General features: G+C 35.3%; 1 protein-coding gene across 1 annotated transcript; it reads right to left on the reverse strand.

Annotated features, from left to right (window-relative positions):
* Window positions 1-73,157: 73,157 nt before the first annotated feature.
* On the reverse strand, window positions 73,158-118,172 carry LOC149533505 (V-type proton ATPase subunit c''2-like). Its single transcript, XM_089803512.1, has 4 exons — window positions 117,868-118,172; window positions 117,688-117,765; window positions 73,928-74,098; window positions 73,158-73,652 (listed from the first exon to the last, which is right to left on the reverse strand). The coding sequence occupies exons 1-4, from the start codon at window positions 117,975-117,977 to the stop codon at window positions 73,481-73,483; spliced, it is 531 nt and encodes a 176-aa protein (XP_089659638.1). The 5' UTR covers window positions 117,978-118,172; the 3' UTR covers window positions 73,158-73,480.
* Window positions 118,173-144,179: the final 26,007 nt, after the last annotated feature.

Consider the following 144,179-nt stretch of genomic DNA (forward strand, 5'->3'; position numbering starts at 1 on the left):
TAAAACATCATTGTATCCACTTTCTGATAAATAAATGCATATAAATTAAATTACAAGAAATATCAAATGAAAGGAACATACTCCATTTTTTTAATCCAATCATCTAATTCAAGGACTCCCTCAGGAAAGAACCAGGGAAGAAAACTCAAGATTGTAGTCATATCCATAATAAGTTTAACAATCACATTATTACAACAAAATCTCCCAACACATTTTGAATAATAACTCTGAATTTCCTACTTGGCTCCATAATAGGGTAGCCAGTATGAAATCTTCAACACATCAAGGTAACCATGGAGATAACAAAACTAATCTGGAGAGAAACAACTTTAGCACAAAGACATAATCAATCATTTACTCCCATCCCATTTTTTTACAATAGGTTTGTCATTGGACCAGACTAGGGAGAAGGTGGATTTTTTCATATAGGAAATGTCAATCACAATACCATAATAGGTGCCCTTTCAAGGCTATAATCACAAGAACTTTCATTCTTCCATTTCTCAAATTTTAAAACTCAAAACATGGTTTCTACTGAGGATTAGGGGCCCATAACACCTATCTCCCTCTTCTCATCCTGAGGAGAAACTCTGCATTGTCAGAGTCCATTTAAAGCCCTCCTCTTGTACATGGCCACTTCTACCCTATCTAAGGGTGAGTAATGTCAATATAACCCTTACAATCCCTTCAAAAATAAAATGTAAAATACAAAAGAAAAACATATAAAGAATCCCATTACAATCCCTCCCAACATGTTCATCAAACACACGAGCATACATATGCAAAAGAAAGTTGCTTAAGAATGAAACATAGCATGAACAAAGTGAGCTTGAAGGGTTCCTACCTTCATAATAAGGTTATGGAAACTAAAATTTGAGAAGAGCTTCCCTTCCTTCTCCTTCAATCCTAAATTTATCTCTAAAACTAGAGGTTGGATAAACAACCTTTCACTCTCAAATCTACCTCTAAATAGGCTCCTAACTCAATGACTTCAAAAATGCAATAACTCCCCCACTTGACCAAGGGCTTTTAGAGTCTTCTAACTCAATCCTATCATTAAGACTAACCTCAAGGTGGAGTTTAACTTACCAAACTCATGATGAAACTTTAATTTTTGCAATAAAGAAAAAATGGGATATTTGGGTGACCACAAAAGTCAACAAAATCAGCTAGAGTGGAAAATGCCCCCAACCCATACCCATACCCCTTAGGTACTTAGTTTTCATGATTTTTGGCCTCTAGTATTATTTAGGGATCTATCAAAAAGCTTGAAAATTTTGGACTCTCTAAAAACCCTCAAAAATGCAAATTAATCACTAATCCTAATTAGAGTAATTAATCTCGATTAATAAATTGGTTATTAAAAAGGTCACTAACCTAGTCCAACTTAGATCTTCAGACTACTCAGTTACTCCTACTCATCATGTTGAAATGCATATACAAATCATGAGTGTCAAGTGACACTATAAAATCACTGTTACAAAACATTAACACTTAATAATTATAGAATGATACACACATTCAATTTATGATACAAAAGAAATATGAAACAACAAGGTCTGCATCTTTTATTAGATTCAACCTTGGTTTTCACAAACTGTACATAGGGTCCTATTTCAGTTCTTCATTAGATTTTTTGGCTAATAATCTTGCACACTCATTTCACATATCAGTAACTCGAGAAAAATCACATACATATATTCAAAACTTATCTAGATAGTCACATAAATCAAAACATAAATCTTTCATATAATTAACTATTTAGTTCATTTCTACTCACATTTAATCAGTAGTAATTACATAATCAATATAATGTAACTTATTCATTAATTTAGATAAAAATACTAAAATAATCATCATTAGGCATGCATATACCTAAACATCATAAAAATCACCAATAATAAATACTAAACTATCTAAATGTGTATAACCTAATCTTTGAGGTACCATAATCAACAACATCATCATCAAGTGAAACACCTTGTATCATCATTAGTGCAAATCAATGTTTACATAGTTGAGATAATGTAGCAGTTCTCAAATCACTAAGTATGTAAAACATGAATGTATCATCTGATCTTAGTTTCTATTAGGACATCTAAACCATAAGAAAATACTTCATATCCATTCCAATTCTCCTATTAAAGGTTTAACAGAGAGATTCATATTTAATAAGTACATGCGAGGAAGGAACTTACTGTTGGAAATGATTGAAAAAGATCATAATGGAACTGGTAAAGAATTTTTTCAATCATTATTTTGTCATTGATTTCAAACTTGCTACTTGTAGGAATGACAATTGCTTAAGTGATCCAAATACTATCAATTGGTTGATTGACAAGGAGGACGCAATCAATAAGATGTAACTAGAGCACCTAGAGAAAGGTTGAAGTTATGATGTTGTAAATAAGTATAAAGATTAGCTAAATCATTGATGAAATAGTGTATTGATGGCATACTCTAATACACAAAGGATGGACACACTGAGACACATCAAAGATATAAGGTTTAACTAAGTCATTTGTAAAGCCTAACTAAGTTCATTAGAGAGATCTGAGCAAGCTACTTAGAGCCAAGAAAATTCGCACTTGAAGCTGAGCAAGTTCAACTTTAGTGTGTGTCAAGCAATCCTTCAGGTGCCAAGTAACACAAAATTGTTCAAGTGCCGAGCATTAGAAAAAGGTAATGGATGCCATGTAAGTCTTTGAGTTCCAAGCAAAGAAGAAATGCTATAGGTGCCGAGTACCAGTAAAATAACAATAGAAGTTGAGTAACACTGAAGGAGCTAAGCATCAGTAAACCAATGATGTTGAGTTGCTGCATTATTTGTTAAGTCAAAAGATTTGCCAAATTAGTGACGATAAGTGTGTTACATCAAATTTTTTGAATTAGTTGGATGATAAGGATGATGAGTATATGTTACAAAATTTTATGTAAACCATGCAAACCAATTCAAGGTGAATGCTGATTGATCTATCATGAAATTTCTAGAAGAAGCAATTTGGAGAGAAAAAAATAGCATTTTCTCAAAATCAAATTAAGATTTGAGTGGGAAATGAAGAATAGAACTTCTTTATAAGGAGTTACAGGTCAGAGATCATGCGTGTGTGAGAGCGAGTTAGACATAAATGTGGTCGTGTGAAGGAGCCAGGAGAAGGCTAGTGTGAAGTGTCAAGAAAAGGACACAGTGAGGAGTAAGAACAGAGCATCAAGACTCTGAGTTAATCAAGTGACCATAGAGTGCATTGGCATAATAAGTGGAAGAACTCAAGGAGATAGATCTTGAAGGGTGAACAAGCTATCAGCACTACAAGGAAGAAAAGCCAAGCAAAGAAAATAACTAAAGAGTGATCTAAAATTTGCAAGGTTAAAGTTGCAATCTTTATCAGGTCAAAACCTTTCTAATAATTTCTTACCATTGTATTAGATATTGAAATCCTACATTGATAGGTTAGCTTAATAGCTAGGTTGATAAGCCTCAAGAAAAGGATAGAAGATCCCCAAGAGAAGGATAAGATATCCTCATGAGAAGGATAAGAAATCCTCAGGAGAAGGATAAGAGATCCTTAGGAGGAGGATAAGAGATCCTTAGAGAGGGATAAAAGATTCTTTTGAGAAGGTAACTATAAATCCTATGGACTTGGGTGAGCCTAAAAACTCTATGTAAATCCTTTAATAGGGTGACATTCTAAGTTGAATGTTCTTAAGTCCTCTAACAGGGCACACTCCTAACAGGGTGTAGAAATCTTTTAATAGGGTCACATTTAACAATGTGTTGTAGCCTTTAAAAGGGTAGACCATCAGAAGTGGTTGAAATTAATTGCATAGTTATTTTGTGGGTATCATCTCCACCCCAGTTTTACCTTCTTATTCTTGGAGGGTTTCTGGGTCATCAAAATCCTTTTTGTTATGGTGTGATGCATGTTTACTTTTCATGTTTAATTGCATGCATGATAAGAAAGTAAAAAGGATAGTACTTCTGATTCACCTGTGTTTTATTAGAAAGTTTGATTGGACATTATTGGACCTTGAATAACTAATTCACCCCCCCTCTCAGTTATTTTAAATAATTCTAACAATTGGTATCAAAGCTCACTACTGATTTGTTTCAAGGTACTAGCAGCAGTAAGATCAAGATGTCCAAGAGAGAAGTTCTCAATCTAAACAAAGACAACTTTGTTGCATGGCAAAGTCTAATGAAGCTACACCTTGGATCAATAGGTAACTATGCACAGAGCTCAATCACAGTTGATCATGTAGACCCTACAGGACCCCTCATTGCAGATGACATGAGCAAGAAGAAGGAGCACAATCAAGCAATGTTAGATATTGCTTCAGCACTAAGCTATGTCGAGTATGATGACATCAAAGAATGTGGTACTGCACATCAAATGCGGGAAACATTATCAAGAAACTATGGAGGTGATAATAATGTCAAGAGAGCCTAAGAGGAAATTTTGATGACATGAAAATGGAAGAAGGAGATAATGCTACTCAATACGGTGCAAGGATGAAAGAAGTGGTAAGTGCCATAAGAAGCCTAGGAGGATAGTTAGCAAAAGAAATAGTATGTAGAAAATACTTGAGAACTTTGCTTCCTATCTATGCTATAAGAGTTTCAGCCATCCAAGAGCTAAGGTGTGTACCAAGCAATGCATTGTCATTTGAAGGAATAATTGGAAGACTCACTACCTTTGAGCTATCCAACTTTGACAACTACAAGCCAGAAAACTTTGAATCTGCATTCAAAGCCAAGATGACAATAAAAGATAATGAGGAGGTGCAAACAAAGAAAAATAGTGGAAAAGGAAAGTATGTATCTAGTGACAGTAGCACTGATGAAGATGATGTAGACCAATTGGAGGCATTGCTAGTAAGAAGATTTCACAGAGGAAGAGGAAAATTCAAAGGTAAGCTGACAATCATTTGTTTCAATTGTAATGAATTTGGCCATATTGCAGCAAGATGCACACAAAAGAAAAATTACAAGGATGGAGGCAACTTCAAGAACAAAAAGGAGGACAAAAAGGACTACAAAGGTAAAGGCAAAAGATGCTACATTATTGAAGAAGACTTTGACGAGAATGATGATGAAGTAGTCTATGTGGTTATGAAAGATGAATCAGATGAAGATGAAACAACTGCCCTGGTAACCTGCATGAACAAGAATGATAAATGGATGATAGAAAGTGGATGCTCTCATCACATGACTGGAGATAAAAATAAGTTCATTTCTTTTACTCAATATGAAGGAAATAGTGTTAGATGTGGTAACAATGCACCATGTCAGATCAAAGGGAAAGGTAGCATCAAGCTTACTAAAAAGATATCATGTGATAATGCATACTATGTTGAAGGCCTAAATTATACCTTGTTAAGTGTCTCACAGTTAGGCAACATAGGATGCAAGGTTGAATTTAAAAATATAGTTGCTAAGTTTTATGATTCCCAAGGAAGTCTATTAGGAAAAGGTGACCAGACTAGGAGTAATTTATTCTACCTAGACATGGAAGATGCTTCTTGTCTCATTGTTCAAACTAATGATAAATGGTTATGGCACAAGAGGCTATGTCATGTAAATTTTGACATTCTAATAAGCCTCAACATAATGAAGAAAGTCAGAGGTCTACCAAAGTTGAAAAATCCTGATAACACCATGTGCAAACAATGCCAACTAGGGAAAATGACCAAGTCAACTTTCAAAAGCAAGGCTTATACTTCTACTAAAGTATTAGAGCTAGTTCATACTAACTTGTGTGGTCCTATTGAAGTGCAAAGCTACAAAGATGAAAAATACATAATGTTATTTATAGATGACTATTCAAGGATGATGACAGTCATGTTCCTGAAATAAAAATCAGATGCATTCCAAATGTTCAAATGGTACTTGGCCAGAGTTGAGAAAGAGACTGGGAAGAGCCTAAAATGTCTCAGATCTAATAGAGGAGGTGAATTCACATCAAGAGAATTTGAAGAATTCTGCAATGAAAGAGGAATCAAAAGGTAGACATCAGCACCTAGGACTCCACCTCAGAATGGTATAGCAGAAAGAAGAAATAGATCAGTCATTAACTATGCCAGGACCTTAATGATGGAGAAAAATGTTGCACTCAAGTACTGGAGAAAAGCTGTAAGTACTGCAGTCTACACACTCAATAGAGTTCAAGTCAAGAAAGGTACAAATGCTACACCTTTTGAATTATGGTATGGGCATTCTCCTAATGTAAAGCATTTCAAAATGTTTGGATGCAAATTCTATATATATAAAGAGTCTAGAAATGGAAAGTTTGATGCAAAGTGTGAGGAAGGCACATTTCTTGGTTATTCTACTAGAAGCAAAGCTTATAAGTGCTTGAATATTAATACTAAAAAAAGTAGTAGAAAGCACAAATGTGAAATTTGATGAGCTTGTAGAAGTTCAAAGTGTTGAGAAAACCAAGAAAGCAGAAGAATACAAGACCTTTTTATACTTTTATGAAGGTATACCTAATAATGGTGAAGTTGCAACTTAGAATAACAATCAGCAACAAAATCTAGCATCTGCTGAATCACAGACAGTGAATGTCGAGCTACAGAATACAGAGAATGTTCATTCAGATTCTAAGAACTATCAGCAAAAATAAAATGAAGAAATATCTGATGAAAATACACATGAAGGTTCAGATTCTGAAAGAGACAACATGCAAACAAGGAAAGAACCAGTATTAGCAAAGTATGTAAGAAGACATCATCCTGCAGATCAAATTATTGGAAACAAAGAGGTAGGGCCAATGACAAGGAATAGACTCAGAAGTGAGACATGTCTACTCAAAAAAATGGAACAAAAAATAGTAAGTGAAGCCATAAAAGATGGTGACTGGTACAATGCTATGAAAGAAGAAATAGAACAAATTGAAAAGAACAAGACATGGACCTTAGTCTCAAGACCAACTGACAAGAATATAATTGGAACCAAGCAGTTTTTTAGAAACAAGTTAGATGAGAATGGTGAAGTCACAAGGAACAAGGTAAGACTAATCTATAAAGGATATGCACAAGAAGAAGGACTAGACTATGGAGAAACTTTTGCTCCAGTTGCTAGAATGGAAGGAGTAAGGACCTTACTGGCATATGCAACCTTCAAAGGATTTAAAGTCTATCAAATGGATGTAAAGGCCACATTTCTGAATGATATACTTGAAGAGGAAGTCTACATAGAGAAACCAAAAGGTTTTTTTGATGAAAAGAACAAAAATAAGGTATGCAAATTGCATACGGCTCTATATGGATTAAAGCAAATTGCATACGGCTCTATATGGATTAAACCTCTATATGAGAGACTTCACAAGTATCTAGTGTAAATAGGATTTGAAAGAACTGATGATAACAACAACATGTACATCAAATTAGAAGAAGGTAAGGATATCCCTGTATCTAAAATCTTTGTGGTTGACATAGTTTTTGGAGGAAAGGAAGTGCTTTGAAAAAGTTTTGCTGACAAAATGAAACATGAGTTTGAAATGTCTATGTTTGGAGAAATCAAGTTATTTGTTGGATTGCAAGTACATCAACTAAAACATGGTATATTCATGACACAATCAAAGTACATCAAAGAGATACTCAGGACATTTGGATTGGAAGACTCCAAACTAGTCAGCACACCAATGGCAATAGGACATAAGCTATCCAAAAATGATGAATCAGCTAAAGCCAATCAAACAATGTACAGATCCATGATTGAAAAACTACAATATGTTGTACATAGCAGACCATACATAGCACTAGCAGTTGGAATAGTGGCTAGATTCTCTGCTAATCCTAAAGAAAATCATCTCATGACAGTAAAAAGGATAATGAGGTATCTCAAAGGAACTGATGATTTTGGCCTATATTACAAAAAGAATGAGAAGTTTGAGCTCAATCCTTACATAGATGCAGATTGGGGAGGCAATATTGATGATAGGAAAAGCACAAGTGGAGGAGCATTATTCTTAGGTAAAAGGCTAGTTACTTGGACTAGCAAAAAACAAACCTACACATCTTAGTCCACTACAGAATTAAAATATGTGGCAGCAGTAGTCAATTGCACAAACATTGTATGGCTTAAACATCTATTGAAAGGAATGAAAGAAGAGATAATCAAACCTGTGATACTGTATTGCTATAATACAAGTGCTATAAACATATCCAAGAATCTAGTAATGCATGCAAAAACCAAGCATATTGCAATCAAGTATCACTATGTCAAAGAATTGGTGGAAGAAAAACAAGTGAAGATGGAGTACATTCACACAAAGGAACAAATTGTAGATATCTTCACCAAACCATTGCCCAAGTATCCTTATGAATATCTTAGAGGCAAGTTGGGGGTAATGCCCCTAACTCAAGCAGTCTAAAGCAACAAAGAAGTTTCCCTACATCAACAAGAATAGATCATTAAAATATCAGAATAATGATGTAGAGGATGACAATAGGAACAAAAATTCTAGATCAGTCACAAGCATGGTGACAGAGGGAGAAAACATGAAGATGCAAAGCTTATAATTAGCATGTTGAAGATGCTACATCTTTCACATTTATGTCAAAGAGGGAGATTTATGAGAAAATGATCAATGAAAGGTAAAGATATGGAGATGCATGAGATCAGTAGTAAGGATGCAGCAGTCAGGAGGGAGAAGCAGAACCAAAGATTCAGTTTGTATCAGAAAAAGATGGAGTTATATACCAAATAGAAAATGTATCTAATTTTGGTGGTAACTAAGTTGATCAGCTCAATCAATTGATTAGTTTGGTTTTCCATCAATGCCAAAGAGGAATATTGGTGGAAATGATTGAAAAAGATCATAATGAAACTGGTAAAGAATGTTTTCAATCACTATTTTGTCATTGATGTCAAACTTGCTACTTGTAGGAATGACAATTGCTTAACTGATCCAAATACTATCAATTAGTTGATTGACAAGGAGGAGGCAATCAATAAGATGTAACTAGAGCACCTAGAGAAAGGTTGAAGTTATGATGTTGTAAAGAAGTATAAGGATCAACTAAGTCATTGATGAAATAGTGTATTGATGACATACTCTAAGACATAGAGGATGGACACACTGAGACACATCAAAGATGTAAGGTTTAACTAAGTCATTTTTAAAGCCTAACTAATTTCATTAGAGAGATCTGAGCAAGCTAGTTAGAGCCGAGCAAATTTGTAGTTGAATCCGAGCAAGTTCAACTTTAGTGTGTGCCGACCAATCCTTCAGGTGTCGAGTAACATAGAATTATTTAGGTGTCGAGCATCAAAAAAAGGTAATGGATGCCAAGTAAGTCTTCAAGTGCTGAAAAAAGTAGAAATGCTATAGGTACCGAGTGCTAGTAAAATAACAATAGAAGTTGAGTAACACAAAAGGAGCTGAGCATCAATAAACCAATGATGTCGATTTGATGCATTATTTGTTAAGTCAAAAGATTTTCCAAATCAGTGACGATAAGTTTTTTACATCAAATTTTGTGAATTAGTTGGATGATAAGGATGATGAGTAAATATTACAAAATTTTATGTAAACCATGCAAACCAATTCAAGGCAAATGCTGATGGATCTATCATGAAGTTTCTAGAAGAAGCAATTTGGAGGGAAAATAATATCATTTTCTCAAGATCAAATTATGATTTGAGCAGGAAATGAAGAACAAAACTTCTTTATAAGGATTTACAAGTCAGAGATCATGCATGTGCAAGAGGGAGTTGGTCATAAGTGTGGTCATGTGAAGGAACCAGGAGAAGGCTAGTGTGAAGTGTCAAGAAAAGAACTGAAGAGTGATCTAAAATCTACAAGGTTAAAGTTGCAATCTTTATCAGGTCAAAACATTTCTAATACTTTCTTACCATTGTATTAGATATTGAAATCCTACATTGCTAGGTTAGCTTAACAGCTAGGTTGATAAGCCTCGGGAAAAGGATAGAAGATCCCCAGGAGAAGGATAAGAGATCCTTAGGAGGAGGATAAGAGATCCTTAGGAGGAGGATATGAGATCCTTAGAGAGGGATAAAAGATTCTTTTGAGAATGTAAATATAAATCCCATGGACTTGGTTGAGCCTAATAGCTCTATGTAAATCCTTTAACAGGGTGACATTCTAAGTTGAATGTTCTTAAGTCCTCTAATAGGGCACACTCCTAATAGGGTGTAGAAATCCTTTAATAGGGTCACATTTAACAATGTGTTGTAGCCTTTAACAGGGCAGACCATCAGAAGTGGTTGAAATTAATTGCACAATTATTTTTTGGGTATCATCCCCACCCCAATTTTACCTTCTTATTACTGGAGGGTTTCTGGATCATCAAAATCCTTTGTGTTATGGTGTGATGCATGTTTATTTTTCATGTTTAATTACATGCATGATAAGAAAGTAAAAAGGATAGTACTTCTAATTCACCTTTTTTTTATTAGAAAGTTTGATTGGACATTATTGGACATTGAATAACTGATTCACCCCCCCTCTTAGTTATTCTAAAGAATTCTAACACTTACATTTTCTACCATGGGTCCCTCTTGTCACTTTGTTTCTAAGACTAATTTCTGCACATCTCTCCATAGCGACATAGCAAGAAGAGTTGATCTTTTCATATCTGATGGTGCTTGAAAAATTGACCCACCTCTATTACTATCAGAGAATCTATCCAATCGTAGTATGCCAATATGGAACCCATTTACCTTTTATAGCTCATAAACTAAGTTTAACCTCATAGTTCCACACATTGAATTGTCACTATGTCACATAGAATAACAATTGAGCAACTTTGTATAGCAAGATAGTGACATCTGTAGATTTTCTAAGATCTAACAGTACTGACAAAATGATGTTAGGTCTCTTTGTTTCAGAGTGTGGGTCCCCTTTTTATAGTTAGGTACACCATGGCATACATGTGATAGATAGGTGACATTACTTTATTGCTTAAAAACTTTGACGTTGAACCCCTTTACTTTGTGGCACCTCGTGACTAGATTATGACTGTGCTTCATGAAAATTGATGGCCCACCGAATACGTGCCTTCATGTTGCTATGTTGCATAGAATAAAAATTAGGCATCTTTATATACTGACATAATAACCTCCATAGAACTTCTTTTATCTGATGGTCAACGAGATGTATTGTTAGATATTTTATAATTCCATCTTAAAATATTATCCATTGATCCAGTCTTCATTTGATAGTCATGACTTATTTCCAAGGTGACTTGACTGTTCAACTCGATAATGTGGATGATCAGACATATTTGTTTCATCAATTTGATTTCAACTTTGGTATTTACCACCTTTGACCTAGTTCTTTCACCATTTCTTCATTTTTGAGTGTTTCACTTTGCATCAAATTCAATTGATTTCTCTTGTATCTCATTCTCATGATCTACATTTTGTCTTTAAGCCTTAGTCCTCAATATTCTCTATTGTATTTTGCTCTGAATATGTCTGTAATATCTTTATTCTACCTATGTTATGTCTTTAATGGAGCACCTGATCATAGAGTTAGTGTTTCTCAGATATTTTAGGAATGCTTCAATGAAGAACTACTTCTCAACATGGATATTTGCCTCCAACTTTATTAGAAACCAGAAAATATGAATAAATAGAATACCTAGACATTCTTCTCATTGGGATAAAACATAACAAAAAACCTCCAAAACCCTAATTACTTGGCTTTGGAGTGATTTATTTCTCATATGATTCCCGCATTAGTTAACTCAAAGGAATGATGAGAAGCAAGATCATCCCATAGACAATCTAGACTCAAACTCATTACTTTGACACTTGACTTTACTCAAAACCTTAAAGAAAAAGATATAGACCAAAACTTAGGCAATAGACATCAGTGACAAAACAATGATTATTCCATTATAGGTTCTTCACTTCAAAACAATCTCATATCATCAATCTCCCTCTTTGGCATTGATCACAAACCAATACCAACAACAATACTGAAAAGAAAATAATTCCTTTTATTGAAATCTCTCCCTCTATCAACAACTTTCATCCTTTGTATAGGCTACAAAATTCTATTTTGATCAATAGACAATCAACTCTTCCTTATAACTCCCTTCATCTATCATCTTGTAGGGCTTCTCCTTCTTAATTTCTCTAATCACTCCCTCTTTATTTAGATATAAATCTCTCTATTTATACTTATATCTCCATCAATACTTTCTCCCTCTTACTAGGTAGATGTATTTCTTTCATTCATTTCTCCCTTAATAGGGCATTTATATCTCTCTTTAGTAAACATTAGGCACACTATCTCCCTCTTTGACAACAATGCCAAAGACTTGTCATCTCTGTATGCAGATGTTAACAATTTTAGTTTCTCCCTCTATCACCTAACTTATGACTGATCTTTTGTTCCAGCTCTTTGATTACTTCAGGTAGCTCCTACAGTAATATCTATTTCATCAAGTTGTAAGATACAACATTTGGATTAGTTGATGCAAGGCACTACTCATGCTTGTTAAGTAGCTTTGAATAGGGGTATTACCTCTAGTTTACCTCATAGATACTCATGAGCATCCTTAGGTATATCTTTTGTGAAGATATCATGTATCTGCTCTTTTGTATTCTCATATTCCATCTTCACTTCTTTGTCTTAAACTAACTCTCTCAAGTGATGATGCTTGATTGTAATGTGCTTAGTCTTTTTCTGCATCACATGATTCTTTGATATATTTATAGAGCTTGTATTATCACAATAAAGTATCATAGGTTCAGTGATTTCTTCCTTCATACCTTTGAGTAGTTGTTTGATCCATACAATGTTTGTACAATTTACTACAACAACCACATATTCAACTTCAGCGGTAGATTCAGGTATGAAATTATTATTTTTTGTTGGTCCATGAGACCAACCTATTTCATAAGAAAAATGATCCTCCACTAGTGCTCTTTCTATCATCATTGTTTCCAGCCTAATCAATGTTAATGTAGGCTCTCAACTCATATTTTATACTTTTATTGTTGTATAGACCATATTCTTTTATTCCTTTTAGATATCTCATAATTCTCTTAACATCCATCAAATTATCTTCCTTAGGATTAGTATAAAATCTTGCAATAATCCCAATAGATAATCAACGTTAGGTCTAATATGTACTGCATATTGTAATTTTCCAACCATAGACCTATCCAAAGGTTTTCAATATTTCTTTCACATACTTAGACTGAGTGATGTATATACCATATTTTATCTGATATACTTCCAAACCAACAAAGAACTTGATCTCTCCAAACATAGACATCTAAAATTCTTTCTTCATTCAAATTCCTTACATAATCCATCTTGACCTCCAAAAATAATATCAACAACAAAAATTTTAGCTAGTAAAAATACCTTTGCCATCTTTTTTCTTCAAGTATAAATTGTTGTTGTCATCAGTCTTCTCAAATCCATACCATGCTCTGGGGATTGCTTTAAACCATATAAATCTTTGTGTAGTCTACATACCATGTTCTTGTTTTTGGCATCAAAAAATCCTTCTGATTGTTCTATGTAGACCTCTTCTTCTAATATGTCATTCAAAAATGTTGACTTCACATCCATTTGATAAACTTTAAAACCTTTGTATGCAGAGTAAACAAGAAAAGTTCTTACTCCTTCCAATCTTGCAATAGGAGAAAAAGTTTCTCCATAGTCAATTCCTTCTTCTTTCGCATACCCCTTGCAAACTAATATTTTCTTATTCTTTTTAACTTCACCATTTTCATCTAACTTGTTTCTATACACCCACTTGGTTCCTATCACATTCTTTTCCTCTAGTCTAGGAACTAGAGTCCATATCTTGTTCTTCTCAATCTCTTCTTTCATGGCTTTACTCAAATCCATATTTTCTAAGGCATCTTTCACTGACTTAGGCTCATGCATCCTCAAAAAAAATGTATCACTTCTCAGCCTCTTTCTTGACATTGTTCTGGCATTTTTGTCTCTAATAATTTGTTCTGTAGGGTGATGTCTTTTGACATACTTTGACAATCTTGGTTCTAGTATACTTTTCTCATTAGGTTTGTCAAATTCTAAATCACTATTTACTCCTCTATTAGGTAATTCAATATCTCTTTCATGTACACTAATCTCAAAATCAAAATGAGTCTCAGCTTTTGTCTACAACTCGGTTCCTAACTGCAGCCCAATTCCTAAATACAACTTGACATTCATTGTATGTGACTTGATAGTTACTAAAACTTGTTGTTGATTTGAAACTTGATTTACATCTTCATCAGTAGGCATACCTTCATAAAAGTATGCAAAATGTTTGTATTGCTCTGATTCCTTCATAGATTTAGCCTCATGTACCTCTATATATTCATCAAACTTCACATTGGCACTTCCACAACTTTGTTAGTGTTAGTATTTAAACACTTATAAGATTTACTTCTTATGGAATAGCCAAGGAATATACCTTCTTCACTTTTAGCAACTAATTTACCATTCCTCAAGTCTTAAAATACCTTAAAATATTTTACATTGGGTGAGTATCCATACCACAATTCAAAAGGTGTTGAATGAGTACCTTTCTTGATTTGCACACAGTGCAACATATAGACAGTTGTACTTACAACATCTCTTTAGTATTTCAAAGCAACATTTTTCTCCATCATGAGTGTCCTAGCACAATCCACTACAAATATGTTCCTCCTTTCAGCAATTCCATTTTGTGGAGGGGTCCTAGGTGTAGATGTTTGTCTTTTGATTCCTCTATCATTACAAAACATCTCAAACTCATTTGATATAAATTCTCCACCTCTATTAGATCTTAGAAATTTTAGGCTTTTGTCTATCTCCTTCTCAACTCTTGCTAAGTACCACTTAAACATTTGGAAAGCATCAATTTTTTTTTTTAGAAACATAACTTTTATCATCTTATAATAATCATCAACAAATAGGATAATGTACTTGTCACTTGTGTAGCTTTTCACATTAATTGGTCCACACAAGTTAGTGTGAACAATCTCAAGAATTTTTTTAGAGATGTGAGTCTTACTCTTAAAACTAGATTTTGTCATCTTTCCTAACTGACATTGTTTGCAAATTATATTATCAAGTTTCTTTAATTTAGGCAAGCCTTTGACTCTCCTCATGTTACTAATACTTACTAAGTTATCAAAGTTAACATGATATAACCTCTTCTTCCATAACCACACATCATCAAACTCTACAACAAGACAAGTAGCATCATTCATATCAAGATAAAGTAGATTAGCTCTAGTTTGATCACCTTTCCCAATTAGTTTCCCATGAGTGGCATATATCTTATCTATCTTGTTCTCAAACTCAACCTTGCAACCTAAACTATGTAGTTGTGACACACTCAACAAATTATAGTTAAGTCCTTCAACATAATAAGCATTACCACACAAAAAAAATTCTATGATTTTGATAGATCATTTTCCTTTTATGAGTCAGGGTGCATCATTACCAAACCTAACAATATTTCCATCATAATAATTTAGGGTAATGGATTTATTTTTATCTCTAGTCATGTGATGTGAACACCCACTATCAATGATCCATCTGTTACTCTTGCTTACATAAGATATCAGTGCAGTTTCCTCATCCTCATCAGATGCATCCTTCATTGCAACATACACCACTTGATCATCATGATCATCAGATCCATCTCTAGTTTCCTCTTCTGCAATGTAGCAAGACTTCTTGCCTTTATCTTTGTAATCTTTTCCGTCCTCATCTCTTTTACTTTTGTATTTGTCTCCACTTCTATTGTTCTCCTTCTCTAGACATCTAGTAGCAATATGACCAACTTCATTGCAATTGAAATGCATGATAGGTATCTTACCTTTAAAATTTCCTTTGCCTCCCATGAAATCTCATTGGTAGCAGTGCTTCAATCTATTCTACATCTTCATCATCTGTATCACTATCACTAGAAACATATTTGACTTTTTTCTTCTTCTCTTTAGGTTCCTTTAATGATAGCTTAGCTTTGAAAGTAGATTCAACATTTTCAGATTTGAAGTTATCAAAATTGGAGAGCTCAAAGGCAGTGAACCTACCTACCAAACCTTCCAAAGTCATATTAGAACTTGGTATACATCTTAATTCTTGTATGGAAGAAACCTTAATAGCATAGATGGGAAATAGTGTTCTCAATACTTTTCTTAATACAGTATCATCATCTATCTTACTCATATCTCCTCTTATAGCATTAACATCTTTTATTCTAGAGAAGTATTGAGCAACATTCTCACCTTATTGCATCCTTATATCATTGAACTTACCTCTAAGACTTTCAGATTTGGCTCTCAAAACATTTGTGTCTCCTCCATAAATGTTGTGAAGAGAATCCCACATTTTCTTTGTACAATCACAACCCTTGATTTCATTGAATTCTGAATAACTTAGGGCAAAGGCAATCTCCAACATTGCCTGATTTTGTTCTTTCTTCTTTTTTAGATCATCAACAGTTAGGGCTTGACCAGGATTGACATGCTTAGTGATAATGGTAGATTGTGCATTATCTCCATGACCCCCTAGGTGTAGCTTCATCAGACATTTCCATGCAAGGAAGTTTTCCTTGTTAAGCTTGGGTACATATCTTTTTGACATCTTGATCTTTTTTCTTCTAGTACCATCAAACTATTCCTCTTAAGCACTATGGCTCTAATACCAATTTTTTGAATTATTTAGAATAACTGAGAGGGGAAGGTGAATCAGTTATCCAAGGTCTAGATGTACAAATAAAAAATTTCAATGCTTAGTAGACCCATATCCATAAAACCTTAGTAGTTAAATGTTTTTTTTAGGATTTCTTTTTAAAAAATGTTTAGTTACTATTTAATAAAGTGTAAATGCTTGTGTCTTTTAATTATTTAATTATTGAAAGAGGAGGGATAGACGTAAGTAATTATTTTATGGTTAGGAGTTATATGTTGGGATTTAGATATAGATTTAAATATTTTAATGAACATTGAAAATTTGGTTTTCTTTTTATGATTTATTATGATAGATTTTAATGAAGTTAATAATTTCAAACATTAGTCTTAGGTGTAATGTGAGAGTGGAATCAAGGTAGTGTTATAAGTCAGAGTTATGTTTAGGTGCTTATGTTTTAGTGATTGTTTTAATTTTAAATATGGTAGTAACATATGAAATTATTTTATGTTATTTGAAAACAAATTAAATAATGTTTTATAATATTTTTATACATTTACTTATAAGTTCTTTTAACTCGAATTACAAGGGTTATCAAATAAAAGAGTCATTGAAAGAACCCTAGGTTGATAATCTAATAGTGGTTAGGAATATGATTGAGGGATGAAATGAAATTCTTGATTTATTTAATGATTTTAACTAGTGTAAAAGTTTTTTTTAATAATGGAAATTAAGTATCAAGGTAATTAGACAAACTTTCTAAAATGATGAAACTGGTTCACCTAGGAGATTAAACGGACACACCAAATGAATAGAAGATAACTTGATAACCTATTAGAACTTATGAAACTTTATGAATTTAATAGTGTGACATACAAAATGATCAAGTAAGGTTGACCTAATCAACAATTATGGTTTAGTCTACCCAAACTCAGTGTTCCTATAGCACCCTGACGTGAATGTTCCAAGCTTGAATAATATGGTTGGAGTGTCAACTTTGCATCTTATTGAAAATTAGCCAAAACTCACTTTTAATCCTTTGTCAACTTTCCATTACCTATTTATTATAGCATGTATTAACAAAGTTGATTAATTAACTTTTTAAAAAAATAAAATATCGTGTGTTTTTACCCCGATATTTTGGGCATGACAAAATTCAAATGAAGTGAGATAAAAAAACTATATGAACTCCAAAATTTTATTAACCAAATTTTGCAATAGAAACTGAAATCTCTAAAGGATGCATAACCACTTCTATGAACACTTCAAACTAGAAAATAAGAAGAAAAAAAACAAAGATTTTGCAAGATTTCCAAGAACCCCTATGCTTCTCCATCATAAATAAAACTTCCCAACACTTAATAGCACCTAACAAGAAATAGGGAATCCTAACACCATTTCCTAATTTAGCATATTTAATTCTTGAGCATGTAATATATCCATCTAACGACTTTAAGATCTTTGTTATTCATAATATAATTTGAGTATTCTAAAATTTCTTAGAGTCCATGTCTAACTCAAACATACCATCTTTATGATGCATGATGCAATGATTTTACAAGCCTCACAAGTCAATTGTATCAATGGTCACAATAACCATAAATATTAAGGATATTTACAAAAACCCAAGTAGGTGGGATTTTTTAGGATTAAAAGAAATAAATTTTATAATTGTATGCAAATATAAAAAATAAATAAAGGAATAAAGCATACATAAGTATAAAAAAGGAAAAAAATATTTCACTTGATTTATCCAATCATCGGCTATGTCTACCAAATAGAGAGTTGAATCTATTATCTAACGAAGACTAAATTACAATCTCATATAGATTACATTACATTATGGCTTATTATCCATTTAGGTAGTTTACCAATGTTGGGTAACAAGTAAAACCCTAAAAATACTTGATGAGTCTGTTGGAAATATTTAGGATAAGATAGGTTACTAAGAGGGGAGGAGTGAATAAGTAACTTATAAAAATTTTAACCAATTCACCATTTTAGCCATTCACCATTCATTCATCTAATCTACTACATAACTGAAAGAACAAACATTCATTGCACATGTACACAGAGATTTGGTGACCTGAAAACCTTCCAAATAGAAAGTAAAATTGGGGTTGGGATGATGCCCACAAAACTTCAATACTGTAGTATAAGGTTGGCCTGTTAAGGCTTACAATGATCACTTCTGGTGATCTACCCTGTTAGGAGCAAGTAGGACTACTAGATCCACCTTGTTAGAGGATTTACAAACATACAGTGAAGTATGCACTTTGTTAGGAGATTTACAAAAAGACTATTAAGTCTACCCTGTTAAAGGATTTATAAATTGATTCACCTATTAGGATGAAGCAGTGGATCTATTTACAACTATTTGCTGATAAGATCCATTTTTCATTGATCACCTGATGTGATAGATATAATTTTTTTGCTCCTATGTTGACCTTGTTGAATCCCTTTTTCTTTGTTGCTGATTTACAATATCCTCTTTACATGCAAACATCAATCTCTTCAAAATATTTTCATATATTCCCATTCTACAAATGATATCATACATTACATATATACCATTCCAATATTTACAACTATAGGGTCGGCCAAAACATAAGTGAACAAAACATTACTGAGTCATCCAAATGGTAGAAAAATTGGGTTCCTCAAGCTGACTCGGTGATCTTCTGATACTCAGTATCCACTACATTACTCAGCATCATCATGCACTCAATAGAAGTAGAGGCTTGGTTCATACTAGCCACACAACACTGCTTGGAACTCGGTAACCATTGGTGACTCGATAAATAGTGTCACTTGGTAGAAACTAACTTCTTTGTTTACCTTGCTTTGCTCTATGAACACTGAGTTCTTCATTTACCTTGCTTTGATCGGTTAACACCGAGTTCTTCATTTACCTTTCTTTGCTTGATGAACACTGAGTTCTTCATTTACCTTACTTTACACGGTGAACACTGAGTTCTTTATTTACCTTGCTTTTCTCGGTGAACACTGAGTTCTTCATTTACCTTGCTTTGCTCAGTGAACACTGAGTTCTTCATTTACCTTGCTTTGCTTGGTGAACACTGAGTTCTTCATTTACCTTGCTTTGCTCAGTGAACACTGCTAAACTTATAAGGTAACCACTGAATGCTCGGTATACATGATAAGCTAGATAAGCATTCAGAATTGAATAAGTGTTTGCACTAATGACAAATATTTCATGATTCCAACAATCTCCCCCTTTGGCGTTAGTGACAAAAACACTTATGAGCCAAAACTTATGTGCAAAATTTGATGTACTAATTTACATATATCTCCCCCAAACAATATGCACATATTATTTACAAATATTTCTATCTTTACACATGGCTTTCTTTTTTTTACATGTATCTCTTATCTCTTCTTTGTATCTCTATCTCTTCTTTGGTACTTTATCTCCCCCTTTTTGACAATAATGCCAAAGTAAATAGTATGTATTTACACAGAAACACCAAAATGAGAGATAAACTCAAAATGTACCTTGAGAATAAGAGCCAAAGTCTTATCCCAATTTTTTTCCAAAATTTTGCAGGTGGAGAGTGCTATTTGAATTTCAGCTGAAAGTTCAATCATGTGATCTGCAACTGAAAAATTTTTGTCATGGATCAATGCTTTGGAGTAGACAATGTGTTTCTGCATTGTGTCCATGATAGGAAGGATCATATTCTGAATGTCAATCAAGGTAGATCTGATCCTTGCTTCCTCTCTCAACAATTTTGCCTGCTTTTTTGAAAAAAATTTGATTCTGAGATGATGGGATGAACTTGAATTGGGGTCAAGTTGCAACATTTGGGCACTGACCTTCATATCCTCATCAATTTTATTCAATTTTTTTTTTATCTCCTTGGTGTACTCAGTAACATCACAAAGTTTGGCAAAAAGTGAAGTTACATTATTAAAAGAATTTTCAAGATTGACCAAAATTGTGGACAATTCTACCTGTTTTATTGCAATGTGCTCAAGCACCTTATTATCAAATTTTCTTTCAGCCTTTTCAATCAATTTTTCTTGACCAGAGGTGTCCTTATTGAATTTATTTACAGCCTCTTCTAACTGAATCAAAATGTGTTGAGTAGAATCTACTTCAACATCTATAGCTTTTGTAATTATATTCCTGGCATTCTCAATTATTTTGTACTCCTTATCCCTTTCAGACCTTAACTGCTTCTGTGTAGCCTTCATCTCTATTAGTTGACTAGCATACCTCATCTCTTCAATGGTAGCATTTTCATAGTCAATTTTTGGAATCACTATCTCTGTATCTAAGTCAATATCTTCAAGAATTTCCTTTCCAGTGATCAAAAGTCTTAATGGTTGCTTTTTTTGGACTTCTGTGATGGCTGGTTTGACCTTAGGAATAGACACAATAGTGGAGATGGAAGGACTAGCAATGAAAACTAGGATAGGACTTGAGGATTGAGTGCTAATAGGAGTATTTACCAGATCAAAAATTGGAATACTTCCCAAAAATGATGATACACTCGATAATGCAATATCTAAACTAACTAGATTTGAAGTAGATGCAGATAATGCTAAGAAAATTGTAGAACAAGCTGGAATCAAAATTGTAGAACTTACTGTTACATTGATTAGTGATGATGGAGCTGAGGAGACTAGCTTGATAGTTGAAGAAGAGGATTTTAGCTTGGTAGATGAAGTGGTAGACACTTCTATTGATGTTACCTGGAGCTGTGATGTGGTAGGTGCAGATGATAAATCTGATGTAGATGCTATCAAACCTACTGAAGCTGACTCCAACCTTGATGATGTGACAGTTTTAGGTGGAGAGTGAGGAAGGGATGCAATAACTGTTGCTGCAATTTTTACTGGATCATCTTCCTCCTTATCTTCCTCTTCAGCTTCTTCCTTTATTCCTTCTTCCTCCTTGTCTTCTCCCATTAATGCATGCAGCTCTCCTGGTGAGACTGTGTTGGATGGAGTGCCATCAATATCATCATTGTCACTATTTTCATCATCCTTGATTTCCACTGGGGCCTCATTAGGCTTATGCATATGATAGATGTTTTTCTACATATTTGTAGCATAATTTACAACATGCTCAATGTCTTTGACCAAAATTAAACATGTGTGGAATCTGATCATCATTTTACCTTCATGGTTTTTCATTGCAATCTTTACTTCTACTCCAGTGAGACTTGGTTGAAGATTCTTCAGGGATTGCTCATAGATTTCTTTTATCATTTGGGTGGTTGATTCACATCTTAGTTCCAATCTCTTCAATAGTTCTTTTGAGATTTGGGAGGCAAGCTGATCCGGGGAGTCTTTCCATTTACCCATCTTGCTAAGTACCAGTTCCTATATCTGCATTTTCTCAGCATCTGTTCTAGTTTCAAATTTCAATGCCTTGAAATTTTTCATGCCTGCTCCTTCTTCCAATTTTTTAAGCCTTTAAGCCTTTCCTCAAATGTGGGTGCAAACCTGACTAGTATGGGTTCCTACTTACCTTTTCTGGTTCTTCTTGTGAATACTGCAGTAGGCTTCTTCTTAGGTTTGGTAATTATTACCTTACCTTTCTTCTTCGAAGGTTCTTCTTCAGTTCCTTGTTCTCCTTTTTCTTCTTCTCCTCCTTCTTCTTCATCGTCTCCTTCATCCTCACCTTTTCCTTTTGTTAGCATAAGAGGGCCAGATGCAGTTTTCAATTTTGCTATCTTCCTCTTGCCTTTGTTTATGGCCTGTGGTAGCTTGATTTCAAGCTCAATTCTGGCCTTTTCTTCATCATAGGTTCCAAAAATTTGTTGCCTTGGGTCTACTGCCTCATTTACCATTACTTCTATGATGTCTCTAACTTCATCAATATTTACCTCATAGGGAAGAGGTTTTACCCATGCAACTCGGGGGCTGACTACCTGGATGTACACCTTATCATAGTCAACCATGAAGCATACATCATCTCTGTAATCTTCAACTAATTTTGGTGGAATCTGGAACTTGTTATTCATTCTCTCTTTGAAATCTTCAAAATAATTGTCCATGATGCTATCAAAATTTTCACCCATCTCTGCTACAAACTCATTTATCTGATACAAAATTGGAATGTATTTTCTCCATACGAAAGTTCCTTTAGATGGAAATAATTTTTGAATGTAGAAAAATAAATAGATCAACAGAGAACCAAATTTACAAGGGTTATTCTTAGAAGTCCTTATACTATCCATATTTTTATTCAATTGTTTCAGCAATACTTCAAATAGATCAAGTTCAAGGTTTTTCTTTACAATCTTGAGGGCCAAATCCATAGCTTCACAAGGTAAACTATTCAATCTACTGGAACTGTATAATTTATATGCAATTACATGAATGTCAAATCTTAGTTCGACATCAAATATAGTGTTGACCTTTAAACTTCTACCATCCCACTTGGCTAGGATTTGCTTCTGTAGCTCCTTTCGACCTAGGGTTTTGGTGGCTTTTTCTTTACTGAGCATAGGCAGACCCATGATTTTGTGAATCATCTTCTTTGTGATTAGCACTGGCTACTCTAACCATAATTTTCCATTATGCACCCGACTCAAGATATACCTAATCCATTTGGTTTAGAAGTTTCTAGGCATATGCGAGATATGAGTCAAGCCTTTGGTTTCAAGATGCTTGTCCATCTACACTCATTTCACCTAGGGCACTGTCCATCTTGAGGTTTCTAATTTCTTGAATAGAACATTTGAAATGAGTACAAATATCATTGATAAGAAGTACCTTAGGAGGTATTTGTGATTGAGCTCCAGTTGGGTCGAGTCATTCTGCAATGGCCAAAATAATCTTGAAGTTGGGCGCTTTCCATTCTGTACCCTTTACCAACATTTTTGAACCTCTTTTTGCCTTGGTGCTACTAGTGCTTGCAGATGCCATAGCTGCTCGGTAAGTATAAGAAAATCTTGAACAAATTCTCTTCTTGAAAATCGCTTGAAATCACTTGGTATTTGCTCTGGATTCACTGGAAATCTTTTACCTCTGAGTATTCTTAAGTCGTGATGAAAAATGAAATCGAATTCTGCCCTTTTGATGGAAATATTGTCATTAATGCTCCATACGAAGGTAGATGAGATGACATAGTGCTTGTCAATCTGTCATTGATTTACTCAGTAAAACCTTTCAACTCGGTGGTCAAACAAAATCTTTGATACTCCCGACCTAGCTTGGTAAGGTCTTTAACCAACCTTGCTCGGTAGATGCAACACGGTGAATGATAACTTTTCTTTGGTCCTTGAATCTGAAATACTGATTTGATAATTTGCACTCTTTCACTCTGGAACTGCTTGAGATATGTCTTGATGATGCAGTTCTTGATTCTTCTTAAATCTAATTAAAAATGGTGGAGTCACCCATTTCTTGAGTGACATGACCATCATTTGAACTGTCTTGCTCAGTAGATTTAGGAATCCACTATTGTCTCATCTGCTTTTGAATGTTATCAGCTTTAGCTTTCTTTTCATCTTCAATTCTTCTAGTATTCATGCAATTCTTGGCTATATGACCAAGTTTAGTACATGTGTAACATCTTATGGTTGTATCCCTCTTTCTTAGGTGATGTCTTACACAGTTTATTCCAATGTGTCCATATTCTCCACAATAATGACACCTACACCAAGTATTGTAGTCCCAACCAAATATTGCTTTGATAATTTTTTTTGCTAGATTGAATGTCTTTTATTTACATTTAGATGCCTTGTGACCTTGTTTCTTGCATTTGTGACATTTACCTTCAAATTTTGGTTTCTCTTTGCATTCATTAGCTTTGTGACCATGCTGATTATAGTTGAAGCATTTGCCATTGAATTTTCTTTTTCCATTACTCCAACATTTATTTGATGTATGACCTAACTTACCATAGTGATTGCAAGTGGGTCTTTGATTCTTTTAGGCACCTTGTTTGGAGGATCCACCTTCTTCCTTATATCCAAGACTGGCTTTACCTTTTTGTCTATGAAGGTTTTTCTTACTTTGCTAGTTTAATTGAGTCATGTCTGCTTGAGATTTCATCATTCTCTCATTGATTTTCCTTTCAGTGATCAAGACATTTTCCAAAATTTCATTGATTTGTCTTTCAAATCTTAGATCACTTTGTAATCTTGCATTGATTTTTCTTTCAGTGATTAAATCATTTCTCAAACTTTCATTCTCAAATCTTAGATTCATAATTTCTTTATTTGCATTAGATAGTTGACCTAGAATATTTTCATGCTGAAGGAATTGATTATTTCTTACCTCTAAGTCTTCATTTTCCTTGTTTCTCTATTCCAAAACTTCACATAGCCTGATTGATTGGATTTGTTCTCTTTTAAGCTTCCTTACTTCTTCCTACAAAGAACCATTCTTTGCTAGGAGTTCCTTCATTGCTTCATTAGCTTCATTTGAACTACTTGATGGTAAAAGGTCTTCAATCTTTTCTTCAACATACTAGTGATCATTCATTTGTTTTGCAAGTTCTTTCCTTCTTTTAGAGATTGAGAAAGATGCTCCTTTTCTTCCTTGAGTTGAGCCATGGCCATTTCCAGATCTAGCTTTTCATTTTCAATAGATTTTTTTAGTCTAAATATCTCCATTCTCCTTGATCTTTGCTCAAGCTGTCAAACTTTATCCTGAGAACCACAAAGCTCTGATACCAATTGTTGGAAATATTCAAGATAAGATAGGTTACTAAGAGGGGATGGGTGAATCAGTAACTTATAAAACTTTTAACCAATTTAGCATTTTAACCATTCACCATTCATTCGTCTAATCTACTACATAACTGAAAGAACAAACATTCATTGCACATGTACACAGAGATTTGGTGACCCAGAAACCTTCCAAATAGAAAGTAAAATTGGGGTAGGGATGATGCCCACAAAACTTCAATACTGCAATATAAGGTTGGCCTGTTAAGGCTTACAATGATCACTTCTAGTGATCTACCCTGTTAGGAGCAACTAGGACTGCTAGATCCACCTTGTTAGAGGATTTACAAACATACAGTGAAGTATGCACTCTATTAGGAGATTTACAAAAAGAATGTTAAGTCAACCCTATTAAAGGATTTATAAACGGATTCACCTATTAGGATGAAGCAATGGATCTGCTTACAACTATTTGCTGATAAGATCCATTTTGCATTGATCACCTGATGTGATAGATATAACTTTTCTGCTCCTATGTTGACCTTGCTGAATCCCTTTTTCTTTGTTGTTGATTTACAATATCCTCTTTACATGTGAACATCAATCTCTTCAAAATATTTTCATATATTCCCATTCTTCAAATGATATCATACATTACATATATACCATTCCAATATTTACAACTGTAGGGTCGGCCAAAACATAAGTGAACAAAACATTACTGATTCGGCCAGATGGTAGAAAAATTAGGTTCCTCAAGATGACTCCATGACCTTCTGATACTTGGCATCCACTACATTATTCGGCATCATCATGCACTCGATAGAAGTAGAGGCTCGGTTCATACTAGCCACACAACATTGCTTGGAACTCAGTAACCATTGGTGACTCGATAGATATAGTGTCACTTGGTAGAAACTAACTTCTTTGTTTACCTTTATTTGTTTGATGAACACTGAGTTCTTCATTTACTTTGCTTTGCTCAATGAACACTGGGTTCTTCATTTACCTTGCTTTGCTCAGTGAACACTGAGTTCTTCATTTACCTTGCTTTGCTCGGTGAACACTGAGTTCTTCATTTACCTTGCTTTGCTCGATGAACACTGAGTTCTTCATTTACCTTGCTTTGCTCGGTGAACACTGAGTTCTTCATTTACCTTGCTTTGCTCGATGAACACTGAGTTCTTCATTTACCTTGCTTTGCTCGGTGAACACTGAGTTCTTCATTTACCTTGCTTTGCTCGGTGAACATTACTGAACTTATAAGGTAATGAATGTTTAGTATACGTAATAAGCTAGATAAGCATTCAAAATTCAATAAGTGTTTGCACTAATGAAAAATATTTCATGATTCCAACAAATTCAACCTATGGAAATGCTTAACGAGTCAACCAAAAAATGTTTAATGAGTTACCTCCAAAAAATGGCATGTTACCCCAAACCCTACGATAAATGGTGAGTGTAGAATAGTTTTTTGATCAATCATCATAAACCAAAAGGGTTACTGGCCTAACCACTTAAACATAAAATGGCATTCCATAAATGAGTTCATATCTTGCCTAAAAATTATTGTATATATAAAATTTCTATCAGGGTTCATCTTTGTTACTCTTTATGGTTGGAGATGATCCTAGGAGCAGTATCTCCTACTGAAGCATCGAATATAAAAGAAATGAACTGCTACATCTAAGAGTAGTTTAATTGTATAGAGAGTTTATATTAATTTCAATAGAATATTTAAACTAAATAATATTTACTATATTCTTCAAAGTAACAAGTTGTTACTAAAACTATTTGATATGAACCATTATCTTTACCACTTTACTAGTATCAAGTATAGACTTTATTTTCGTATACTTAACATGCAAGGAATACTTGAGACCAATGGGAAATAGTACATTTATTTTATCAATGTATAAAGATGCACAATGAATAATAATATTTTAGACCTCTTATATATAGAAACATCCAATACTCTCATGTTAGTCGAGTTCTTGAAAATGCTAATTAATGTTTGTACTTTATATGTTTATTAATTATGGCCTCAATGGATAGCCATAAATGACTTTTCATGAACCATTGTTGGTAAAAATAATAACATAGTTTACCTTTGATCCTTCTTATATTATAAAAGCATCCAATACTCTTATATTAGTTGAATTACTAAAGTTGATAATTTTTTTACTTTCAATGTTTATTAATTATGACCTCAATTCATAGCCATAAATGACCTTTTGTGGTCAATTTTAGGTATATCCTACTATTGTCACTATTGGGTTTGGCAAACTTTTCTTAGACAAGGCCTCTATATCTACTTTGTATGCTACACAGTATAATTTTTATGTCTAGTAAAGATCTTATTTGTGGTTCTACGTCCATTTAAAAAGATTATATTTGAATATAGGGTTTATGAACTTCCCTACTAAAAAATATAGATTTCATTGAATAATCCCCTATCCATATATTAGCGCCATTTCTAGGATGTCTAGGATAGTCTCATCGTTGAGATTAGGGGATAGGTTTAGTTTGACAATTTCCTACAACCAATATAATTTATTGCAAATAAATAATAATTTAACTTTAAACATGATTTAAGGTGTGCTTATGGTAGTATAATATCCCACCTTTAACATTGTGCAAGGACCTCAATGTCAAGATTCCACAAGAAATAATTTACATAATGTTGTAACATTTGATTAAATGCCTCCACATAAAAGATCCCACCTAAAGACTAATGATTATCCATTCCACCAAAATATATTTGAGATGGAGACTTGATCCCTAACATGTACATTTAGAGCCATTCAATTTAACAACCTAACCAAAAGCCCATTGACTATTTATATTTATTTGAGTAAATTAAACTTCTTTAAAAGAATTTTTTTTTTTTTTAAAGTACTTAGCTTTAGGAAGACAATGGAAGTAGATCCTGCAACCTTAATCACTGGAATGCCCTCCACAGATGTGTTGACCTGAAGTCACCAGTTCTCCCAATTTTTGCATTCTCTTCTTGCCTCTTCAGTTTCTACCAAAATAATACATGTATGCTCACATTTCCTTTAGAACTCCTCTCCATCCCTCCATCTTTCTTGATATTCCATATGGATCACATCTTTTCCACATCACTTACTTATTTTATGTCATAAATATTGCATTTTTTGAAGAGGTTTTAGAATCATCTAAGTGAACATAGAAACACTAGACTCTATTGTGTGACTTGGATTAGTTGAAAGGGGCGTCAAAAAACTTTAAGGGAACTACATATAGAGGATATAAAGCCAACCACACATCCTTTTTCCATCATCCTCCCATTCTTTGTGGAGATGAATGTAGATTTTACAGAAGAAGAAACTCTGCAAATATAAATTTTATTGTGGCACTGCTAAAATGGATTACAAAGACTTGAATGTAAAGAATTCACAATCAGAGGGAAAATGAGCAAAAAACTAGATACACATGTATTTAGACAAGTTTTATTTGTAAGAGAATAAAACAAAAAACAAATAACTCCATCCTAAATATATGCATAAAGCACATTCTTATTTGCCTAAAAATCTAAAAAAATTAACTAAAACTTTTTAAGGAAAACCTGCTATTGTTTTCCAGTGGTAGCATCAATTATCCACAATGAGATCTTTGGGTTGCTATAGCCCTAATAGGAATTTACGCAAAAGGTAGAAGAATAGACAAGGAATGTGAATTATTTTATAGAGGGCCTCAAAGAGATGTCACCTTGTAGCACAAAGTAGTTGCAAGGCATAAATAAATGGATTTATTGAAGACACTTTAGAAACTATCATGAAAATGTGATTGATGAGCATAAACAAAATTATTTTCCTGTGTTTTCCTTGTGTGCTCAAGATATTGTTCTTACTCGGGCTATTCCAAGAATTATAAAGAAATGATATTTTAGAAGAATTTTGGATAATTCTCATAATAATAAAACTTTAATTATTTATGATTTTGTATCACAAATTTCTAAATATAGATAAGAGAGATCAATCTCCAAATGCTTCACTAAAAGTTTTGGTACTTGTCATTTCAATGTTTAAATTTGAATATATATATATATATATATATATATATAGAGAGAGAGAGAGAGAGAGATGATGGTGGATAGGCATGTCTCTACATATATGGAGACTTGTCATTTCAAAGATTAGATTTGAATATATATATATATATATACATATATATGTATATATATATATATATATGTATGTATATATATATATATATATATATATATACATATATACATATGTACATATGTATATACATATATACATATGTACATATGTATATACATATATACATATGTACATATGTATATATATATACATATGTACATATGTATATATGTATATATATATATAAGTTTGGAGAGACATGATGGTGGGTAGATATGTCTCTACATATATGGAGTATATATATATACATATGTACATATGTACATGTACATATGTACATATGTACATGTACATATGTACATATGTACATGTACATATGTACATATGTACATGTACATATGTACATGTACATATGTACATATATACATCTACATATGTACATATGTATATATATATATGTACATATGTGTGTGTGTATATATATATATATATACATGTGTGTATATATATATATAAAAGTTTGGAGAGACATGATGGTGGGTAGATATGTCTCTACATATATGGAGACATGTCTCTCCATTACTATTTCACGAATTGGTATCTCTTATTCAAACTAATAGTAATCCCAAATTGGTGTCTATATACCTTTTTAGAAATATATATATCTCCATAAGTTTGAATATGATATTATTGTTATCTTCAAGATATGACTATGTAATAACATTAATCAGATAAGAATCTAATTTTTAATCATTGCAACATATATACATTATCGATGGCATAGATTCATGTCAATATTGATTAAATTGATACTCATTTAAATGGAAAGAATATTGATCTTTAATATTGATTAAATGTGGTTTGATAATTATATGTTTATCAATATACTCGATATATATTGATATACATACATGCATAGAATCATGTATCATTATATTGATAATTATCATTCATGATTATCTGACCAAATCTATAATATACATATATATTTATATATGTATATATGTGTGTGTGTGTGTGTGTGTGTGTGTGTGTGTGTGTGTGTGTGTGTGTGTGTGTGTGTGTGTGTGTGTGTGTGTGTGTGTGTGTGTGTGTGTGTGTGTGTGTGTGTGTGTGTATAAGTTTGGAGAGACATGATGGTGGGTAGATATGTCTCTACATATATGGAGACATGTCTCTCCATTACTATTTCATGAATTGGTATCTCTTATTCAAACTAATAGTAATCTTAAATTGGTGTCTATATACCTTTTTAGAAATATATATATCTCCATCAAGTTTGAATATGATCTTATTGTTATCTTCAAGATATGACGATGTAATAACATTAATCAGATAAGAATCTAATTTTTAATCATTGCAACATATATACATTATCGATGGCATAGATTCATGTCAATATTGATTAAATTGATACGCATTTAAATGGAAAGAATATTGATCTTTAATATTGATTAAATGTGGTTTGATAATTATATGTTTATCAATATACTCGATATATATTGATATACATACATGCATAGAATCATATATCATTATATTGATAATTATCATTCATGATTATCTGACCAAATCTATCATTATTAACACTCCCACTTAGCTAGGGAAGATCAAATATATCCAAATATTCACTAAAATCTCGATGCAACTTTGATTGTCACAATAGATAATAGAAGGATTCAAAGACTCACCAAATATTTATACAAGCAATTTCCTAAGTCACATTGCTTCCCTAGCTCCCATATAGGTTGTAATGTACTCAATTTATGTAGAGCTTTGTGTAATTGAGGATTTTTTCCAACTAATCCATGAGATCATTGTTGATCCTAAACCTAAACAACATCCTAATGTGCTCTTGATGTCAACCACACTTCTAGCCCAATCCGAGTATGTGTGCCCATGTAGATCTAGTTCTACATGTTTGTATCTAAGACCATATCTAACTATACCTCAAAGATATCTCAGAATATATTTTGCAGCAAAAAGATCTATCTCCTTTAGTTCACACATAAATTGATTAAGTACATCAATTACATAACAGATATTAGGTCTTGCACTAGGTTGACCAAATACATAAGGGATTTAATTATCTATTTGTAGAGAGTGGGATCTACAAATTCTAAGTTTAGTGTCACTTCCTTTAATTTGTACAATTCGTATCCATGGGTGTAGAGATGGGTCTACACTAAAACATTCCAAAACTCTTCAAAATGTCAATTGTGCACTTCTCTTGTGTTGCAAATGATTGAAAAGCTCATGAGGGAGATTGTTGGAAATGACTGAAGAGATCATACATAAAAAGTAATGGAACTGGTAAAGAATGTTCTCAATCATTGGTTTCTCATTGATGTCAAACTTGCTATTTGCAGGAATGACAATCGCTTTAGTGATCCAAATACTATCAATTGATTGATTGACAAGGAGGAGGCAATCAATAAGATGTAACCAGAACACCTAGAGAAAGGTTGAAGTTATAATGTTGTAATAAAGTAGAAGGATCAGCTAAGCCATTGATGAAAAATTGTATTGATGACATACTCTAAGACACAGAAAATGGGCACACTGAAACATATCAAAGATGCAAGTTTTTAGCTAAGTCATTTGTAAAGCCTAACTAAGTTCATTAGAGAGAGAGAGCTGAGCAAGCTAGTAAGTGCTGAGCAGAAGCAAGTGCTGAGCAGATACAAGTGTCAAGCAGAAATAAGTACCAAGCGAAAACAAGTGCCGAGCAGATACAAGTGTCAAGCAGATACAAGTGCCGAGTAGAAACAAGTATCGAGCATAAACAAGTGTCGAGCAAATACAAGTGCCGAGTAACTTAGAGATTTCGAACATCAGTAAACCAATAGTGCCGAGTTGCTACATTATTTCAAAGATCAAAGATTCGTCAGATCTAAGCCAACAAGGTTGTTATCTTGAATTCTATGAATTAAATAAAAGATAAGAGTGATGAGCTGGTGGCACAGAACACCATGTAGAACATTTTTGGAGAATACAACTGGACTCTAGACAAAGTTTTTGGATAAGAACAAGATATGGGGTAGATACATTCTATCCTACCTAATCTATTTGAAACCTTAAAGTTGGAGAGGGAGAATCGAGCGACAAAGGCAATCCAGATTTCTATTTAAGGAATAACAAGGTCACAAAGCAAAGAGAGAGGAGAGGTCAAGCATGAAAGTATAAAGTGTTGAAGGAGGTGCTAAGGAGTAAGAAAGAACAGTTACTCTGCTTCAACAGATGACTACAAATATGATTGCATTGGTATGATGAGTAAGAAGACTCAAGGAGATGAAGCTTGAGATGACAAGCTATCAGAGCTAAAGTGATTAAAGCCAAGCAAAGGATTGAGTTGAAGTGTGATCTGAAATCTGCAAGATATGTTGTAAGTTGTATCAGATCAAAAAGCCATTATTGTTACTTTCTAGCAATTGTAACAGTTAGTTTAAATCCTATGGACTTAGGTTGGTTTAATAGCCATGTTGTAAATCCTCTAACAGGGTGACATTCCAAGTGAATGTTCTAAAGTCCTTTGATCAAGCCCATTCCTAACAGTATGGTGAAATCCTCTAACAAGGTCACATTTAAAAGTGTGTTGTAAGTCTTTAATAGGGTAAGCTTTTAATAGGGCATCACTTTAGAAGAGTGAAAATCAAGTAATATGTTACTGGTGGTTTTTCCCAAATTGGGTTTCCACGTAAATCATTGTGTCATGTGTTGATCTTGCATGTTTTATCTTTGCATATTGATTTACTATAATTTGCTAAGGATGATTGATTTAAGCTTGGATAGATGAAAATTTTATGGATTCATTATAATTAGTGAAAAAGTATTATTACGGCATTTGGACCTTGAATAACTGATTCACCCCCCTTCTCAGTTATTCTAAAGAATTCTAACAATTGGTATCAGAGCCAAACTGTTGATTTAGTTTAAAGGGACTAGAAGTAGAAAAGATCAGAATGCCTAAGAGAGAAGTCCCCAAGCTCAAAAAAGACAACTTTGTTGCATGGAAAATTTTGATGAAGCTACATCTTGGATCCATAGGAGATTATGCCCAAAATTCAATTGTTACTAAACATGTTGATCCAACTGGTACGCTTACTACAGAAGATTTGAAAAACAAATAGGAACACAATTAGACAATGCTGGAGATTGCTTCTACACTCAACTATGTTGAATTTGATGATATCAAAGGATGTGACACTACATTCAAAATTTGGAAAGCCCTATTAGACATCTATGGAGGAGATCAGAATTTCCAAAGAGCAAAAAGAGAAAGCTTTAGAGGAAAGTTTGATGATATGAAAATGGAGGAAAGTGAGAATGTTGCTCTGTATGGCGCAAGAATAAAGGAAGTGGTAAGTGCAATAAGATGTTTGAGTGGTCAATTAGATGAAGATATTGTTAATAGTAAGTTCTTAAGAACCTTGCTCCCTATCTATGCTATTAGAGTATCAGCAATACAAGAACTAAGATGTGTACCAGGAAACAATCTAAGTTTTGAAGGAATAGTGGGTAGACTGACTGCATTTGAGTTATCTAACTTTGATAACTACAGACCTAAGAATGTTGAATTTTCTTTCAAGGCCAAGCTATCACTGAAAGATGTTGAATAGGTAAAATCAAAGAAAGGAAGAAAAATGAAATATGTATCCAGTGATAGTAGCACTAATGAGGAAGATGTGGAACAATTGGAAGCATTGCTAGCTAGAAGATTTCATAAAGGCAAAAGAAAATTCAAAGGTAAGATGTCTATCATTTGTTTCAATTGCAATGATGTAGGACATATTGCTGCAAGGTGTACACAGAAAAAGGATTACAAGGAAGGCAAAAAATAAAAATATAGAAGAGAAGATAACAAGAAAGATTACAAAGACAAAGGCAAGAAGTGTTATATTGCTGAAGAGAATTCTAATGATAATGATGATGAAGTTGTTTATGTAGCCATGAAGGATCAATCTGATGAAGAAGAACCTACAGCATTGGTAACATGTATGAACAAAAATGACAGATGGATCATAGACAGTGGATGCTCACATCACATGATAGGAGACAAAGGTAAGTTTGTTAACTTTACTTAGTATGATGGAAATTATGTTAGATTTGGTAATAATGCTCCATGTCAAATAAAAGGAAAAGGCTCCATTTAGCTTATAGAACAAATTTCATGTGATAATGCATACTATGTTGAAGGATTAAACTACAATTTGCTGAGTGTCTCACAATTAGGCAATGTAGGATGCAAAGTAGAATTTGGAAAAAAAACTGCAAAAATCTATGGTACTGATGGCAAATTGATAGAAAAAGGAGATCAAACAAGAAGTAATCTATTTTACCTTGATATGGGTGATGTTTCTTGTTTTGTTCCAAAATTTGATGATGCTTGGTTATGGCATAGAAGGCTATGTCATGTCAACTTTGACAATCTGGTCAATATCAATAAAATGAAGAAAGTCAGAGGTTTACCTAAATTGAAAAAACTTGAAAATATCATGTGCAAACAATGTCAGCTAGGAAAGATGACAAAGTCAAGTTTCAAAATAAAAAACTATACATCTAAAGAAGTACTTGAGTTAGTTCATACTGACTTATGTGGTCCAATGGAAGTACAAAGCTACAAAGGAGATAAATACATAATATTGTTTGTTAATGACTATTCCAGGATGATAACTGTTATGTTCTTAAAGCAAAAATCTGATGCTTTTCAAATGTATAAGTGGTATGTGGCTAGAGTTGAAAAGGAAACAGGAAAAAGTTTGAAATGCTTGAGATCAGACAAAGGTGGTGAATTCACATCAAACAAATTTGAGATATTTTGCAATGACAAAGGAATCAAAAGACAAATGTCAGCTCCTAGAACTCCCCCACAGAATGGAATTGTTGAGAGAAGAAATAGATCTGTGATTGACTGTGCCAGAACATTAATGATGGAAAAGACTATTGCTCTAAAATACTAGAGAGAAATTGTAAGTGTAGCTATTCATACACTGAATCGAGTACAAGTCAAGAAAGGTACTAGTGCAACACCTTTTGAATTATGGTATGGTCACTCACCCAATGTAAAACATTTCAAAGTATTTGGTTGCAAATGCTTTATCCTTAAAGATGCTAGAAATGGGAAATTTGATGCAAAAAGTGATGAAGGTATATTCCTTGGTTACTCCACTAGAAGTAAAGCATACAAGTGTTTGAATACTAACATTAACAAAATTATGGAAAGTGCAAATGTAACTTTTGATGAGCATACAGAAGTCCAAGCTGAAGAACCAAAGAGAATGAACGAATATAGAACCTTTTTGTATTCTTATGAAGGAATGCATGTTGATGAGGATGCTATCAATCAAATTGAAATTCAACAACAAATTTCAATTTCAGCCGAGTCACAACCAGTGAATGCCGAGTTACATTCAGAAGCTGAGTTATAGAATGAAGAAAATGCACAATCTGATCCTAAAGTAAGTACACATGAAATAGATGAAGAACAACCTGACAACAAAGTGCATAGTGACCCTAAATCTGAAAGATCAAACATGCAAACAAGGATAGAACCAAGATTATCCAAATATGTAAAAAGACATCACCCTACTGAATAGATAATTGGTGACAAAGATGTAAGACCAGTGACAAGGAAAAAACTAAGACATGAATCATGTCTGATCAGTAAACTTGAACCTAAGATAGTATATGGTGTATTACAAGATGATGATTGGTATAAAGCTATGGAAGAAGAGATTGATCAAATAAAGAAGAAAAAAACTTGGAGTTTGGTTCCCAGAACAGTTGACAAAAATGTGATTGGCACCAAGTGGGTATTTAGAAACAAGCTAGATGAGAATGGTAAGATTACTAGAAACAAAGCTAGACTAGTATGCAAGGGTTATGCTCAAAAAGAAGGATTAGACTATGGGAAAACATTCACTTATGTTGCTAGAATGGAAGGAGTAAGAACTTTACTTGCATATGCTACATATAAAAGTTTTAAATTCTATCAGATGGATGTAAAGTCTGCTTTTTCTAATGGTATACTAGAAGAAGAAGTATATATTGAACAACCAGAGGGATTTTTTGATGAGAACAACAAGGATATGGTTTGTAAATTACATAAAGCACTCTATGGTCTGAAACAAGCACCCAGAGCATGGTATGAGAGACTTCACAAGTATCTAGTGCAAATAGGATTTGAAAGAACTGATGATAACAGCAACATCTACATCAAATCAGAAGAAGGTAAGGATATTATTGTATCTGAGATCTTTGTGGATGACATAGTTTTTGGAGGAAAGGAAGTGCTTTGCAGAGGCTTTGCTGACAAAATGAAACATGAGTTTGAGATGTCTATGTTAGGAGAGATCAAATTCTTTATTGGATTACAAGTATATCAATTAAAACATGGTATATTTGTGACACAATCAAAATACATCAAAGAGATACTTAAAATGTTTGGATTGGAGGAGTCCAAACTAGTCAGCACATCAATGGAAACAGGAAATAAGCTATCCAAAAATGATGTATCAGCTGGAGTCAATCAAATAATGTACATATCCATGATTGGAAGACTACAATATGTTGTACATAGCAGACCAGACATAGCATTAGCAGTTGGAATAGTGGCTAGATTCTCTGCTAATCATAAAGAAAATCATCTCATAGCAGTAAAAAGAATAATGAGGTATCTCAAAAGAACTAATAACTTTGGTCTATATTACAAAAAGAATGAGAAGTTTGAACTCAATGCATATACAGATGTAGATTGGGGAGGCAACATTGATGACAGAAAAAGCACAAGTGGAGGTGCATTATTTTTAGGTAAAAGGCTAGTTACTTGGACCAACAAGAAACAAACATGCACATCCCAATCCACTGCAGAATCAAAATATGTGGCAGCAGCAGTCAATTGCATAAGCATTGTGTGGCTCACACATCTATTGAAAGTAATGAAAGAAGAAGTAACTAAAACTGTGATATTGTATTGTGATAACACAAGTGCTATAAACATATCCAAAAATCTAGTAATGCATGCAAATTAAAAACCAAGCATATTGCAATCAAGTATCATTATGTTAGAGAATTGGTAGAAGACAAACAAGTGAAGTTGGAGTACATTCACACAAAGAAACAAACTGCAGATATCTTCACCAAACCATTGCCCAAGGATGCTTATGAATATCTTAGAGGCAAGTTGGGGGTAATGCCCCTAACTCAAGCGGTATAAAACAACAAGGAAGTTGCCCTACATCAATAGGAACAAATCATTGAAATATTAGAAGAATGATGCAAAGGATAACAGCAGGAGTAGAAACTCCAAATCAGTCATAAGCATGGTGACAGAGGGAGAAAACATGAGATGCAAAGCTTATACTTTGCATGTTAAAGATGCTACATCTTTGGCATTTATGTCAAAGAGGGAGAAATATGCAAAAAAATTATCAATACAAAGTAAGAGGGAGATATATATGGAAGAGGGAGATATATGAGATCAGTAGTAAGGATGCAGCAATCAAGAAAGTAGCAGACAATGTATACAATCTTGGTGGTAACTAAGTTGATCAATTGATCAGTTTGGTTTGCCATCAATGCCAAAGAGGGAGATTGTTGGAAATGATTGAAAAGCTCATGAGGGAGATTGTTGGAAATGACTGAAGAGATCATACATAAAAAGTAATGGAATTGGTAAAGAATGTTCTCAATCATTGTTTTGTCATTGATGTCAAACTTGCTATTTGTAAGAATGATAATTGCTTTAGTGATCCAAATACTATCAATTGATTGATTGACAAGAAGGAGGAAATCAACAAGATGTAACCAGAACACCTAGAGAAAGGTTGAAGTTATAATGTTGTAATGAAGTACAAGGATCAACTAAGCCATTGATGAAAAAGTCTATTGATGACATACTCTAAGACACAGAAAATGAGCACACTGAAACATATCAAAGATGCAAGGTTTTAGCTAAGTCATTTGTAAATCCTAACTAAGTTCATTAGAGAGAGAGAGCCAAGCAAGCTAGTAAGTGCCGAGCAGATACAAGTGTCGAGCAAAAATAAGTACCAAGCAAAAACAAGTGCCGAGAAGATACAAGTGTCGAGAAAATACAAGTGCCGAGCAGAAACAAGTACCGAGCATAAACAAGTGCCGAGCAAATACAAGTGTCGAGTAACTCAGAGATGTCGAGCATCAGTAAACCAATAGTGTCGAGTTGCTGCATTATTTCAAAGATCAAAGATTCGTCAGATCTAAGCCCACAAGGTTGTTATCTTGAATTCTGTGAATTAAATAGAAGATAAGAGTGATGAGCTGGTGGCACAGAACACCATGTAGAACATTTTTGGAGAATACAACTGGACTCTAGATGAAGTTTCTAGATAAGAGCAAGATATGGGGTAGATACATTGTATCCTACCTAATCCATTTGAAACCCTAAAGTTGGAGAGGGAGAATCGAGCGGCAAAGGCAATCTAAATTTCTATTTAAGGAATAACAAGGTCACGAAGCAAAGAGAGAGGAGAGGTCAAGCATGAAAGTATAAAGTGTTGAAGGATGTGCTAAGGGGTAAGAAAGCACAGTTACTCTACTTCAATAGATGACCACAGATATGATTGCATTGTATGATGAGTAAGAAAACACAAGGAGATGAAGCTTGAGATGACAAGGTGTCAGAGCTGAAGTGATTAAAGCCAAGCAAAGGATTGAGCTGAAGTGTGATCTAAAATCTGCAAGATATGTTGTAAGTTGTATCAAATCAAAAAGCCATTATTGTTACTTTCTAGCAATTGTAATAGTTAGTTTAAATCCTATGGATCTAGGTTGGTTTAATAGCCATGTTGTAAATCCTTTAACAGGGTGACATTCCAAGTGAATGTTCTAAAGTCCTTTGATCAGGCCGATTCCTAATAGTATGGTGAAATCCTCTAACAAGGTCACATTTAATAGTGTGTTACTTGATTTTCACTCTTTTAACAGGGCATCACTTTAGAAGAGTGAAAATCAAGTAGCATGTTACTGGTGTTTTTTCCAAATTGGGTTTTTACGTAAATCATTGTGTCATGTGTTGATCTTGCATGTTTTATCTCTACATATTGACTTACTGTAATTTGCTAAGGATGATTGATTTAAGCTTGGATGGATGAAAATTTTATGGATTCATTATAATTAGTGAAAAAGTATTATTAGGGCATTTGGACCTTTAATAACTGATTCACCCCCCCTCTCAGTTATTCTGAAGAATTCTAACATCTTAATTAAGAGCGATGACATCTTATTGTTGCAAAACTTTTATTCTAAGTAATGTAGGATACACAAATCCTTCATATCAAATTATGAAGCTAAATTTATTTTACATTGGGAGCTTAGGTGATCATCTCCTATGATTAATAGGTCATCAACATATAAAATAAGTAGCATATCACCATCAATTGCCTTAAAATGGACGTATGGGTTTGTGTCATTCTTGGAAAACCCTAATCCTAAGAGGAAGTGATCAAATCTTTCATAACATGCTCTAGGGGCTTGTTTAAATCTATATATAGCATTCTTTAATCTGCAAACATGTGATTCAACATTATGTATGTCAAAACCCTTAGGCTTCTCTAATTAAACTTCATCTTCAGTTGTGTCATTCATAAATGTGGCCTTCACATCCATTTTCAATGCATCTTCCATCCCTTTGATGCTACAATAGAAATTACAACTCGAATTGAAGTGTATCAGGCAACAGGGGAAAAAGTCTATCCATAATCAATTCCCTCTTTCTAAGAGAAACCTCTCGCAACAAAATCAGGTTTGTGTTTCTCAATGCTACCATCTATAGTATGTTTGATCTTGAAGATTCATTCTGATGATACAACATATTTTCCTTTAGGTATTGGTACTATGTCTCATGTATTATTTTTTATAAAGTATTGTCACTCTTCTAACATAATGTCTTTCCATACTTGATGTTTGAGAGCTTCGTTAACACAAGATGGTTCTAAGTTTATGATCTTTTTCATCAAAGAAAAATAAGTACAGAATTTGTTAAGTCTTTTTCTCTCCCTAAAAGTTACCTATTGTTTTTGCTTCAGCTTCCTAAATCATATTCCTATCTCAAAGTGTACTCTTTTCTTTTCATTATTGTTGGGTTCATCTAATGGACTAGTTTAGTTTTCATTTTCAATCTCTTTGGGAGTATCCCTCTAAGCCTTATGAACATCATGGTTCTCCTCCATATATTTAGGAGGATCTTGATCCTCTATATCATGAGATATCTTGGATCTCCTGAAACTAATGTCTTCCTCAAAAATGGCATCTCTATTGAGTATTGTTAATTTTTTTGTCTAGGAATATATATCCTATGGGCTTTAGATGTTTCATTGTAACCTAAAAATACTCATTTCTTGTCTAAGGGTTCTAACTACCTCTTTTCATTAGGTGCATGAATTTTCATAGGATACCCAAATATATTTAGACGACTCATATCAGATTTGATGGTGGTGAATTCTTCTTCAGGGGTTTTATTGTCTATGATTGAATGAGGACATCTATTTTGGATGTATACACTTGTCCTAAAGGCTTCAACCCAAAATGAAATTTCTATGTTTTGGCCATGCAACATAGCTCTATTAGCTTCTACAATAGTACTATTATTTCTTTCATCTATGTCATTTTTGTGGGGATTATAGGATATAGTGAACTCCCTCTAAATCCCAACATTCACATAGAATTTTTGATAGATGACTGAAGTATATTCCCTCCCATTATTTGTTCTTAATTTTTTTATTTTTCTTCCTAGAAATGTTTTTTATAAAACCTTTAAATTCCTTAAACTTGATAAGGTTTTCTTCATTTGAACTCTTTACATTTTATATAGTATTGTTGCTCAAGTTTTAGTCTATATCCTTGCTTTAGGATTTTTTAGTCAAGTCAAGTTTCAAAGTAATAAGTCTATGTCTAGATTGCCTATAGGATGATCTTTCTTGCCATTATTCCTTTGAGTTAACTAATGTGGGAATCATATGAGCAATGCATCAATCCAAAGCTAGGTGATTAGGCTTTTGGAGGGTTTTTGTTATGCTTTATCCTAATGAGAAGGTCTGGATATTCTATTTATTCATATTTTTTTGTTCCTAATAATGTTGAAGAAAAAGATTCACGTTGTGAAGTAGTTCTTCATGGAAGCATTCCTAAAATCTCTGAGAAACCCTAACTCTATGATCAGGTGCTCCATTAAAGACATAACACAAGTAGAATGAAGATATCACAAACATATCGAGAGCAAAAGATGAAAGAGAATATAAAGGACTAAGGCTTAAAAATAAAATGCAGATCATGAGAATGAGATACAAGTGAAATCAATTGAATTCGATGCAAAGTGAGGACTCAAAAATGCAAAAATGGTGAAAGAATTAAGTCAAAGCTATCAAACATCAAAGTTGGAATTGTAGACACCTAAAAACCTTTAGAAAATAAAGTATTTTTATTTTTTGAAAAAGTCCTGATGACATCATCATTTATTAATTAATTAATTTTTATGCCATTAAATCCCTTTATATTAATTAAAAATATTTAATTAAGGAATCCCTCCCAAAAATGTTTAAATCTTATTTAAACATTATTTCCTTATTTATTAATTATTTAATTAATAAATTGACCAAAAATCCCAAAATAAATAAATAATTTTTTTTTTTCCCAAAAGTTGGCCAATTTCCTTAAGACCACTAACCTCTTCCAAAATCTTCTAATCCTTCTTTAATTTTAATTAAAGGCTAATCCCATCATTTCCTACCCCTAATCCCAACTCAAAATATTTAATTAAGATTAACTATTAATCCTCATATTTATTTAAAAAGTTTTAATAAATATCTCCTCAACCCAAACCCTTGAAATAAATAAAACTTTATTTATTTCTTAAAAATCTAATTTATCCTCATCCTAAGAAGTTCTGGACTCTTCTAGATAGTCTTCATCCTCATCCTAGGAAATTCTAGACTATTCTAGAAAGTCTTTATCCTCATCCAAAGTCTAGACTCTTCTAGAAGATGTCTTTAAACCTAATCCTAATCCCCTCCTAACCTTGTCACATTCCCTAAACATGGGTTAAGAATTACTAACCCAAGCCAAAGTTAACAAATATCTCCTCCTTCACCCACCCTCATTAAATGCCATCCACTTGCCTATCCCTAAGCTAATCCTAAACCATCCTAATCCATCCTCTAATCATTTTTACAACCCTAAGCAAGCTTAAAACCTCCCTAAACCCTCAAATTCGAATTTCATGGTATCTCTCACAAATATCTTCAACCACAAAACTTTATAAAGCCCACAAAGTCATAAATGTTCTTACAAAGCACTTATGAAGGGTCTTTATGAAGATTTTATCCCTTGAGCCTCCTTTGTTGACTCATCATTCCCCTTTCCTCCATCCTCTCACCATGTGACATGTGTCACTCCTTGATTGGTTGTAAGGAAGTACAATCCATGTGCTCTCCTCTCATGCAATCGAAGCCCTCCATGAGCTTTTTCCCATCCTTGCATCTTAGCCCTCAATCTCTCAAGCCTCTTGCCTATAAATTGGATCCTTCCCCTTTGCAAAATAACACAATCCATGAAGTAAAGTTATAATGCTATCTTGAGAGCCAAATCCATACTAAATCCATCTATCCACACCAAAAATCCACAATCATCCATTGAAGCCTTTGGAAGCATATTGATCATACATCCTATCCATTTAGATAAAGCCACTCAACAAGAGAGCTTCTCATTGAGAGAGCCCATTAATGGCTCATATTTTCAATTGAGAGCTCATCTTAGTCTATCTTGAAGCTTATGAATTTTGTTTAGTTTGTAGAAGCTTTATTTAAATTTGGTTTCTATTAGCATACTAACATTCCTCATATACAGGAATCAACTCATTGAATCAAACACATCAAATTATCCACATCACTAAGTTGAAAAGTCAATTGAATGAAAGAATGCATGTTATTGGCTAGTTGAAATTCATATGCTTACCTGTCATATTGGTTCCTATTAAATATTAAACACAAGTTAGATGCCTTCAGTCGTTAGATCAAAGAATATCTATAGAGGTCATAATATCGCTATATAAAGATGCTCATTTGTTCATTTATGTGACAAAGCAATGTGTCTAGTGGGCCATCACATTTGACGAAGCATAGTCAGAATCTAGTTACTAAGTGTCATGAAGGAAAGAAAGTCAACATTAGATTCTGCAAGCAATCGAATGGTGCCAACTGTTCACCATAGTGTTCCTAGTTGGAAAGAGGGACCCGCACCATGAAACAAAGAGACCTAACATCATTTTTTTATCACCGTCATATCAAAAAGAGATCTATAGATGTCACTATCTTACTACATGAAGTTGCTTGATTGTTATTCTATGCGACATAGTGACGATTTGACATGTGCAACTGTGGGGCCAAATTTAGTTTGTGAGTTGCAAAAGGTAAATGGGTTCTAGATTGGCATACTGTGATTGGATAGATTCTCTAATTGTGATAGTGGTTGGTCAATTTTGCAAGCATCGTTAGATCTTAAAATATCAAAGCTTCTCACTATGTCACTATGGAGAGATGCGTAGAAATTAGTCTTAGCGACAAAGTGACAAGAGGGGCCCATGGAGAAATTCATAAAGGAAATCATAATGTTTTAATCTTGATCATCAATTTGAGATCAACGATGGGAATTTGAAAATGCAGTGACCATTAGAATATGAAATATATGTATTTGGTCTAAAACAACAGAAGATGAAGAATAAATGATTTTCATAGGATTTTCTGAGAATGCAGAAAGTTGAAAAGGCACTGGGCATTTTCAGAAATACCATGGATTCAGAATCATCAAGAGAAGAGATTCCACATGCTCATATCACAATATGGATTGAATAATTTTACATTTTATTGTCATTTTCTTTTCTATTTGTGACTATTGCTCTGCCAGAAATAAGAATGGATAACAACAAACTATAAATGTAATCTCTTTTGACATAACAAAGGTTGGAAAACTTGATGGTGAATGAGTCTATAATTACATTTACTTTTTGTTTACTAGTCATGTTTTGTTTCCCTTTCTTAAATTAGTTCTATATAAAGAGTTGAAGGAAAATTGTATGTGAACCTATGATAATCAAGTGGATTCCATTTCATTTTGACATTTGCAGTGAAAGTGATTCCATTTACTTTCCTTATATATGATTTTCCTTCCTTTCTTGTTCATTCCATAATATGTTAGAAGGTTTCATTGAGATTTGAAAGATGGATGTGTATGAATCTATTAGTAACTTGCTAAATTCCATTTCATTAAGTTCGGTAGTCAAAGCAATTTCATTTGCTCTCATGTACATCTATTTTTCCATTTTTCCTTGCATTTAGATGATTAAGGGTACATTTAGATTAAAAGTAAGAGTTAAGAATCTTATGATAATCCATTTCATTGATTCCTTTGGGTCTGATAGGTTATCCAAAACTACTTTGCCTAAATTGTTTGTGCCTACAAACAATTTGTTTATCTTTTCTGCTCTCAGGTTAAGAGCATACCCCATATCCCAATGATCTATTAAAAATGAAATTCATTGCATATATTGCATATAAGGGAGTTGTACCTTACAATTTAGAGGGCATTGATATCACATACACTGACCCATTGTTGGTAACATCCTTTTGTTTCCTCACATTTTAGTATCTAGAGTCAAGGTATAGCCAAGTTAGCAAGAGGGACAAACTATTAACCATCAAGTATATATAGATTTTCTTGGAGAAATTGTTAGAATATCTTAATGAAAAGAATGCTTCTGAGAGGTGGGGGGTGAATTAGAAGTACTAGCTTTTAACCTATTTTTCACAAACCCTTAATAAGATAATATTGAAATGAACATGCATGCATATTAACATTAAGCAATTATGAAAAACACATGTGCATCACCACATAACACTTGAAATTTTGGTAACTCAGAAACCCTCTAGAATAAGAAGGTAAAACTGGGGTGGGGATGATACCCAAAAAATTACTACAGCAATAATGTTTAACCACTTCTAATGGTCTACCCTGTTAAAAGCTTTACACTGTATCAATAGTGACTTGGTTAAAGGATTTAAAAATACTTTACATGAAGTGTTACCCTGTTAAAGGATTTAATCACCTATTTAAAGGATCTACAAAATAGCTGTTAAGCTAACCTATCACCATAGGGTTTTCTTTTCTAATATAATTGCTAGAGTATTAGGTATAATAAACCTTGATAGCTTACAATTCTTTGATTTCTGAATGTAGGCACTTGATCTTCTTTCTCGGATCTTGATCCTCTAAGATCTGATACTCTTCACTCTAAAAATAGTTACCCTTACACACCCTTGTCCATTCACACATACAATGAGATTTAGTCTTCCTTATAAAGATATTTGAAGACTTAGGGTTAGATGTGGATCTATGATCCATATTGAATCTTTGTTTCTGACTCATTCCTTGCACTTTTATTATTGGTTGCATGCCTTCTCCATTTTTCTTATTGGCTGCATGTAGATTGCATAGGAAATACAAAAGATTCGATCTTATTATTTTAATCCTTTGAGATTCATCATATGTCAGCCATGAAAATGGTTTACATCTGAGTTAGTGAAGTTACAAACTCATATGTGTATTCTGTGTTACTCAGCATTTACTGATTCCAGATGCTCGGCACTTATAACAAACTAGCTTACTCAGCTCATGTTGCATTTCTGTATTTCTCGGCATCGTCTGTGACTCGGCACTCAAATATCACTCGGTACTTGTATCATGCTCAGCACCTAAAGTCATTTGGCACTTGATCTTCACTTAGCACTTGATCTTCACTCAACACCTAAATGTTGCACGACACCTGAAGATCACTCAGCACCTGTTGGATTTCCTAACTCAGCTCATGTTGTGGCTAGGCATATGTAGTGTGCTCGGCTCCAATGTAGAAAATGGTTAAGTGTGTTGGCACTCAAATGTCAAAACCATTCTGAGATTGACAATCTCCCCCTTTGACATGAGTGACAAAAACACTTAACTGACCTTATGAGTACATTCACTAATCTACTCGGTATACATACAAAGGTTTTAAAACCTTGATCAAAATTTTGTAACTTACAATATATACCTCAAAATTATTGTAACTCCCCCTGAGTTGATTGTGCCATAATCTGCGCTATCTTGGTAACCAAAATTTTATGTTGTATATCATGCTCATGTATATCATGCTCCCCTTTTATCTTGTCTCCCCCTATTAACTTGTCTCTTTGTCTCCCTCATTCATCTTATCTCCCCCTTTTTGACACTTATGTCAAAGAGTTTTAAGGGTTAAGACCATATTTCACCAAAAATGTGTTGTTTACCTCCATAATCATCCTGAGAGCTGCATCCCAATTATGCAAAGCAATTTCCAATGACTTGTGTTGGATGGCAATCTCTGTAGCAAGGTGAATAAGTCCTTCTGAAGAAGAAAGATTAGGATCTGTCTTGAGAACAGCTTCAGCATAGACCTGTTCCTTATGGAGTACTTCCAAATGTGGGATAATGGAGGATTGGAGTTGTATCAGTTTTTCCTTGATGGTGGCCTCTTATGCTGTTAATATAGCTATTTCTTTCTGAGTGTGAAGCATTTGAGCAAAATGCTTCTCACTTTGAGCTGAATCTTTTGGTAGCTACATGCTTGAAATATTCAAATTCCTCTCCATGCTCATTATCTTTTGGCTTGTCTCCTGTGTGAAGTATGAAAAGTCACACAACTTTTTGTACAATGAGAATATATTCTCAAGTACCTTTTTCACTTTGTCTATTACCTTTGCCAATTCAACCTATGAAAGTGCAATTTCACTAGATATTTTCTCATTAACTTTCCCTTGAAATTTTCTTTTAGACCATTCCATAAGTTTTGCATTTGTCTCTTGGTCTGCATTTGTCACCTAGTCAACAATATCTATCAATTGTTCCATCATATGCTTCAACTCATCTGGTGACTGCAAACTGAAGGCATCCATAAAGATGTCTTTAATCTCATGCAGTGTTTGCTTTTGTTTATACTCCTGAGTATCTCTTGCCTCTTTCTTCTATTTAATGCTTCATGTACCTCATTGATTTGATCAATGCTTATTATTTTTGAGTCATAACTTGGTATGACTATTTCCTTATCTAATTCAGGATCTCCATAGTGAAGTACTCTTGCAACTTTTGTAGAAGTTGATCCTAGTGCTGATATTTGCAGTGGCTATTGTGAAGGAATCCCTAAGGTAGGAAAATTTATCAATGTTTGTATTGCCTCTTGCTCTTTAGGGGTTTCCTCTATTTTCTCCTCCTGTTGTCTACCTTGATCAATTATAGTAATTTTAGGAAGTGTACCTTGTGTTTGTGTTGTAGGATCAGATGTAATAGTCTATCTTGTTTGTTTTACTTCTTTGTCTCCTAGTTCACTCAGCTTTTGTACTGTGGTGTCAACTATGCCTAATGAAACAATTGTTGGCATTTGAAGTTGACCACTAGTAGCTATAGAGATGAAGGAAGGTGGTTCTTGTGGATTCACCTTATCTCTAACTGTGTTTTCTACTAGTTTTTGTAATTCATCCACACTGACCAATACTGGATCTGTACATAATCTTGCTTGTTGCATGGATTGGTTAAGGATGCTTTTGAGATCCTCTACAGTTAATGGATTGATGTTTTGAGTAGAAGTGTTAGGAACATCCTGTACAGTTATAATTGTTGCAGGTGTGATGGGCACATGAGGAGGGCTATAGGGTGGCAATTGTGTGTCTTGCACACTCTGATCTTGTTGTTGCTCCTGCTTAGTTGTTGTCATTTCATCTTTCTTTTGTGTCTCCTCCTCCTCTGTTTCTTTCTCCTCTCCATCTTTCTTTTCTTCTCCCTTCTTCTCTTCTTCATCTTTCTTTTCTTCTTCCTTATTTTCTTCTTCTCCTTTCTCTACTTCTATCTTCTATTCTCTCTTTTTTCTTCTTTCTTCTGGCTGAGCTGTAGCTTCTTCTCTGTATTCTTCTTCAAGAAAATCTTCAATCTTTTTGTACAAATTCTTCCATGATTTTTTTTTTCTTTGTACAATTTCTTCCATTTTGTTTTGGAGAATGAAGAATGCCCTGTACTTAGGTGTAAACCTAGTATTATGCCTTTTGACTACTTTCTCTATTTGCTCCTTAGTCAAATCAAGCAGTATGCTTGCTAGGGTTGATTCTCTCATCTCCTTCTCCATTTTCTAACAAAAATGCCATCTGTCTTCTACAATTTTAGACAGTTCATTTGGCAATTGTCCATCTAGTTCAAGAGGAGTATACTTGAACTATGCCATCATTCCATAAACTGATTCTTCTATTCTATTTTGTTCATCTTTAGTGAACTTATTGAAATCAACTTTATTTATGTTGCTTAAGTCTCCATTTTCAATCTTTTTACATAATGTATCAAGTGAAAAATGGCTTACCTTTTTAGATTGATCTTCTTCATCAGTATCAGGTTGAGCCACATATTTTTTTCTTTTCCTTGGCTCTTCCTATGTCTTCTTGATTGTTTTCTTCTTTGTAGCTTCCTCTTTAGCTTTTTGTGTGGAGGCCCTTGTTGCAGCTCTGGTTGTTGGCTTTTGTGGTGATGGCATGGCAGTTTTCTTTGGTTTGGGCTGAGCTGGAGACTGTTATGTTGCCTTTCTTTTCTTTGGTTCGAATTTAGTTGTTGCTTCCTTGGCTTCTTCTTCCTCATCACCTTCCTCCTTGTCTTCACCTAGGCCTTGATTTAATTCCATTTGGCCTTGCTCTTTTTCATCCTCTTCATCATCATCGTCATCATCATCTTCTTCTTCTACTTCAGCCTCTATTCCTTCACCAAATTTTTTCTTAATTTTCTTCATCAATTTATCTTTCTTCTTCAATGTGGAGGTAGTCTTTAACTCCATATTTATATTTGACCTTATTACATCATAAGTGCCAAAATGTGGGGCACTCTTATCTATCTCTTTTGCCAATAATGCAGTTATTGTTGCAGATGCTTCATCTATGTTGATCTCATAACCAAATGGCCTTAGCCATCTTATCCTTGGAATTACTGCTTAGATATAGGTAAAATAAATATCAACTAAGAAGCATATATCATTAGTATGTTTTTCCACTAAGGAAACTAGTATTCTTACCCTTTGCTTCATGGATTTCTTGAAATCCTCAAAATAGCTTGTCATCAGGGTATCAAAATTGTCTCCCGTTTGTTCTATATATTCATTAATTTGGGATATGATAGTTCTATCATTTCTCCATGTAACTTTTCCAAAAGAGGGAAATTCATTCTGAACATAAAATAATATACAAACCAAATTTTCACCAAATTTGCATTGGGCACCCTTTGTCCTTCTTATAGCTGCTAGGTTTTCATTAATCTGTTGTAGTTGCAGTTCTGCAAGATCATAAGTATGATCCTTTTTCACCAATTTTTAACTCATCTTTCTTCTTCCAAGTCTTATTCATTTGTCTTCTTATTTTCTCAACATCAATCTTTTCTTTTCCTTTGTTGGATTCAATTTTTGGTGCTTTGGACCTTGTAGGACAGTTTCTGCTGATATGACCAATTTTTAAGCAGCTAAAACAAGTGGTTTGACTTAGCCACCTGCCATAAGTTCCTCTGAAGTGTGTTCTTATAAAATTTTCAAGGATATGTCCATATTCCTGGCAATTATGACAGCTATACCTGGTGTTATAGTCCCAATGGTAGTGACTTCCATTCCCTTTTGTTTTTGCTGGTTGATTTGATGTCCACGTAGGCTTTGATCTGCATTCAAATGCTCTATGTCCGTACTTCTTACAATTATGACAATTTCCATCAAATCTTTGTGTCCTTATGACTTTGGATCTGCAATCTTGTGTCATGTGTCCTTGCATGTTGCACTTGTGATAGTAACACTTGCTTTTGGGTGTGTTTGGCTGATTGATTCTTCTACTCCAGCAAACATTAGCAGTATGCCCCTTTTTATTACAGTAATGACAAGTGGGTTTAGAATCCTTACCTTTGTCACCTTTTTGCTCAACATTCTTTGATGATTCCCCTACTTCAGTGCTATTGTATCCAAGTCCTAATGTATCATGGGTTGATCTTGGAAATTTCATCAACTGTTCAAAGTACTTGATGGCTTCACTTGACTTGTTGAAATTCTCTGCTATTCCTTTTTCTCTATTTAATTCATTCTGTAATTGTTCATTCTGTATCCTTAAAGTAGAGATCTCAATATCTTTCATATTGAGTTCATGATGAAGGTTCATCATTTGGGCAAGTGTATCCATCTGCGTGTTTGAGATCCTTGTTAATTCAGTACATTTTTCTTGAAGTCTATTTGCAAGATTTCTTTTGTCATCTTCCATCATGACTCTATCCTCAACTGCTCTTTTCTTTTGTTCAATGATTTCACATAACATTATGGCCTATGATTCATGTTCCATCTTGAGAGATCTTATCTCTTCTACTTGAACTTTGTTTTTCTCCATTAGTTCTGCTATTGCTGCATCAAACTCTGTAGTGTCTTCATTGACAAACAGTTTTGTGGTATCTATCTCCTTGTAGTTTATATCATTTTCAGCTATGGCTATATCCTTTCTTCTTTTCAAGGATTTTCTTAGTTCCTCCCTGGCTTCCTCTACTTTGTGTAGAGCCAATTCACATCAATCACTTGATTGTCAATAATCTTCCCAAGTTTGAAGACTTCCATATTTAGACCTTTTTTCTCCAAGTGAAAAACACATGTGCATCACCACATAACACTTGAAATTTTGGTAACTCAAAAACCCTCTAGAATAAGAAGGTAAAACTAGGGTGGGGATGATACCCACAAAATTACTGTAGCAATAATGTTTAACCACTTCTGATGGTCTGCCCTGTTAAAGGCTTTACACTGTATCAATAGTGACCTGGTTAGAGGATTTACAAACACTTTACATGAAGTGTTAACTTGTTAAAGGATTTAATCACCTATTTAAAGGATCTACAAAATAGTTGTTAAGCTAACCTATCACCATAGGGTTTTCTTTTCTAATACAATTGCTAGAGAGTATTAGGTATAATAAACCTGATAGCTTACAATCCTTTGATTGCTGAATGCAGGCACTTTTCCTTCCATTAAGTTTATTTTATACCCTTGTTTTCAACTACAAAAAATGGAGACTTTTTTATTCCTAACATAATTAATACTCTTGTGAGTTGAATAGATATGTTTGATTTCAAATTTATGGTATAGGTTCCAATTCCTTTCAGTGGATAGTTAGAGTCATCCATAATAGTTACTTCATCATCATAATTTTCTACCATAGTGTCCAAGTATTTCTTGAATCCACTAATATGGCATGATGATCCATTATCAATCACCCAGGTGTAGAGTTTGTTTGAAACTTGGTAAGGTTGAATAGAAGACAAGTTTCTTTGTAACATTTTTCATGTTAGCTTTCATAATTTCAGTAGAGAAGGCTTGTTGCTTTGTCCTACCAAGACATTTTAGGGCACAATTTATGTACTTATCACATCTAAAACATTGTATTTTAGATATGTCTTTCCTCATCTTAGAAAAGCTTTTTCCATGGGTATTTTTCTTTATTTTGAAGTTTTCTTTCTTTCCTTTCTTATGAGAACTAGTATTTAATAAATGAATATCATCATTAATGTTATTTTGGTGGATCCCCCAATGATCAATATGGATTCCTCTTAAACTATTTTTAACCGAATGAACTTAGGGAGTTTTGAACGTGCACTTATTCCTTGAATAAAATATTCCCATGATGATGGGAGTCCACCTAGAACCATCAAATTTAATTCCTTACTATCAATCTAATGACCAATTGTAGAAATTTGATCACTTAATTCAATGATCCTCATAAAGTATGCTATGATATTTTCTTCCTCATTCATCTTCACATGAAGGAGTTTTCTTTTCAATGTGAGAACCCTACTGGTATTGTTTATTTCATATGTACCTTCAAGTGATTTGAAAATGTGGTATGCAATATCACATTTTGATATAATTAGAACTCTAGGATCTCTAACTACATCCACAATCATTTTCACAACATTTTCATTATTCTTGGTCCATTGAGTTTTCTCGTCGGCATCATTAATGAAAGAGCATCCTGGGTGAAATGGCAATCTTGATTCGCCCAAAAATATTTTTTGTTTTGTCATTTTTCAATTAGGGTTATTTTAGTACAAGTTACTATTTGTGGAAGCTTACTATTTTTTTTAAGTGGGTCATATGATCTCAAAATGTTCTAATTTCATGAGTGGAGGTTTATATTAGTCATATCAGCCTGCCAGTGGAGCTACATTGCCATACCATATGTATTCTTGAAGTAATTGAGGTTTTTTGGTATGAAACCTTTGAGCTCAATTTTCAAGGCCTTAGAGGCTCCGAAACAAGGTTGTTCGTGGGATGACGAGTGCTTGCACATGTCAAACATTGTTGTTTAGAAGATGATAATTCCAAAAAGTACTTATAGTTGAAAATCAAAAATATGGTTAGAAATTTGTGGGCTTCGGAAGTTGGGCTACCTAAAGACATAACTAGTTTTGACCCTATGTATTTAGGAAATACTTTTTATTTGGAGTTTTTTTAGACTCAAGGGCTAGGGTTAATGTCTAGAACCTTGTGGGTAGTGAAAAAATGCCTATTTAAGGAAGGCTCATAGTGATGTTTAGGCAATTTTGGGTGATAGTCATAGGTCTGTCTTACATATTGTTGTAAGGAAGGCACCCATGTAGGTTTGTATGGTGTATCTATAATTCCACATTTGTGGCAATAATAAGAAGCCCATATTTTTGTTCTCTCAATTTTTGTTGTTTATGTTGTGTGTTTTGGTATTAAAGGGGTATCAGATTGGGAGTTCCTATGTGTGCAAACAGATTGTTGGTTGTGAGGCAGTTTGCACCAAGAACGTGGTTTGGGCTGAATGTGTAGACAAACCACCAATTGTGAGGCACTTTTCTCTAGGGTTTCGGCAGAAGCATGAAAATGCCTCCATGAAGATAGTGCGGTGTTGATTGTATTACATCTGAAGTTAGAGCCCTCCATAGACAAATTCAAGCATTGCAAGAACAAATATGAAGAGAGGTGAATATTTTTGTTAGAGATGAGAGTGAAGATGAAAGAGAAAGAGGGAAAATTGATCAAGAAGAAGAGGAATTTTTGAACCTAGAACCATTTCCAAGCTTGGAAAATGACCTAAGTTTGAGGTTCCCACATTTTTGGAAAATCTTAACCCAGAGGAATTGATTGATTGGATCAACAAATTAGAAGAATATTTTAAGTATGAAGATATTAAGGATCTTGATAGGATCAAGTTTTTGAAGGCCAAACTGAACGATCACACAAATATTTGGTAGCTGGAGATTCAATTGGAAAGAAATAGAGGAGGAAAAGATTAAATCCCCAAATGGGATCGAATGATCAATAAAATGAAGAGAAAAATCATTCTCATGGTTTATGATCTTGATCTACTAAATAAAATGCAAGGGTTGAAACAAGCAGAAAAAATTGTTCAAGAGTATATCGAAGAATTCTACCAAGTTCTCATTAGAACTGGACATGCAAAATATCATAAGAAGAAATTTGTCTGTAATCATAATGGGTTGAGGCAAAGCATTCAAGAGGAGATTAGTCTGGTCTAAATGAAAATTATTGAAGATGTGTACCATTTTTCCCTAAGAGTTGAGTAAAAGTTGAACAAGAAGTTTGATAACAAGAAAAGCAAAAGAGGTCATGGTGGAAGATCTAGTGGATGATATTATGGAGGCCAAAATGATCATCAAAAGAAAAAGGATGAAGGTAGGAGTAGAAGTTAGAACTAGAGAGGAAAAAATTCCAATCATTTCCATGATCAAAGTAATAACAATCAAAGAGGAAGATGGAGAGGGAAAGGATCTAGTAGAGGAGTTTTTTTGGAACCTATTTTCACTGTGGAGAAGAAGGGCATAGGGAATTTGAGTGTCCTCAGCACCAAGGAAGGACTGATAGGAGAACTAAAGGTCATGTCAAAGTTGCACATATTGATGAAGATGTCAAATCATCACATTCTGAAGATGTTGAAAGAGGAGAAATCTTAGTTAACATAAGAGTCTTGTTGAGTGGTGGAAATGAACTTGATCAAAAAAGGAGCTTGTTTCACGCAACGTGTAAATGTGAGGATAAATTTTGTGATGTGATCATTGATGGTGGAAGTATTGACAATCTAATGTTAGAAAAATATGGTCATTAATTTAAATCTCAGGAGGTAGAAACACTTACATCCATACCATAATGCCTAGGCATAGGATGACCACATTAAGTCATGGTCAATCATATTTTCTTAGTGATATGTGATATCATAGCTATCAGGATGAGGTTTTGTGTGATGTCATACCTAAGGACATGTGTCACATGTTGTTGGATAGGTCATGGTAGTTTGACAGACATGTTCTACATAATGGACATGCAAATATGTACACTCTAGAAAAGGATGGAGTGAAACATAAGTTGAAGCCATTAAAGGACAAAGCAGAAAAGGTATGTAGTTCATTTAGGATATGTTTTGTTGATGGAAAGAAGATCCTAGAGGGTATGAGGCATAAGCATTTGTGTTTAGATGTGATTCCAAAAGATGGTAAAGAAGAAATAAAAGAGTTACATGTAGAAGTTGTAGAATTATTAGAGGAGTTTCTAGATATTTTATTTGAGGATTACCACTAGCAAGGAAGAATAGACATTAGATGAACTTGACTCTACGAGCCAATTTTCCAAACAAGGTGGGACACATAATGACACTAGTAGAAAGTGGGGAGTTGAACAGACAAGTTCATGAGTTGTTGCAGAAGGGGTTAATTTGGTAGAGTCTGAGTCTATGTGTGATACCAACAATTTTGTACCAAAGAAGAATAGAGGATGTGCACAAACTCTTGAGCTATCAACAAGATCACAATCAAATATAGATTTCCATTTCCACGGATGGATGATTTTATCCACTATTTAAGTGGAGTGGTCTATTTCACAAAGATAGATCTGAAGAGTGGATACCATCAAATTCACATAAAAGGAGATGAGTGGAAGACTTCCTTCAAGACAAAGTAAGCATTGTATGAGTGGTTAGTCATGTCTTTTGGGCTAACCAATGCACCGAGCACTTTCATGCGCTCATGAATGAGGTACTACAGAAAATTTTTGGGTAAGTTTGTCATTATTTGCCTAGATGATAGTTTTATGTTTAGGAAGACATTGGAGGAGCATTTGAAACATATTCATAAGGTGTTAGATAAGTTGAGGGATGAAAAGTTGCTGATAAATCTAAAGAGTGTGTTTTGTGAAGCAGTTATTGTACCTAGGATTTGTAGTTTCAATAGAAGGTCTAAAAATGGGCCATGAGAAAGTGAAGGATATCCTTCAATGATCTACTCCAAGGAGTGCTAAGGGGGTAAGCTATTTTCATGGACTAGCTAGTTTTTATAGAAATTTTATCAAAGGTTTTAGCAGTATTTGTGGACCCTTAACTAAAATAATAAGAGGGGAAAGGAAAGAATTTAAGTGGATTGTAGGAGAAAATAAGAGTTTTAATCTATTGAAACAAAAAGTTACACAACAACCTATTTTAGCACTTCCAAATTTTAACAATTGTCTCAAGTAGACAGTAATGCTAGTGGTACTACAATAAGAGTTGTTTTGAGCCAAGAAGGTGGACCTGTTGCTTATTACAGTGAGAATTTGAACTATGCCAAAAGAAAACATTATTTTTATGATAAATAATTTTATGCTATCATTCAGACATTGAAGAAATGGAGACACTATCTTCTTCCTAATGAGTTTATTTTATATACTAATCATCAAGCTTTGCAATATTTGAATAGTCGAGGAAAATTGAACCAAAGGCATTTGAAATGGGTTGAGTTTTTGCAGACTTTTACATTTTTTTTGAAACACAAGAGTGGAAACTCTAAAAGAGTTGTAGATGTTCTTAGTAGGAGACGTCTTTTGCTAACAGAGATGCAGATTGAAGTGGTTGGGTTCAACGAACCAAGAATTTGTACCCAGAGGATCCTAATTTGTGTTATGTGTGGAAGGCTTGTACAAAACCTGTTACGCTTGATAGGACAAAGTGGTTGGATTTCATAATCTAGGATGAAATGTTATTCAAAGGAAGTTAGATGTGCATTCTCATAAGTTATATGAAAGAGAATCTCATCAAGGAGAAGCATAGTGAAGGATTGGATGGACATTTTGGTAGACATAAAATCGTCACTTTGGTTGCTGAGAATTATTACTAATCTCAATTGCAATGAGATGTCAAGAAGTTTGTACAAAGTTGTAGAGTATGTCAGATGGGAAAAAGGAGTGAAGCAAAATACGAAGTTGTATCAGCCATTACTTGTACCTTGAAGCCATGGGAAAATGTTAGCATGGATTTCATTCTTGGTTTACCAAGGACACAACAAGGGCATGATTTCGTATTTTTAGTGGTTGATAGGTTTTCAAAGATGGCACATTTTATTCCCTACAAAAAGACTAGTGATGTTCATGTGATAGAGTTATTTTTCAGAGAAGTGGTGAGACTACATGGTCTGCCAAAGAGCATAGTTTTTTATTGAGATACCAAGTTTGTTGGGTTTTTTTGGCATACGGTGCGAAAGAAGTTGAAGATAGAATTGAAGTTCAATTCATCACATCACCTACAAACTGATGAACAAACATAAACTGTAAATCAAAGTTTGAGAAATTTGTTGAGAGGCTTGGTTGAGACAAATCAAAAATGTTGGGATTTGATTTTACACAGGTAGAATTTAGGAGTACTAGTAGATCACCATTTCATATTTTATATGGGAGAAATCCCAGAAATGCTTCTAAATTGAAGAAGTTGGAAAAAGGAGAGATAAGTAGTACTGAGTCAAAAAAAATTTGTTAAACATTTGAAGAACGTCCATGAGGAGATGAAGAAGAAAATTACAAGGATGAATACATAGTACAAGGCTGATGAAGATGTGAAAATGAGGTATAAGGGACTTCGAGTTGGAGATGAAGTCATGGTTCTTTTGAGGAAGGAGAGATTTCCAATTGGTACATATAATAAGTTGAAATGGAGAAGTTTGGATCATACAAAATATTGAAAGGCATGACTCTAGAAATTCCTATAAAGTAGAGTTGTCAGTTGAATTGAATATTTCACCAGTATTTAACATTTTAGATCTGACAGAGTATCATGAAGGAGGTGATGGTGATGCAGTCACAAAAACGTAGTGGAGTATTCTAGTAGCTACTTCAACTAAAAAAGGAAATCGAGGACATACCAAATAGTTGAGTTGGCAGAATTATAAAGAACAAGGAATATGAAGAGTATTTTATTAAATGAAAAGGAAGTCCTGATGAGAATTCATCATGGCTGACAAGGGAGGAAGTTAACCACCTTGGTTTTCCTCTAACTACCTGAGACGTAACACAATCACTTCTTAAATTACCTCAAATGTTTGATGCAGGAGTATACTAGGTGTAAGGGAAATCTCACCCAAAAATATTTGTGTTTTGTCATTTTTCAATAAGAGCTATTTTAGTACAGAGTTACTATTTTTGAAAATGTATTATTTTTAGTAAGTGGGTCATATGATCTTAGAATATTTTGATTTCAAATGTGGAGGTTCATCTTAGTCATGTTAGCCTACCAATAGAATTGCATTGTCATACCATATGTATTGCAAAAGTTAATGAGGTCTTTGGGTACAAAACCTTTGAGATTATTTTTGAAGGCCTTAGAGACTCTAGAATGAGATTGTGTTTGGATTAATTGGCCCTTGCACATGTCAAGCATTGTAATTCAGAAGCCAATGATTATGAAAAGTATCTATAATTGAAAATCGGACATATGATTTAAAAGTTCTGGGCTCCAGAAGTTGGGGTACCTAAACACATAATTAGGGTTGACCCTATGTAATAATTTAAGAAATAATTTCTAATTCGATATTTGTTAGCCTCAAGGGTTAGGATTAATGTCTAGAACCTTCCCGAATAGTGAAAATTTGCCTATTTAAGGAAGGCCTATAGTGATGTTTAGGAAGTTCTAGGTGATAGTCGTAGCTTTGTCTTACATATTGTTGTAAGGAAGGTGCACATGTGGGTTTTCATATTGTAATCTATAATTCTACATTTGCAACAATAATAAGAAGTTCATATTTGTGTTCTCTCAAATTGTGTTGTTTCTCTATTTTTGTTGTGTGTTGTGGTATTAAGGGGAGAACCCTTTATTAATCATTCTCTAGTTCGCGTATGTTTTCTTTTACAAATAAATCTCTTTCAGTTTCCTTCAAGATTAGCATAACCCTAAACTTACATGATACAAAGTTTGATGCTCCTTCAAGATGGTCTTTAAATCTGATTTTTCTCATCATTATGAAGAATGGAATGTGTTTTTCCTTTAAGCGAGAATTGAATCTTCCTTAACTAGGCTTAAATACCATGTTAATGTAGATTACTTTTATTGTAGATTAAGAATGTAGATATTTTAAGTTTATTCTCTCAAGATTATTGCTCTTACTACTCTGATATTTCCTTGCAGATTGTTGCAAGAATAATGAGGCAATGATATTTCACAAGAATTTTGGATAATTTTGATAATGGTGACACTTAAGATATTTATTATTTTGTATCATATATTTTTTAATATAGATAAGAGAGATTGATCTCCAAATGTTTTGCACAGATGGTTTTGGTACTGGTCATTCCATCAATCGTGTGTGTGTGTGTGTGTGTGTGTGTGTGTGTGTGTGGAGAGAGACATGATGATGCATAGACATGTCTGCACATATGTGGAGAGATATTCTCCATTTTCATGTCTATATATCATTTCACAAATTGATCTCTTATAGTAATCACAAATTGATGTCTATATATCATTTCACAAATCGGTATCTTCAAAATACGATTATGTAATAACCATAATCAGATATGAATATGATTTTTAATTGTTGTAAAATATATATATAGTAGTGATTCATGTCAATATAGATTAAATCAATACTCATTTAAATGGCAAGGATAATGATCTCTAATATTGATTAAATACAGATCGATAACTAAATATTTATACTTGGAATAAATAGTAATAATAACCAGATTATGATGAATAATAATTAACTTCACAAATAATCAATATAATACTTTATAGTTTAATATTAAATTATGCATGTATGTATATACTTGATGTATCTTGATCTACATACATGCATAGAATCATAGATCATTCTAAGCTATCATTATTAACCGTTGCAGTTACAAGTACCATCGTAGACTTGTATGCAAAGCGTGGGAGCATAGACAACGAATGACAGAATCCCTAAGAGAAAAGAGTTCTCAAGGATTGCAACGATGGTAGGACTTGCACAAACATGGATTTGTTACAAAGACTAATTTTTTCAATCAAATGCAAGAGGTAGACGTAAGACCAAAATCTTACAAGTGACCACCTCTCTATCTGTGCAACAACAAGGAGCTGAATTTGTTTGGTAGAACACCGCAGAGAGATGATCTCATGGAATGCAATGATTGCAATAGTTTACAGAAAAAAGATCAGTTTGTTGAGTAGCATCTGAACATTTCCAACATACACAATTTTTAGAGGATATCTATCTACTTTTCCAACATACACAATTTCCGCTTTCTGCTCACATGACCATTGCACGTAGATATCTATCCCCCATCCTCAGCCTCAGCCTCAGCCTCAGCCTCCGTCCATCCCTCCCCCACCTCTCTCATTCCTTGGAGTCCATGCATCAAAAAAAATTATCCCTAAGTATGCATATTGTATTAATGAAAACGTCAATATTTTTGGTCTGCCCATTTATGAAAATGATAGTAGAAATAACAAGATCACCATGCCTCATTAATATTGTATAGCGTCCCTAGAAACAATTTTTTTTATTGTTTCACACCTACCCGGTCCGACTTGGAGGTCGTTGGCGGGGGATGTGACAAATTGTAGATTATTGCAGACTAAGACAGAATTATACTGGCAATTGCACCTGAATAAGGTGCAATGATTATCCTAATAGGAAGATATACTTGCACAATATATGGGAGAATATTAGAGAATTTGTATAACACATATACTTTTTTTTTTCTGAAGTCAATGTTATTTGTGCTAATGACGTGAAAATTGTAAGAGTAGAATGTTCTGTCCACATTGTCAATAGTAGCACAACACACCTTTTGTCTCAAAATGTGTGTTCCTTCTTCAAATGTAGCCCATATCTATTTCTTTTTGCGAAAGGTGAACTAACTTCTGCAAGGTAGATAATTACAATTTTTAGTAGAGGGGAAGTAACAAAAAGGAAAAATGCATCCAATTCTATAAGAATAAATAAGAGTATATTTCTAGCGGTTTTGTACAGTGAATGAGCATTGGAAATGTTCAATAGTTATAGTAGAGAATTTAACACCTTTGTTTGTTATAGAGAGAGTTGTAGGAGAGCCTCCTCTCATTTTCCTTACAGTTATGTATGGATCGATTTGCATTTTAGAGTATTTCTTGTAGGTGAATCTCATTTTGATGATGAGGTCATTTAAAGATCTATTTTTGTATATGACAGTGAATGTTAGATTTTGTCTTGCCACCCTGCCACTATTGTTTGTTGCTTTCTTCAATGCTAGACCTTGTGAATTATGTATGGTTATAACACACGCTTGTGAGATGTGCCTACCTTCGACTTGCCAAAGATACAGGTACTATAGGCACATTGTTGGGGTATTTCTTGTTCCATGCAAGCCTACTATAATTATCGAATCGTGTCACAACATACATTGGTATATTAGGAGTTATGTAACTATAGATATAAAAACTTTGAATTACTTCTCCAAGATCTCCATTAGTCATGCTTCTATCGAAATGTTGGTTGTGAACATTATATGTTGTCCTCTAAAAAGTAGCACTTGTTCTTTGAGCTTTTCATCATAACTCACATTTTCTATTATTTTCCTAGTGCTTGTTGTGGTACTCAATGAAATTCGCAAGTTCAATATTTTTCATTTGTTCAATTTGACCAAATCATTAGTCAAAACAAATGCATTGAGCTGTCAAATTTTTCATTAACCCTCAATGTAATTTGGTTATTTGTATGTGTGATTAGAAGTGGCCAATCTTCTTGCATTGATGATTTTGTATGTTTTGCAACATGTGGTGACATTGTGCTTGTGGTGTAGATTCTCCTTGTTGACAAAACATCATTTGTAATGCCACTATTGTTGTGAACTTCTCCCACAAGATTTTAGTACCCGAATATGATGCATAGATAGGCTTGTCCATTATAGGAGGCAACTCTGCAAGGTCCCCAACCAGAATAATAGAGACACCACTAAAGCATAAGTGTTGGTTAAGGGAATCTTCCTCAATTGTTGCCAATACCTGACCTTGCAAGGGTTGCAATTCTTTAATATGAATCGTGAGCATCGAACATATTATTGATGAATGAATATTGACAAATTTTGTAAGGGCTAATGTCAATAGTGGTACTCTTTGTTCTTGCAACTAGACTTTGAGTGCATTTTTTATGTAAGATATCAAGTATGATTTACATATACATGTCATCCCTTGTATAATCATATGGAATGGTTTAGGAGAGGTGCCTTCACATTGACTAGATATTTTTTTATGTCTATGAATTGTGTCACAATCTCATGCAAATGTTGTGGTACTGAAATATGATCCCATTTGGATTGCTATCAAACACTCGCCTTCCAAAAAATCAAGGTCATCTAGGGCAATATTGTTTGAAGGGTCCATTTGAGAAACAACTTTCATTCATTCATATCTATTGTCTCTATCATGTCCATATCATTATCACTTTGTTTCTCCTCTGAATTGGCTTCCTCTTTATTGTTGCAAATAATGTGCCACAACATACTTGGTTGCATCCTTCTACTTCAAATTGGCAATGACAGATTCCCTTATGAGGTCAATATCAGTTTCTATATCACACCAAAGTTTTTATAAAAGTAGCTCACTCCAACAAAATGTTTCAAATTGTTTTGAATCTTCTTCTCGAATGTTATTGAACTTTGGATACATGTTGACAATGGCTTTTACATCACACTTTTTCCATTTGCATTGTCTATGCCTCGCACAGTAGGAGTAAGATCTTGCAAATTCTAGTAGTGTCACCATTCACCTAGATTCTCTATGTACTTGTAATGCTCCACCTACACCACGTTGCTTGCTTTTTGGATCAACTATTGATTATTCCTCAATTCTTCCACAAGTCAATTATCACTTTACTTTCCTCACCTTGTCCTTCATCCCAAAACCTTCTCACAAAAGATAATATGACTAATATAATTCTATTAACTTTTTCAATAAAGTTTTATAGTTTATATACCACCTTGTTTTTTTTTTTTTTAATATAAAAGAAAACATGTTTGTATAAGATAAGATAAGATAAGATAAAATTATTAATGTCCACGAAAAACCAAAATGGTTTATGGGACTAAGCATACAAACAGAAGAGCCAGCCAAGCAAAGGCACCAAATGGTGACTGAAAAGGAACAAAGCAACAAGAAGAAAGAAAGACAAGCTAAGGGCTAAGGGTCCTTCATTGTCACAAAAAAATCTGTAATAGAGAGGTACATCTGTGGACAATCCATAGTCTTCAGATGTCGTGAAGAACCCCTGTAGGACTGATGCTACCTGTAGAGACTGGTACAATGTCTGACAGATCTAGAATGTGAAGTAGTGGAAGGCCTTTTCAAACCCCGCGAAGGAGACAAGGGAGAGAAAAAGGTGGTAATGAGCTGATCAGAAGTCTGTCTCTGATGAAAGGACTGCAGGGTATTCTCACGAAGATGGGTGGCCTCCTGAATATAAAGTGCTAAACATCGCTGATCAATATAACTGAAGAATATCAAGAGAGAAGAATAGTCTCTGAAAAGGCAATAGAATCTCCCTCTGATCTCATAGTAATGAGGACAATGAAATATGAAGTGAGTCTCAGTCTCAACCTCCATCAGAGTGCATAAATAGCATAATCGATCAGCCTGATCCATATGGTGATTAGTCTGAGCCCTGAGACAATGAGAACCAACCCTAAAAGAGCCCAAAGAGAACCGTAATGCATGATTCCAACGCCTGTAAAGATAGGCAAGGAAAACAACAATACCATCCTGAATAACAAGAAAATGCTCAGCATAGAAGGCCATCTTAGGTCACAAGCCACCCAAGGGATGAAACCAAGTAGTGGTAATGTACTACCTATAGATATCCTGTCTGACATGCTCATTCAACTCCTAACGAGAGGGAAGAAGATGAGCTGGGGCATCCAATGAAAACTGATAGGGAAGAAGATGATCAATCTCAATCCTGATCGAACCCAACAAAGAGGTGGCATGAGCGTACCAGCATCTTGATCTAGTAGAAGTGTCAAATCTCATAATCTCCATCGAAGAACAATATGCCAAAAAAGAGTATATATGTCGATTAGCACCAGTCTCCATAAAATCACAAAGCCGATGAAGAAACCAAATCAAGTCAAAAATAACGGCAAGTTTGAGAGGATGAGCACCAAACTTTGCTAAAACAATGCTGTGAGGGGTGAATCTATGACACCTAATGATACAATGCAACAACAGTGTCTGGACCCGCTCAATAGAAGCCCAATCAAAGTAATAAGAGAAGGTCACCAAACCATAGAACCATAGAGGACTGTCGGATGAACCAAGGAGTCAAAAAGAGACAACTTGGACGAAATATCCTGAAAATGATGCCTGAAGCATTGTCTCTCCAGCAAAGCCAAGGAACCCATACCCTAACTGACTCTGGACTGAATAGCAGGTCTCAAACTGAAACATGGTCCTGAGAACTTCACACCAAGATACATGTAAGAGGGAGTAATCTCAACCTCCTTCCCCTGGAAGAAGAAATGGAGATGAGAGGTCTTTAAACAGTTAAAGATCATAACCCGTGTCTTAGATAAATTGACCACAAGCTGTCGCTAAGTACAGAAAGAAACAAAACTATCAAAGAGTCTCTGTAAGCTATTGGGAGAAGAGGCCAAGAGAATGACATCATCAACAAAGAGGAGAATAGAGATCAAAACCTGATGTAAATAACACCCAACTCCTGGTTGAAAGGATTTCATAAGGAAATCCTCTGACTCATCAATATACAAGCCAAACAATGTAGGGAAAAGAGGACAACCCTGCTTCACGCCAATGGTGCTCTGAATCGGATCAGAAAAGCCCTTCGGAGTTCTGAGCCTACCAGTAACCTTCTCATAAAGTCTCAAAATAGCAGTTTGTAACATATCTGAAATCCCAATCTCTTGAAGCCGCTGAAATAAAGCCAACCTAGGAACAGAATCAAAAGCCTTACGGAAGTCCACAAAACAACAATAGACCTTCTGAGAGCGGTGTCTAGCCTCCTCAATGATAGCCCGCAGTGTAAAAACATGATCCATAGTCTGGTAGTTTTCTCGAAAGCTAACCTGACCTCTCACCCTACATCCCCGTCTATCAAGCTCACTGGATAGCATGGTGTTCAGAGCAGTGGCATAAAGTTTTGCAAAAGTATGACCAATCATAATAGTTCTGTAATTTCCTGGATTAGAAACAGGCCCAGACTTGTGAATAGGGTAAACAACATGTCTAGACCAGGAATCAGGAAACCCAGTGAAAACCACTCTATTAAAGAATGTAGGAAGGTAAGATCCAAGTACTGAAGCACCAAGTTTGAAAAGTTCTGCTTGAAAACCATCTTCATTAGCTGCTCTGCTACATCTCAAAGATCTAATGGCTTGAATAGGTGAACAAATGGCAGTGGGGAGGTGGAGTGGAGTACAGAGGAGGCTGCCCAAGAATGTCATAAAGTGTCTTGACATGGGAGGTCAGAGGACGATAGTCAAGAGTGGAGGATGGGGGGGAGCAACGAGGGAAAAGGGTACGTCAGAAGATCTAGGAATTTTGGATAAGCGTGGAGCAAAGGGTTCTGCACTAAAAAGAGGCAAAGGAACATTTCTTATGACAAAGAAAATGCAGATAAGAAACACGCAGATGGGTAAAGGCAGGAGAGTGAGCCTCAAAGGCAACACGAACAAAGCGATGGAAAGCTTTGCAGTCGAAATCAAACCATTTATTCATAGGACAGGTATTTCGATGATTAGCTGTGAGAGAGAGAGGGGAACAATGGGGAATAGAAAGGAGAGCAAAATCCCATATGGCAGAGGCAAGCGAATCAAACATGTCTGAGGTAGCCAGCGAGTCACTAAAACTAGCGGGTGACAAAAGATGCCTAAGGTGATAAGTAAAGAGCTCACCATCACTCTCAGGGTAATGGAAGCGAGTAGGAAGGGAGACGGTACTAGTCAGGCAGAGCAAGGGCGAGGAAGGATGGGGTGAAACGCAAATAGAAATGCTAAGAAGAGCATGATCGACTAGCGGAAGACGTAAAATGGTGAAACTGCGAATGGAAGAAATGAAAGGAGAGGAAATGACACAGTCAACAACACTCGCACCACCATAGTGTGGCCAACAAGTAAAGAGGTCTAATCCAGGAAGGAAGGATAAACCATTTAGGATCAACAACCCAAAAGACTCACAAAGCTGGAGGAGGTGGCGACCATAAATAGAGAATGGCCCAAGAACATCTTTTGAAGTGTGTTGCAGGCTCATATTAGTTGGATCTAACTCAAAAATGCAGTTTGAATCAGAGCCACGATCATGTAAAGGGATCCGACGATCCTTGGTACGAGAATTGAAATCACCAAGAATAACAATATCTCCTAAAGCCTCAAATTGCGAAATACTCTCCTGAAGGTTGAAATAGGGATCAACATCCTTCGGGTCATGAATAGCATAGGAAGAAGAGGTCGGAGGAAAATAAAAAATAGCAATAAAAATATCTCTCTGTCTATATTTCTGCCGACCAATCCGGACCCACATAAATCTGGCAAAGGCATCAGAATGAACAACCGACGTAACCCTAAAAATATCATCTCGAACCAAACAAGCAACACCCCCAGACCCACGGACCCCACCAAACATCTGAACCTCATCCCTACACACTGACAACCACTAATAACCATGATAACCTGGAAGAGGACACATAGGACTCTCGTGAGTCTTAGTAACAGCCAAAATATCTGAAGACTCCACCACATCCTCAAAAAGACCAGGTAATGACCATAAAGAGCCATTACTATTCCAGCAGTTGACAAGAAGAGAAGAAAATCTCTTCTTGTCAGACTGCTGTTGGAACTGTCATGTCGATTTGGAGGTTGTCTTCTCTACCCAACCAGCAGGAGGAGAATCACGGACCACTGCCTTAAGATTCTGAATAACAACCCATTTTCCAGCACGTCTAGCCTCTGCCACAATACCCCGAGCCTGTTTAAGTTCTGCAACTTGTGCCTTAATAAGATCTTCATCCAGATAAATTTTAGAGGGGAGAGAGAACAACTTTCTCTTCGCTCTAAGGGCATGAAGCCTATCCGGAAAAGAGAAGAATCTGATAAAAAGGATGTCCCCCGTACCAAACCAGCATCTATCCAAGGTGATGTCTGAGATGCCAAGTTGCTCAGAGAGAAAGGCATACCCAACAGCAGTAGGGTCAGAAGTGGGTGAAAGACCCTGAATGCGCAAGTGGAGCTCATGTGCCCGCCGCACTCTCTCGTCATCAATCTTACCTTGAACAATCTTGTTTATGCTCAATCTCAGAGTAGTAGTATTATCAGTATTGATGCAAAGTGAAGCCCATGATTTCACCTTCTATTCCGTTTCCGCAACCATTTTGGTATGTTGATCCTTGATTTTATCCTGTCCAACAAGTTGTTCTATAACTGCCTCAATATTGGATTTCAACATTGTTGTTTCGGAGATGAAGGTATCTATGAAATGTTTGATATTCGATTCAGTTGACTATTTGAGATTTGTGAGTTCTGTCGTCAGGTTCCCAATCTGATCTCTTAATATGATGTTGTCAGCTTCTAACTTGACCACTCTGTCACAAAGCTTAAGAGAGAGCGAAGATGCGTCAACAGCAATGTCCTTTAGGGCTACGTTGTCACTCTCTATTTTCTTCATGCGGTCAAGTAGCTGTTGGACTGTGATTGGGTTGGATTGGGAGTTCAAAGTGGACAAACCAAGATCTTCCATTTTGTGTTTAAATCTACCCAAAATCAATACAGATAAAGGTTTGACATTCTATCAAACACTTCCCGTGCAATCACAATAGGATCTAGTAGCAGAGCAAATTAACCCGTATATTAATAAACCAAAGCAGATACTACCCGACATTATGTCAAACAGTTCACACACAATCTTGTCTTGCGATGGATAATCTACTTGCAGAGGTATTTTGTTAAACACTTGGGCCTCGACCAAAGAAAGCACCAATAGCTTGCAAACCGACCCTTCCAGAGTATAATGGCTCTGTTATAGCCCACGTAAAATGGCTTACCGCGGCTTCAACCTGTAGAGGGAATGGAGCATGAACTAGAACCTACACACGGCATCATGGCATCACGTCACAGCATCTCCAAACACGGGCTCCTTGTCTGTTCATTGTAGATCCCCGTAGCCTAGACCTTGGCCACGCTACAGTAGGGCACGAGCACGAATTTTTGTCACTGGATCACTAGTCAAACGCATGGGCCAAGGCAGGGGATTTGCAATCGATCACAGGAACAAGTGGCAAGTGGCAACTAGGGCACGAGGAATCCAACCCACCGTGAGCAGACGGCACCCGGCACTAGCACTCAACATTGAAGAGAGAAGAGATGAGAGACAAGTAGGAGAGAAAAGCCAATGCATGGGCGATGTCCAATGCAAGAAGAATTTCGATATATAGAAAATAATAATGTTCAATGTTTGTCAATAGTGGCATGTTGAGATGGTTAACTTGTTGTGTTGTTGTTCTTGCCATCAAGGTTCAAATCTCATTTGGGCCATTTGTGGCCTCAAGAGTTCGTAGCTCTAATGTTTCAATTATAAGGAATAATATATTTAGACAACTTATTTTTTAAACTCAAACCAAACTATCAACTTATTATGAATGAAATTTTTTATTCAAAATATAAATTTTAATGCAAAACTTTTAAAAGCAAAATATAATATAAAATAGAAATATGAAGTTTAGACGTGGAAAAAGTAAAACTACAATTTTTAGAGAAGAGTTTAATATGAAAAAAATATAATAGTGTTTAAAATCAAAGAAGTGAATATAAAAACATAATGTTTTACGTAGAAATTTATAGAAAATTAAAAATTAAAAATTAGAGATAATCACTTCTTTACAAAAAAAAATAAAAAATAAATAAATAACAAGATAATGGAAATGTCGTGTCAACTAAGGGCCCGTTTGGTTGCAAGCGTAGGAATTGAGAATTAGAATAGAAAATTTGAATGAGAATGGAGAATGAAGAATAGGAATGGAAAATTGCAATCCAATCTTGTTTATCCCTTGTTTGGTTATGCAAGCTTAAATTGGAATAGGGTTAACTTGCAATCGGCGCCATTTGTAAAGAAACAGTGGTCGAGTTGATTAAAATTAACTAGATTTATCTATATTCTAGCTGTAGAATTTACACCTAATTTTATTTTACTTGCAACGGCATCCGCAACGACGGATAAAGCCGAGGAACCCAAAAATCATCTTTCGCAAGTCTGAAAGCCAAAAAATCACCATCAAATGAGTATATTGCCTCCGCAACAGCATGTGCAATGGCCTTGTCTGAAAAAGCGGACAAATCTAATGCTATATTTTTCTTCAGAATGTATTCGATGAAGAGGGGGATGACGGGGCAAATTCGTGCATGAGATTGTAAGAGCTTGTTTGCAAGAACTACAAGCGCAGCTCTGGCTTCTACTTTGCTCAAAAACGGTCCCTTTTCTTTGCTTAAATTTTCTGCAAAGAGAGTCGAGCCTCTGCCACCCACCACCACAGTCACCATTGCTGATTTACAAAGCTCTAGCCAGTTAACAAAACCCCAGGTAAATTAAAAATTATTTTAAGCCTTCGCTTTAATGGAGAAGATGCATTCGGCGCCATTGGAAAATCACTGAAATATTTGAAAATATTGAAAACTTTTACCTGTCTGTAACCACAGACTTAAAAATTTATTAAATTTAGATTCAAATTTGTTCCTAGGTCAAAGTGGATTTGAAAATTTAATCAAATTTGAGAAAGTTAAAATGAATGCAAGAATAGCAATTCTAATTACAGGTATTTTTTGAAATAGAGAAAAGCTCATTTTGGGGCTAAAATGAGAATATGTATTCCTATTCCCTATTCCTATTCCACGCACCAAACAAAGAATACAAATCATATTCTAATTTCCTATTCCTATTCCAGTTGTATTCCAGCAACCAAACGGGCCCTAAAGGAGGTGTGTCACGACAGCTGGGAATACGAAGTTGCCATCCAATTATTTTGCAGCCTTGCTCTATGCAGAATAATTATTTAAAAACTTAATTTGGATGTTTATTTATCTAAAATTAACAAAAATCAATTCATATGTTAATTAAACCCTATGTGAAATAGAGGTCCACGACATTTCGAACTGCTAAGAATCAACTCAATCCGATTCAAAGAGAGGAGATTTTTTGCAGACTTTTGAAAAAAATAATAATAATAATTCAGTTAAACGAGTAGAACTTTTATTTTATTTTTATATGCGGCAAGCTATGTTCTACCACATTCTGATTTATGTGAGGGGAGAATGAATAATTTTACGTTCTTTGATGGATTATTTTTGCTTGCAAATTTTTGGTTAGCAAATTGTTTGAGAGAATTTGTGATTGCACGAGGATTCACAATCTTGGAAGAGTCTATCCGACGAAAAGCATACATTTAATTAAATATTCAAAATTAGCTTTTAATATATTAATTATTCAAATAATTTTTTAAAAATTTTGGGTCTCTCTTGTTTTCATATTATTCAACATAAGTTTCAACTGCTTTTTGAATCTTCTAAATTTTCAGCTACATTTTAATCCTTTTATGAATGAAAAAATCTTGAGGCCAATGGTACTTAAGCATGTTTCTTGTGATAGGAGTTGTTAAAACCCACACTTGTTGATTTAATATCCAACATTTTTGACAAGATTGTACCAATAGTTGTGACTTTAAAGTTGTTCTTGTTAATGATGACTACCATAATTGAATGAAAAGTGTCCCTTTTTCCCAAAAAAAACCACTAGTGTGATCCCACATCAACCGCATAAGTATGGGGGTCTCCAATGCACTATGATTGGTCTCACTTTTTTGGGGTGTTGTTTTGGACACTTTGGCAAAAAGCATGCTGATGTGGCATCATATTTGATGATGTGGCTTTGAAACCTCTATTATAAGCAAGGGATTTGACAAGTAAGCTACTATAAAAAAATGGGAGTGATTTAAAATTTCTACATGAGATTTTGAGAAGCACGAAGTTAGGGTGCTCAACTATTGTGTCCTCTCCCCTCTTATGTGGGTAATTTCAGAACAAAAAGAAGAAAGAGCAACTTAGCAATCGTTGTCCTTGAGAATCCCATCATATTTTCTGACCATATCTAACCTAGAATAGACTGTTGAAACACAAACGTCATTGAGCAATATGGTTTAAGGAAGAAATAGTTTGTGGCTTCAGATTTTTCAGGCTTTCATAACTCTTATGTAATTATGCCAGCAAATCTCATCTATTTGCATGTAATTTCCTAATTTTTTAACAAATAAAATCTAATGAAAACATTTTTTTTTCTACTGAATCAATATGATTTATTTGGTAGATCTTGCAACTCGAATGTATTGTCAGTAAGGCTTTGAGGGCGACGGGCATGCTCAAGAAAAATGTAGAGCAACCTACAAAAAATCATGGGGAGACATTTTCCATGCTAATACATAATTATTTCAAGTTTTCTATGATAGAGCTCTCATTGATCAAAAACTATGGACAATAAATAAATCAAAGGGGAGGGGGGAAAAATAGGTAATAACTTGAGGAGTTGTATGGGTTCAAATCGTAGAAACTGCTATGCTTCATGTAGTGACCCTACACAACACTGTTCTTGTTCTCTTTGACCATCATCGGTTTGTAACAGCCAAATGAAGGTCCAAACTAGCCTATGTCAAGAAATGAATTCTTTTGACAAAACCTTTGATGAACGGCACACGTCATAGTAGCTTTACAAGTAAAGCGGAATTCAATGGGACCATTTCCTCTGCTGTGACAATCAACAAGAAGTCTCAAATCACATTTAGGAAATCATGCAGTTATAATGCAATATAACTAAGGACGCAAATTATTTCCGACATATAGGGGAGAGGACCTAGTACTTGAACACCTTAACTTCACACTTATCAAAACCCTACGTAAAAATTTCAAATCGCTCCTAATTTTTTACAATAGGTTACTTGGCGAGTCATCTACTTATAACTAAGGTTTCAAGTCCACGTCACCCGTTATAATGCCACAGCAGCATGCTTTTTGCCTAGTTATCTAAAACATCACAAAAAAAGTGAGACCAATGGTCATGCATAAAGGGTACCCATAGTTGAACAACTGATGTGGCATCACATCATTGGTTAATTTTTATAACTCATGGTACATTTTACTCAATTTTGGGTAGTTAGCATCACAAGTATTGGTACAATGTTGTCAAAAAAATTGGACATTAAGTCAATAAGTATAGGTATTAAGTGAATAACTTTTATCACAACCTTTGGAACGCGTTCAAGTACTGGGTCCTCTCCCCTACTCAGGGATCCGACAATGACAAGATTATGGTGGTTTTCAATCCACAACAGCCTATCGGCTAAAGAACAAATGTTAGCATATAAAAATCAAATTTGTTGGATCCTTTCGTATTATCAAATAATATGCCATACCATTGGATTATTTTATGCACCTTATCACTATTAACTTGGCTTTTCTTTAGGTTAAATTGCACCTACACATAATTTTCCCACCAAAGGCATATATAAAAAACGTGTGTTTCCACCATCTCGAACAATAAAATCTCATGCATTTCTAAAGTATATCCAATTCTACATTGAATTCATCCTTTCAATGTCTCTAGACACCACCAACATTATGTTGTACTCATTTAGCCCTATGGAACTCGTTCTTGGACAATCATGGATATGAACCACTTACCTCGGATCACAGTATAAGATCTCACTGATGACGCATACTAGTGGTGATATCCCATTATGTGTTGAGATACAACTTCTCTTCCGTCAGATTATTCAAAATTAAATTTGTTCTAAAAGGATGTACAAGTTTATTATTTTTACCAATTATAAAGCACACCTTGTGTCATAGACTTTCCCACATAGTTATAGAATCTCAAATAAACAAATAAACGACCCCCATGCCCCACAAAAAATTGGTAATCGATATAAACCAGAAGAAAGCATCGTTCACAATGCTAGACTCTAAACAAGAATTCCTGTTATCTTTTACAATATTCTTCTTCGTATTCATAACACCCATTCCCCAAATACTGAGGTACAAAATATTTTTAAAAAATCTCAAATGCTAAGATCTTAATTCATCTGATGCAGTTATATTAGAAAACAGAATAGCTTGCTCAATTCTTGCAAGTAGCGTATTCACCATTCATCTCAGTTACCTTTTTATCACAATGAAATGAATGCTCAAGAAGCATAATTAAAATGCCGAAAGTACTCCTACTCCATTGCAATTTAGAGAGACAAATTAGCAATGGCGGAATAAGTTGAGAGTATATCGTGATAAGCTGAAATCTCCTACAAAAATACTCCAACCAGAGATTTTACATAGATGCATATATTATCTAAAGCCTGATCAAAAGGAAATCAGTTGTATTAATCTGGAATATAGACGTGAGTAGACATCACTGAATGAACTAAATTTTGGATACATACTAGCAAATATACAAGAACGCTAGATTCATATGCTTAACTTCTTAATGGGAAGTTGCGGCTTGGCAACTGAACATAAATTTTGATTGCCATGATTGTGCACATAAATGAGAGAGAATCAACTCATTTCAATACTTAATTATCTAATGTAATCCAATGTAAAAAAACTTAAAAAGCAATGCCTTTCAAAAGGATTTCACTGCAGAAATGCTTGTAAAAATTGTGCCACCTATTGAACCTTCGTTGGAAATGCTGCTTGAGCCGACATAATAATTCCAACAATTACGCCAAACAGTCCAAGTGCACTTCCAAAAATTTCAATTACTAAAATTTTCACAAAGAGTGAAGAGTTTTGGGCGTCTGCAAGTGCACAGCTACTTCCAATTATACCAACACAAACTCTGCAAAAACATATCATGCTATCAATAACAACAAAAATGAAATAACTATCAATCAAAAGAAAACAACAATGAAATAACTACAAGCGGGAATGTTTTCAGAATGTGCCAGATATACATGATAAACTTAGTAGCTAGAATACCTTTATATCCATCATTTTAAACTGAAAACGTGCAATGGTATTACATGGTGCGGCATTAAGTCTTCACACAACCAGTTCTACACTTAACTTAGCAAACTAACATAAAGTTTCAAAACCAAAAATAAAGATATTTACCCACAAACTAAATTGGCAAAACCCACAATGATGCCAGATGCAAATATAGCAAACCCTGCTCTCATTGACTCCGGATGAAATGTATTTCCAGATGGAACACTCTCCAGCTTTGTCTGTAGAATAATAGCTACGATAACTCCATATATTGCCACTGCTTCACAGAAAATTACACTGCAAATCACATTCCCAGTATTAGTTTCTTGGACTTATATTTCTTGTACATTAGCACTGCATAGCTGAATGTTGGAAGCAATGTACTACCTCCAAAAATACACTTAATTATTCTCAAGAAAAGAGACAGACAAACAGTTCTTGATATTGTAACTTTCTTGAATGGGTAGCTAAACACTCTGCATGACTTTCAGAACATGTGAGGTTTAAGCAGTGCAGCAGAAAAATTTTAAATGTGTTAATTTGAAGGCAACTAAGGATGATGAACTCTTGATACAAGAGTATCAAAAGCAATTACTTTATATCACACTATCAATGAAGGATGCTAACAGTATAATTTTATGTGGTTGAGAAAGATTTGAGAAAGTGAGCACATAATTCAAATAGCTAATGTAGTGGGGAATTATATGTTGTAGTTATAAGATAAGATAAACTTATTAATGTCCAACAAGAGACCACAAAAGGATCTAGGAGACTGAAAGCAAACAACTAGGGCAACAGCCAGCAGCAATATCACCAAAAGATGACCAAAAAAGGAACAACCACAAAAATAAAAGACCCATATAGGAGGAATAAAAGTCCTTGGGTGGGAAAAAGTTCAGCACCAATGAATAGGGTCCAAGGTCAGAGAGAGCCCTGGACAGTCTCAAAATACTGCTGGAAATGGATGCCGAGTGAACCCGTCGCAAGGCCTTACAAGCCTGTTGTGACTACAAGTGGAAGGATCAAGCAGTTGCTTTGTACCCTGGGCAGAGGACATGGGTGAGAAAAGGAAGTGATAAGTTGATCAAAAGTCTGCCTCGAAGGGAATAGAACCTGTACAGTGAGATCGCGAAGATAAGATACATCACCTCCTGAAGGTCAAGAGCAAGCCAGCGCTGATAGATATCATGAGTATTGGCCTCCACAATATCACCATGTACTCTTTAAGCACTGGCCTCCTGAATGTCAAGTAGCAAGATATTGACCAATCACTATGAGTAGTGGCCTCTTAAACATCAAGTCACATGATATTCACCAAGTGCTCGGTGTAATGGCCTCCTGAACATCAATTTGCATAACATTCACCATGTACTCAAAAGAGTTAATAAGGTATGTGCACACACATTCTCATAATGCTTACCATATGAACAGCCAGGGTCTGTTTAAGGAACATAATCCACCGTGCACCTAATCTTCTAGCGATCTGCTTAGACATCCCACCATGCACCTAATCTTCTAGCAATCTGCTTAGACATCATAAGATGTCCATCACAATAGAAGGCCATGGTCTATTTAAAGAACTTAATCCACCATGCAGGATATCATCTATCATGATCTGCTTAGACATCATAAGATGTCCATCACAATAGATGGCCATGGTCTATTTAGGGAACTTAATCCACCATGCAAGTTTACAATCTATTATGATCTGTTTCAGGTATCATAAAATTTGAGCATGAAAGACAAAGAAGGGTAGTAATCTTTAAGACAATGTAACTCAAGTTGAGGCTGTCCAACCTCAGGTCAGATTTCGACCTAGGATTGGACAAGCTTCTCCAAGGCCTCCTAGGAATCCAACCAAAACTTGGACACATACACTAGCCCCTGCCATACCTGTTGTTCTCCTATTCAAAACATAAAATGACTTGTCTAGGCTTCGATCATGAGCAAATGATGCAAAAGTAAGAAAAATAAGGTTAAGAAGTCGAATGGAAAAGACAGAGATGTCCAAGAGGTCAGGTTCTGACCTCACCTTGGATAAAGTTGTCCAAGGACAAGTCAGATTTTGACCTGCAATGGACAAGCATGTCCAAGCCCCTTGTGATTTCCACTGGCCATCTAGCAGAAAACCATGTGATTTCAATAACAGTTTCCCTCCACGATTTTGATGTGAAATGCCAAAACAAGTCAGCCAAATGGAGAAGTGAGGTAATTTAATGATAAATCAGATTGTAAAAATTGAACGTCCATTAGAAGGATTTCATCTCAAACCTGGATGAAGTTACAATCACAACCGCCCATTCACATGTAATGTTTTTCTAACAATCATGTTCAAACGGTTCAAATTGGGGTAAGCTGGGAATTTTCATAATGGTTTCATCAATCTAATCCATAAATTGGAGGGGAAAAATGAAAAGTTGATATAGAATTTCATATCTATTTCATGAGTTTGGTCCAATTCCATTTTTGTCTTGCAAGGTGATTTTGGAAGAAGGAAATACTCGGAGAACAAAGGATGGTAGAAAGGTCTAGCTTGAAAACTTCAAGCAAGAATTCCCAAATGGCCAGCCTTCCATCAAAGTAAATCAGGCTCAAAACTTCAAACACGAAGGTGGTTCAAGATGGAGAAAAGGGAACAAACTATGAAGAAAATGATAAAAGCTGGAAAAAAAATTAGCATACTTGAATTCCCTCTGCATCCAAGTTCAACTGATCCAAGTGGAATAATCCAAGTGCATGGACTACCACATCAACCTGAGAAGATCAAGGCCAAGAAATCAAAATTTCAAGCACAAGCATGTTCTTATAATTTCCATTAGAAGCTTTCTAAAGGATGACGAAAATTTGTGAGACGAAGCAACTTGGGAATGTGCCGTCACAATTGAAGACTTGAAAATATTGAATATCAAGAGATATCTTCTCGTCACCATGGAATGGATCAAATTTATAGGATAAGCATGTTGAAGTGGCACCTAATCATCTTCAGCCAATAAGAAGGCTCCAGTTACTAGTGTTCAAGCACAGCCAATCAGATCATGCCTAGTGTACATGTAAAGTCAACAGCATGACTCTACCTAACCTATTTTCTCATTGGCTCTCAAAAGCATTGCAATTTTCTTATTCGCCCACAAGGTGGTGCTTTCATTGTAATTGGAGAAGCATTTAATGCTTGTAGATTTTAGTCGAACTAGGACTTTGGTGGATAAATCTTCACCCTTCATCTTGAATTGATCTTAGCCCTTCATTATAATTGAACAATAATTAAAGGCCAAAGCCTTATCATTTCTAACTCATTAAATTAGAGATAGAGTAGAATAGGAGAGAATTGAAGAAATTATTGTTGTACTGCCATCAAAATAATTGTTGATTCATTGTTAGTCTTCATGGTGGATTATTTTTATTATTTTGGAGTATTGCATGGTATCTATATTTCTTCACTTGATTAGAATATTATTTCATGTTGGTTAGAAGTAGTGCTTAGTTAAATAAAAGGTATTTTATATGCATCTTTGTTGAACTCGCTTAAGACCAAATCACTGGCTACTTGTTGATTGTAAATTTGCCTTGTATGGTTGAAAGGCATATTTATGAGTTTTATTCAATTATTGCTTGCACATTGATATGCATCAATAGGGGTTAATGGAATGATAATAGTTTGAACATCTTACATCTACCTTAGGGGATCGCACTAGCTTAGTGGTTGTTGATAGCTAAACTAAGTCTAGTAGAGTCACAAATGCATTCATCGTCTCTTACATTCTAGGCCTAGAATAGCTTTCTTAATCTTTATCCCTTTGTAATTTATTTGGTTAAAAGTGGTTGAAGTAGTTGATATCCATTGCATAGATGGAAGCTGAGGAAAAGAAACAAAAAGAGACTTCAATGTCGTCCTTTGAGCTAGTGAAGGTAGATGTTGCTAACAAGAAGGGCAAGACTCTAGCTTTTCAAGCATGATTACCCCTTCAATTTTTTCTTAAAATTGTTATATTTATAGAATTTTTGTCTATGAGCTTCAGTTGCCATCAACAATGGCATTTTGATATTTTGAGTTTGTAATGATTTGGACTATTAAATGCCCATCATTTCTGCCACATGTAAGCACAAATTGAGAACTGCGATCTTGGATAATGAGTATGCCAAGATCAGTCAAGCGATGGAGACCCTAGGGGCAATTTGGGAGGACTCAAGATGCAGCATTATCATGGATGGGTGGATGGACATTAGGAACCGTCCAATCATCAATATCATAGTTACATGTTCAAATGAGCCATTCTTTCTTAAGGTGGTTGATTTTACAACGTGTCGAAAAAATGTTGATATAGCTATAAAGGAGATTGGGCCACAAAATGTGGTCCAAGTGGTGACTAATGCAACACCTATATGTAGAGCGACAGGGAGGCTTATTGAGGCAGCATATAGACATATTTGGTAGACTCCATGTTGTGTACATGCCATTAACAATACACTCAAGGACATTGGGAAGATTGACTAGATTAAGGGAGTGGTCAACGATGCTAGAGATGTGCAAATGTATATCAACCACCACCACACTTCACATGCACTCTTTAGGAGATTCGCAAAGGAGTTCCTTAAACCAATTGAGACCAAATATGCATCCTACTTCATTCTTTTGGAGGAGAATGCTTGAGTGGTAGGAGCCACTGCAACTCACGGTTATGACGAATGAGTGGAATAGGTGGGATGGGTCCAAGACAGAGCAAAGGAGAAGGGTGAAGGAGATGGTGAAAAGTGATGTATTTTGGAGTGATGCAAAATATACACAATCTCTATCATCACCCCATTTTTCCAAATCATCACATATGGGGATGGGGATGTGCCTAGCATTGGAGAAGTGTATGAGTACATTGATGCTCTACGTAGCCGGATGAGGGCAGTTGTGAGAGAGAGCGATCCCAGTTTAGCATTCTACCATGAGCACATTCGGCCTATCATTCAGCACAGATGGGACAGCCTAAACACTTCCCTACATATGGCTGCTTATGATAAAATCCGAAGTGGTAAATGCCTAGGCTTGGTAGAGTCACATTGATTTAGGATGATGAGGTGATTCATATCATGCTACTTATTTTATGTCTTATATGACTATACATGTTGATACTTGAACCTTTTCATAACTAGCATCTTCTATTTGCCAATAATTGACTTGTTGAATTTTTAAAATTCTAGGTGAAGGGTTCTTCAAGTGCATTGATAGGATGTTTGACTCAGAGACTACTAGGAAGGTTCACCTCGAGTGGACCAAATGTGCTGCTCTTAAGGGCGTTAAAGGAGTAGTGTTGCAGATGTACTAAGCATTGTCCTGTTGGGATATGTGTTTTTCAAAGGCAGCTCACTCTCTTATATAATAAGCTCAAGCCATCAAGACATGTCTCTTGAAGGAACATGTCTATCTGTTAATTTGATAATTATTATTATATTAATTGTTCTCATAAACTTAAATCTCACATAAATATCAATTATATATATTCTTAGGTTTATCCAATTGAAGCTACCAAACATCAACACTCCCTCATAGCTAGGGAGGATAAACACGTGACCACATATTACCTCAATGTAATATAAGGATATCTTTGATCAAAAGATATTAAACATTTTGATATCATGAGTATTGGCCTTCAAAATATCACCGCGTACTCTTTAAGCAATGGCCTTCTGAATGTCGAGTTGCAAGATATTCACCAAGCACTATGAGTAATGGCCTCTTGAACATCAAGTCACATGATATTCACCAAGCACTCTATATAATGGCCTCTTGAACATCAAGTCACATGATATTCACCAAGTACTCTATGTAATGGCCTCCTGAACATCAATTTGCATAACATTCAACATGTACTCAAAAATGTTCACAAGGTATGTGCACACGCATTCTCATAATGCTTACCATATGAATAGCCATGGTCTGTTTAAGGAACTTACTCCACCATGCAAGTAATCTTCTATTGTGATCTACTTAGGCATCATAAGATGTCCATCACAATAGAAGGTCATGGTCTATTTAAGGAACTTAATCAACCATACAGGATATCATCTATCATGATCTACTTAGACATCATAAGATGTCCATCATAATAGATGGCCATGGTCTATTTAAGGAACGTAATCCACCATGCAAGTTGACAATCTATTATGATGTGGAGCCTGCACAGAAGGAAGCCAATAAGATGCGAAGGGCATGGCTACAACACCAAGACAAGTAAAGAGGACACACAATGATCCCGTCCTTAAGTCAAAAAGGTGCTCAACATAGGTGGTCATCCTTGGCCAAAGACCACCCGAAGGTTTGCACTAGGTCGTGGTCATGTATTGTTTGTGGTCATGTACTATTTGTAGATGTCAAGTTTGACATGGCCATTTAACTCAAACTGTGAGGGAAGGAGGTGGCCAAGAGCATCTAGAGAGCACTAGAAGAGGAAGACAATCAATTTTGATCCCAACTGAGCTCAACAAGACAAAAGCTTGTGCATACCAACAATGGGCTTTGCCATCGGGATTGCGCCTAGCAATAGCGCAAACAAACAAAAGGCCAAGAGTATATGTGACGCCCATCAGCTAAAACCATGAAACCTCAAAGATGGTAGAGAAACTAGAACATGTCAAAGATGGCTCCAAGTCTTAAGGGATGGGCCTTGAACTCGGCCACAATAATTTTTTGAGGAGTAGATCGATAACATCTAACAGTGCATCAAGGGAGAAGTATCTAGGCCCTCTCAATAGAAGTCGAGTCGTTGACCAAAAGAGAGGGCTCCCACACAACAAATTCGTAAAGCATAGTCGGTCTGGCCAAGGAATCCAAGAGGGGCAGCTAGCATGTAGTGTCCTGAAAGTGATGTCTAAAGCACTGTCTCTCAAGCATGGGCTGCATGGTCTCATGCTGAAGCGAGGACCAAAGAACTTGACCCCAAGGTAATTGTACAAGGAAACAATCTCAATCTCATGGCCTTGGAAATAGAAGTGAAGATGAGAAGTCTTCAAGCAATTAAAGACCATCACTTGGGTCTTTCCCATGTTCACAAGTAATTGTCTCAAGTCGCAGAAGGAGGTCAAACCATTAAGAATTCGTTGAAGGCCCTCCGAAAAAGAGGCCAAAAGAACCACATCATCCGAAAAAAGGAGAATGGAGATCAAGACCTAGTCCTAATAACAATTGTCACTCGGGAGCAAGGAATCACGAAGGAATGTCTTAAGCTCATCAATGTATATGCCAAATAAGGTGGGAGGGAGATGGCAACCATGCTTCACCTCGATGATGCCCTGAATCGGGTCAGTAAACCCCTATGAGGTCCTAAATCTGCCAACCACAGTCTCGTATAATCTCATAATAGCTACCAAGAGAGTCACAAAAATCCCAATGTCTAAGTTGTTGAAAGAGAGCCTAACGGGCAATAGAGTTAAAAGCTTTGTGAAAGTCTACAAAGCAACAATAGATTTTCACCGACTGGTTTTGAGCCTCCTCAGTAATAGCCCATAGAGTCAAAATGTGGTCTGTAGTCTGGAAAATGGTGCGAAAATCGACATGGCCCCTCACACGGCAACCCCTTCGATCAAGCTCTTTGGATAAAATAGTGGTCAACATTGTAGCATAGAGTTTGGCAAAAGTGTGCCCAATCATGATGGTCCTATAATTGTCAGGGTTGAAAACTAACATGGCTTTATGAATAGGGTAGATCATGTGTCTCAACCAAGAGTCACAAAAACCCGTGCAAACTACACTATTAAAGAGCGCAGAAGCGAAGGGGCCCAAGACCGTGTAGCCAAGCTTGAAGAGTTCTACCTGGAACCCTTCCTCATTTGCAATCTTGTTGCAACTCATGTATCTGATAGACTCACAGATGGTAGAGAAGGTGAACAGGTGGCAATGGGTCAAACGAGTGAGGTAGAGGGAAGGCTAATCGAGGATGTCATAGAGAGTGGAGGTGTAGGAGACTAAGGAGTTGTGGTCCAAGTTGGGGGGAGGGGTGGCGAGGGAACAAGGTGCACCAAAAGAGTTTGAGGGAATGCACGAGGGAAGCATAGAGGTACCAACACTGTGACAAAACCCATGTAAACCACACTATTAAATAGCATCACAAGGAAGGAGCCCTAGCCCGTGTAGCCAAGGTTTTAGAGTTTTGCCTGGAACCCTTCCTCATTTGCATCCCTGCTGCAACTCATGGATCCGATAGCCCTGCAGATGTTGGGGAAGGTGAAGAGGTGCAAGTGGATCGAAGGAATGAGGTAGAGGGAAGGCTGGTTGGCGACGTCATAGAAAGTGGAGGTGTGGGAGTCTAAGGAGCTATAATCCAAGGTGTATAGAGGGGAGGTGACAACAGTGTGTGCTGAAAGAGCTTGGCGGAGAGGTACCAACACTGCGACGAAATGAACAACCGCTTCTTGTAACAAAGAAGGCGGTGATAAGAGATGTAGCCAAGTGAAGGACGATGACTGAGAGGTGAAGGTCGAACGAAGCAAACAGTGGAAGGACTTGCAGTCATCGTCTAACCATTGGTTCAAGTCACATGATATTCACCAAGTACTCTGTGTAATGGCCTCCTGAACATCAATTTGCATAACATTCAACATGTACTAAAAAATGTTCATAAGGTATGTGCACATGCATTCTCATAATGCTTACCATATGAACAGCCATTGTCTGTTTAAGGAACTTAATCCACCATGCAAGTAATCTTCTATTGTGATCTACTTAGAAGTCATAAGATGTCCATCACAATAGAAGGCCATGGTCTATTTAAAGAGCTCAATCCACCATGCAGGATATCATCTATCATGATCTGCTTAGACATCATAAGATGTCCATCATAATAGATGGCCATGGTCTATTTAAGGAACTTAATCCACCATGCAAGTTTACAATCTATTATGATATGTTTCAGACATCATAAGATGTCTATCACAATAGAAGGTTATATTGAAAGATAGCCACCTTTCAATAACTTTTATAGATACAAGTGATAATCATTTGGAAGTTGTCACTTCCTTATGATCTACGCAGGGGTTAGGCCCAAATAGTCATTAAGTATATTCATGAATCACTATCCTCTTGACTGCTACAATTTATTGATCACTAGAGAATCTATCTCAACATGGTCTACTCCCTCTGAATCAATATGATGGAGGTCAGTGAAGGTTGACTAAACCATTTCCTCTATCTGCTCCCTCTCTTTCAAGGTTGTCTCTAATGAAATGTCAAGCTCCCTCTTCTTGCAATAACATACTCGGAGGAAAAGATCAAGGCAAATAGCTATTATAGTAATAAAAAAATCACCTTTAATAATTATTCGATTATTATTCCATCACATTTGAAAATCAATCGCATTTAATTTTATAACTAGAAATATGCTAATAATATTATTCCATATTAATATTGTATATGCCAATAATATTTCATATACTAATAATAACATTTCATATTAAGAATATTCCATAATACATAAGAAAATATTTAACATACGTCATTTATGTTAAAGATTGTAGCTGCAACAGAGATCTCAGTCTCTGATTTTATAAAATAGAAATATGTTGGTTATAATCATTATGGCCATCTTCAGCTGAAAGAGACGTTTGTGATAATATTTAAAGATAATATTATGTTAAAAGACGTGTCATAAGTCATGCGAAGAGAAATGCACATGGAAATATGAAGTGTTGAATATTTGGAAATATGAAGGGTCTTCTTTTTGGGATTCAAATAGACCTTTGTATGAAAGATGAAGAGTCTAATGCAATTTATTTGTGATTGCTTGGTTTGTTGTAAATTAATCACGTGAAAGCCTTGTACTCAAATTGTTTTATTATCAATAAAAGAGATATTTTGTCAGTGTGGCTGGGATTTTCCATTCAAGTGGAAGGGTTTTCTCAAGATTTTTTTTTGTCTTTTGTACGTATCTTGTTCTTCATTGTTGTTGTTCATCTATAGTTTCTGGGCTAAAAACTTAAAATGGTATCAGAGCCTAGTTATGATATCAGCAGTACAGAAGAATGCATAAGTCTTTTTGTGTTTAGTTTGGTAGCAACTTTGTATTTCTGAATTCCTTCAAACAGGAGTTGCTCTGTTTTCTTTCTGAGCCTCCGTATGAAAAGTGGTTAATACTTCATTGGAGATTTCTAATATTCTTCGGATGTCATCGTGTATACTCTGTCCCTGAATTTGTTCAAAGTAATTTTTTTTAAATAAAAAAAATTCTTGGCGAGGGGGGGGGGGGGGGGGGGGGTGTGGGGAGGGGAGGATTTACTGTGTTGGACCTCAATTTCTCCATTCTTCATTCATTCTGGAATGAGGGGCTGAAAATTTTTTTGTTAACAAAGAGTCTGATCTCCAGGACTTCAACCATGAAATGTTTTATCTGATTTCTTTCAAGATTATTTGATTTGTCACAAGTTTTTGTTTCATATGTTTTAGAAGGATTTCAAATACTCTTGCAAGGAGAATCTTGTTGCAGGTCCATTATAGTTCGTCATTTTGGTATATTCTCTTGCAAGGAATCTTGTATGTTTATGGCCAGAACATCAATGTTATAGAGGCTTGAGGAAGCCGTGTCAAGCAATTTGATGCGTGCAGAGTCAATAAGGGGCAAAAAAATTTCACTAGAAGTAGCAAAAAGGGAGAAGATAATTTAGATGGCCCTGCCAGCAGTGGAAAGAATTACTGTTGTTGACTAAGTCACAAGGTTCGAATACGAATTCAAGTTTGTCGTTAATAAAATTTTGATGAAATTCGGCAAAGGTAAAATTAATGTCATTTGATTTCCACAATCCATTAGTAATGTCATGAGAATTTCTGGAGTTTGATTGTGTCGTAATTTTTAAGCATCAACGTTTCGGATCACACACAGTGATCCATCATCAGGATGAGGAGTGCAAGAGAATAGAGAAAAAAATGTAATTTTTTTCTCTATTCTCTTGCACTCCTCATCCTGATGATGGATCACTGTGTGTGATCCGAAACGTTGATGCTTAAAAATTACGACACAATCAAACTCCAGAAATTCTCATGACAAAGGTAAAATTGTCATTAAAATTACCTAATATAAGTAATATATCCACAAAATAGTTTGAGATTATTAAATAATTAAACTAAACAACTCAATATTATTTTAAAATTATACTATATTATGTTAAATAGCAATATTATATTGAATATCATAAAATTCAAATGAAGTTTGAACAGCGTAAAAATTCACTACAATTCGAATTTCATGGATGAAATTCAACATATCCTATGACTTAGGTTGTTGATATGAGCTTAAAGTTTGAAGTTTGAGAATGGTGGATGCCATGGATTGATAAATGGGATTTTCATCTTTCTATGCTTCATTCAACGCTGTCTTTATCAATAAAAGCTTTCGCTAAACTAAGCTCCATTATTTTTATTAAAGCAAAATTATCTGCATAAAATAATGCTCCAGTTTTGCTCATCCACAAAAAAGCTTGAATGCAATTTCAGTGCAGGCTGTCATTTAGCGAACTCAGTGGCTTGGAAGAAAAGGGCTCTCAAGAACCAAACCCATAGACGTGTTCTTGTATAAAGAATGACCACCTCTGTCGCTCAGTCTCTCATACAGTTTCTTTCATCATGCCCTAATCAATCTGAGGGAAGATCTTATTTTAGGGTGTTGAATGCGATATTTTCAGAATGCAATCGGGATCAGTGCTCATAATTTTAATTCCTGCCATTTTGTTTTCTCAACTAGTCGTCTGATTGTTGAGCGGTGGTTTCTTTTTTTCTTCTCAGCTTGTGGTCTCTTCATTAGTTGAAGAAAGAACCGTTCAAGTTGTAATGGACTTCTTTATTTTTTTCTCGGTTCAATTTTTTTCACTCATTCTTAGCGAACTATATTTCTGTATTCTGGATTTGCAAGAGGTGGCGTCTTAGCATTTCACATTTTGGTCTATTCTGGCTTGTACTTGTGTATGTCTTCCACAGCTGATTCTTTATTCTAAAGGGAAGTCATGGATACCTCACTCTGTAAGGTGGGCACTTTAACTGTCATCTTCTCAGCTGTATCATCATGACGACGTGAAAGCTGTAGTGGAGAGCAATATTTGTAGACAGTTGCAGATATATGTCTTTCAATAACAGAGCAGTATATATGTCATGTTCGATATGCAATGAAGGTCCAATTATGGTAATATATATTTATATATATTATAATTGAGTAGGATTAGAAAGTCTAGTATTGTCAGCAGTATGACAGAAGTAAGTGGGAGTTGTATCGTATTACTTTCTATTAGTGTGAGATGTGTGTGGAAAGAGAGGGGAATTAACTATTTGTCTTATCCTTGCAACACCTCCCCAGTCTCCTCCTAAGCTCAACGAGGGCAGAAAAGCAATGCCAAAATTCGAACCTGTAGAAGCTCCCATCATTGTAGACATAGAGGATTTCAAGCAGGAAGAGGCATCATCATCTTCCAGAATGGTACTACGCAACACATTGTGTGTTACCTTGAAGGTTGAATTAGGAGGAGGATGTTGAACAATGAAAAAAAAAGAGAAGAGAGAGTGCTAGACATCTGTAGTATGGGTATCAGAGGTAATGCTTCAGTTAAACAGGGTCACTGTTTTGGTGTATTTCTACAATCACTGGGAAGGACAAAATGCTACCTTGACAAAGCTTCTCAACAGGATTTTAACAAGAAGTGGTCTGGATTCGGTTACTACCGCCATGCTTGCTGTCTAGATATTATCGTTGGGCAGCTTGTATGATCCTTCTTGCTATTAAAGCGATCATTTTTACTATGACTATTATTTTTCAAAGGAAGCGACTGTATTAATGCACCAAGATTTCAAGCATGGGTGAAAATTCTGTAGCTTATAGTGTTGAAAATGTAGTGTATTGTGTTGAAACAACATATCATTATTTTTCTGTTTAGCAATCATTCTGAGATTATTTTTCTCAAGCATTGTTATTAGAGTCATTTTTAAGTATAAAACTTGTATAACTGCTGGGAAAAGCAAAGGAGTTGACAAGACTCACAGAGTTTAATAACCTTCTTTTGATATATTCATACGACCTTTGCATAGATGGTTGTTACCAGTGATGTTCACATCAATTGAAGGTGTTTCAGTGTATCAGAGGTGTTAGCTCATGCAGATCCTATTGGTGAATTTGCATAGAAAAGAGTTTGATTCAAGCTAGATTAGTTTTTCTGTATCAATTTTTTAAGCACTCTCTATTTTAATATAGGTCTTGAACTTGTTACCTTACTGGAAATAGACTAGAGCATTGATCTCCATATTTGATGCAGGATGCAGGATGCAGGGCAATGAAGACTGCGCAAGGACATTGCTCGCAGTCTTCGTCTGAATAGGAGGTTTAATATTTTTTTTTTTTTTATTGAGTTACACTGTGTATGTAGATATTCATTGAAATTATGGACTATAAGCTGGCATCAACATGAAGAGTAAGGGACTTTGAGATATAATTATATGATATCGATTGCAAGATGCTGATGATCAGTTGAATGAACAACCTACATAAGAGATTTTTTATGTTCAGTGCTGTCAGTTATGATCGTATCATGTGTATACTAACTTGACTTTGTGCATAAGCTTATGATTAGACTAGCAGGTTATTCTGGAAGATCCCAATTCTTATTTTCATTTATGGTAACGTCCTTATTGAGCAACACATTTTTATCATATGAATGCTGGGCTGCATTATTTATGTATGTGTGTTGAGATCAGACTTCAAAGAGATAAGTATTCTATGATTTTTTTATCTAACTGGAAAGAGAGTATATTTTTGCATTGATCTCTATAATAAGTGGATCTTATGAGTTGTTATAAATCTCTCTTGGTTGCAAGGTGCAATGGGATAGTGAGAGATTTTGCAATGTTGTTTGCAGTCTTGATTGGTGGCACATTATTAAAAGAGGAAGGTCATGTTTAGAGAGAGACTATTCAGCTTCAGAGGGAGGTTACACTATAGAGGGAGATGTACAACCCTTTGCAAAGCTTGTGTGGCAGTAAAACACGTGGAATCAACTTCCGTTTATGGTGATTAAAGTTGTCCCTGCTGAGAGGGAGCATATGTTAAGAGAAAAATCTCAATGATAAATGCATTCTTCTCTGAGAAAAGTTTGAGGTGAAAGCCCTTGTTCCACCCTCTGCGAGTAGGCATGGTGGACCACCCTCTGCAAGTAGGCATGGTGGAAATGCATTCTTCTCTTGGAGAAGTTTGAGGTGAAAGCCATCGTTCCACCCTCTGCAAGTAGGTATGGTGGACCACCCACTACGAGTAGTCATGGTGGAAATTCATTCTTCTTTGGGAGAAGTCTGAGGTTAACGCCCTCGTTCCACCCTTTGCAAGTAGGTATGGTATATTACCCTCTGCGAGTAGGTATGGTGAAAGTCGTGTGTGTGACTCCATGACTTCAATTTTATGTGCTCATGAAGTAACTAGGCGAATTATGTTATGCTGAGATAACATGTGTTATGGGATATGAATTTATCATCTTTGATTGCAACTATGTTTGCTTGTCTGACTAAAGATCTTTCTCTTGCTAAGAGGGAGTGTTGAGGATTGAAGCTGCAACAGAGATCTTTGTCTCTGATTTTATAAAATAGAAATATGTTGATTATAATCATTATTGCCATCTTCAGTTGAAAGAAACATTTGCGATAATATTTAAAGATAATATTATGTAAAAAAACATGTGCCATAAGTCATGTGAAGAGAAATGCGTATAGAAATATGAAGTGTTGAATATTTGGAAATATGAAGGGTCGTATTTTTGGGATTCAAAGAGACCTTTGTATGAAAGATGAAGAGTCTAATGCAATTTATTTATGTGATTGCTTGGTTTGTTTTAAATCAATCAAGTGAAAGCCTTGTACTCAAATTGTTTTACTATCAATAAAAGAGATATTTTGTCGATGTGGCTGGATTTTTTCCCTTTAAGTGGAAGGGAAAATTTTTGTGACTTTTGCACGTATCTTGTTCTTATTATTGTTGTTTATCTATAGTTTAACATTTATGAGAGGCGTCCAATGTCTATATCTCCTGTTTCGGAATTTACATCGACGAAGTTTCGTCCTTAGAAAGATTCTTTTTAATCAAAGGTTTTGTGTTTAGTGTGACATGCACTTGGGCTGCTACCCAAGTCTTCTCGGTGGGCGGGTTTGTACCGCACAAGCCTCTCGAGTCAAATCTTCGCATTTGCCAACTATTCAATTCCTATTGACTAATACACTTTTCCTAGGATCCCCCGTGATTGGTACGCCTCTTTCTTATGTGATGACCTTTTCCAATCCTAGATTACCTATCAAGCATCCATGTGCCCTTTGTAAATGGCACGGAATGGTATTCACTTGTTTAAATAGATGTTTCCTCCTATATATTCCCATAGTGATTTAATATTCAATCTTGGTGGTGCAGTTTTCCTTTTGGTTCACCTCATATTTTAAGATTCGCAGTTACTTAGTAGCCCGTGATTATCTCCCTTAGCACGTAGCAATATTTATAGACATCATTCCTTGCTTGGTCAAATCCGGATGATTTTCCCTTTCCAAAGTCTTTTTGTATTATGCAGGTATCGTTTGATATCTTCCACCGATCTCATGTACTCCATTCATTTTCTTAATGCCTGCTTGGAACCCTCGCCATGTATACAATTAGTATTTAAGGATTACCTTTTTAATTGTCAACTATGTACAATTAACCTTCTCTGCAAATAATCTACATAAAATTTGATTCATTCCTATTCCGTGTCAATATGTTGATAGTTTTTCTTTCTTCCATGTTATAAATGTTGATGAGCCTCTCGTTCAACCCTGATATAGATTTTGTTTTACAGCATGTATTATTATTTTTTTGCTCACCAAGTTTGTTCTTCTATTTGATTTGTTTATGTGTGCAATTTCCTCCTTTATGCTCTGATACCATGTTAAAGGAGAAGTGTTGCAGTAAGTGCTGCAGATATACTAAGCACTGTCCTATTGGGATATGTGTTTTCCAAAGGTAGCCCTCTCTTATATAATAAGCTTAAGCCATGAAGAGACATGTCCCTTCAAGAGACATGTCTATATGTTAATTTGATCATTATTATTATGTTAATTGTTATCATAAACTTATATCTGACATATATATAAATTATATGTCAAATATAATTTTATATATTCTTAGGTTTATCTGATTGAAGCTACCAAACATCAACAAGGGGTTATAGGGATGCAGCAAAGGCATGCCTAAAAGCTATGGCACAGGGTTTGGAATAATAAATTGCTTTTTTCGACAGATAGTATCAGACTTGAAACACCAAGTGGGTTTGGTGAAGTCTCGTAGCATTTGGGAATTTGGAATTCCTCATAATATTTGTCATGTTTCAAGCAATGAGATACTTTAAAATCAGAATGGAGATTTAAACATCAATTTGCAATTTTTCCCATTTTGGCCATGGCTATTTATACATCATTTTGCTTACAGATAGAGGATCAAGATCAATTTTTAATTCACTGTTAGACAGTTAATTTACTCGCTGCTAATAATAATTTTGCTTTTAAGTACTCTCTTTCCTAGTTTTCCGTAGTTTCTAGAGTTTTGCTTGAAAGCGTTTTTTGTTAAGATAAATAATTATTACCCTGAATCAAAATATTGGGTATCTTGTATCCCTACAAGTGTTTTGTGAAGATAAACTACTAAAATAAATATTGTTTCATTTGTTATCTTTGTGTCTATGTTATTGTGCTTGTGGTTTTGCTGATTAAACAGGAACCCAAGTTGTATGACATTGATATGCATATGAATATGCATATTTTTCAAGACTCCCTGATATTAATGAACTGGATATGGCATGGATATGAATTATTAAAAATATTATTAAATAATAAAATTAAATAGATACAAAAGAAATGCCCAACAGGTTTGGGTCTAGGGATGAAGAGTTAGTGAGCTCCACACCACAAAAGCATGTTCAAATCCCACTAGGTGGAGCAACCTTGTAGCAGCTATGGGGGCACTTGGAGGTAAGTATTGCACATATAACAATGTATGGACAAAGGCCCGCCTGATGTTTCACTAAAGCCACCTTAAGGTACGGTGTAATAACTATATTGAGCAACCAAGCCCACCTCCGTGTCTACTATCAGATGCCTCACAATTTATCTTGAGTGGACCAAATTTGCAGCTCTTAAGGGTTACAAGGCTGCGGCAATAGGGTTTGGAATAATATATTGTTTGTTTCAACGGATAGTATCAGACTTGAAACACCAAGTGGGGCTGGCGAAGTCTCGTAGCATTTAGGAATTTGGAAAACTTCAGAATATCTGTCATGTTTCAAGCAATGAGATGCTTTAAAATCACAACGGAGATTTAAACATCGATTTGCAATTTTACCCATTTTGGCCATGGTTATTTATACATCGTTTTATTTACAGATAGAAGATCAAGGTCTATTTTTAATTCCCTGTTAGACAGAGTTAATTTACTCACTGTTAATAATAGTTTTCCTTTGAAGTACAATCTTTCCTAGTTTTCTGTAGTTTCTAGAGTTTTGCTTGAAAACATTTTTCATTAAGAAAAATAATTATTATCCTGAATTAAAATACTGGGCATCTTGTATCACTACAACTTACAAGTGTTTTGTGAAGATAAACTACTAAATATAATTGGCACCACTTATGCTGTTGAAATATTGTTTCATTTGTTATCTTTGTGTCTATGTTATTGTGCTTGTGGTTTTGCTGATTAAACATGAACCCAGTATGACATTGATATGGATATGAATATGCATATTTTTCAAGACTCCCTGATATTAATGAGCTGGATATGGCATGGATATGAATTATGACTAAATATTATTAAGTAATAATATTAAATATATACAAAAGAAATGCCCAACAGGGTTGGGTCTAGGGATGAGGAGTTAATGAGCTCCACACCACAAACACTTGCTCAAATATCACAAGGTGGAGCAACCTTGTAGCAGCTATGGGGGCACTTGGAGGTAGGTATTGCACATTTAATAATGTATGGACAAAGGCCCACCCTGATGTTTCACTAAAGGCGCCTTGAGTTACGGTGTAATAACTATATTAAGCAACCACGTCCCACCTCCATGTCCATAATGAAATGCCTGACACTTTAGCCCAAAAACTTGGCCCATGGGCTAGACCAACAGTTGAGCCAATATAAGACATAGACAATGGTTGCAAGTTCAAAAATCCAATCACACAACCAAGGAGTTATAGCAGCTTGACACTTCTAAAGGAAACCCAAAAAGTTACTAGGGGCTGATTGGTGAGCTACAAATTCTACTTACTAGAAACAAATACACACACACACACACAAGAAATATGACTAATAAGAAGTTAATAACAAATTAACATTTTTGTGGAAGCCCCATTACATTTTGATATTGTGCCTATGCTTCAAATCCATTCTTAGTCTCCATTTAAATGTATTTCGCCCCGGGTATAATTAATTGATTTCCTCTAAACTTGGTTGAAAATGATTATTTATGATTGCTTGTCATTTTATTTGGACAGTCATAAGCTCTGATATGTACTTACCTGGCCTTTACATGACTGTTTATTATGGTTCATTTAAGTTGGGTACTGTATGAAGTAATTTCGATGTATACACTCTAGGTACTATTTAAGACATCTGCCATTGATATTGTTGTGGCATATATTGATGAATCTTTAGCCCTTCTTATTCCATGATCTTTAAATATAGCTCTTAATGCTATTATGAAAGGACTGTCAGTTCACACAAGTTGATTTTGTAATGTCCTCTTTTCAAAGCTTTCATATTCGCATTTGCACAATGACAGCTTATTGTTTTTTGTGCTTGATACCTACATTCAAGGCCACCTACTCACCCCATATGATTCTGGAGAACTCTCATTCAGCTCAAGATTGCAGTCACTTGAGTTCTGGTCCTATAACTTCTGGGTTCCTCTCAATGTCCAGGGATGGGAAGAACATTATGAGGAAATTGTATCTCTTTCTCAGTTTGATTCCATGTTTATTTCTGCATGCCCTATCTGCAAAGAAGATACTTGGAATTTGATAGGAGATTGTGTTCTTTCTCCACCTTCTAAAAGGATTGTGTTTCCTTCTCAAATTATATCTATTTTTCTTTCGAATGTTCTTGATATTTCTCAGTCCCGGAGACTCCTGAAGGTAATTTCTGGCAACCTCATTTTGCCTCACTTTCTCCCGAATGATGTATTGCTGCGTGCAGTTCAATGTTATAATTTTTGGCCTGGAGATGCCCACGTTGGAGGTGTTTTTACAAGGCATTTTTTTTTCAGGGCCAAATTTGTTGAGCTTTTTGATAGCATGAAATTATCCTGTGAAATTGGAAATTCCTTGCCATTGTTGAAAGCATTGTAACAGTTTTAGATTTGATGATACTATGAGGAACAGAGCCCTTTCTAAAGTTGGTGCTTGACTGCAAATAACCTCTCATGATCATGTTGTCTCTTCCACTTCTGTTTCAGAGGATTTTCTTGATATATTGCATACACAGCCTCCAATAAATTTTAAATATGGTCACCCACCTTTGGCGGAATCTGCTTTGGAAGCTTTGTTAGTTGCAGTCCCACCTCCATCTTTGTCATTTAACGACGCTGATATGGATATTGAATACTTTTTGGATTTTCCAGATTAAACGGAGTTGGAATGAAGTTGCTTTTCTTTTTTTTATTCAAATTTTGATTCGGAAGGTTTCATGACTTTTTTGCTACAATGGGCTCTATGTGGTACTGTTTGCTCCGGTTGCCATAATCTTAAAGTTTTGTTGTGTTGCGCCTGACTTTATATATGGGCTGCCGCAGTGCAGATTATATGCCATTGATTTTGGTCTACACTTAGCTACCCAATTGTGGTGGGTTGTAGTGGATTTTTGGCAAGAACTGGCAGAACTCTTTTCTGCAGACAATCTTTTGATGGCATTTTTGTGGCTTTCAATTTTTCCTATCTGTAGAGCTCATCTTTGCTTCTTGCTCAGGATACCTGCTCAGATTTGTTCTTGGATGCTCATTTATGGCACATAGTTCACTTTTTTTTGATTGATCAAATGGCTTAAAGTTGGTGACCTTTGTCTCAGTGGTTGTTCATTGGCCTCGGCCTACCTGTGATATTATCAGGAATAGAACAAAAGTTATAATTTTTTCTGCTAGCTCATGAGCCTCGTGCTCTTTTCGTATGTAATGCAATTAACATGGATCATATACTTTGAAATTTGTAAAGGAGTTTGGGTATTATATATGGTCGGAGATTTCCTTTTTTGAATGGCTCCCTTGCTTTTGGAGCCCTTATGTAATGAGTTTGGGGTTTTTTGTTATTTGATAGCACCAATAGTATCTGAAGCTATATATAGCTATATTCACTGGCTGCAGACTCTTCTTTCTGCATTTTGTATTGTAACAGGCAATGACCAGAGTTTATCTTTACTTGTTCTTTTCTTTGGGAGCCCTTTTTGAACCAGTTTTTATTAATATAAATATAAAGTTTTGCTTTAAAAAAAATTAACATAAAAATTAATAAAAGGAAATTCACTATCAATAAATAATAAATCACTATAATATTAGTAATAAATATTAAATTAATAAGGCCCGTTAATGGGCTGCCACGAGTTGACTATATGCAAAAGTCTAGACCTACTATTTGGTCTCCTCCTGACCACAGGTAGATCAAGATTAACTTCGATGGGGCTTCCAAAGGCAAGTCAGACCCTTCCAGTATTGGGGCAGTGGCTCGTTCAGATGATGGTAGCATCTTGGCTATGAGTGCAGAACAGATTGATGATGGTACAAACAATCAAGCAGAATGCTAGGCAGCTCTGGAGGCAATTTCCCTAGGGGTAAAACTAGGTGTCCAGAAACTTCATTTGGAAGGTGAGTCTAAGGTGACTCGATGGAATTGCCAAAGGAAGTATGGATTTGTGGAACCTAGACAAGTATGTTAAGCAAATCAGAATTATTTTTATGGCATGGAGGAATTCAAAATTTCCCACGTTGTAAGAAGTGCCAATTCCATTGCTAACAAACTATCGAATATCAAGGTGGCGGGCTCCCTCGAGAAAGGATTTGAACTACTTGAAGCTTACACATCTCTTCTACCCACGGACTTTGATGATTAATGCCATGCAAGTCAGGGCATGCTGACTGGACTGCAAAAGTTAGCCCCAAATGATGCATAGGGAGATTATGTGGGCTAGCTATTGGCACCTATCGACTCCATCCTAAAAATGATTTTGAAGTACGTGGCCTTTTTGCTGCAATAGCCTAGGAGTTCACATGCATGTAGTCAAAAGAAGTTGATGTAGTGGCAAACGCCTCATCTTTCAAGCTCATGCATGCAACTCTTCTTATCACATCAATGCCGATTCATACCCTCTTTAGATGGTTGGAGGCGGGATGACTGGAAAGCTTTTATTTTTCTATGCTTTCAACATGTTTAATAAAGATTGGAATTGATCCAATAATAATGGAATCTTCTCAATGGGTCGAAAGGCTTTGATATAATCAGGTTGGCTTTGCATTCTCACAAAACAGCAAGTTCTTCAGTCTGATTTAAGCTTTGCGCAAGGTAATGGAGGCCAACTTCTCTCTGAGCATAGAAGTGCAAATTGCTTTGTTCAAGGATGGTATCTCTATCACTCGTTTGCGACATGTTTTCAAATTGGATGGGGGTCTCTTTTGGGATACTCTGAAACTGATTTTCTGCAAATACCACTAGGAGACCAATTGGAGACCCAAATCCAACCTAGACATCTTGTCCCTCTTCCTCGCAATTGGTTTGATTGTAGTAAAGTTGAAGCCTGAGGTGATTTTTGTGGCAAAAGAATGCATTGAACCAAAATTGGGTGTTGGTTTCGAGAGTATTGTGCATTGCGCTGAGTTGGATGTGGGTATTCACATGGGCCAGTTGTCATGGCGATTGATTTGAGGAGGCTTGGAGATCGCCAGCCTTTGATGGTGTAGGCCTCCAATGACCCTCCTGAAACCCACCTTCTGGTGGCCAAGTGGAGATGGCACAAGTTATTACTCTTCCTACACACAGTCAACATGGAGCAGGTGCTTACTGGTGGCAAGTTGGTAAGCAAAAGAAAACTACACCAGTGAGATTCAATGCCCCGATGGGTGGTGATGGACAACCTCTGATTCGTCGCCAAATCCCAGCACGGGCCAACAAGCGAAGTAAGTTGGTGGCGAATGATGCGTCTCATGGGGCTACAGTGGAGGTCAATGAGGTCCAAGGTCATTTTCAACATGCCATGGATCCCAATGGAGTAAGGCCAAGGCCCTCCACTCGCTTCATCACTGGCATGGGAGTGGGCATTTACTTGCTCCCTTCACGTGTTGAGTCTTCAAAGGTTGTCAAATTGGTGGCTGTGTGTAATAACCCCAGCCGGTCATAACTTTGTTTAACACCAAATACTTCTCAAATTAAATTGTTTGAATTTTGTCAAACACTTTGCAAGCAAGAGATATATTGCATATGTAAATTCTGATTGTTTTCTAAATGCCAAACTTTAATAGATATGCCTCCAAAGAACACACCAAACAACTAACAATGAAGATGCAATTGTTTTTAATAACACTGATTACAAATAGGAAAATATGTATGTACATCAATAAGACATTAGGGCAACAAATTTTGATATAGAACTCTGATATAATTCAGATTACAATAGATCTTACAAACCCTACCAATGCCCTAAATATCTACTCTCAAACAATGCAAAATGTAGTAGATAAAATCCTGGAAATTGCTCCAAAAACAAGAATTTTCCTGTAGCAAATTCCAACTTATTCCTTACTCCACAAAGCTAGCCCTGGGCCACAACTTTTGCATAATGAAAAGACTGATTTGTCTTCTCCAACAGTCGCAACCCTTCGAAAGATATCTCGCCACCTCAGTTATGCAAATCAATGGGAGTGTTCATTCCCAACGATCATTATAACAACTGCAGAAACTCTTGGCTCCATAAGCTATCCAGAAGAGTAGATGGCAACACATTCGATGCTCAACAATGAGGCTGCCCTCCCTATTTATTCTTTTCCTTCACCCTTCTAAAAGGAAATAAAATATTATTTTAGTTGCACTTTCTAGAAACTTCCCCCTTTCCAAGGCAATAATTAGTCGTACTTCTAGAAAATGCAATCTCTAGAAGCTTCCCCCTTTCCAATACAATAATTAATTAAATATAAAGTCACCTTTTAATTTTAATTTATTTAATGACTTTATAAGAAATTAATTTAATAAATTTCTCCTTATTTCTCCACTTAGCCTTCGGAGAACGTAAAGGCTAAAAATACCACTAAGATGCTAAAAAGATGGGGACATTACAATCCGCCCCTCTTGAAATTGCTTGTCCCCAAGCGATCTCAACTCTGGATGCTACAAAGTTTCCTCATTCTCCCAAGTGGCATTCTCTACTGGCAGGTCCTTCCACTTCACCAAGTACTCCCTGATAGTACATCTCCTCAAATTTCTCTCCCTGAACTCAATAATAGCCTCTGGTACTAAAATAAATTTCCCCTCATCGTCCAAGGGTGGAAGCACTGTAGAAGGAACAATCTAGTGTCCTAATGCCTTTTTGAGATGTGACACATGAAAAATATTATGGACTTTGCTCTTTGCCGATAAATACAACTCATAAGCCACCTCTCCAACTCTCCTAATCACCCTAAAAGGCCCATAATAACGTGGCTTAAGTTTTTCGGCACCACTCTCCTTGAGAGTGGACTGAAGGTAAGGCTGCAGCATCAAATATACCATATCACCTACCTCAAAAGTCCGCTCAGTCCTCTTCTGATCAGCATACTGCTTCTATTGATTATGTGCCTTGGTGATATTATCCTTAAGAGCCTTCACAATTTACTTTCTTGTAATAAGTCTCCAGCACTGGGCATTCTACTAACTAATAGCACCAAATCCATGAAACTGGGTGCCTCCTATCCATATAATACCATGAATGGTGACATCTAGATAGACATGTGATAAGTGGAATTATAACAATATTCACATAGATATATCCACTTAACCCAAGCCTTTTGTTGCCCTGCTATGTAATTCCTGAGGTATCCCTCCACCCATTTATTCACTACCTATGCTTGACCATCTGTCTGGGGGTGGTAGCTAGTACTTGGAGTAAGTTCTGTTCCGCACAATTTGAACAACTCATGCCAAAAGTGACTCATAAACCTACTATCCCTATTGCTGATAATGCTCTAAGGTAAACCGTGCAACCTAAATACCTCTCTAAAGAACAAATTTGCCACCTATGTAGCAATGTATGTAGTGTTGATTGGGAAGAAGTGGGCAAACTTTGTAAGCCGATCAACAACATATATACAATCTCTACCTTGGGCTCTTGGCAGTCTTGTGATGAAGTCCATGGATAAACACTCCCACTTCCTGTCAGGAATCGGAAGTGGCTTAAGCAAGCCGACTAGGTAAGAATGCTCCTGTTTATTCTGCTGGCAAGTAGGACACTCTAACATATTGCAACACCTCATCTTTGAGCCCTTTCCATGAAAAATGCTCACGAATCTGCCGATAGGTTTTGTAAAAACCTAGATTAGCTTCCGTAGGTGAGTCATGATAAACTCTCAACACCATCCTCTTCACCTTTGACCCTAGCACCAAATAAATGCACCTTTTGTAAATGATGATCTCATTCACAAGGGTGAAATCACTATTCTGGATCAATCCATCTATGAATCCCGATGCCCATGTATCCTTTGCATGCTGTGCAAAGATCAAATGTCTCCAATGCTCTAATATATCTGTCATCAAGCTCAAGTGGGGTCTTCATGACGAGGCATCTGATTCTACATTTTGTGTCCCCTTCAAATAGGTAATATCAAAATCATATGCCTGTAATTTACTTACCCATTTCTGTTGCTTGTCATTAAGATCTTGCTGCCCCAGGAAATGTTTCAAGCTATTGTGGTCAGTTTTTATGCTGAATTTGCTACCCACTAAATACTACCTGAATTTGGCCAAAGCATGCATTATGGCCAACATTTCCTTATCATAAATGCTAAAGCTCCCCTAAGGTCCCCTAAGCTTCCTACTCTCATAAGCAATCGGGTGCTTGTCCTACATAAGCATTGCTCCAACACCTTTGCTAGATGCATCACAATGCAACTCAAAAGGTTTGCTAAAATTTGGTAATGCTAGCACTCGATGAGAAGTCATCAACTCCTTGAATTTATCAAAACACTCCTGTGCCTGAAGAGTCCATAAGAAAGCCCCCTTTCTCATCAAGTTTTTCAAGGGTGTTGCATGCCTGGAATATCCACTAACAAACCTCTTGTAAAACCCACACTACCCCAAAAATCCTCTCAACTAGGTTAGGTTCACTGAAGTAAGCCACTCAATAATAGCACGAATCTTTTCAGGATTCATGCATACTCCCTGAGCACTGATAATGTAACCCAAATATAATATAATAACTTTGATAATCCCAAATTACATTTGGACTCTTTTGCATACAAGGACTCCTTGCTCAAAATGCTCAACACAGTGTCTAAGTGCCGCACATGCTCATCCCATGTCCTACTATACACCAAAATGTCATCAAAGAAGACTAATACAAATTTTCTCAACTAATGCTGAAAAACCTTGTTCATTGTGGAGCATTAGTTAGCCCAAATGGCATAACTACAAACTCAAAATGGCCACAATGACATCTAAATGTCGTCTTCTCTATATCCTGCTCTCTGTCTCAGATCTGGTGATAGCCTAATCTCAAATCAATTTTGGAGAAGAAACATGCTCCGTGTAGCTCATCTAATAACTCATTAATCCATGAGATGGGGTACCTATTTTTTATAGTCTTCTTCTTCAGGGCCCTATAATCTATGCAAATCCTAAGAGTTTCATCCTTCTTCACCAAAACCACAAAAGAAGCGAAAGGCGACTTACTCGATCTAATGTGCCCCATAGCAAGTAGTTCCTTGATGGTTTTCTCGATCTCATCCTTTAATCTCTTTGGATGCCTGTAGAGTGTGATCATGATGGGTTTAGCACCCACCTCTAACTCAATAATATGCTCAATACCTCTATCTGGAGGTCTACCTGGTGGTATTTCACTGAAAACCTTGTAGTGCTTGGTTCTCAGTTCCTATATGTCTAGGTGATATTCTGATTTTTTGCTGCCCCTGTGATGACATTAAAGTGCAATGGGCTGCCCACTCAACCTGGTCATGTCTCAACAAGCACTTCATGCGTCTGCAAGACATCATCCTAAACCCACTATCACGAATGGCCTTAAGTATATGGGTCTTCCCCTCTAACTGAAACTTCATCTCCATATCTCTCAAATTGAGAGTGAACTCCCCTATGTCATGTAACCAAGTCATACCCAAGACCATTTTTGTATCACCCATGTTAACAACATAAAAATCTGTTTTGAAATCAAAATTGTTGATCTTAGGGGCAGACCTGTAATCTTCCTGTCACATTTGAGAATGTAGCCATCAGCTACCCTCACCCTTAGACCCTTGAAGTGCTCTGTCTGTATCCCACACCTCTCAATCAATCTGAAATCAATAAAATTGTGAGTAGCACCTGTATCAAGCAAAGTAATAACTCGCTAACCAGCCAATACCCTTGTCATCCTGAATGATACCTCTTGTTGTACACTAGTGAGACGAGCCTCCTTAAGTCTACCCTCAGTCTTCTCATCACCTATATCATCTGTGTCTTCCTTTTCTTCAATTGATTCCTCATTTTCAGATTGCTGGTCTGAATTTTCAGAATCAGAATCCTCATAATATGCCCACATAACCTTGTATGCTTTCCCCTTTGGCCTCGAGGGTATGGTTCATGTCATAGGGTCCTTTGCAATAAAAAACAAAGTTTTTTCTTCCTTAAATCATTCAATGTCTCTCTATCCAAAGGAGCAAATGATTTATCTTTATTTTCAGCCTTTGTTTCATTCCTGTCAAGTTTCTTGAAGAATTGTTTCTCTTTGCTAGATGATGCTCCCTTTGACTGAAATTTATTTACTGGGGCTGCTTGTTCCATACTTCTAGCCTTCTTAATTGCCTCTTGCAAATTGAATGGATCAAAGGCTTTTACCCAACCCTTCAGTGGTTCGGATAATCCCTCTGTGAACAAAACAACCAATCTCCTATCTGATATATCTAGCACCATAACAGATAGCCTCTGAAAATCACTAATGAAATACTCCAATCCGCCTGTTTGTCTCAACTGTGCCAACTCCCTAAAATAGACTTATGGATCCTTCTTATCAAACCTCTCTACCAACCTGTCCACAAAGTCTTGAAATGAAGTCACTTGGTTATGTTGAAGGGTAACCATCCCATGGTACCACCAATCATGTGCAGCTCCCTCTAAATGTAGCGTGGCATATTTTATTGCCTCCACTTCTGTCATAGGTCTCAGTGCTAAGAAGGTATCAAGCTTATGAATCCAAGATTGCAATGTCATTCTGCTAATCCCATCAAATGTAGTTAAAGAAAGCTTCCCTGTAGCCTGCTTTAATTCATTATCCTCGCCACGGGTCTCCTATTCTGTTTGACTACACGGTAGTGTTCTCTTCTTTGGTTCACAAACCTCTCAAAAGTCATTCTCTCCCATATCTGTGGTGTTAGTAATTCTCATTCATCACTAGCAGACATAAGGATATATGCAAATGTCTCATCCTCAACTTCCTCTGTTGGCTCCTGTACTGGTTCCTCTTTAACAAAGGTAGGATGTGTGGGTTTGTCTGCTGTTCTGGAAAGAGTTCTATGAGCTCTCGGCGATCCCACTGCATTCCTGTTATCCCCTTGTTCCTTATTCCTTTTGTCTTGTGGGTTCATGCACTCAACCATGGTGGTGAGTGCCTGCAAAGCTTGAGCCATCCACACTTGTCCTATAACCATTGCTTTGAAAAATTCCCTTGTTTCCTGATCCTCATTCCTAAGTCTCTTGGTGGGCTACTTTCTTGCTTGTCACCCACGGTGTCTGGCTGCCTGTCAAATCTTGTTCCCTATCAAACAAAGCTTGCCTGCAAGTGAAAAAATTGTAAGTGCCAACCCTAGGTGGTTGCATGTGATTGCTAAACCCTTAGGATGGCAGGATTTAGCTCTGATACCACTGTAATCACCCTAGCCAGCTATAACTTTGTGAAACACCAAATCCTTCTCAAATTCAATTGTTTGACAATTTGTCAAACACTTTGCAAGCAAGAGATATATTGCATATGTAAATTCTGATTGCTTTCTAAATGTCAAACTTTAATAAATATGCTTCCAAAGAACACAACATCAAACAACTAAGTACTAACAATGAAGATGCAATTGTTTTTTAATAACATTGATTACAAATAGGAAAATGTGCATCTACATCAATAAGACATTAGGGCGACAAATTTTGATATAAAACTCTGATATAATTCAGATTACAATAGATTTTACCCAAAAACATGAATTTTCGTGTAACAAATTCCAACTTATTACTTACTCCACAGTGCTGGCCCTAGGCCACAAATCTGGCACAATGAAAAGACAGATTTATGTTTTCCAACAGTTGCAACCCTTCGGAAGATATTTCACCACCTCAGTTATGCAAATCAATGGGAGTGTTTGTTCCCAACGATCAATATAACAATTGTAGAGACCCTTGGCTCCACAGGCTATCTGGAAGAGTAGATGGCAACACATTCGATGCTCAACAATGAGGCTGCCCTCCCTATTTATTCTTTTCCTTCATCCTTCTAGAAGGACATAAATTATTATTTAATTGCACTTTCTAGAAGCTTCCCCCTTTCCAAGGCAATAATTAGTTCTACTTTTAAAAAATGCACTCTCTAGAAGCTTCCCCTTTCCAATACAAGAATTAGTTGTACTTCTAGAAAATTAAATTAATTAAATATAAAGTCACCTTTCAATTTTAATTTATTTAATGACTTTATAAGAAATTAATTTAATCAATTTCTCCTTATCTCTCCACTTAGCCTTCGAAGAACGTAAAGGCTAAGAACTCCATTGAGATGCTAAAAAGATGGGGATATTACACTGTGGCAAGGTGTCTCACGATGATTGAGCTATCCCAAATTTTTCTGAGGATGCAGCCCACTGGTTCAAATAATGTGGTCTGGGGTCCTGGCTTTGTTTTTCCTTCTTTATGTCATGGATGTACTAGTCCAATCACAGGTTGATCATTTTGCTCGATTTTATGTAAGCTATGTAGCTATGTATGGGTTAGTTTATTTAGTGGTGGGATGCTTCTCAGCATGGGGTATCAGCTTATCAGCTGATGGGATTATCTTTGAATCCCAATTTTGTATCTTTTCTCATCTATCAATATAATCAATTATGATTCCCAATCAAAAAAGCATTAATTAATAGATTAACTAAATTTTAAAAATGTAAACCTAACAAATGTATTTAAATGGAACATGTGAAAACAAATAATATTGGGATTTTTTTAATTGTTATATTAGATTTTTAAGTAAAAACAAATTAAGCTTTAAATTAAACATTAAAAGTAAAACTAGTTTAATAATAAAATTTTAAACATAAAACGAAAACCTAAAATCGAACATGGCAAACACAAACAAATTCAGTCATATTTTATTGAAACCATGCAAAGGATAAGGTTCCATTGACATGGGCTGACAAGGTTGGAATCCAGAAATTGGAACCAAAATCAAATGCAGAGGTTATTCTTTGTAATAATAAACAAAATGGAGAGCAAGCTTGTTGCCATGATTCACAGTCCTTTGAACAACATTTATTCCATGAACTGTGCAGATTAACAAGCAAATATATTTTAAGCTTGCTCACATCCTTTTCACCAAAAACATTTTGCAGCAAACTTCTTGGTTTTTCATCAACTTGAACATGAGAAGAGATGCTATACTAGGAAATCCAACAAATATGGTTTTCCATATATCATGTTAGATGCACATAAGATCTTATAATGATTTAGAATAACGAGAGGGGAGTTATCCTCAAGTCCAAATGTACCAATTCAACTTTTACTAACTTCAAACTGATTAATCAATCTCAAATACCCACGCCTATCATTGGTATTTAACTTTTCCTATACTTAACTCTCTATTTCCTATATGTGCCAACTGCCAGTAAAATAAACTACTATAAAAAAATATAGCATTCACAAATGAAAATAACACTGACACTAAGATTTAACATGGAAACCCAATTTGGGAAAAACCACCAAGTAACATGCTACCAATTGTTCACTCTTCTGAAGTGAGCTCGGTTAAGAGTCAACCCTATTAAAGGTTATACAACACACTATTAAATGTAATCCTGTTAAAGGACTTAATCACCCTATTAGGAGTGGCCTTGTAAGAGGATTTTAGATCATTCTATTAGAATGTCACCTTGATTAAAGGATTTACAAAATGACTATTTGGTCAACCTTGATTAAAGGATTTTGATCTCTAAAGTACAACTCACTTTGCAAATTTAGATCTCCATTCGCTCATTTGTTGGTTCATTGACTGACCTCCATTGTCATCTCCATCACTGATTTGCATGGCACCTCCTCAAGCAATCACTCTTCACCAAACTCTTGACTCTTCTCCTCTACTATTTTGTTCTTCAGCTTGTCCTTAAGATCACCAATCAACAACGAACCAACCTTAGTAAACATTTCTTATGCCTCCTTAAATAGGTAATTTCAATCTTTTGCCACTTAACATCACCGCTGATCTTAGGGTTAGGTCAGATTCATTGAATCCCTCCATCTTTTAATTCTCATTCTCCTTCTAGAAACTTCTAATCAAATCCTTGCCTTTGATCGTTTAACAAACTCTCCTTGTGCATTAAATACGCCTACTTATCAATCCTTACCTTCTACATGCTTTGACTAATTTAAAATTCCAACTATGTCGGCCTCAAATTCAATTCTTTCTCAAACTGTAACTTTTGTCGTTACTCGGCAATCAATGTGTTCTTCTGCTCGGTCATCACTGTGTAGCTTGGCATACACTATACTTTTTCACTCGATATCAACAGGCTCACTCGGCCATTATTATACTCGGTCGCTACTAACACTTCTTCATGCATTTGCTTGGCAATAACTAACACTCAGCTCAAACTGTTTTGTTTGGCTTCTACATAAGTTCCTTAATCTTCTGCTTCAACTCCTTCATTGACTGACCAACATCGATACTCTGTCAAGCTTATCGTTATGACTTGTTTCAACTCTAAGCTTCATCCAACTATCTTCTTCACTTCATGTATTCATTGAACAACTCATTATCTTGTCAAGGACAAACTTATCAAGTGCCTATTGTATTTCCATGATACTTAACTTCTCATCACTCACTAGCTCACCATGCTATCTCTTCTTTTCAAATCTTCTTCATCAATCAAATGATATGGAACTCTACATTGTTAGTAAATGTCTCTCCAGTAGGTTTGACACTCTGTCGCACCATTAGGTTGGACATCAATAACAACATAACAATTGTTCCAATTGTAGTTTCCAACATAAGGTGTGTCAAACAATCATTTTCCAGTGTTCTCATTGTTTCAATCTAGATTTGCATACATTTGCCAATTAAACTCACTCTTGTTTCCAACTCTACATGATCAATCTCGAGTCTGCAAAAGTGGAAATGTCATGTTCCCACTTCCAAAAAAAATTTGTGGGGTGAAACCATAGCCTATTTCTAATTCCTCGTAGGTTAAAGGTGTTGAGTGGGAAATATTTTAAAATTTAAATTTATCCTCATGTTTTTATCTAAAATACTAAAAACAGATAACTTATGCATTGTTATTAGTTGCGACTAAAAGGTTATCTTAATGAGATTAAGCTCTTGTGTAAGCAAAAAATTAAAGCACCAAACAAAGCTCTATAAAATAAGAATAATCCCTCAAAGTTAGGGATGCTATTCATTATCAGAATTAAAACCCTTTAGTGGAGCTTGGACATTTACATTCATCATTTTACCAGATAATGAAAACGTCACAGTTTCCAATCAATTGAAGGACAAAAGCCTTCGATTTAGTATCAATGATTTCATCCAAGAATCATATCGCACATAGGTTTAAAATATATTGTTGAAGGCTGCTATAGTAATCCATACTGCTTGTATAAGGGTACATACTGTTGCTATGATGATCCATACTGCAGCTACAGCAACTATACCACTACTACATTGATCCATACTGCTGCCATAGCAATCCATACCACTGCTACAGTGATTTAGGTAGCGGATATTACTAGATCTCTGCATTGTTTCATATCTGTCATTAATTTTACTAGATGTCCTTGTGATTTGATTTCATATTATTTGTACTGTTTTTAATGGAAATAAATGCAATAAGTTGTAGCTTTCTTTGATGAATAAAAATCAAACTTATCGTCATATTGCCTAAAGACTTTGAGCTCTTTTGGGAAACAAAACATATAATTCTACAGCTGTCAATATTCAAGTTGTTCCAGATGGGGCCTGTTGGAAAAAAGAATTGCAATGCTAGATATAATCTTGGACGAGGACATTAGAGGAAATTTTCAGGGAACCTTACCATACTTTTATTTTAATGCTGAGAAAGAAAGGGAATGAAAATTTGAAGATAACTTGGATGAATCGTTAAGAGCTCTCAGGCTCGAACATCCAACTGTTCACCTGGGCTTTATTCACGAACAGTCTATACAGTGCAGCCGATGGAAATGACTGCACTCCATAGCATAAGGATGAGGCTATTTCCTTTCAGATCCAACTTCAAGATCAGGAAGAATGGCCATATTATGGATTCCCAGAAATATGATTTTTAATAAATTGTGCTGTACATTTATAAACTAATGTTGAGTATTCTTCTCCGGTGACCTCATTTTTTCCAGTATAGAAATGATATATCCCCCAGTTGAATTTGGGCATCTGCTTCCAACCCTAAATGATTAATCAAATCTGCAACGGTAATAATTTTCCGGGAATATTTTATGACAGTTAGAGCACTAGCTATTAAAAGAAGGAATAAATAATCAAAGGTGAATTTGCTCAATCTTCTGTTTTTTCATGCATAAACATTCAATTGTTCACCTAAGTTTTGTTCAAGGCAGGTCAGCATGGTGCAAACTGAACTATGTAGCAGAAGAATTTGACCAATTTCTGAATTCAAACTTATATATCCATTGTTCATGTCAAATCTCAAACATGTCAATGATTGTATTATATCAGAGATCATAAACAATAAATTAGATGTTTCTGTTGAACCTGGCCAACCCGCTTTCATATTTATGACATAATCAAAAAACTCATGATATGTAAACTCAGAGCTTTGGTACTACAATGAAAGGAGCAAATAATAATAAAGCTCATGAATTCCAGCTAAACTAACTAAAATGTTTACCTGTGGATTTCATATGCATTATCAGAAAATGTCTGTGATGGTCTACAAGATAGACTGGAAGAATAATTCCATCAAAAGCATTTCTGAATGACTGTATAAAATAAATTAATTGTGATTTAGCTTCTTTGCCAGACTTGACTCGCAACAAATCTCATAATTCTGATATAGGCATAAATCTCATAGTAGTCTTAGATACAGGCATTGGCATATTAGCGAAGAGAAGACCTTTTATATTCCAAAGCCAGAGGTCACTTGATTGGCCATGAACTGGTGATGGGCAAACAGTTTTTCATAAATCCACCTTCCAAGAAATGCATATGAATTGCATAATCAGCTTAGAGCTTCACATGGAATAGAAGCATAGAACCTTTGTGAGATGCAACTTCCAAGTTGTTATCAGAGCCAATACAAGATGAAGTAGTACCAAATTCCATGCTGAACATTGACCGCAAAGGCTCAAAATAGTTCTCTTTGTTAATGTTGTAGCTTCAGTCGGATTAATTTGATCACGAGATACATTATTATGATTACTGGTTAATCATTCTGATTGGTAATCATTAGACAATTAATGTGTCTGTGTGTGTATATATAAAATTCATATGTAATTAATAATTATTCAATAAATTATTAATCACAAATAAATGAAATGGTATCATGAAAGGACATGTCCCATGAAGGAACATGTCTCTCCTTGTCTCATCCACAAATATAAATACAAGAGAGATCATTGCCCTTGGAACACAGAAGTAACGAGCAGTGCTATACACTCTTAACAGGCCACTGAGAGAACAAGAGATGAAATATTGAGTACCTTATTTAGTTACAACAAGGCTCCTGGATTATACAGCCAGGCTTCACAGTTGTTTAAACATTTTTAGGGCATAGAGATGATAAATTGAAAACAGTAGAAAAATCACATTTATTACAAAAAAAAATGCGAAAAATGTTTAATTTTTTCTCTCATGCAACTTCCTACAAAAGCAGATTAACACTCAATATTGTGTTAGCCTGTCTCTATGCAACATGGTCTACAAAATTGTATTTAAGGTAATCATATAGATTGCTAATTTTACAACAAATCATTTCCCCATCAGAAGCTCGGGTTTGTTAAAAGCATTACTTGTTCGATGGCTTCATAGTTGTGCAAGAAATTATGCAGAACTTCCCAATTTTTTTGTCAAACTTGATACACTTTAAGTGTTTGATATAAGTAATTGAATTTTCATCAAAGCCATTATAAGAATGGTTGAATTTAAGTGTAACACACTGAAACAGATTTGCATTTGCCTACCTAAAATCCAACATAATATTTTTTACTAATGCTATTCCTAGAATTGTCTTTCGATATTTTTTCTAATTATCACTTATTTGATTGGTTTGCATCTAAGATACTGATTCCCTCCTCCTGGCACCGGATGCTGATGCTGATGCGTCTGGAAGCATGGATGAGTCTGGGTTCTGCCTGGATGCTCGCAGGAAGTGCATCCTGGGCCTGTGAATGCTCCATGGATGCGCTTCCTGCAAGCATCCAAGAAGAACCCGTGGCCAAAATGCTATTTCCATGCCAAACATCATTTAAAAGTCTATTTCAGCATGTGCTTTATTGTTTTTTTAATTCTGTGGGATGTAGCTCCTGAATCACATATCTTAATACAATAACAGATGCAAATAAGCATCATGATGATCCTACTAATTACGGATTTTAGTACAATCACAGATGATGATGCTGATAGCATCATGGCACATGCATCTAGCACAAGTGGAACCATGTTTGGTTCAAATGCTGTTAAACTGGCAAGCCTTACAGCAGTTGGAGATGATGAGAATGTGGATTTTTCTGAGAATCGTTATAAATCTGAATGACTGAATTTGATTAGTGAATCTTGAGTCGTGACTCTTGATTGATCAACATTGCATCACGAACTAAGTTTTGGATTTGTAATTCAAATTGCATAGGGATCTTGAACTTCAGTAATTTACTAATTAGTTATTTCAATTTGTATATTTGTCACTTCGTTTTTGTAAAATTTGAAGTTGAACTATCAGTGGTGAAGTGTCATGCTATGGAATATTTCTTGCATTTCTTTGCATATATTGTTAGAATATATAGTCCACTGATATAACTGGGGGGGGTGAATCAGTTATCCAATTATCATCACAAATATTAACCTTAAACCCTTAAACAAACTTAACTATGTGACTAATATAAACTGAAACCACAACAAGATACTCATACACAATTAACACCGGATTTGTTAACTAGGGAAACCCTTGATTGGAGGGAAACCCTTGATTGGAGGGAAAACCCCAATGGGGATGGTACCCACAAGATGATGTACTATTATAAATATTCCTTGTTAGAGGATAGACCCTGTTAGGAGTCTGTTACAACATTCAGTACATATGAGTCCCTGTTAGGAGACTTTGAATCCCTGTTAGGAGATTCCAACCCTATTAGGAGTTGTGGAAGACAGCTTCAAGTTTAAGATCAAAGAACCCATTGTCCAAATGATCTTTGTATTATTCCTTGCAGAATAATAGAACTAAAATGTATTTCCTTCCTCTGTCTCTGTCTTGTCAACCGGACTTCTACTCCTTCAGATCTTGTAACTAGATCTCATACTACACATCCAATGATCCCTTGGATCACTTACACCCATTCAGCAAGCATTCTACTCCTTCTCGAGCTGCGCACTAATACTTCGCATTCCACTTGATCCTCTAAATCCAAGTCTCATTACAAATAAGGAAAACAACTTTCCTTTATACCATATCTTCATAATAATTCCTTGAGTTAGACTTGAGGCTTTCCCAATTAATTAAAATAAGATAATTAATCAATTCACAATTACATTAGCACTGTCGGCTTACGGTCTATACAAAACTTCAAACATTTGAAACCACATCTTGCGCACATGTTGGCGTCACCACATGATCGTTCTCTATCACTGTTACCTTCATATCACCTTCGTTACATCTTAGATGAAAGATAGCGATAGATCATCAGAACTCTATTTTCCACTACTCTGTTTATGCACTACTTCTAGTAAAACAAGTGTAACTTTCGTACAACATCGAATTAGACTCAGTCCTTTAAACCACATCACCAGGACAACCTTAGGAACATGTCCTCCACTACACATCATCTGAAACTTCCTCAGCTTCTGCACATCTTAAGATTATTAACTGCTATTCTTCCAATCTTAACAAAATTACTGCTATGTTGGCATCAATGACAAATGCAGTCATGAATGCAACATATCAATACTCTACAATGCTTAGGATACTCCCCAATGTAGTATCATCAGCATTCATGCTAACAATCTCCCCCTTTCACATTGATGGCAACATAGATGAAAAACATCTAAGTACCAAGAATACCAAATTCTACTCTGCTGCTGTCATTTTCTCAAATCCTCTTCATCAATCTGAAATCTTCTGGAACACTGTACTATTCTTCTTCTTCTTTTAGGATCGGCAACAGTTGTTCACAGTAGACAACTTCCAATACTTTCTGGCTGCATTTGCACACTTACACATCCTTCTGAGCACTTACGTGAATCTTTCTAAATCTCCCTAAAGAGATAACTCTCCCCCATTGCCATCTCAACAAGTGCTTCTCTTCTCATTGCTTATGTACATTCTCTCAATATGTTTTTTATGTGCATTCTCTCCCCCATTGATGTCAATGTCAAAGGTGTCAATCACAATACCAATTGTTACATACCAATTGCTAATCAGTTGCTCAAATTATCAACCAGCTCGAGTATCCAAAGGCACTGTTCAATACCAAATACCAATCACCAAGAGTGCATCATGACTCAGTACATACCAGATACTCCCCCATATAGGAAGCATCAACATTCAGCCCAGTCTAACCATAGTGCTCTGTACCACTGGACTAATGCACTCCTTGCATCAACTTCTCTGAAGTAGGTAGGGGCATAACCCCTAGCATACCTGTTAGGTACTCAAAAGTATCTTTAGGCAAGTAAAGATATCTGCAACCTGATCTTTAGTGTTTACATACTCCAACCTTATTTCTTTCTCTGTTGCCTTTTCTCTCAAAACATGATACTTTATGGCTATGTGTTTTGTCTTAGAATGCAATACCGAATTCTTAGACATACTTACTATACTTGTGTTAATATCCTCCAACATTTGTTTCATCCACATAACTTGATTACAATTATTTGTTGATTCAACATATTCTGCCTTAATTGTACTCTGAGATATACAGTCATGTATCTTGCTCAACCAAGAAATCAATCTTCCTCCAAGAAAGAATGCTCCACCACTGGTGCTCTTTCTGTCATCTATACAACCTGCCCAATCTGCATCAGTATATGCGCACAAGGTGAAATCACTTGATCTATCATACCATATCCCATAATCAAATGTACCCTTCAAATATTTGAATATCCTCTTTACTGCTACATAATGATACTCTTTTGGATCAGCTTGAAATCTTGCTACAATCCCAACTGCATTTGCTATATCTGGTTTGGTGTGAGTCAGATATTGCAATCCTCCAATCATAGATCTATACTTCTTCTGCTCAACTGTAGGTGTCTCATCTTTACTAGATAACTTGTGACCAGTTGTCATGGGTGTACCAACAGGTTTGCAACTTTCCAAACCAAATATTTTCAACAAATCTTTCAGATACTTTGTTTGTGAAATAAATATCCCATCTTTGTTTTGTGCAATCTGCAATCCTAGCAAAAACTTCATTTCTCCTATCATGCTCATTTCAAATTCATTTTCATCTCTTTAGCAAACTTGTCACTTTCTTCATCATTTCCTCTGAATATTCTGTCATCCTCAAATATTACAATGATAAATAGACCATCATCAGTTTTCCTCAAATAAAAATTACCATCTAATGTACCTTTGATAAATCCAAGCTTTGATAAATACCTGTCCAACCTTGCATACGAGGTTCTAGGTGCTTGCTTCAAACCATACAGTTCTTTCTTTAGTTTGCATACAAAATCTTTATCTTCTGTCAGAGGGAATCCACTGGGTTGCTCAATGTAGACTTCTTCTTCAAGTTCTCCATTCAAAACAGCTGACTTGACATCCATCTGATAAACCTTGAAATTATTGCTTGTTGCATAAGCCAAGAACATCCTTACTGCTTCCATTCTTGCAACGGGTGCATGGGTTTCTTCATAATCTATGCCTTCTTGCTGTGAGTAACCTTTGCAAACAAGTCTGGCCTTATTTCTCACAACCTCTCCTTGCTCATTCATCTTATTTCTGAATACCCACTTGGTTCCTGTCACATTCTTGTCTTTAGGTCTAGGAACTAATTCCCATGTCTCATTCTTCATAATCTGATCTAGTTCTTCTTTCATAGCTTACATCCAGTGATCATCCTTATATGCCTCATCTATGCTCTTAGGTTCCACTTGAGAAATTAGACACAATTCCTCATTCACTCTGTTACTTGTCATCACACCTTTATCCTTGCTCCCAATTATCTTCTTTGGAGGGTGATTTTTTGTCATTTTTCTGCTGGAAGTAAAGTTGACATCTCAACTCTTATCTCTGCTCTAGGTTCAAATTTATGTTCTTCTCTACGCTCAATAGATAAATCATTCTGCAAATCATTGTTAGTCTCAAAAAGAACTTCAGCATTTTGTGTAACAATTCCAGAATTATCCTCTTCGTCATCATAATTATGATCTACCATCTTCTCTTTAGTACCAAACTTTTCATCAATCCTTACATTTGTGCACTCAACTATTGTCTTAGTTCTATAGTTGAAACATTTATATGCTTTGCTCTTCAATGAGTAACCAAGAAACATACCTTCATCGCTTCTAGGATCAAACTTACCAATATTATCATCTCTCTTTATGTAACACTTACTTCCAAAAAATTTGAAATACTTGACTGATGGTGAGTGACCAAACCATAACTCATAAGGTGTCTTGCTCATACCTTTTCTGATATGTACTCTGTTTGGAATATATATTGCAGTGTTAATTGTTTCTCTCCAAAATGTCTTTGAGACATCATTCTCAAATAAGATCACTCTTGTTGCTTCTGCTACTGACTTGTTCCTTCTTTCAGCAATCCCATTCTGTTCAGGTATTCTAGGTGAAGATAATTGTCTTTTGATTTCATTCTCTTCACAAAACATGTTGAGCTCTCTAGAAGTGAACTCTCCTCCTCTATCTAATCTTAAACACTTAACACCAAATTCATTTTCAACTCTACTTTTGAATATCTTAAATTTCTCAAAAGCTTCAAATTTCTCTTTAAGAAATGCTACCCACATCATCCTAGTGAAATCATCAACAAAAATCATAAAGTACCTTTCACCATAGAATCCTCTAGTTCTTGCAAGACCACTCAAATCTGTGTGAACAATCTCCAATTTCTCTTAGTAAAGAACTTCTTGCTAGGAAAAGACACTTTCCTTTGCTTAGCCAAAATACATTCCTTGCAGACAACATTAGTAGGCTTAATAATATGAGGCAAATCTCTCACTGCAAATGTACTGCTAACCTTCACAATATTATCAAAGTTTATATGATAGAACCTTCTATGCTATAGCCAACTGTTATCAACCTTTGCAACCAAACATGTTATTTCAGTAGGATTCAACTGAAATACATTACCTCTAGATCTGGTTCCAGTACCAATCAGTTTACCATCTTTGTCTTTGATAATGCAAGTCTTCTCTGTGAACTACAACAGATATCCCTTGTCTACCAATTGTCCAACACTTAACAAATTATGTTTCAAACTATCAACAAAGTAAACATCATCATTGTTAGTTTTACCATCAAGAGTAATAAATCCAACCCCTGTAATATGACAGGTTGCATTGTTACCTACTCTAACAATACCTCCATCATGATTTATGAACTTAACAAATTTGTTCATATCACCAGTCATGTAATGTGAACATCCACTATCAATTATCCAATCTAATTCATTCTCAACTTGGGTAACTAGACCTCTCTCTTCTCTAATTTCTCTATCAATGTTATCTTCCTTAATAGCCACAAATCCTAATTCATAATCACTTTCACTCTAATCTTTTTCATTAGATTCTTCATCCTCATTAGCATATAAACAATTTTTATCCTTATCTCTTCTGCACTTAAATTTTCCTCTAAACTTTTTCCCTCTTTTAGGACATTTAGATGCAAAATGACCATATTTATCACAAGTCCAACACTCAAAGATTTTCTTACCATCTTTTTCGCTTCTTACCAGAAGAGCTATTCCTTCTTCAATTTTCTTATCTTCTTCAAATATGCTACTACTAGCAAAGTCTCCTCTTGCGCTTGTACTTCTTGACAGATTAGGTCGAATGTGTATAGCACTGAATGCTGTCTCAACTCTGGCTAATTCTCCAAGCTGTCTCATTTTTGCTTCTACAGATTTTAATCTTCCAAGCAAAGCTTCCTTTTCGAAATCTTTGGTGCAAGGCATTACTAGCTGAATCATCTGAGTTGTTTGCTTGAATGGTGGTGATAAACTTTTCAAGATCTTCCATATGACCTCATCATCATGTTTAGTTCCACAAAGAGATCAAATACCTACAACAATTTTTTATATTCTTCCAACATAATTTGTGATGGATTCATCTTCCATCATTTTAGCATCTTGAAATGTGCAAATCCAACTTTGTAATTTCATTCTTTTTGCATGATCATCACCTTCAAAAGTAACTTCTAATGCTTTCCAAATTTTATGAGAAGTCTGAAATGTCTTTACCTGATTGTATTCATTCTCTAGAAGAGCTAATAATAGGGCTTCTTTGGCTCTCATGTTACATGTGAACAGATCTTTTTCTCCCTCACTCCATTCCTCTAGCTTTGATTCTTCAACAAATGCCTTCTTAGCTTTTGTCAAAAGCCAATATCCAGGACCCATGCATAGCAGATGACTCTTCATCTTTTCCTTCCAACTATCATAGTTGGCCCCATCGAATCTCGGACCATCTTTCTTGAACATTTTCGCCATTGATCTCCCAAAGCTGTTAAGCCTCATCTTCAAGGACCTGACCCTTTACTACCAATCGTTAGAATATATAGTCCACTGATATAACTGGGGGAGGTGAATCAGTTATCCAACTATCATCACAAATATTAAACTTAAACAAATTTAACCATATGAGTAATATAAACTGAAACTGCAACAAGATGCTCATACACAATTAACACCAAATATGTTAACTAGGGAAACCATTGATCAGAGGGAAAACCCCGGTGGGGATGGTACCCACAAGATGATGTACTAATTTTAATATTGCTTGTTAGAGGATAGACCCTATTAGGAGTCTGTCACAACATTCAATACATATGAGTCCCTGTTAGGAGACTTTGAATCCCTATTAGGAGATTCCAACCCTGCTAGGAGTTGTGGAAGACAGCTGGACCCACTACCCAAACAACTTCAAGGTTAAGATCAAAGAACCCGCTGTCTAAATGATCTATGTATTATTCCTTGCAGAATAATAGAATTGAAATGTATTTTCTTCCTTGTCTTTGTCTTGTCAACCAGACTTCTACTTCTTCAGATCTTGTAACCAGATCTCATAGTGCGCATCCAATGATCCTGTAGATCGCTTACATGTATTCAGAAAGCATTTTGCTTCTTCTCGAGCTGTGCACTAATACTTCGCAATCCACTTGATCCTCTAAATCCAAGTCTCATTACAAATAAGGAAAACAACTTTCTTGTATACCGTATCTTCATAATAATTCCTTCAATCGGCCTTGAGGATTTCCCAATTAATTATAGTAATATTATTAATTAATTCACAATTACAATAGCACTGTTGGCTTACTGTCTATACAAAACTTCAAATGTGTGAAACCACGTCTTGCGCACATGTTGGCATCACCAGACGATCGTCCTCTATCATTGTTATTTGCGCATCACCTTCATTACATCTCAAATGAAAGATACCGATAGATCATCAAAACTCTGTTTTCCAATGCTCTGTCTCTACACCGCTTCTAGTAAAACAAGTGTAACTTTCGTACAACATTGAATCAGACTTAGTCCTTTAAACCACATCATCAGCACCAACCTCAAGAACATGTCCTCCACTACGCATCATCTGAAACTTCCTCAGCTTCTGCGCATCTTAAGCTTATTGACTACTATTCTTCCAGTCTTAACAAAATTACTACTATGTTGACATCAATGACAAATACAGTCATGAATGCAACATATCAATACTCTACAATGCTTAGGATGCTCCCCCAATGTAGTATCATCAGCATTCATGCTAACTCACACACACACACACACACACACAGATGCATCCAAAATCCAAAAAGAAAATTCATGCATCCACACTAGCAACTTAGGTTTTCATCATCAAAGTATGCAAATGAAAGTAGAAGCATTTCTGCCAGTTTTCAAAATTGCATGAAACTTGAATATAGTCTACCCTGTGATACAACTGCTAGCATAGACCTTGGTAGGTACTTAGAAGAAGCACTCAAATACAAATGTACTTTTTATTTAGGCATGAAGCCTTCTCACCAACAAACACAATGTGCTAAACTTAGAGGCACTCCTGTTAGTTTTTCTTGACTGTATTAAAATTTCATTTAAAACTAAACTAGAGAAAACAAATTGCTAAAACAATAAATTAGCCAGTGAACTCATTTGCTGCTTAACTCTGCTAGTAAAAAAAATATAAAATTTCATTTATTTCATGGGGCTGTGGTCGCATGGCAAAATTAGGCACTTATAGCAACAATGAGATAAATTCAAAAACTCGCAGCTTTGCCCCATACATTAAAGAGGTGCAGATTTATGCATGATGGCGTGAGGCGAGTAAACTAATTTGTAGTCAAATGTCAAGAAGGTTACGTATTACAGTAATGAACCAGCGCGTAAACTATGCAGGCATGAAAATAGATATATTATGAAGGGGTACTTTTTATTTAAATAATAGTCTGCTAAATGCCCCCTTCGTAACATTTTTATTTCCGTGGCTGCATAGCCACTGCCATGAACCAGCCTCGAAAACCAGCAGACATGACCCCACATTAAACAGGTATAGTGTGGATGTGGTGAAGGAATTGCCTTTCGAAATATCCTTCATGTGAAAACCCTGACAAAAAAAGTGAAGTCTAGTGGGAGATAGGCCAGCTCCAATATTCCGTTCAAGCATGTTGCTAAACAAAAACCCTCCGCCCTTGCATCAAGTTTAAACGTCTCTAGACAGTACAGTGCCAAGGCAGAAATGAAACATATTCAACATATTGGGACCAAATTAATTCAAATCCAATAAAAAAACTTTCCAGCATATGGCTTATTTTAAGGATCCAGATTTACTCGCAGTTTGAACAGTCTGTAAGATCTTAAATTGAAAGGTCTGGAGGATTATTTTCATTCATTTGCATTAATTTTCCACAAATGAAGATTGCTTCTGGATCAAATCCGCAAGCAATCTTCACTATTTTCATTATTCGCAATTCCGGTAACCTAATATATATGCTGAGTTTACTATCCCCCAAAACAAAATTGCGAAAGGCGTGAGAAGAAAATTACAGAAAGAAATGAAAAAAAGAAAATACCTAATAAGATTCTTAGATGTAATGCGAGGTTCTTTGATAGCCGCCCCAATGAGACTGCTCCCCGTTATGTATATGCCCCTGATCGTGAATCATAATTTCAGGGCCGTAATCAGCTAAGAAAATAGAACAAAGAAAGCCCTCACAAATAAAAATAATGGAAGCGAGAGAAAAGAAAAATACCAGGCAGCACCCAATACCGAAATCCCAATGGAAATGCCAATGCCAACAGCGGAATACGCGTACGGAGATATATGCCCCAGCGCGTGCGCCCACGAACTTGATTTCTCCATCAGCTTGTAGTTAATTGTACGAAATCGGCTTCAATTCTGGAGCAAATTCGCCAAGGGGGTTTGCCCGACACGCAGATCTAACGCAAAGCTTTTCAAGTTTGTGCTCTCAACGGCGCCGTTAGCAGACGTGCATGTGATTGTATTTTGTGGATTGAGGAAACATTCGTCAGTACATCGCCTCAGGAAATAATAGTTACAGGTACGGGATATTGCTTACGTTTTATTTATTTATTTTATACATTATGAAATGTTATATTTCTCTTCAAATGTGTGTGGATTATTTTAATGGGTCGTTAAAATGCCCCTTCCTTACTAATGGGTAGGGAAAAGGAAATCAAAGGGGTTTGTGTCATAGTTCATATGGTGATAGTGATATAGGACTACCTTGTACTCCTTTTCGAGAGGTACCTAACTATACTACAAATAAGGCGTACATACCCTACCCCCTAATGGAATTTGAACTTGTGACCTCTCTTTCAAGAGTACAAGTTCTACACCACTAGACTAATTAACGAAAGTAGTATTATTTTTTCTCTTTCTTTTTTCGACTATATGGGAGATTTTTGAATGATTGTAGTTCAATGATTGTATGTATTCTAGGTATTTGTGTGAGTTAGGGTTTGTAGTGAGATCATCTATTCTCAAGTTGTCTCACCTCTTCAATCTTGAAGCAGATTTCAACTTGAGAGCATGGAGAACTACCTTCAACCTCAAGCCAACTTTGTTACTGGTATGAACTAATGGGTAGAGGAAGTCATTAGTAATTCTTTTGGTTAATTTATGTCTTAAATATACATCAAATTTTGACCATTTTTTAATGGTTTCTTCATATGTAACTCAATTTCTTGAAAAATATTTTTTGGTTTATGCGTCATAAATACTCCATGTACAATTTTCTAAGGTCTAAAAGGGTGCTTTTAAAGCATTTTTTTATACCTACTTAAAGAGTTCTCAATAATTGTACACTAGAATCATCTCAAAATTTGTCAATAGTTATGCAAAAAGTATCTTAATCAATAAGTAGGAGATTTTTTTCCATAGCATGTCAAATTGTGATATTGTAGTTCTTTTAGTCAAACTCATTGACCCATGTTTCATGAGTAGTGGTTCACAAGAACCTGTCTCTCATGAGAATGAATCGAACACTTAACACACATTGCATCCAGGTGATGCCCATAGAGATGAAGCATTAGGACTTCCTAAGAGGTCACCCATCCCAAAACTACTCCAACTCAAGTGTACTTGACTACGAAGTTGTCTTCATGATTAAGCCCACTTTTCTTGCAACTCCATTTGTAAAACCTTCAACAAGTGTTGCACCTTATGAACCATTTATTGGAAAGTTCCTTAAGAGTAAGTAGATTTCCACAATCCATGCAATCAATTATTTTATTTCTGGATTCGATTGTGTAACTTTTTTTACATCAATGTTTCTCATCCTGATAATGGATTGCAGAGTGTGATTCGAAGTGTTGATGCAAAAAATGTTACATAATCGAATCCCTAAATAATAGCAATTAAGTCCCTTAAGATCATTAATGGATAAGTAGAAGATTTTTTCACATGTTAATTGTGATATTGCTATCAATATTCACCTCTGTATTTTTTTAGTCAAACTCATTTGCCTATGTTTGATGAGTAGTGGTTTACAAGAACCCATCTCCCATGAGAATGAATGGAACTCTTAACACTCATTGCATCTAGGCATTGCTCACAAAGGTGAAGCATCAAGACTTCTTGGGAGTAGTGTAGGAGCACCTTAGGGCTAGATGTAAAACCCTTACAAATTTTGGCTTGTAAAGACCATAAATTGGTCATGATGAGAATAAGGGCTATTTATGAAGTCCCATGTGTGTTTTGGTTTGGTTTAGTGAGTCAAGTTTGTACTTATGCCAAGTTTGGCAAGAAGTTGCTCAATTTGGGCAAAATGTTGTCAATTGTTTCAAAATGGGCTAAGAGTGCAAAACATTATATAATAGCTAGGAGGGCTTGTTTAGAGGCTAGATAGATTGGAAATACCTTGAAACATGTTTCTACACCTTTTTGGTTGCAAGGAAGCATGATATGTTCTAAGCTATTAATAGTTGCAAAAACTTATCAATGACAACTTTTGCAACTTTGTCAAGTTGCTTGACAACTTTTTCCAAGAAAGTGAAACTTGTGCCAAGAGGTAGTTATGGGTGCTTGGGAGATAGTTATAAGATTTAGAGAAAACATATGTAAGTTCTCCTTGACCATTGGAGATGGTTGGATGCCTTTGTGTGCAATTTTGAATGTGAAAAGCTTTGATAGTTTTTGCAGTTTTGTACACAGTTAACTTGCAACATGAACATCTTGTATTTTACAAATTGGAATTAGTTACTTTCTACATGAATAGATAGATTAGACTATGTTCTTTCATTGTTTGTTTTGGAATGTGTTTGTGTTCAAATTTTTTAAGTGCAAATAAATTCAAACTCTACTGGATAATTCTCTAGACTAATTCAGGGTTTGATCAAAAGAATGCTTTTTCTCATAACTCCATTATTGGTTCCTAACGACCATTAGAGATTTGGTAAAGGAGGCAATGTACATTAGTTTGGTTTTGGTTTGGGCCCAAAATGTCAAGCATTGAATTTTAAGGTATTTCCCTAGGCGAGCTAGCTAATAACCTGATTAGGTGTTGATCAATAATAGAGTATTAAAGCTTGCAGGGGGTGATTGAAAGACTCAATTGAATGAGCCAAGAATGATATTTGGAGTTGTTGACGTGAAAGTCTACATCCCTGCCTGACATGTTATCCTCAAGTGACATTGTGTAACATTGAAACAATCTCAAAGTGTGGGACTTGAAATCAGAGATTGCATCTCCAAAGAAGGTCAACTTCCTCACGATCAAAGTACACTTAAACTAAGAATTGGAAGGAAAATGGAGAAGGGTTGCAAAACTTAAAATACTGAAGGAAAAAAAAGTGATGCACAAAATAAATTTTTGATCGACTTCTTCCAATACTTGCACTAAGATTCAAAATAACTCACAAGATGTACCACTATCTATAATTTTATCAACTTTTGCACTAAAGAAAATTCAAGAGCCAACACAACCATGTAAGGAATACAATAATTCACTTAACAAATGAATTGATTGAAATAAACATAATCATCTAGTGCTGCAAATACCTATATATATCTAGACAAACAAGGTAGAATAGATTACACGAGTTTATTTGGCTAAAAATGGATACAATAATAGCAATTTCTATTAGAAAAGAGGCAACAACATTTACAAAAGAGAAATCTATAAAAAGACCCAAAAAAGAGATGCCAAGAGAAACTACAAAACTTGCATTTTATGGGGTGCAGGCATAACCCAAATATTACTTTGAGTTTAAACTCCAACCAAAGTGGAGTTGAGGTTAGAGAGTAAAAATAAATGAAGAATTAAGGGTAAAAGCACAAACCTGTGTCACCTTTTATAAAGGAGAAGTGATATCAGAATTTAAAGTCTTCAACTTTAACGAAATAAAAGTGGCATTTGTGCTTAGAATTTGAAGATGATGTAAACTAATGAAATGTGTAAAATTGGATGAAGTTTATGTCTATAATTTTTTTTTTTTAAATTGAGTGAAAATTTTATTTATTTTTGAATTTTTAAAGTGTATTTTTTAATTTTTTTAAAATACTAAAAATATAGAGTTTTTTTCCCGTCAAACAAATATATGCAAATCTTCATATTTTGGTTTGATTTTGGAATATGTTAGAGTTAACATGTATACCTGGTGCACCGAAAAATAAAAATAAAAATTCGGCTAATATTTTTGAAGTTATAATTGGTCAAAGTCAAAGTTATCAGAAATAGACAATTTTTTTCTCCCGTCAAACATTTTCCATCAAATCTACATTTTTTTTTTTTAAAATTACATATTCTTGAAGAAGACTCTCTCCTCTAGTGCACCATTAAAATTTTAAAAAAAAATTAACATGATTTACTATTTTTTTCTTATTTTTGAATGGACATCTTCCTGAATCTTAAGATACCTACTTGTAATATTTTTAAATTATAACATATTATTCATAATCAAAACTTTAAAAAAATTATACAATCATAATCGTGACTCTGAGAACTACTAAAGTATATTTTTAGTTTTAAAAAATACTTCAATTTAGTAGGTCAAATTGGCCTTCAAAGTGAGATGTTTATAGAAGTTCTGATTTTTGCTTGTTTGGCTACCACATAGGCTGCCACATAGACAATTACGGCCGGAACTATTTCGGCCGTAACCATTTCGGCCGGAACAGTTACGGCCGAAACCCCTAGTCGGCTTGAGAAACCGCTAGCGGTTAGTGTGACTTTTTGATATAAAAAAATATTATTTTGTCTTTTTTAAATAATTAAATATACAGGGATAGCGAAAATTGAAAGAAGATTTGCAAAAAATAATTAATTTTGAAGCAATTTTCAACAACTGTTTTGTGGATTTAATCAATATTGCAAAGGATCGAATAATTTGAAGGTGCTTTTTTTCTCTTCTAATTATTTTTATTTTTATGTATTATATATTGAACCATTAGCTGATATTTAGTAAAATCTAATTTTTTAATTTTTTTTTCTATAGGTTGAATTATTCAATGGGTAGTAAAAGGAAAAGATCAAGGAAATATGATAGAAAAAGAGATGATAAAATGAAAGGCCATACAAAACATGCTCAAAATCAACCTACTAAAATTCTTGAACATGATGAGATTCATGAAGAAAATGAAAGTAATGAATAGGAAGAAATTGGCAGTTCTATTGATAGAGACAAATTAGAAAGCATAAAAAATTTGATGGATTTGGATGAAGAACTACTTTTTAACCAAATTCCATCTAAAGATATGATAAATGATAACACTATCAAAAAGCATTGTCAGAACATGTGGGATGAATGTTTCAAGGATAAAAGTATATTTGGACAGGCACAATTATTTGTCAAGTTATTTAGGAGAAGAGATATGAGACCTGTCTTAGAGTTGTTGGGTGTTGATAACAGGAAAAGCCATGCTCATAATATTAATAAAACAATAGTTGAAAATTTGCAAAATGCTTATAACAAAATTGACAACACAACTCGAGGAGGTGATTTGAGTAATGCACGTAGAGCATTGATGACTACTATATCTAGTAGAAAATTGACACATAGAAAACAGGTATGTGCAATTTCTGATGTACTACATATATCTAGAAGAACTGTCCAGAGATACATCAAGAGGAGAAATATGCTAGATGATAACATTGAGAATAACTGGGTGACTATTTGTAGAGTTCCTCGAAAAGACAGGATTTCTGAAGAAGTAAAAAGACAAGTTATTGAATTTTGGACCACACATTCTAGTGTTTCTTCCAACAGGCGTGATACTATACAAATTAAAGATCAAGAAACAGGAGCCAAAATTGAACATCCAAAACATTTCATAGATATAACTCAAAGTGAACTTTTTGAAGCATTCAAACAAGAATTTTCAAATGTCAAAATATGTCAAAGAATGTTTGAGAGTTTACGTCCTTCCTTTGTACGCATAAATAAGATGCGAGAAACTTGTTGTTGTAGAAATCATGTTGAATTTGGTCTACACTTGCAATCATTTAAAAAAGTTATGGCAATACTTGATCCTAATTTGGTCATCCCTAGCAGTACAACACAATTTGTGAGGTCCATATTATGTGATAAATTAGAAGATTCAGATGAATTCAAAGTGCAATGCATCAAAAATCAGTGTGAAGTTTGTGCAGATTTACACAAATTTTCTCAAATTATGCAAGTTGAGAATATTAATGAATCCACACCAGTTTCATGGATGGGATATGAATATGAGACATACCAAAATAATAGAGGGGATGAATCCAGAAAAATTGTATTGAAGGAGAGTGAATTGCATTATGATGAGTTCATGGCCAAGTTTCGTCCATTGATATATCCACATATCCAACATTGTCATGGTGCACGATGGCAAGCTAAACAGTTTCGTGATTCCAAAAATTGTTTTCCACCTGGTTGTATACTTTCAATTGTAGATTTTTCTGAGAATTATACATTTGCACCTCATACAGAGCTCCAAAGCCAATATTATCATTCTGAACAAGTTGCAATATTTGTGCAAGTGACCTATAGACATGCACAATTTGAGGTGGATCAGATAGAAAGATTGGATGAAAATGAATGCATCATCATCAAAGAGGTTTATTTCTATATTAGCGATGATAAAGTTCATGACAGGAGTTATGTGGCTCATTATTTTGCAATGTTCTCTGAAGATCTCAGAAATCGTGGAATAAATGTTTCAGAGCACTGGATTTGGTCTGATGGATGTGCAAGTTAGTATACACCAAATAATTACACATTTATTTAACTTTATTTTAACTTGTATTTATTTGGACATGTCTATTTCTATTTAATATATGTACTTGGATAATTGTAGATACTTATCATGTTTCACGTTCACAGGACAATTCAAATCTGCAAAAGCATTTAATTGGTTAGCAATGCAACATGCTAGAATCAACTGTGGTATGATTCAACTGTCTGAATCATACGAAATAACTCCTCTCGCATCGCTATAACCTTCTCCCTATTAGGGAGGGTGGTAGAAGAGGAAAGCGAGCTATCCAAAACCTGCATAGCACGAGATAATCTCGCCACTGTATCTCTAAATAACTGTTGTCTATCATGGGTGGAGGTCGCTCTACGTGCTATACCAGACTCAACACTCTGACCCCCACCATGAACACTGGCATCCCCTGAGGATGCAGGAGCACGATCCACAGAACCGGATGCCATAGTGTATATATGAAAATAAATATGAGAATATGAATGTGAAGCTACAATCTGAGTGATAAATATCTAGAGATCTGCACATGCAATATATATACAGATATAAACATACAAGTCTATTTAAATTAAAATAATTAAAAGTTAAATTTAATTTGAAACACATGTACATATAAATACACAACATTAAATGTATGGTGCTAAATGAACAATCATGTAACATACATATGTATTTTAAAACAAATTATCTTAGAGACCATATCTAATGTACATTGTAACATGCTCATGCAAATGTGAAAAATAAATATTCGTACATGTACATGTATATGCAATAAAAATAAAATAAAATTTCTTGATTAAATGATAACTAAGTGCACACATGTACATACATGCAATAAAAAAATATAATTCTTGACTAAAATCTAAATTTTGTTGTAAATGCTTTGATGATTATGGCCCAGAGTGTAGATGACAGTTAGGACATAGGGATAGAAAAATTTGTTACTAGATAAGTAAATGAGTTTAGTTAGCAAATGTTAATTTAAACAATTTAGAACTCATGACTTAATTTACTAGTTTGAATTAGAGTTAAGAATGTTAATAAAGTAAATGGGATATAGTTTTATTAAGGTTGATAGTAAGGTCAGTCTATTATGTGCTAGTTTAAACATATGAATACCTATTACAACCTATAACAACGTAATGACCTAGTAGGAGTCCCTAGGTCCCCTTAACATATATATGGATAAAAATACCTAGAAATGTATCATGAGGTCCTATTACGACTCCTATGTCCCCTTAAGACACACATGTATGGATAACGTATTGAAAAACGCAGTTGACATAAGTGATCAAGTAATGTGTTGTTTGGTAATGTAAGACTCATTATTACCTGACAATACCTATTATGTGCTAGTAAACATATGAATACCTATTACAACCTATAATAGACGTAATGACCTAGTAGAAGTCCCTAGGTCCCCTTAACATATATATGGATAAAAATACCTAAAAATGTATCATGAGGTCGTTATGTGTCATATGGTAATGTAAGAATCATCATTACCTAATAAGACCTATTATATCCTAATAATACATATTAATATTTATTATCTAACCTATAAAAAATAGTATGACCTATTACGACTCCTATGTCCCCTTAAGACACACATGTATGGATAAGGTATTGAAAAACATAGTTGACATAAGTGATCAAGTAATGTGTTGTTTGGTAATGTAAGACTCATTATTCCCTGACAATACCTATTATGTGCTAGTAAACATATGAATACCTATTACAACCTATAATAGACGTAATGACCTAGTAGGAGTCCCTAGGTCCCCTTAACATATATATGGATAAAAATACTTAGAAATGTATCATGAGGTCGTTATGTGTCATTTGGTAATGTAAGAATCATTATTACCTAACAATAACTAGTTGTTAAAATGAACATCATCAATATCTAAGTGTGGTTCATTCGGTTAGTAGAGGGCCTATGTTATGGTTAGAATGTGGTATGGGTTATGATTGTAGTTAATATAAGGTTATGTTAGAAGGTATATTTTTGTATATTTTAACCTAATGTTTTTTTATATTTTAACCTAATGTTTTTTTATATTTTAACCTAATGTTTTTCTATATTTTACTCTAATGTTTTTCCTAATATTTTTCTACACTTTTAATTAATGTTTTCCTACGTTTTTATCTCATGTTTAACTACATTTTTGCTAACAAATTAATTTAAATACCATTCTTAAATAATCTAAAATAATTAAAATAATTTAAACATATTAAAAAATAAATAATTTAAAGCATTCCACTCACAAAATATGTAAAAAACAACTATTTTAAGTACGATTAACATCTACTAATCAAAAAATACGTTTAAAAACTATTAAAAAATAGGGAGGGAAAAACCACCAACCAGTTACGGCCGAAACCCTTAATCCGCTCTCCAAACATTCAGGAACCGCAACAGTAACAATGATAGCCGCTAGAAGTTTGCGCCGAGTTTTATTCCGTTTCAGGGTTTCGGCCATAACCCTTTCGGCCGAACTGGTTTCGGTCGGAACGGTACATGCCACGTAGGCGCGCGAAACCGCCACGTGTGTACGGTCGTATCCGTTATGGCCGAAAGTGTTCCGGCCAAAACGGTACAAGATATCACAAAAGGTGACACAGGTTTGTGCTTTTACCCTTAGATAAAAATCTTATTTTCGTTGTGACTTGATCCATGGAAGTGACAGAAGGGGCCAAAAGAATGCATCTCACGGCTGAAAGGAAAATCATTTCTTTGTAAAAAAAACATTAAATGAGCATGGAGATGCATTAGCATCATCATTAGAAGGCTGAAGCATTCATTCTGCATTAAATAGATAGTCCTTGTAACATATCGTGACCGCAAGAAGTCAAATTATACCATTGTCAAAAAAAATGTGAAAAGGGATAACACATGATATTAACCCACCTACATAAACCTATAGATTGACTCGCATGGAAAAGATTTGGTTTGCCCAAAAAATAATAATTGTTGATGAAGAAGCTTCAATTATAAATGAACGTTTCAAATGCATCAAAAGATCTCCCAATGAGTGATTAAAACACAACTATTGATGAAGAAAAGCTTTGAATCTAATGGTTGGCACATTTCCCAATGAACACTGGAAGAAACAACAAAAGGTTTTGTTATTTTGTCGACTGCTCTGAGTGACCTCCTGCAAAATAGAAAAACAAAGACAACATTAAATGTTAACCGAAAATCTTGGCATGTTAACCCTCTGCAAAATAATCCACCCATTAATTTTTTTCTCATATTAGTTATCTGTGATGGGCTAAAGTGGGGCAAAAATAGCCAACATTTTTGGTGACTCAATGGGATGCTTTCCTACTAAGCATGATCCATTAGCCTTAAGCAATCTATTGGGCATAAAATCCCCAAACAAGAATGATGCATTGTCCCACATGTAACTTCACAAAAAAAACCACTACAACCAACAAAAAAGAAAAAGCTCCTGATAGCTCCAGACAACTCGAGATAGCTCTAGGAGGGAGCAACTATGCATGGGCACTTCTTGTAAAGAAATACATCTACTCTAATATGTTCAAGGAAACTTTAACCTTCTCTAGAAACAAGGTTTAAGGTGAATCCCATTAACTGGGAATGGCATAACTTCACCATCAGGGCTAGATAGTTGAAAAACATTGGCCTCTTTCTAGTTAGTGATAATATACAGGCCACTCCATATAACATCAAATTTGGAGATCCTGCTTAGTTTAGTTCTATCAACATCCCACTTGAGGACAAGATCACCCTCCTTGAAGACTCTAACCCTTTTATCAAAACTTATTTTGACATGTTGTTCATGTACCTCAACTGTATGCATAACTTGTTGTCTTTTTTCCTCTAGCTCCATTACCTCAACCATCTTGACTATTATAGAATCATTTTCAACCAGCTCCAATTGATGATCTAGTTCAAGAGAGGGAAACTCAAGTGAAATAGGAATCCTTGCTTCCCTTCCACATACTAGCATAAAAGGTGAGTTTCCAATTTCTCTCTTGGGTGTGATTCTATTAGCCCAAAGGGATGTCCTCTACTTGGTATTCCAACACGTCTGATTATTCTCATTTGTCCTTTTTATTATTCTAATGAGATTCTTATTGGATGACTCAGCTAGGCTATTCCTTGTGGATAATAATTTGAAGAAGTGCTCAAATATATTCTGTGTTTAACTGCCCAAGAGAAGATGTAAGTTCTACCAAAAGATTTTGCATTATTTGATGTGATAGTCGATGGAATGTCAAATATGGTCACAATTCCATTAAGGAACTCAACTAATGAAGCTTCTGTGACATCTCTTAAATTTACTAGCTCTATCCATCTTGTGAAGTAATTTGCGGTTGTCAAGATCCATCTAGGACCAAAACTGGAGGGTGGGTTTAGTAGACCAATGAAATCCAAACCCCATTGGGCGAAAGGTTGATCTGATTGAATAGGATGAAGAGGAAGGGCATCCAACTTTGTTTTCCTAAGAAGAAGGCACATTTCTTGTTGAATTTGATGAATGTTCAACCACACAGCTCCCAAGACTCACTACATGCAAACACCTGTGATAGAAAAAGAGGAGCAAAAAGCTATGGAGGTTCGAATTAAGAGATCCACAAAAGATGGGACATTCTTGATGTGCAAAAAAAGAGTTGCAAATTGTATTGAATGAATTATCACAAAGAGATCAATCCTTATAAATGAGATTAAAACCCTAAAAGATAAGACCTAGGTTGCATGATAATAATTAATAAAAGAATTAATTATTATATGCCCAAAGTTTAGCTTAAGTAAACTAGAGATATTATGCGACTTAATAATAGTCAAGAGCCTATAGCACAAAGGTAACTTGTGAGCCTTTCATCGTGGAGGTCTTAGGTTTAAATGTACTAGACTTTAGCGCATAATTAAAATTAATCTCAACAAATAATAAATATAGGCTTCAGCCCATTCCCGATCAAAATAAAAAAACAAGTGACTTAATAATTAAATCAATATGATTTAATTAATAGGAAAAAAGTAGCTTAAAACCTAGAAACTACTACTGAAAGCAAAAATAAATGCATCCTGGCAATAAAGGCCTAATGAGGTACTCAAGCACAACCAAATCTCTGAAAAGAGAAGAATATTTAGAGAAAACCACATAGGAAAACTCTACTCCAAAAAGAGATGGAAATAATGCTACAAAGAACTAGTGAAGGACTGAAGAAGCCTCCAAACTAGGGAATGTCCCAGAAGATAGGAACAAAAGATGATCATGAAGAACACCATTCAAGCATAAAGCTACAAACACTGCCAAACTACTGACTAGGCGTGTTGATTGGGCATGTTGACTAGGCAAAGCTTGTATGGTGCAATAATATGGCAAGGGCATTAATGTCGAGGTCTATAGGTGCTAACACGTGTGACTTGCATGGTAGACCCACACGTATGTACTACCAAAAAGGTACATGCTTTTAGTTTACCATATAGGTCGCACATGTAAGCACCTATAGGCCTCAAAATCAGTGCCCTTGCCACATTATTGTGTCATGCAAGCCTTGCCTAGTCAACATGCTTATTCAGCATGCATAGTCAGTAGTTTGACAATGTTTGCAGCTTCATGGTTCAATGGTGCTCTTAACGATCATCTTTTGTTCCTATCTTTTGGGACACTCCCTTGTTTGGAGGTTTCTTCAGTCCTTCACTAGTTCTTTTTAGCATTATTTCCATCTCTTTTTGGATTAGGGTTTTTCCTATGTGGTTTTCTCTATTTCTCCTCTTTTCATAGATTTGGTTGTGCTTGGGTACCTCATTAGGCCTTTGTAGTAGGGACCCATTTGTTTTTGCTTTCATTAGTAGTTTCTAGGTTTTTAGCTACTCACTAAGTTTATCTTAAGGGGGGTATAAAAGTAATGAATTTTTTTTTTAAATAAAAAATCTCCACCTTGGGATTTGTGTCAAGGTCGTATGACTTTGGCCAAATTTTGTGTTCCACTAATTCCAACAACATCCAAACTGGATGTATTTTACATGTAAATGGAGGTTTTAGGGTGCTACAAATCCAATGGTGATGAATGTTTGGGCTCAAAGTGCACTAAAAAAAGTGACCCCCAAATCCAACCAAAAAAACCTTAAAAAAAAACAAACACTAAAAACTAAAGCCAGACCACTCGTGAAGAGAAGAGGGGCATGAAGATCTAGAGCTTTGATACCATGTTGAAGTTGAAGAGAGTTCAACTCCACAACTCTCAAGAATCACTGCATGCAAACATCTATTATAGAGAAAGAGGAGCAAAACACTATGGAGGCTTGAAATCAAAGATCCACAAAAGATGAGCCATTTTTTATGTGCAAAAAAATATTTGCAAGTTGTATTGAATGAATTATTTCAAAGAGATCAATCCTTATAAAGGAGATCAAAACCCTAAAAGGTAAAACCTAGGTTGCATGAAAATAATTAATAAAAGATTTAATTATTATATGCCCAAAGTTTAGCTTAAGTAAACTAGAGATAATAAGTGACTTAATAATTAAATCAATATGATTTAATTAATAAGAAAAAAGTTACTCTAACATTTCTCATATTTTCTCACCCACTTATGACAATCATTGAATAAGGTTGGCCAATAATAGCTATCTCTCATTATTTTAATTGGTGTGATCCTAGCCAAAAAATAGTCATCAACAGGGCTATCATGGAATTCCTTTAATAGCTAGCTAGTTTGATTTTTTGATACATCTTAATAGGACACCATTGGAATCCATATTGAATAATATTCCATCCACCAAGACATAAGGAATAAACTATAATCTAAACTATCTTATTTTAGCTCTGCTTAGGCCTTGTGGATATCTTCCTTCTACCAAGAAGGCAGTCATGTCATGGAAACAATTATTCTGATTTTCATTGTCTATTGGTTGATCATATTTTAATAAGAAGGTAGCCTCCTTAGGTGTCTCAAAAGATGAGACTATTTTCTCACATAATCCTTTGCCTCTCACAAATTTTGTGATCTTAATTTCAATTTCATAATCCATATCTTCTTTTAGCTCTACTTAGGCCTTGTGGATATCTTCCTTCTACCAAGAAGGTACTCATGTCATGCAACCAATTATTTTGATTTTTGTTCTCTACTAGTTGCTCATCTTGTAGTAAGAGGGAAAACTCCTTTGGTGTCTCAACAGATGAGACCATTTGCTCACATAATTCTTTGCCTCTCACGAGGTTTGTGATCTTAATTTCAATGTCATACTCCATGACTTTGGTGATCCATCTAGCATCTGATTCATTGATATCCTTATATAAAATGAAGTCTTTACACTTTCATGTGAAACTAAGAGTTGGACCCTATTATTAGACAACATATGTCTAAACTTTTTGAGAGCCCTTAAAACATCAAGGACTCATAGTCTTTAAGCCCTTCACTAAAGAAAGCAATAGACTTTGTGAAATTCTCCTTATTAACTCTGTTAAAACAACTAATATACTTGATTCTCCTCCAACATAATGGATGATGAAATCCTTATCAAAGTTAGAATTAACAAGAGTAGGAGTCGATGCAATTAATTCCTTAATCTCTTCAAAGATGGTCTTCCCTTCCTTGGTCCATATAAACATCATATTTTCCTTCAAAGTGGTTGTAAGAGGCTTAACCGTAGTAGCAAGATTATGAATGAACCTCCTCACAAAATTGATCCTACCAAGAAAGCTCTACAATTCTTTGTTGTGGCTAGGAATTGGGAGAGAGAGAATTGCTTCTACCCTTTCTGAATTTGTTGCATGCTTTGAATAGACAATTATGTCATCAAGATATATTACCACAAAATTCTACAACACACCCTTAAAATCCATCTCCAACCATCTTGTTATCCCCAAATACCTTCAAGAACCTTATACCTCTTCTTTGTGCAAGTTGGAGACCTTGGATCAAGGTTTTATACTCAACCACATTATTAGTGCAGCTAAATTGAAGTCTATATGAAAAGTAGTATTTCTTTAAATTTGGAGAAATAAGCAATACACCAACACCTAAACCATTTTTTTCCCCTTAAGCCATCAAAGAAAAATTCCACAATCCATTAGTGCATTCTCACGCTTTCATGAGACTGGGAATATGAGCATCTACTTCAAGTATACAATAAGTGCCAAGGCCTGTCTCTTCAACCTCTTGTATTGGATCAAATTGGAAAATTAGCCACTCATCTAAAAGATAATTAAGAACCTTTGTTAAGAGATTAGTGTGTTCATGGGTTATGCATTCTTCATCCTCTTCATGGATTGTGTAATTCATATTTATGGGGCTAGGTGTATAAGTCTCAATGTAATTAAGGGCCAATGGTTCTGCCTTTATGGAAGCATTTATTCCATATCTAGTCTAAAAGAACAAGCATGACCAATAAGATGTAATATAGCCACCAATTTGTATGGTAAAGTTTTTAATTAGGCAAATAACAAAGTGTAGAGGAATTTCAACAACTGATATGTCTTGTATGACAGTATAGTTAGGACATGCATGTGATGCCAACTTTATGTCTTTTAACACTCTCACTTTTTGGATAGAACTAACATCCAGTTGAACAACTCCTTTAGTCATTGGCTCATACTTAATACCGAAAAGATCAGCTACACACTTTGGCATAACTAAGATGCTAGTTTCAGAGTCTATCATATAGTTGTGAACCAATTTATCTCCTATAATCAAAGAGAGATAAAAGAGGGGAGGTTTATTCTTCTTACTTGTGTCTTCTTCTTTCATACGTTACACAAATATTGTTGTTCCATTCATGGTAGATGGTCCATTCTACACTTTTACAGTCTTCAATCTTGTTGTAGTAATTCCAATTGAGATGGTATTGCAAGAAAATCCTGCATAGGAATGCTAACATTAGTCCTCTTCACTTGATCTACAATGTTGAGAGGGGTGTATGTTGACTTGGATAAAACCTTAGCAACCGCAAGGTCTAATATATGAACTAGAGTAGCATAAGGCTCCTTGGGCTTCTTGTTGTTCTGATTTTGCAATGGAGGAGCAACATCATGTTGTACATTAGAAATTATAGCATGTAAAATAACATTTGAAGTTAAAACTTGATTTGATGGAGAAGATGAATCACTCTCCACAACTCTCCTCTTACTTCTAGTGTTATGAACTATGCCATCAAGACCATCATGATTTACATGACAATAACCTCCAGATTGATAATTCATAAAAGTGCAATCCCCTTGTTGTTGCGATTATAAACCAATAGGAGACTGATTAGCATGCTTTCTCTTGTGTGGCAAATGCTTGAGAAGAATCTTCTCTATGACATGTACATTGTTCATACAAAAAGTTACAAGAAGCACAATATTCTTGTTCTTAAGCCAAATTATTTTGAATAACAAGTGTCCTTACTATATTTGCACTTGTGTGTGCAAGGGCATCATTACCCATGAGTCTATTTTGGTTCCATGGAGCTTGATTATGACTTGGATTGCTAGAAATACAAGAGAGGAAGCAAACTCTAAGAGGGGGGTGGAGGTGAATCAATCCTTCAAAACTTTATCCATTAAAACATTCACCACACATCCATCTCACAATTTGTATATAAACTAAAACACCATACTAAGCATGTTCATCATAGCATGAAAACAAATAATCATTCATCACACGTGACACAAGATATTTGGTTACCCAGAAACCCTCCAATGAGAAGGTAAAATTGAGGTGGGAATGACACCCACAAATCTTTACTACTACAGCTTTAAAGTGTATCCAATGAAGGTCACAATGTTTGATCATAAACTATGATCTACCCTATGAAAGGTCTGGCCTATTAAAGGTTTACAAATATTGTTAGATCTAATGCAGGAGCATCCTGGGTGTAAGAGAAATCTTGCATCACTGAAAAATATTTTATTTTCAATCTTTTCAATTTTGATAAGGACTAGTAAACAGGGTGGTTATTATTTATGGGAACTTGCTATTTTTAGTAAGTTTGTCATACAAGCTCAAAATGTTCTCATTTTCTACATGAAGGTTCATTTTAGAGTAATAAGCCTACCATAAAAATCTCATTGCTCTAGCTTAAGTATCAGAGAAGTTAATGCAAATTTTCAGTGGAAATATTTGCAGAAAATTTTCAGGCTCACCATTAGAGGGCTTAGAGTGACGGGATAAGGTTGGAAAACTCGATGAAAGGGTGCTTACTTAGTTCTAAGCCTATAGATCAAAAGATGGCATTTTCGAAAAATGGTTATAATAGCCAATTAGAGAAACAATTCGTGAGTTATGGCCTTTCAAAGTTGGGCTGCCCGAAATATCTAAAATAATTGTCAAAGATGTATTTGGTCAACTCTATATGTATTGTTAGGGTTTTTCGGCCCTAGGTATTAAGATTTAATGTCTAGAACCTTCCCAGGCAGCATAAAATTGCCTATTTAAGAAAGGCTTGAACATTGTCCAAGATAGCTCTAGGTAGTAGTTCACAGTTTAGTCTTGCAAATTACTATAATGAAGGTGCCCACGTGGGTTAGTATTTTGTACTTGTGAATTCTATAATTTGACATTTGCAACACAAATAAGAAGCCCATATTTTGTTCTTGCATTTGTTGTTGTTTCTTTGTTTCTGTTATGAGTTTATGGTTTTAAGGGGAGCACCCTTTATCAAGATCCTACCTTGTTAAAGGATTTCAACACCCAATTAGAAGTGTGCCTATTTAAAGAACTTCAACTTATAATGAAGTAAGCACTCAGTTTAGAGATTTACACAAAAGTTTGCTAGAACTTGAAACTTGTTAAGGCTACTTTATTAAGAGATTTTACCGATTCACCTGTTAGAATGTCTCAACCTTGATCCTTTGATTAGCACTCCTTTGCTAGATAAAAAATCACCTCTTTCATGATGTGTACTTGATCCTCTCTGATTAGATGTATCACTTTTGTCCTCTCTACTTCCTCTATTCTCTCTAACTAATTCTACAATGCATATCTCAATTGACAACTCCTTAGTCACCATGAATTCTCTATCTGTGCATGCAAACTTCTCTCTTCTCTCCTTAGCATCTTTAAGGTTTTCCTTCCTTAAGAAGACCTAGGTGACTTAGGGTTAGGTAAGAATCGACCATTGTGATTCACCAATTTTTCCACTTAGAACATCCCTCAATTTGATTGGTTGCATGTACTAGATAGGGATTCTCAATGGAGATTCATTCTTATCATTTAGAATCACAAAAAAAATCCTCAAGTCAGCCCAAAAATGGCTTACATAGGAGTTTGTGCCACTAAAAACAACTATGTCCAAAACTATTTACTCAGCACTTAAAGCCTCTGATGCTCGATATCCACTATACCTTCAATGATGTAACTCATAACCTAAATGACTTGGAATCCATTGTTCACTTGACATTTGAATCACTCAGCATAAACTAACTTGCTCGACACTGGAGTGACTCAACACAAATTGTCTACTAGGCACATATTGGTGCTTGACACATACTTCATATTCTACTCAGCTTGCATTATCTAACAACTTATTCTTGGCATACACTACTTATTCGGCATGCACTTTATGAATATGACTAAGCGTGTAGTCACTCATATGTCAAAACCAATATGAGATTAACAATCTTCCCCTTTGACATGAGAGGCAAAAACACTTTATCATGCATATATATACTTAACTTAAGCATAACTCAAATAATCTATGATCTTTACTCAACTCATATACAAAATTTCAAATTTTCAAAATTTTGCAAAATTGATGACTCATCAGTCATACCTCAAAACTTCATAACCCCCCCTAAGTTGATTGTTCTGTGATGTATCTAAATCTGATACACCTATTGAGTAAATATGCTTCAACTGCTAGCTTACTCTATTTTTGTTGTACTTCCCCTTTGGGTATGTTCTCCTTTTCTATCTCAATTTCCCTTTTTCTCAATTCCCCTTTTTTTTGAAATTTATGTCATGGGTGGTTCACAAATAGTGTGTTTATCCAAAAATGTTTGATGGATCTCCATTATGATCTTTAGTGTTGCATCCCAATTGTTGCACACCACCTCTAGAGATTGAATTTGTACATCTAGCTCGACAGTAAGGTCTATTAAGCCTTCATGAGTAGAAAGATGAGCATCTTTCTTCATCATTGTTTCTACAAAGGCTAGTTCCTTGTGCAACACCTCCATATGTAGAGTCAACATGGCTTGGATATTTATCAAGGTAGCCATGGTATTTGCATCTTGTGCATGTAGTGTAGCTAGCTAACCTTGAGTAGATAATAATCTTTGAAAGTAAGACCGATTATGACTAGGAGACAACTTAAGAATATTACCTATTGTCTTTAAGTCTCCCTACAGCTGATCAATATCCCTTTATGCTTCTTGTATGAACACATTCACATCAGCTTTGTGTATAGTAAAAATATGTTCTCTAAAACCTTCTTCACATCTTCTATCTTGGTTGCTAGATCAACCTGTCTGAGTGCAATGGCACTAGAAATCTTTACATCAACCTTGGTTAAAAATCTCTTCTCAGACCATTCTAAAAGTTTGGTGTTTGTGTCTAGGTCTGCATTACTAATCTTGTCAACCATATTCACTAGTTGCTCAAGAAAAGATTTTACTTCATTAGGTTTTGGGAGGTTGAATGCATCAAGAAATATTTCTTTGATGTTATATAATACTTGTCTTTGCTTGTGCTCCCTCCTGAGCAACTCATGATTCTTCTTCCTTTCTAGAGCTTCTTGCAATATGCTCATCTATTTAATGGTGATTGTAGCTAGATCAAACTTTAGAATTTTAATCACCTCATCTAAGTTGACATCTCCATAAGATGTACTTTTTCCAACCTTAGATGTATCAAGACTAGGCCTTGATGACTGCAATGGTGTAGCATCTAAACTTGGCCTTTAAAGAATTTGACTAGGAATAGGAGATACAAAACTTGGCAGGGTTACCAATGTCTGAATTACAATCTGTTACTCTAGTTTTGTAGTCAAGACTGACTCTTCAGTCCTATCCTTCTCCTTCTCTGTGGTTTCATCACCTTGAATCTATGATTTGGGTGCAAGACTTCCTTCCTGATCGATTTGGACTTGTGTCCCAATATTCTCAACTATTAATACTACTTGCACTGAAGCATTTGGCACCAACGTGCTAACATTTAATGTCACTAGGTCCTTTCTTTGGTATACCACATGGGCATTGAAACATGAGTGTCAGAGGTGACACCCTATTGTGCTTCTAGACCTCTTGTCTCTATAAGTGTAAGGGGCACACTAGATGTGTTAGTGTTTAGTTTCTCCCTTATTGATGCTTTGTCAATTTCATCTATACTAATTAATAAAAGATTAGTGCAAAGTTTAGCAGCTAAATTTGAATCTTGTAGAATCCTCTTCAAATCATCCTTTGTCAAAGGATTGATGTTTTGCATGATATTATTAGAAACATCCTTTATCTTTATAGTTTCTTGTTGACTAATTTGTTCCACATGAAAGGGATTGGCACTCGACATATCTACCTCAGGTACATTTCGATCTTATTGTTGCTCTTCTTCAATTGTTGCCTCTTCCTCTACTTTTTTTTATATGCCTCCCTCATGACCATCATTAGGATATCCATCCTTCGTAACCTCAACTATCTCTTGGTCATCTTTGTCCTCACCTACCTCCTCAGGTGCTTGTTCAATAGCTTTTTCTATCTGCAACCAATAGATAATTTTCCATATTTGGGTGCTTTGTTTAACAACTTCCTCAATGTTATTATGTAAAATGTTTAATGATTTTTATTTGGGAGAAAATTTCCCCTTGTATTTATTAATTTCCTTAATCATAGATGACTTATTCAATTCTGGCATTATTCTAGCAAGAGTAGTCTCCCTTATATTCCTTTCAGTAGTTAAACTATATTGCCACCTTTGCTCAACTCTGTCATATAGACTTTTGGGTAAAGAGTTGGCAAGCTCAATAGGAGTGGTCTCAAATGTGGCCATCATCTTGTATATAGATTCCTCAACCTCATTCATTTCTACTTTACCTAGTTTGTCAAACTCAACATGTGTGAACCCAGACAAATCTGCATTGTTCTTAATGTTATCACAGAACTTGTCTAAAATAGAAGAGGGATTGTTGCTTACCACTTGGAATTGACTATTGTCATCTAACTCGATCATCTCCTCATATGATTCATTTGGAGCAATATGCTTTCTCCTCTTTGGCTGTTCTTGTTGACTCTGATCTATAGTAATAATTGATCTTTTGCCTTTGGGTTTGTTATCTTCCTGTGTTTTCTTTGCAATAGCCCTTATGCTAGCCCTAGCAACAAGTACTGTTGGCTTTTTTTGTGTTGGATTTAGAACCTTCTTTGGTTTCTTTGTTTTGGCTCCTTGGCTTTTCTTTTCTTCTTTTCTACAAGCTTAGGTGCTTCACTAGCTTCTTCTTCCTTGACACCTTCATCATGTTCCACTTCATCTTCTTCTTGGTCCTCTCCTTGACCTTGTGTTAGTGCAAGTGGGGCTTGAGTAGGTTGCTCATTTTCTTCATCATCATCTTCTTCTTCCTCTTCTCTCCCTTCACCAAATCTCTTTAAGCTTCTTCACAGTTCTATTATTCTTTCTCGCCACAAATTTTGTCTTCAAATCTATTGTGATTTTGGATTTGGCTTTCTCATAGTTTCCAAATGAGGTTGCACTCTTATCAACTTCCTTTGCTAATAAAGTTGTGATGGATGTTGATGCCTCATCCACGTTGATTTCATAGGGCAATGGCCTAAGCTATCTAACCCTAGGAACAACTATTTGAACATAATTATGATCAACATCAACTAGAAAACAAACACTATCATAATACTTCTCTACTATTGACACTAGTATCCACAGTCTTTATTTCATAGACTTCTTAAAGTCTTCAAAGTAACTTGTCATTACTGACTCAAAATTGTCTCCAAGTTGCTCTATGAACTCTCCAATTTGAACTACAATTGACTTGTTGGTCAAGAAAATTTACCAAATGAAGGAAATGTGTTATGCACATAAAAAACTATACAAACCAATAATGAACCGAATTTGCATTGTGCACTCTTAGTCTTTCTTATGGCTCCCAAGTTTTCTGATAACTATTGGAGTTGTAACTTGAAGGTCATAAGAGTGATCCTTCTTGACTATCTTGTAGCCCAAATCCACAACCATACAAGACACATTGCAAAGAACTTGTGAGAAAAAATTCTCACTACAAATGCAATTAGGAGATCTAAAATTGTGTCAATTTTCATCCCTCTTTTGTTCCATACAACCCTTGTATTCTTTTCAATTACTTCCTTTGAATCACTTCACATGGTCTTGGGTCTATCTAGGGTAGGGTACCTTGTTACATGTTGAACAATCCTCTTAGTGATTTTGGTAGGGCCATTTTCCAACCATACTAAGTGATCATGTATTCTACTCAACACTATCTTAATCCATTCTGTCTTGAATACATTTGGAAAATCCAGGGCACAATCTAACCCTTTTCTCTCTACAATCTTGTTTTCCTCCTTTAACACTCCATCAACACATAATTTTCCATATAAATCTCTAATTTCCATGACTCCAATACTTCCAACCTTACAAGTGTAACAACATCTTGCATCTTATGTCATCCACACTTGTGGTGGTATCATCAATAACGCACCAGTTGGATCTCCCTTGTATGCAATCTCAGGAATAGCTTGTGTTGGTTTGATTTTCACAGTACAGAGAAAATTTTGAAAAAATCAATAAAAAATCATTTGGGGTCATTATATTATGCAATTTAGGGTTTGCTTGTTGTATTTCTCAAATTTCTTAGATTGCCCTAGTTCATGTCCTAGTCTCTGTGTTGTTGAAATTTTATCAATTTCTTAAGGTTTGTCATCAGAGAAATCAATTGAGAAACCCTAAATTTGAAAACCCTAATGCCTTATTACATTTTACCTTAGTCTTGAAAACCCTCGAAAACAATATTTCAAAAAATGCTCTTAAGGCATATTACTTTTACCCCAAGGAGGGGCTTGTGCAAGCATAACTCCACTAAAATCTTGTTTAAACCTTAGGTGGTCATGCTTTGATTTCAAATTGCTCGATCATTTTATTAAGAAATACCTCTGATGATACAAAGTTTATATGATCGTTGATTTTGTTCAGATCAATGGGCATCGCATTCTTGCAATTTTAAGATGCAAATTCTTTAAATAATGCGGGGATGCATTTTGATGACACGTAGCCCTTGCCCTTTTTAAGTCTCAGTGATCCATAAAGTTTGTAATGAGTCATAAGTTGTTAGAACCTTTTGCAGGCTCATTAGTTCTTTTCGTGCACATTTTGGAATTCCTGCAATGTCATTGGTTGAGTTACTAACAGAGGTATTCTTTTATCACCGAGATTCATTAACTGTTGATTTCATTTACATCAAGGGCTAGTGCTTTCTCGCAAGAAGGAGATGCTTGAGAATTAAATAATGTAAGGATGTGTAAATAGGACACGTAGCACAGTCTGACAGCATGGGTCCACCATTTCCAAGGATGATGATTGAGACATCTTCTGTGGCAAATGTCAAATGAGTTGGATTGGAGGGGAGTATTTTATTTGTCAATTTGATCGACATGGTATTTAAGACACGTGATCCTATGGCAAGCGGATTTTTGACACGTAGCAAGGTGGGGTCGAGAATCTCTAGTATGTGTTGCAGTGTGCCACGTTGTAAGATTATCGCTGATATGTATTGCCAGATGTGCTACTAAAGAAGCTGGTCTACTAGATGAGAGTGAAGCTTTATCAACCATAGATCTTTTAAAGATCGAGGGTTAGCGCAAGCCCGCATTGTGAAGATGATTCTTCAATAAGGAATGTGGGTATGCACCAGCTTGACACATGGAAGGAATGATGTCAAGCACCTACTTGCTCAGAAGAAGATGTGGGATTCGCTGGCATGGAAGTTTTCAGGAGGCACAAACTCATATAAAGGCTTCCTATTGGTCAGCATAGCTAATTGGACTTTGTTCAATTGTAAACGGGTCTGATTGTTGATCTTATCTTGATCAACGAGTGGCACTTCCCCACAATTCTAAGGTACAAGAAATTTAAAGAATGCAGGTAAGCATTATTGTGACACATGGCCTTATTTTCAAAGCTGTAAAGCTTGTTTCTTTTTTAAACTAAAGTCATCCGATCTGATGAAAATCTACGGATAGGATTCAAATTTGGGCACAATTTGGAGGTAACGATTATTGAGAGTAAATATGGTGCAGAGTTCATTCGTGTGATTTCAATGCATGAAAAGAACTCACAATCTCACCATTGATGAATCACCAAAGTGCAGAAAGAACATCAGAGCATACAAAAATTTTAGAGCCACAGCACAAATTTTTTATCTAGTGATCCAGTAAGTTGCAAAGGAAATCATACAGTGTAGAAGTGCAAATTTTAGCTAGTAAGTACTCTGTGACTTTTTGAAAATCAAGTATCTGCTATTATAAAATTTCTAGGGTTTATTCAAAATGCCTTCCTGAAAAGAGTTCACTGGACAAACAGATTAGCTGAAATGTTCTATACACGATGATTTTATTGAACAATTCCCTTTATCATTACATGAAATAACTAAGGGGAGGGAGCTCATTCCAAAACACCCTAGGGTAACTATAGCAAAAGGTTTCTATGATAAAGCAAATTGGGTAAGAGATGCCCAGGTTTCCATGGGGGGTTTGGAGTTGTTCAAGAAGTAGTTTTCAGAACAAAAATTGGATACCCCTATGAGCAATGTCTAGGAGTTTGATATTGAGAAATTAAGAGTCTCTATAGTTTTCTTTGATAGTGATTTGTTGATGGATTTAGCGAAAAAATATAATCCAATTACAGAGTGGGTAAAGAATCATGCGGGAGTGAATCTTTTTTGGGTCTGTCATGAACTGGTTAGTGATGTTTTCAACCTCAACCCTAACCACGTCATGCATGAAATCATTGATCTAGATGACCTTCAAGCTAGGTATGATGCATAAAGGATTTACTTAAGGACAAGGCCATTGCAAGAACATGCTGCTAAAATTGGTACTTTGTCTATGATTACTGCCAGCACCCCAAAGCCGTTACTGAGAAGACATTTTAACCTTAGGGCTCAGTCATTATATTTTTCTCTTTGAATTTTTTTTGGGATGGATGAAGCTGACCAAATTGTAGGCTCAATTGTCCTTGCTATGGCTCAAGCCCTTCAATTCGGGATGAGTACTATTATGGATTTTACTACTTTTCTTGCGAAAGAAATTCACAATGGTTTGGTGGGGATAGCACGAGGAAAAGTGGATAAACCATTTTGTTGGTATTCATTGCTTATGTATGTATGCTTGTACAAAGGATTTACCTTTTTCTCCAAGGGTATGGAGTTGGAAATAACTAGGGATGGAGAAAGGAATCCAGTACAACTTTAGAGTATGGATATGACTTCAGAGGCTATAGATGCCAGTTATGTGAGATTTAATAGATACTTTGCATCAAAGCTTAGATTACTTTTGAAAGGGGACAACCCCATAATTCCACAAGCATTGTTAGAATTGGTCAAACCTAAGGACCATGCACAAGGACTATTGGTTAGTCATAATTGGGGGGATATAATCCCTTATAATGTTTCAACTATAATAAGAGTGTATGGTTTTTGGGGAAGCCACATGTGCTGCCATTTCATGTGCCCTTGAAGATAGGAATAACTGAGTTGTTATGGCAAATAGGCACTATAGATGAGAGGGAGTTGCTTAAAAAGGGTACCTTTTTTCCAATTGTTACTGTGGTACATGACTTTATCTTTGTGAGAAAAGGGTGGAAGCACCTGAATTTGTTTCTAGATAGATATAACATGGCAGAATCTCATGCTAGATTTATTGATCCTGAAGGATTCTATGACCTCTTAAGAGAGAGGGTGAAAGCTTCTCACATGGTGCAACAAGTTTACTATCAAGAGGATGTGATCATAAATGTTTTTACTTTGCAAGAACAAGAACTGAGAAAGGAGAAATGGATAGTATTCAGCAAGACCCTAGAATTTATTAATGCTTTTGACCCCCATTATGACCCATTGAAAGATAAAAAATATTGATGAGCCGAGATGCAAGCATTAATGAATAATTTTTTTGTGATTAGCCAAACTATGAATGAGAAGAAGGCCATGAACGTTGAAACATATCTAGACAAGGCTGTAGAGATGCAAAGGAGGATCAACAACATAAATGTAGTGGCCCTTGGCCAATAGACCTTGCAGAAAAGGGTGGGATATGTGATGATCTAGAATGTGCAATAGGTTCCTCTTCAACAGAGACTAGACCCAGGAAGCCCATCTGTACCCAGTGCTCCATAAAGACAAAGATTAGAGCAAGGATCTTCTTCCCAAGTGGAGCAATATTCCCCAAGCCAATACCCAATCAAAATTGATGATGAACTTCCTGCACCTTCATTGGATCTCACTATGGTTGATTATTAAGGTAAAGAGATTGATCCCGTAGTTGCCTAGGCTTCAGAGAAATTTATTAATGATGAGAATTTTGTAAAATCTAGGGCTTTTTCTCAATTTTTGTGGAGATTAAACATGGGAAATTTTGAGAAAACTTGTGAGAAGATAAAGGCAAAACAACCAGATAAACCTAACTCTGATAATAAGGAAGAGGTAAGGTCTAAATTTTTGAATGACTTAGCTCAATTTACACCTGAAGCTGGGAGGCAGATAGTTAAACAATCAGGAGTCCTCCTTCTGCCAGAATGGGATATAGTGAATGCCATTGTTTTTGACTCAATAAGAAAACAAAAGAATGTTCAATTAAGGACTGAGGAATAGATACTACAGGCTCATAGAGGAGTCAAGTTTAGTGATGACCACCAAGCCCTTGTTATTTGGTCTATGGAAAAAAGGAACAA

This window comes from Cupressus sempervirens, chromosome 10 (assembly GCF_028749045.1).
Source record: "Cupressus sempervirens isolate cs-2001-9-10 chromosome 10, ASM2874904v1, whole genome shotgun sequence".
Taxonomy (NCBI): Eukaryota; Viridiplantae; Streptophyta; class Pinopsida; order Cupressales; family Cupressaceae; genus Cupressus; species Cupressus sempervirens.

What these genes read in the sequence shown, in the direction of transcription:
- LOC149533505 (XM_089803512.1), bottom strand. Translation starts at nt 117,977, where the DNA reads ATGGAGAAATCAAGTTCGTGGGCGCACGCGCTGGGGCATATATCTCCG. An exon ending in ACATCTAAGAATCTTATTAG is followed by an intron (nt 74,099 to 117,687) that starts GTATTTTCTTTT and finishes TGTGATTTGCAG; the next exon opens with TGTAATTTTCTGTGAAGCAG. An exon ending in TTTGCCAATTTAGTTTGTGG is followed by an intron (nt 73,653 to 73,927) that starts GTAAATATCTTT and finishes ATGTTTTTGCAG; the next exon opens with AGTTTGTGTTGGTATAATTG.